This window comes from Eretmochelys imbricata, chromosome 1 (genome assembly GCF_965152235.1).
Source record: "Eretmochelys imbricata isolate rEreImb1 chromosome 1, rEreImb1.hap1, whole genome shotgun sequence".
NCBI lineage: Eukaryota > Metazoa > Chordata > Testudines > Cheloniidae > Eretmochelys > Eretmochelys imbricata.
In genome coordinates, this window is record NC_135572.1 from 210154286 (window position 1) to 210283130 (window position 128845).

The following is a 128845-nucleotide window of genomic DNA, read 5'->3' on the forward strand; positions in this document are numbered from 1 at the left end:
ACACTGATGTCCTAAGACCACCGCTACATACGTTTCTGGAAGCAGTGGGGAGTTACCCACTAAGGCTTCTCTGCCACTTCATTGAAGCACTGTCAGACTGTGGAGCAGGCCCTTGTAGATTCATATGTATTAAGACTAGAGAGACAATTATCATTATTTAGTCTGAATTACTGCATAACACGGGTCATAAAATGTCATCTGATACCAAGTCAAATGCCTTACAGAAATCTGAATATATTATGTTAACTTTGTCAGCTAAACTTGTAATCCCATCAAGTATCTATTTCACATTTGTAAAACAAAACCTAATTTTCACAAAACCACATTGATTGGCATTAGTTTTTGTATCATCCTTTTATTCTTTACTGATTTCAATCTGTATCAGCTAATTGTCTTGTAGTTCTCCAGGCAATCCTGTTTACTGTTTTTAAATATTGGCACAATATTAGCTTTTCCCCATACCTCTGGAACTTCCCCAATATTCTGAGATTTGTTCACTAATCAACAGCAGTGGCTCTGAGAGCTCCTCAGCCAATTATTTTAAAACAATTTGGTACAAAATACCTGCTTCTGCAGATTTTAAGCAGTGTAACTTTAGTGATTGCTGTTTAAAATCCTGCCTAGTTACTGTTTGATTATGCAATACTTTCTCTTCTAGGTAAGATGTAAAAACATCAACCGGCGTCTTCCAAGTAGAGAACAGAAAATATTTATTGAACTTTTCTGCATCATTATTAACAATTTTAGATCCTTCCGAGTAAAAGATCCATGCCACTGCTATGATTTCTTTTGTTCTTCCCTCTGCTCCCCTGATTCTGTGTCTGCCTGCACAGGATCCTCTTCAGCTCCCTCTTCCATTGCCCTCCATCTTCCTTTCTCCCTGAAACCTCTTTAATTCCCTCCACAGGAGTTCAGGCAAAATGGCTGACATTCTATTTTTGCTTCCTGTGGAGTCCAAAACCTGGAGTCTGTGTTTATAAAACAGAAAAAATGCTTCGATAAAAATGGAAAATGAAGAATAAGACTGTTTCAAAAAATCTGAATTGAAAACATTAAGGATTTTTTTTTAATTCTTCACAAAAAAATCTTAACCAGCTGTGTGCGTGAGGCAGACATGTAGAAAGACGAGATCTCAATTTTGAAGAGCTTGCAATATAAATATTTACTTTCTGTTACGGAATAAAGTTTAGACTGTAACAAATATTTGCTAAAGAACGGAAGTAGAAATAGATACAGAGCCTTCTGCTCAATTCAATCACTTGGTAATCTGATCTTTTAATTTGTGTGTTGAAACCACAGGAACAAAATTATTTGTACTAATAGCACAATTTCCACCCTATCCTTTAATACATTTTGATGACTTCAGGCATGCATTAGTGGATAATTCAACCACTGACTGGAAAAAGTTGTCATTAATATGGAAGAGACCGACATTCTTAATGAAATTAAGGAAAATAGAGCCCAAGGAAGATCTGTGATAACAAAAGATGACAGAGGGTGGAGGGGCTGGCTAATTCGGTATGCTGGCAAGAAGCAAGAGCTTTGCATCTACACGTCAGTGTTTATAAACCCTCTCTATGTCTGTGACTGAAAATATTTGATAACTCTTGTGGATTGTATAAAGTGAGTTGGGGAATCTCAGGGCCAGTTTTGCACAGGCATTTAGGCATCTAAAGATTCGGGTAGGTGCCTAGTGAGATTTTCAGTAGTGTGTAAGAAATTGAATGGGAGTTAGGTCCCTGCCCTGCTTAGGTGCTTCTGTAAATCCCACTAGGCACCTATCTGCATCTTTAAGCACCTAAATATCTTTGTAAATCTGGCTTCCAATCTATTTCCTCAGGGAAAAGTGTTTTATTTGGATAATTCACCTCATTTAGATACATACCAGTTCAGATGAGTGTCACATCTAGTCCGGTGTCTGATAGTGGCCAGTTCCAGAATCATCAGAGGAAGATGCAAGAAACCCCATAGTGGACATCTGTACTTGGCTTATGCCATGAAATTTATATTTTAACTCTCTCATGTTTTCATTATCTGTATTTAAATCTAATCCTTTTAAAAATCTTGTCATGCTCTTGGTCTGAATGATAGCGTGTGGCAATGAGTTCCATGTGCGTTGTTTTTAAAAACGCAGGAAAGGGTTGCAGCCTGGTGCAGGGAAGATCAGCATGGGCCACAGTTTCCCTGTGCACACAATACTGGTAGGTATCAGGGGAATTTGTGAAGTTCACCAGCAACATGCCCATGCTCATGCCTCCGTGAAGGAGCTACTAACTCACATCCCTGGCATGTCGCAGAACAAGGCTAGAGAATACACTCTCCCATCGAGGATCCCACTTGGTGCCTGGGCAGGACACAAAGGTGAGAGAGTGGATGGTATGGAGTTTAAGCATGTAAAGGTGTTCCATGGGTGGAGCTGGAAGGAAAAATGATTAGATAGGATGCAGCCCTCTCGGGTGGAGAATGAGGGATATCTGGAAGGCCAAGAAGACAGGGCTGCGCAGAAGCCTAAAGCTCTTAACTTAAGTGACCACAGAATACCTTCAAACACAGACCAGGCTTGCTAGGAGTAGTCCAGGACTTTCTTCTGGAGCCATGTTTTGACCTCCAGGGAGGTTAGGAAATGTGATTCAGGGAAGTTGCAAAGCAGTGAACATTTCATTACAGTTTAAAGCAAAGGAAATCTGTTCAAGTATTTCCTGTCAAATTCTCAGAACACACACAAATGCTATATGCTTTTCATTGTTACAATTGATGCATGTTTTTACTCATACTTTTATAATAAATGTAAAGGATTGTGAAAATGTTTGACTTTGAACAAGGCGCCCCCAACCTGCAAGGAGTGAGAAATACTGCTCTAGAGATTAGCCTGGGTATTCATTTTCACCAGATCTTCTGAGTCCCTGGTTGCAATGATCATAGAATCATAGAATATCAGGGTTGGAAAGGACCTCAGGAGGTCATCTAGTCCAACCCCCTGCTCAAAGCAGGACCGATCCCCAATTAAATCATCCCAGCCAAGGCTTTGTCAAGCCTGACCTTAAAAACTTCTAAGGAAGGAGTTTCCACCACCTCCCTAGGTAACGCATTCCAGTGTTTCACCACCTTCCTAGTGAAAAAGTTTTTCCTAATATCCAACCTAAATCTCCCCCACTGCAACTTGAGATCATTACTCCTTGTCCTGTCATCCGCTACCACTGAGAATAGTCTAGATCCATCCTCTTTGGAACCACCTTTCAGGTAGTTGAAAGCAGCTATCAAATCTCACCTCATTCTTCTCTTCTGTAGACTAAACAATCCCAGTTCCCTCAGCCTCTCCTCGTAAGTCATGTGTTCCAGTCCCCTAATCATTTTTGTTGCCCTCTGCTGGACTCTCTCCAATTTTTCCACATCCTTCTTCTGGTGTGGGGCCCAAAACTGGAAACAGTACTCCAGATGAGGCCTCACCAATGTTGCATAGAGGGGAACGATCACGTCCCTCGATCTGCTGGCAATGCCCCTACTTATACATCCCAAAATGCCATTGGCCTTCTTGGCTACAAGGGCACCCTTTTGACTCAAATCCAGCTTCTCGTCCACTGTAACCCCTAGGTCCTTTTCTGCAGAACTGCTGCCAAGCCATTCGGTCCCTAGTCTGTAGCGGTGCATTGGATTCTTCCGTCCTAAGTGCAGGACTCTGCACTTGTCCTTGTTGAACCTCATCAGATTTCTTTTGGCCCAATCCTCCAGTTTGTCTAGGGCCCTCTGTATCCTATCCCTGCCCTCCAGCGTATCTACCTCTCCTCCCAGTTTAGTGTCGATATTTAGTGTCAGTTTAGTGATGATGTCATCAGCATACACTGACAGCACCAGCTGTGTCTCTGAGCACTAACCTCATCAGCAGTTGATAGAAGAGAGAGAATCATAGAATATCAGGGTTGGAAGAGACCTCAGGAGGTCATCTAGTCCAACCCCCTGCTCAAAGCAGGACCAATCCCCAACTAAATCATCCCAGCCAGGGCTTTATCAAGCCTGACATTAAAAACCTCAAAGGAAGGAGATTCCACCATCTCCCTAATGCATACCAGTGCTTCACCACCCTCTTAGTGAAAATGTTTTTCCTAATATCCAACCTAAACCTCCCCCACTGCAACTGGAGACCATAACTCCTTGTTCTGTCGTCTGCTACCACTGAGAAGAGTCTAGATCCATCCTCTTTGGAAGGGCTTGATGGCAATGGAGTAGTTGGTTGGACAGAGGGCATTCCTGATGACAGTTTTGATCAGGGTCTGGTTGAGCTTAAACAAGCATCTGCAGAACTGTATGCCACTGAAAGGAACCCTGCAAAGTGGATCCCAAAGCCAGACAGAAGCAGTGTTCCCAAAAGATAAACATGATCCATCCAGTAAGACACATTTTCCTAGCCAAGTGCCAGAAGGGTGAGGGCAAAGACCATCCCGAGTTGCAGGCTGGAGGTCTGAGACCAGTTGGAATAAGTTGTCAAATATAGTCAGTCTGGGACAGAGTAGGTCTGGTTGAGATGAATCACTACTATCATAGACTTCTGCTGCAGCAAGATTACCCTCCTTATGACTTTAAAGTCCATGCATAGGAAGAATATTAATAACTTAGCGCACAAAAGCTCTTTCTTAAGCAGCAGTGCAAGCACAATCTTTATGCATGAATGGGGGAGTACTCAGCTCCCCAGTGACCTAGTCCACACAGTGAGGAAGTCTAGACGTCTCAGAAAGTCTAGACATCCAGGATGTCTCAGAACACAGAATCATAAAAATGTAGGGCTGGAAGGGAAATTGAGACTCCATCCCCCTGCACTGAAGCAGGACCAAGTTTACCCAGACCATCCCTGGCAGGTCTTTGTCCAACTGTTCTTGAAAACCTCTGAGAAGGACTCCACAACACCCTTTGGAAGGTTAAGCTATTCCGGAGCTTAACTACCCTTATAGTTGGAAAGTTTTTCCTAATATCTAACCTAAACATCCCTTGCTGCATATCAAGTGATTTACTTCTTTTCCCCTCTTCAATGAACATGGAAAACAATTGATCACCCCCCTCTATAACAGCCCTCAACATATTTGAAGTCTGTTACTGGGTCCCCACTCAGTCTTCTTGTCTCAAGACTAAACATGCTCAGTTCATTTAACATTTCTTCCTGGGTCAGTTTTTCTAAACCATTGATCATTTTTTTGCTCCCCTTTGGACTCTCATTTTTCCACAGCTTTCCTAAAGTGTAACATTCCAAACTAGACGCAGTATTCCAGCAGAGACCTCACTAGTGCTGAGTAGAGCAGGACAGTTGCTTCAAGTATTTTACTTCTGACATTTTCTTAATATACCCCAGAAAGATATTAGCCTTTTTCAGGATTGCATCCCATTGTTGCCTCATATTTAATTTGTGATCCCCTATAATCCCCAGATCCTTTTCAGCAGTACTATTGCATAGATAGTTATTCTACATTTTGTATCTCTGCACTTGATTTTCCCTTTCTAAGAGCAGTCGTTTGTTAAATTTCATCTTGTTGATTTCAGACCAAGTCTCCAGTTTGTCAAGATCATTTTGAATTCTAATCCTGTCTTCAAAGTGCTTGCAACCCCTCTCATCTTCGTATCATCTGCAAATTTTATAAGCACACTCTCCACTCCATTAGCCAGGTCATTAATGAAAATGTTGAATGGTACTGGACCCAGGACAGACCCCTGCAGCACCTCACTAGATATGCCCTCCCTTTCTGACAGCAAACCATTGACAACTGCTGTTTGAATACAATCTGTCAACCAGTTGTGCATCCACCTTATAGTAATTTCATGTAGACCATGTTTCCCTAGTTTGCCGATGAGAATGTCATGTGGGACTGAGTAAAAAAGCCTTTCTAAAATCAAGATATATCATGTCTATTGGTTCCTTCCATCCACTAGTCCAGTAATCCTGTCAAGGAAAGAAATAAGTTAATTAGGCATGATTTGTTCTTGACAAATCTATATGGGCTGTTCCTTATAACCCTATTATCCTCCAGGTGTTTATAAAGTGATTGTTTCATAATTTGTCCTGGTATCTGTAACAAAAAGTAAGGTACAGAAAGTAAGATGATTGGTTTATAATTCCCTGGGCCCACTTTGTTCCCCTTTTAAAAGGTAGAAACTATGTTTGCCCTTTTCCAGTCTTCTGGGACCGGACTTGTCCTCCAGGAGTTCTCCAAGATAATTGCTAATGGTTCTGAAATTGCTTCAGCTAGTTCCTTAAGTACCCTAATCTGAATTTTGTCAGGCCCTGCTGACTAGAATACATCAAATTTATCTAAATATTCTTTAATCAAGGGTTGGCAACTTTCATCATGTGGCTCATCAGGGTAGTCCGCTGGTGGGCTGCGACACATTTTGTTTATGTTGACTATCTGGAGGCACGGCTCCCCGCAGCTCCCAGTGGCCGCGGTTTGCTGTTCCCAGCCAATGGGAGCTGCAGGAAACGGCAGCCAATGGATTACCCTGAGGGGCCACGTGCCAAAGTTTGCCGACCCCACTTTAATCAGTTCTTTCCCTGTTCTGGATTGTGTTCTTTCCTCAGCCCATGTGACTCAATGGTCTTTTTATAGATTCACAGGGATTTGCTGTTGCACATTAGATGGAGGAAGGTTTCAGAGTGGTAACCGTGTTAGTCTGTATCAGCAAAAACAATGAGGAGTCCTTGTGGCACCTTAGAGACTAACACATTTATTTAGGCATAGGTTTTCGTGGGCTAAAACCCACTTCATCAGATGCATGGAGTGGAAAATACAGTAGCAGGTATATATACACAATACATGAAAAGATGGGAGTTGCCTTACCAAGGGGGGCCGGGGGGGGGTTCAGTGCTAACGAGACAATTCAATTAACAGTAGAATACCAAGGGAGGAAAAATCACTTTTGTAGTGCTAATGAGGATGGCCCATTTCAAACAGTTGACAAGAAGGTGTGAGTAACAGTAGGGGGAAATTAGTATGGGGAAATTAGTTTTTGTAATGACCCATCCACTCCCAGTCTTTATTCAGGCCTAATTTGATGGTGTACAGTTTGCAAATTAATTCCAGTTCTGCAGTTTCTCGTTGGAGTCTGTTTTTGAAGGTTTTTTGTTGAAGAATTGCCACTTGGAGAGTTTCTGAGAATTAGGCCAGACTGAGAAAGAAGCTCTAGCCACCTCCAGTTGCCTATACTGGCCAATTTACCATTGGGAGTTCATCTCCCAGGACCCCACCGTTAGAGCTGGATGAAGTTTTTTCAAAATGAAATGTTTTGATTTTCAGTGTGAAATGATTGATTGTTTTGAATTTTGAACTTCAATTTTATTTAAAATCAAAAGGTAAAAACAAACTCGAAAATTAAATGGAACATTTCAACAAAAAGTCAAAAATTTGACATTTCCTATGAAATTAAAATTCTGAAAAATGTCATTTCAAAATTAGTGAAATTGTTAATCAAAATAGTTTCATTTTGACAAGGTTGAAATGCTTTGTTTCAATTTTAATGTAACAGCTGAAGCAGTGAAGTTGAAATGAAGCACTTTGACCTTATTGAAAGTGTTTTGATAATTTTTCATTGAACATTTTGACAAAATTATGACATTCTGATTCAACAAAATCAAAATGTTTTGCAGGAAAGTTCTGGTGGGAAGTTTTTGACCAGCTCTAACTAACAATGACCCAAGATTCCTAGGAAATCAGATGCCTGCTGATAGAAAAGCACTTGCTCCAAGTCCCATATCAGGGTATAGGTGTAGAGGAGGTTTAGTACCAGCCTCTTCACTAGGAGGTCAGCAGGTTTCCTGGTGTGACTTCAGCCACCTCAAGCGCCTGGGGACCTAGGGCTTGGGAGAACAGCAAGGCAACCTGACCATAAACATTGGTGAGGAGGCTAAAGGAAACCCTCTCTCCCCACTCCAACCAGCAGCTGCTTTAAGAAGGCAGAATCACATACCTTTCCCATCAGGGAGAGAGTTGTGGCCTAGCCATGGTGGTGAGAAATGGGAGGAAAAACTAAGGAAAAAGACAAAAGGGAAAAAACCCAAACCCACAATAGTATCATGATTCCCTATGATACTAGGCCTGGCTTTTAGATCCTGTGCAGGGACACAGAAGACCCAAATGAAGCAATACATGAAAACAAAGACAAATGAAGGGCCACCTGGCAACATTTGTGGGAGTGGGTGAGAAACAAAAAGGTGCAGGGGGCACAGGAGTTTTTGTGTATGACTATATGTGTACATGTGTGTGTCTCAGTGTATATGTGCATAACAAGAGAGTTTCTCCCTCAAGTCTTTGTGTACAGAACTACAAACCTAGAGACCCTGAGCTCTACTCTCAGTTCTTCCACTGTCTGTTATTGTTTCCTGAGAAAGGCAATTTATTGAGAATGCATGAGATACTTCCAAATGTGTCTCACACAATGTTCATGACACTTACAGATTCATAGATCACAGTGGGGCCCCAAGGTTCACTGTGATCATGTAGTCTGACTTCCTGCACAACACAAGCCACAGAGCTTCCTTGAATTAATCCCTGTTTGAACTAGATCACATCTTTTAGAAATACATCCAATCTTCATTTTAAAATGTTAATTGATGGAGAATCCACCACAATCCATGGTACGTTGCTCCAGTGGTTGATTATCTTGTTAAAAATGTGCGCCTTGCTTCTAATCTGAATTTGTCTAGCTTCAGTTTCCAGACCTTGCATCTTGATATACTTTTGCTAGATTGAAGAGCCTTCCATTATCAGATTTCTTTTCCTCATGTACATACGTGCAGACTCTGATTAAGCCACCTCTTAACTTAGCAGGTCTGTTACTATGTTACAGAAGGAAATCTACCGAACACAGATGAGACACAATATGTAGCAGGATGCAGTCCTCAAAGCAGGATTCGTAACTAAACCAGGAATGGTATGATCAGTGAACCTCAGAAGACTCAGAGGTTCAACTTGGAGAAATATCCTGATTTTACAAGGTTTCCAAAGCCATTTTGGGTGGGAAGGCTTGTGAGAAAAGATTTTCTTGTTAGCTTCTTTCTGCTGGAGGGAAAGGAATCTGGCCCAAACAGGAAGGTGGTAAGGACTCTGTGAAAATGGGGTGGAAAACCCAAGCCAAACAGTTTACCATATTTCTCTGAGTATCAAATACGTTTGATCTGAGTTTTGGGCCAAGGTGTAGTTTGGTTCTTACTTTACCTAAGTAGGGTTTCCCATTCTCTACTTGCTTTATGTCATCTCTCTTATCCCAAATGGGATGCAATCTTCCACCCCGATCCCCAGTAACCATTATATGTACTGTTTATATAGGGCTGACTCTAGATGTTGCAGGGCTCATTGTGAAGTAAGACAGGCAGACTTCACAGACGTCAGGCAGACTTCTGTAACCCACTTAGCACATCTGGGGGATGGGAGAATTTGGCAACTGAGAGGGTCCAGGGTACTTGTTATTAAGGGGTTGGGGATGGTCATGTAGATTTCATAAATTAGAAGTGGGGCAGGGAGCATCTCAGCAACTAGAAGAGGTGGGGCCCCAAATTCATCTTTCAAAGTGGTAGTGAGTTGTTATGGGCTGTTGGGTAGAGGAGGGGCCGGATGTGTCCTGGGAAGGGGATTTGACAAAGCAGGGCCGCCCTTGAACGCATGGGACCCTGTAAAATTTTGCACCTGGTATGTGTCTAGCTAGGACTGGTGCTGCTATGCATACAAAATTTCCATTGATGTTTCATTATGCTGCATGTCACATACTTGCCATGTATTGTTGTAGCATTGTGGTGTGGAGGTGCAGTGGTGTAACACCATCATGACTTTGGGACTCTTCAGTAGCCCAAGAAGTAGGATAAACCCATGAAAACCAGGCCTATACCACATGTTGGGAGGAGTGCTGACCCTTGCTGTCCTGTGAAAACTGAAATAGAGTAGCCACAATGCAGCCAGCGATGGGGTACATGAATAAAAGGCACTGCACAAAAGTGCAAATAACAATTCTTTGTGTAGCTGGTCACTTTTTGTATCTCATTCTTTTTCAGAAGGTCTCAGAGATGGGCTCCACATAACACTTCAGTTCTGAAGAACCAAGGACTGTAGGATCTAGTGTGCAATGGAGAAGATAGCAGGAGAAATACCAGCCCTGACTCTACCATCTTGTGGCTTATTGTACTGCAGGCATGCACTCCCAACCCAGAGTGTGCTGCCTTAGGGAGAGGAAATACTTGTCAGACGTTACTAGATCCATTTATTTTCTTACATCTTTTTTACTTTTGCATCCTGTAATTCACTTATGAAAAAAGGAATGATGACTTTTTATAGTTGCTGTTTGATTCTCTTGGTGTTTACCTGGAACACCTCTGCCTACGGACCAAATCAAAGGGCGCAGAAGAAGGGAGACATTATTCTTGGGGGACTGTTCCCCATTCATTTTGGAGTGGCTGCCAAAGACCAGGATTTAAAATCTAGGCCAGAATCAGTGGAGTGTATAAGGTAAGCCAAAAAGAAACTGGTAAAAATCTGCAATGCTGGAGCCTTTACCTAAGTCAGTTATAAGTGAGGTGCCTTACTGCTTCAGTAGTATAGCGGTAGCTAGCTATCAAATACAACACATCTTTACTGTGTATAGTATCTTTAATACAATTTGTAACCCAAATGCTTTACAGAGTTAAATATTTGTCTTTTGCTTCTATGACAAGAACTCAAGCTCCAATTTTGCATTCCATCTACATTATCTTTGCTTTTTGCTACTGATGGGGGGCACCATGTGAAGACAGTAGACTTGCTCCCCACAGAGCTAAGTAATACAAGACCATGGAAGTGTCTGGTGTAAAGAGAATGAACGGTGAATAAGTGAAAGTAAATGTTAAGAATTATTTCGTGGCTTACAGTGAGAAAGAACAATGCAAGTTATAGTTCTCAATGCTGCCAAATCACAAATACACAAATCTATTCAGGCAACGAATAATGGATGTTTAATAAATAATACATATATACTTTACTTAGAATCACAGCAAATGCAATGGAAGTGACCAAAATTTTTATAAGATTGTCTGACTACAGTTATATGTGGCAAAAAAGGGTTTTGAAATAATGAAATCTCATATTTTTGTTGTGCCTTTCCTCCTCCCTCCCAAAGCACTTCACTTACTGTGAGCTAAATTTTAAAAGTGTTTAGGTGCCTGAAGTACAGATAAGTGGACATTAGATGCCTAGGCACTTTTGAAAATTCCTCTAGGCACCTGTCTTCCTCTGTAGGCACCTCAATACTTTAAAAAATCTGGCCCTATGGGCCCAAAGCTGAATTCCGTAATCGATCCTTGCTCAACCAAAATTCAATTACTTTTGTGTCAATACTGCCTATAGACTGGGCAAAGTCTTTGGCACTAAGGTCTATGTGTATGTATGTGAATTGCTTCTTCCACTACTGAAATATAGCCAGTTCTGGGGTGAGATGTGGCAGATGTTTAACCTTGCACAGCAACACTACATAGCAATTTAAGATTGGACATTACGACAAAAATTGAATTCAATTGAAACTTCATGGAGGCAAAATGTAAGATATTCAGTTTGGAATTTGGTCATGGCAAAGGGGGGAAACACTTGTGCTCCTGAGCAGTAAAGAGGCATGGGACTTTAATAACAACACGTGGTCAGGGTGTCTGTTTTACACCTTATCTAAAAACAGCATGTCTAGAAGCACACTGACTTCTAATACTAGGCTGGGGAATTAGTTCCATATGGATTCAGAATGATGATAATGAATGCCTGACACCATTCCTGCTTTGCCTAGTGCAGTGGTTTTCAACCTGTGGCCCGCAGACCCCTGCGGGGGAGAGCGCAGACAATGTTTAAGAAGTCCGGGAAAGGTTGTCATTGCGATAGAACAGTGGTTTTCAACCAGTGGTCCGTGGATCCCTGTTGGGGGCACAGACTATGTCAAAGATTTCCAAATGGCTCTGCACCTCCATTTGAAATTTTGTAGCGGTGCACAAATGAAAAAAGGTTGAAAACCACTGACTTAGGTTTCCTTAGTGGTCTCCCATCCAAATACTTAGCTGGTTCAATCCAACTAGTTTATAAGATCAGACAGAGTCACAGCACATAGTGGTCTGAATACAGTGCATAAGAGAGCAGAAGGAAAGAACTTCAACAAAACAATTCTAAAGCCTCTCTTGTTTTATTCAATACACTTACCTAAAAACTATAGGCTAGATCTACATCTAGGGAAATGCAACCTAGATGGAGCTACCATAAGGTGGGTGCAAAACTGGTTGGGAAACTGTTCCCAGAGAGTAGTTATCAGTGGTTCACAGTCATGCTGGAAGGGCATAACAAGTGGGGTCCCGCAGAGATCAGTTTTGGGTCTGGTTCTTTTCAATATCTTCATCAATGATTTAGATAATGGCATAGAGAGTACACTTATAAAGTTTGTGGATGATACCAAGCTGGGAGGGGTTGCAAGTGCATTGGAGGGTAGGATTAAAATTCAGAATGATCTGGACAAACTGGAGAAATGGTCTGAAGTAAATAGGATGAATTAAATAAGGACAAATGCAAAGTACTCCATTTAGGAAGGAACAATCAGATGCACACATACAAAATGGGAAATGACTGCCTAAGAAGGAGTACTGCAGAAAGGATCTGGGGCTCATAGTGGATCACAAGCTAAATATGAATCAGCAGTGTAACACTGCTGCAAAAAAAGTGAACAGCATTCTGGCAGTATTAGCAGGAGTGTTGTAAGCAAGACACAAGAACAGGTTTCAGAGTAACAGCCGTGTTAGTCTGTATTCGCAAAAAGAAAAGGAGTACTTGTGGCACCTTAAAGACTAACCAATTTATTTGAGCATGAGCTTTCGTGAGCTACAGCTCACTTCATCTGCATCCGATGAAGTGAGCTGTAGCTCACGAAAGCTCATGCTCAAATAAATTGGTTAGTCTCTAAGGTGCCACAAGTACTCCTTTCCTTTTTGCGAAGGCACAAGAAGTAACTCTTCCAATCTATTCCATGCTGATTAGGCCTTAAATGGAGTATTGTGTCCAGTTCTGGGTGCCACATTTCAGGAAAGATATGGACAAATTGGAGAAAGTCCAGAGGAGAGCAACAAAAAAGATTAAAGGTCTAGAAAACATGACCTATGAGGGAAGAATGAAAAAATTGGGTTTGTTTAGTCTGGAAAAGAGAAGACTGAGAGGGGACATGATGACAGTTTTCAAGTACATAAAAGATTGTTACAAGGAGGAGGGAGAAAAATTGTTTTTCTTAACCTCTGAGGATAGGACAAGAAGCAATGGGCTTACATTGCATCAAGGAAGGTTTAGGTTGGACATCAGGAAAAACTTCCTAGCTGTCAGGGTGGTTAAGCACTGGAATAAATTCCCTAGGGAGGTTGTGGAATCTCCATCATTGGAGATTTTTAAGAGCAGGGTAGACAAACACCTGTCAGGAATGATCTAGATAATACTTAGTCTTGCCAAGAGTGCAGGGGGCTGGACTAGATGACCTCTCGAGGTCCCTTCCAGTCCTATGATTCTATGATTCTACACAGTGGATGTAGATTAAGTGTTGCAATAGCTGACATTTAGGCACCTTGCCACCCAGTGGACTCCACAGCCCTGAGCTAGGTACCCAGGCTCCCTGTACAATTCACAAGGAGAGTTAAGTGCCTGGGAAAGGTATTCATGGAAGGCACCAAGCTGATCAGGGAGAGGCCTAAGCGAATCAGTAGGAAATGCCTACGTCCCATCCCCTCAAGGGGAGTTGGATGCCTCCTTCCACTCAAGATTCACAGCCATGAACCAAGGCAGTCCTTTGTAGCAAAAAACTGAGGGGGAAGAGGTGCCCCCTGCCGCATACGCAGTGGTTTGAGCACATCCATTCATTGGGCCAGAGAGTGAAAAATGACTCTATAGCCTGCTAGTTAGGGCACTGATGTGGGGGACCCAGATTCAAGTTCCTGTTGCTTCTTCAGTGCATATTTAACTATTTCATGCAAAGTTGATCAGCTTCAGTGGGAGACACTGAGAGAACCCCAACCCTAAAATACCCTGTACCCCATTGGTTGGGGGTAGATCTGGTTCAAATCCTTGTTCCACCTCAGACAGAGCAGGGATTTGAACCTGGGTTTCCCACAACTTGGGTGAATGTTCTAACCACTGAACTATTCTCCTCAGATCTGCCTTGTGCAGGGCCCAATCCTGTAAGCTTGTTCTGAGGCAGTCTCTGAGGATGACTACTGCATTGGGCCCCACAGACAAGATAGGCAGGGGAATGCTTAGTCTGAGAACCCCACTGTGGCTTAGGCACAGAGCAGCTCAGCAGCAGCAGGAGGTAGGCAGCTTTGCGCATGGCCACTGAGAGAAATATAGGTGTCTCACGGATTTTTCTAACAGAAATCTAGGTGCCAAGGGAATTTATGCCCCTACAGGGCAGGTGCTGGACTACGGGTACTGGGGGTGCTGCTGCACCCCTGGCTTGAAGTGGTTTCCATCATATGCAGGATTTACAGTTTGGTTCAATGGTTCTCAGCACCCCAATTATACAGATTGTTCCAGCACCCCTACTTCAGGGTTAGGAAGCAGCTGAGCAGGGTTTTGAGCATCTACATTTTGGATTTAGGTGCCTAAAGCAGCTGTTAGGTCCCTATATTTCCTTGTGGATCTAGCACTAAACGTATATAAAATCCAGCATACCTTCTCTGTCACACTCTAAAAGCAGTGGTACATGTCAGCATTTGAACTTGATTCAGCATTCCTTTACTGTCTTAGATGCAGTAAAATTGTATTTTAAATGTGCAAACTGACATCTTAAGATTCAGCCTGTGCTTGCTTACATAAAGCCTGATCTAAATGGGTCCATTGACATCAGTGGGGTTTGGATCAGGCTGATATTGAAGCAAAGCAGTTAAGCCATTATGTATCTATGTAGACTGCTTTTAGATAAAAGAAAAGGAGTACTTGTGGCACCTTAGAGACGAACAAATTTATTTGAGCATAAGCTTTCGTGAGCTACAGAATTCCGATGAAGTGAGCTGTAGCTCACAAAAGCTTATGCTCAAATAAATTTGTTCGTCTCTAAGGTGCCACTAGTACGCCTTTTCTTTTTGCTGATACAGACTAACACGGCTGCTACTCTGAAACCTGCTTTTAGATAAGCACTCTCTAACTGATCTAACTCTGAGAACAAAGGTTCTTTGAGTGCTTGCTCATGTCAATTCCATTCTAGCAATGCCAGTGGCCAACACAGTGGCCGTATTGGGGAGCATGGGGCGTTTCAGTGAAGACATTGCCCCCTTCTCAGTGCTCATCAGTGGCCGTGTTGGAGCGAAGATTGACAGCCCCACTGACCAGTCCACAGAAGAGATCCACTTTCTGGACACTACGGTACTAATAAGTGATGGTCACTTAAAGACGACCCTATACCGGAAACCTACTGACCGCTGTGCCTACTTACATGCCTCCAGCTTTCATCCAGACCACACCACACGATCCATTGTCTACAGCCAAGCTCTACGATACAACCGCATTTGCTCCAACCCCTCAGACAGAGACAAACACCTCCAAGATCTCTATCAAGCATTCTTACAACTACAGTACCCACCTGCGGAAGTGAAGAAACAGATTGACAGAGCCAGAAGAGTACCCAGAAGTTACCTACTACAGGACAGGCCCAACAAAGAAAATAACAGAACGCCACTAGCCATCACCTTCAGCCCACAAATAAAACCTCTCCAACGCATCATCAAGGGTCTACAACCTATCCTGAAGGACGACCCATCACTCTAACAGATCTTGGGAGACAGGCCAGTACTTGCTTACAGACAGCCCCCCAACCTGAAGCAAATACTCTCCAGCAACTGAACACCACACAACAGAACCACTAACCCAGGAACCTGTCCTTGCAACAAAGCCCGTTGCCAACTGTGTCCACATATCTATTCAGGGGACACCATCATAGGGCCTAATCACATCAGCCACACTATCAGAGGCTTGTTCACCTGCACATCTACCAATGTGATATATGCCATCATGTGCCAGCAATGCCCCTCTGCCATGTACATTAGCCAAACTGGACAGTCTCTACGTAAAAGAATAAATAGTCGTCAAGAATTATAACATTCAAAAACCAGTCAGAGAATACTTCAATCTCTTTGGTCACTCGACTACAGACCTAAAAGTGGCAATTCTTCAACAAAAAACTTCAAAAACAGACTCCAATGAGAGACTGCTGAATTGGAATTAATTTTCAAACTGGATACAATTAATTTAGGCTTGAATAGAGACTGGAAGTGGATGTGTCATTACACAAAGTAAAACTATTTCCCCATGTTTACTTCCCTCCATACTGTTCCTCACAAGTTCTTGTCAACTGCTGGCCCACCTTGATTATCATACAAAAGGTTCCTCCCCCCCCGCCCCCCCGCTCTCCTGATGGTAATAGCTCACCTTACCTGATCACTCTTGTTACAGTGTGTATGGTAACACCTATTGTTTCATGTTCTCTGGGTATATAAATCTCCCCACTGTATTTTCCACTGAATGCATCCAGTGAAGTGAGCTGTCGCTCACAAAAACTTATGCTCGAATAAATTTGTTAGTCTCTAAGGTGCCACAATTACTCCTTTTCTTTTTACCTGGAACGTCCTGGCAGATCACCTCAGCAGGACCTTCTCCTCTCGCCACAAGTGGTCCCTCTATCTGGAGGTGGCCAACTTGATCTTCCGACGGTGGGGAACTCCCCAGTTGGACCTATTTGAGTCCAGGCTGACATGTTCTACTCCCTATATGGTGGAGACAGGGGTATCCTGTAGGATGCCTTCCTGATCCCGTGGTCTTCCGCCAGGGCTGCTTATCCACAGAGTCCTGCTAAAGGTGAAGCAAGACAGAATGTGAGTCATTCTCATTGCCCTGGCGTGGCCTCACCAGCGCTGGTTCAACATGCTTCTGAATCTTTCAGTGGCCAACCCGCTGCAGTTACCTCTCCATCCAGAACTGCTATCCCAGAACCACAGCAATCTGCTGCACCCGAACCTGGCATTGCTGCACCTGACGGTGTGGCTGCTCCATGGCTAAGCACAGACGAGCGAGGGTGCTCCGCGGCAGTCCAGCAGGTCCTGCTGGGCAGCAGGAAGCCCTCCAGCAGGGCTACCTATGTGGCCAAGTGGAAGCGCTTTGCACGCTGGACATTGGACAAGCACGTTCGTCCTGAGGAGGCCTTGATGCAGAACATCCTGGACTATTTGCTGCATCTAAAGCTCCAGGGCTTGTTGCCCCATCTCATAAAAAAGATATATTAGAAATGGAAAATGTACAGAGAAGGGCAACAAAAATGATTAGGGGTATGGAACAGTTTCCATTTGAGGAGAGATTGAAAAGATTGGGACTGTTCAGCTTGGAGAAGAGACAACTAAGAAGGGATGTGACAGAGGTCTGTAAAATCATGAATGGTGTGGAGACAGTGAATAAGGACGTGTTATTTATCCCTTCATGTAACACAAGAAACAGGGGTCATCCAATGAAATTAATAGGTAGCAGGTTTAAAACAAACATAAGGAAATACTTCTTCACACAACGCACAGTCAACCTGTGGAACTTATTGCCAAAGAATGTTGTGAAGGCCAAAAGTCTAACTGGGTTCAAAAAAGAATTAGATGTTTTAATGGAGGATAGGTCCATCAATGATATTATACATGACGGCCAGGGATCCAACACCATGCTCTAGGTGTCCCTAAACCTCTGACTTCCGGATGCTGGGGCTGGATGACAAAGGATGGATCACTTGATAATTGCCCTGTTCTATTAATTCCCTTTAAATTTGGCATTGGATGATATGACCTTATTTTAGATGACTGGGTACAACTGCATCTTTTTTATCAAAGGCATGTGTCAAACCATATGGGAAAATTGAGCCCAATCTGTTCATGAGCATTTGGTCAACCTCTCTAAATGGGTATGTCCAAAATGGTACCTTTCTCTTTTTTCTCATTCTTTTCTTTCATTAGACAGTAATAGCAGAAAGCCACCATATTTATTCTGTGGCCGAATCTTAGCCTTGAGAGAGAAGAAAGATGTATGAGTTCCATCCAGCCCATCCCTAGCATTCCAGGTGGCTCCATTGCTCCTTTCTGGTCTATTCTATTGCCTGATAAATGTCCTAACCAATGGGGCTTCCACCCCTTCCATTTTGAAACTATTCAACCTGAACTGCAGTGTTAGGATATTTTTCCTGATATTCAGCCTTGATCAGTTTCATCCTTTTACTCCTATCATATCTTCTCACAATACACAAAACAGTTCCATGCCCACTCCTCCCCATTCAAATACTTGTAGAATTGCCTCCTGACAGTCTTTGTCTAGCTATCCAATACCTCTGCATATTCACTGACATAAATTTAATTTGTGTATCTTACATAATATTTTTCTGGAAAATTTCTCATACTGAATTTAACAGTGAAAAGAAGAAAGAAGAATAAGAATTTCCCCGTTGCTCTCATTGTCCCAGTGCAAAATACTTCTCCCTACCTTGGTCTTACCAGTTTGAGGGCTGAGTCCTAAAACCTAAGAGAAAAACTTGCCCACAATTTTCATCCTCATTGGAAATGTAAGATGGGGGTATCTCAAGCCACAGGAATTGCATATTTGCAGCTTGTGTTTCTGAAATATCTTATCTATAATTAATTGTTTAAGTAGTGTAAGTATTGAGAGAGTGATGTAAAATTCATCTCCTATGTTGTATATTTGCCTGCAGCTCTACTTAGACTGTTTCCCATCACATTTCTGGTGTATACATTTTGTGTAGAATGGTAACAAAGGCAGAATACATCAGAGAATGAATCTGTTCCCAATGGCCTTATTCATATCCTAATCTCTCTGTCTTTTTTAGATCTCAGAAACATTATTTATTATTAATGTATTATTTGAAATAGCGTAGCATCTAGGCACCCTAATCATGAACTGTTTATATCATAATATTGTGATTTTTTGCAATGACAATGAATCTTCACAGCATTACGATACATCATTGCCTTCTGGTGACAAAATGCCATCGTATCACCAGAATGCAGTACAACAATGCAATATTCTGATGCACATCTCCATAATCTGATCGTCCACACTATGACACATTTCCACACTGTAAAACAGAATTTTTGCATCACAGTGCACCGTCCTGATTTCAGGACATTTTAACATCCTTTGCACCCACATTAGATGTTCCATTATAATCAGGACAGGAAACATCTTTTGTTCTGCCTTTAAAAGCTCTAATTTTCTCATGGAGATATTCACAATCTCAAATGGCGAATTACATGAGTAGCCTGCTATTTGGACTCTACTTCTGAAACCAAATTATTCAGGGGCCTTCATTCTCTCTTTCCTTCCTTCTTCCCTGAGCTATCTGTAATTTCCCAGCCTCCACAACCCCCCTCAGACTCTCCTATTTGTAAGAAAGATCTTTGGCTGATTATGTCCATTGCCTATGGGGACTCCTTACTGTCACAGTCAGGTAAAAGTGCATAATCTCTGGATGTTTTAAATTTAAGATAAAGCTGTATTTAGAGTTTTCACTTTACTTTTCAGAGTAACAGCCGTGTTAGTCTGTATTCGCAAAAAGAAAAGGAGTACTTGTGGCACCTTAGAGACTAACCAATTTATTTGAGCATAAGCTTTTGTGAGCTACAGCTCACTTCATCGGATGCATACTGTGGAAAGTGTAGAAGATCTTTTATACACACAAAGCATGAAAAAATACCTCCCCACACCCCACTCTCCTGCTGGCAATAGCTTATCTAAAGTGATCACTCTCCTTACAATGTGTATGATAATCAAGTTGGGCCATTTCCAGCACAAATCTAGGTTTTCTCACCCACCCACCCCCCCACACACAAACCCACTCTCCTGCTGGTAATAACTTATCTAAAGTGACCACTCTCCTTACAATGTGTATGATAATCAAGGTGGGCCATTTCCAGCACAAATCCAGGGTTTAACAAGAACGTCTGAGGAGGGGGGCAGGGTTAGGAAAAAACAAGGGGAAATAGGTTACCTTGCATAATGACTTAGCCACTCCCAGTCTCTATTCAAGCCTAAGTTAATTGTATCCAATTTGCAAATGAATTCCAGTTCAACCATCACAGGGCCTAATAACATCAGCCACACTATCAGAGGTTCGTTCACCTGCACATCCACCAATGTGATATATGCCATCATGTGCCAGCAATGCCCCTCTGCCATGTACATTGGTCAAACCGGACAGTCTCTACGTAAAAGAATAAATGGACACAAATCAGATGTCAAAAATTATAACATTCATAAACCAGTCGGAGAACACTTCAATCTCTCTGGTCACACGATTACAGACATGAAAGTTGCAATTCTTCAACAAAAATCTTCAAATCCAGACTCCAGCGAGAAACTGTTGAATTGGAATTCATTTGCAAATTGGATACAATTAACTTAAGCTTGAACAGAGACTGGGAGTGGCTAAGTCATTATGCCAGGTAACCTATTTCCCCTTGTTTTTTCCTAACCCTGCCCCCCTCCTCAGACGTTCTTGTTAAACCCTGGATTTGTGCTGGAAATGGCCCACCTTGATTATCATACACATTGTAAGGAGAGTGGTCACTTTAGATAAGTTATTACCAGCAGGAGAGTGGGTTTGTGTGTGTGGGGGGGTGTGTGTGAGAAAACCTAGATTTGTGCTGGAAATGGCCCAACTTGATTATCATACACATTGTAAGGAGAGTGATCACTTTAGATAAGCTATTGCCAGCAGGAGAGTGGGGTGTGGGGAGGTATTTTTTCATGCTTTGTGTGTATAAAAGATCTTCTACACTTTCCACAGTATGCATCCGATGAAGTGAGCTGTAGCTCACGAAAGCTTATGCTCAAATAAATTGGTTAGTCTCTAAGGTGCCACAAGTACTCCTTTCCTTTTTGCGAATACAGACTAACACGGCTGTTACTCTGAAACCTGTCATTATGCAAGGCACTGCATTTAGCCGTATGGAGTGGAAATCTATCAACTGCATGAAAAAACTTGTACAGATACAGACAGACATCATCTTCCTTTCCAAATGCAAACAGATGGACATCGTACCAAAAGGACTGAAGGTAAAAAATCCATTACAATCTACATACCACACAGACTATGCTGACAGCTTGTGCCACACGCTCTCTAAGAAACTGCGGAATCACCTGATCAACATCCTCTACAGCAAACAGGGAAAGATTAAGAATGAGTTCTCAAAAATGGATACTCTCATAAAAAACCAACCTTCCACACAAACTTCCTTGTGGCTGGACTTTACTAAAACTAGACAAGCCATTTACAACACACACTTTGCTTCTCTACAAAAGAAAAAGGACACTAAACTTTCTAAACTACTACATGCCACAAGGGGCCACAGCAATGGTTCCCTCAACCCACCCAGCAATATTGTTAACCTATCCAACTATACTCTCAGCCCAGCAGAAGCAGCTGTCCTATCTCGGGGCCTCTCCTTCTGCCCCTCCATCCCCACGAACAGGATACAGTTCTGTGGTGACCTAGAATCCTATTTTCGACGTCTCCGACTCAAGGAATATTTCCAACATACCTCTGAACATCATACTAATCCACAGAGACCTCCCTACCAACACTACAAAAAGAAGGATTCTAGGTGGATTCCTCCTGAGGGTCGAAACAGCAGACTGGACTTCTACATAGAGTGCTTCCACCGACGTGCACGGGCTGAAATTGTGGAAAAGCAGCATCACTTGTCCCATAACCTCAGCCGTGCGGAACACAATGCCATCCACAGCCTTCAGGAACATCTCTGACATCATAATCAAAAAGGCTGACAAAGGAAGTGCTGTTGTCATCATGAATAGGTCGGAATATGAACAAGAGGCTGCTCGGCACCTCTCCAACACCACTTTCTACAAGCCATTACCCTCTGATCCCACTGAGAGTTACCAAAAGAAACTACAGCATTTGCTCAAGAAACTCCCTGAAAAAGCACAAGATCAAATCCGCACAGACACACCCCTGGAACCCCAACCTGGGATATTCTATCTACTACCCAAGATCCATAAACCTGGAAATCCTGGACCCCCATCATCTCAGGCATTGGCACCCTGACAGCAGGATTGTCTGGCTATGTAGACTCCCTCCTCAGGCCCTACGCTACCAACACTCCCAGCTACCTTCGAGACACCACTGACTTCCTAAGGAAACTACAATCCATCGGTGATCTTCCTGATAACACCATCCTGGCCACTATGGATGTAGAAGCCCTCTACACCAACATTCCACACAAAGATGGACTACAAGCCGTCAAGAACACTATCCCCGATAACGTCACGGCTAACCTGGTGGCTGAACTTTGTGACTTTGTCCTTACCCATAACTATTTTACATTTGGGGACAATGTATACCTTCAGATCAGCGGCACTCCTATGGGTACCCACATGGCCCCACAGTATGCCAACATTTTTATAGCTGACTTAGAACAACGCTTCCTCAGCTCTCGTCCACTAACGCCCCTACTCTACTTGCGCTATATTGATGACATCTTCATCATCTGGACCCAGGAAAAAGAAGCCCTTGAGGAATTCCACCATGATTTCAACAATTTCCATCCCACCATCAACCTCAGGCTGGTCCAGTCCACACAAGAGATCCACTTCCTGGACACTACAGTGCTAATAAACGATGGTCACATAAACACCACCCTATACCGGAAACCTACTGACTGCTATTCCTACTTACATGCCTCCAGCTTTCATCCTGACCACAGCACACAATCCATCGTCTACAGCCAAGCTCTGCGATACAACCGCATTTGCTCCAACCCCTCAGACAGAGACAAACACCTCCAAGATCTCTATCAAGCATTCTTACAACTACAATACCCACCTGCTGAAGTGAAGAAACAGATTGATAGAGCCAGAAGAGTTCCCAGAAGTCACCTACTACAGGACAGGCCTAACAAAGAAAATAACAGAACGCCACTAGCTGTCACCTTCAGTCCCTAACTAAAACCCCTCCAACGCATTATTAAGGATCTACAACCTATCCTGAAGGATGACCCAACACTCTCACAAATCCTGGGAGACAGGCCAGTCCTTGCCTACAGACAGCCCCCCAACCTGAAGCAAATACTCACCAGCAACCACATACCACACAACAGAACCACTAACCCAGGAACCTATCCTTGCAACAAAGCCCATTGCCAACTGTGCCCGCATATCTATTCAGGGGACACCATCACAGGGCCTAATAACATCAGCCACACTATCAAGGCTCGTTCACCGGCACATCCACCAATGTGATCTATGCCATCATGTGCCAACAATGCCCCTCTGCCATGTACATTGGTCAAACTGGACAGTCTCTACGTAAAAGAATAAATGGACACAAATCAGATGTCAAGAATTATAACGTTCATAAACCAGTCGCAGAACACTTCAATCTCTCTGGTCACGCGATTACAGACATGAAAGTTGCAATTCTTCAACAAAAAAACTTCAAATCCAGACTCCAGCGAGAAACTGTTGAATTGGAATTCATTTGCAAATTGGATACAATTAACTTAGGCTTGAATAGAGACTGGGAGTGGCTAAGTCATTATGCCAGGTAACCTATTTCCCCTTGTTTTTTCCTAACCCCCCCCCCCCAGACGTTCTTGTTAAACCCTGGATTTGTGCTGGAAATGGCCCACCTTGATTATCATACACATTGTAAGGAGAGTGGTCACTTTAGATAAGCTATTGCCAGCAGGAGAGTGGGGTGTGGGGAGGTATTTTTTCATGCTTTGTGTGTATAAAAGATCATCTACACTTTCCACAGTATGCATCCGATGAAGTGAGCTGTAGCTCACGAAAGCTTATGCTCAAATAAATTGGTTAGTCTCTAAGGTGCCACAAGTACTCCTTTTCTTTCCACTTTACTTTGTTGTTCCTTCCTCTCTTGTTTTATTAGTTTCATGCTTGTGGATTTTAAGTCTTGGTGGGTGCAGCTGATGAAGATTTGTTGTTTTTGCACTGAAGTCACTGTGTAACATAAAGATGTTGAGTGTTCCAATAGATCTTCATCTCTCCTCTGGGTCCAGGCTGTGGGAGCTGTTCAAACCAAAAAATGTTTCTGGGCTTCCTTGTAAAAAACACACCAGTGTACGTTGAAGGTCTAAAGAGGCAAGTGCAAGCAGAACGAATCATCTGGCCCTGAGCTAAGGTGACACTGCTGGGCCCACAAATGAAGATTTTGAAGTGGTGCAGCCTGAAGGGAAATAATTGTGGAGAGGGAGGCTGCAGAGACGTCCATGTTACTGCCTGCTCAGCATGTTGGAGGAGGGTGAGGAGGTTTGTTGAAGTGGCACCTTTATATCTCCTTCCACCTGAGGGTCTAGTGGCAGTGTTTGTCCTGTGTGGGCCCCCTACAAACCTCGATTACAGGGAACCTACCAGTGTTGGGGGCAGCAGGAGAATTAGGAGATCCTCAAGGAAGCAGGGGGTGACTCCTCTCAAAGCCTCTCCCATTCATCTCCCCCTGCCTGTCTCTGGCTCCTGCTCCCAGCTGGTAGCTCCGCTGTCTTGGCAGCTTTGCTACTTAGCTCTGGCTCTGCTTCTGTGTCCGCCCCAGGCTCCCAGCAGCTCCAGCCCCTGCACTCCCTTGCCTGGTCCCCTCTGCCTTTAAGCAACTCTCACTCTCCGCTTAGACCTGGCAACAGCATGTACTGGGTTAGAGTATGCTCTGCAGGGGAAGGAAAGGGCCTGACATGGGAGCACAGGAGCAGGAACCTCTGATGAGGGCCTTCTGTTTGGCCTGCCGGGTATCAGTTCCTTCCAGCTCCCCAGTGGGGGGTCTGCTGTAAAGACTGCTTTGCTACCCAGCTCTGGCTTGCCCCAGGCTCCTGGTAGTTCCGGACTTTGTGCTCCCTGGCTGCCAGGTGGCCACTTTCTTCCTGGCTGCAGAGCATCCTCTGAGCTGGGGTGGGGGTGCTCAAAGGCAGGTCAGCATGGGAACACTGCAGATGTGATCGGGCAGGGGCACATAGGTGCTGAAGCTGCCAGCAGCCCAGGGTGGAGCTGGAGCCGGGTATCAGGGCAGTCCTTACAGCAGAGCCCCCAGCAGGGAGCAGGACCTAGTAGCTGATGCCTGATGGGTCAAACAGAAGACTTTTGCCAGTGGGATCTGGCTTTCAGGGGGCTCCTTGCTGCTTAGGACCCCCCATGATTACATTGGTTGCAAGTGCTTAATGTCGCCACTGTGAGGATCCCACTGTGCTTTACAAATATTAACTAAGTCTCACAACCTCCTATATCAGGGATGGGCAAACTTTTTGACCCGAGGGCCCCATCTGGGTGGGGAAATTGCATGCAGGGCCATGAATGTAGGGCTGGGGCAGGGAGTTGGGGTGTGGTAGGGAGTGCAGAGTGTGGGAGGGGGTGTGGTGTTCAGGAAGGGGCTCAGGGCAGGGGGTTGGGGTGCAGGAGGGGTGTGGCAGGGAGCTCAAGGCAGGGGGGTAGGGGGCTCAGGGCAGGGGGCTAGGGTGTGGGCTGCAAGAGGGGTTCGGGGTGCAGGCTCCAGCCCAGTGCTGCTACTCAAGCAGCTCCGAGGGGCAGCGGCGCGCAGTGAGGCTAAGGCAGGCTCCGCATGTCAGCATGTCTGGCAGTGGCTCCTGGAGGTGGGGTGGGGCAGGCAGCTCCGCCGCACGCTGCCCTCACCTGCGGGTACCACCCCCGAAGCTTCCATTGGCTGCGGTTCCCCGTTCCCGGCCAATGGGAGCCACAGGGGGCAGCGCCTGCAGCCGAGGGCAGCACACAGAACCCTCTGCCCCCACCCCTCCCCCAGGGACTGCAGGGACATGGTGCTGGCCGCTTCTGGGAGAAGCGTGGGGCCAGGGCAGGTAGGGAGCCTGCCTCAGCCCCGTGGCGCCACGGGAACTGGCAATCCCGCAGGCCGGACTGAAAGCCCTGACAGGCCAGATCCAGCCTGCAGGCTGTAGTTTGCCCACCCCTGCCCTATATAGTAGGATAGTAGCATTATCCTTGTCTTACAGTTGGGGACACTTAGGTACAGAGAGGAGAAGCAACTTACTTGGGATCACAACATAAGCCCGTGGCAGGAGCAGAAATAGAACCAGTGGTTGGAGCCATGTCTGCTAGGCCATCCTCCCGCCCAAAGTGGGTGGAAAGGGTTGGGGCTGTTGAGATTCACAGAAAGAGGGAGGGGATTGGTCTGAAAACCTGTTCCCACACACACAGTTTATGATCCAGATCCATAGTTCCTTCTACCCTGTGCCATCCACGGATCCCTCAGTGCTTAAAGAGCTCGGAAAAACTCTGCTTTGTTCTGTGTTCAGTTTCAACTGACTGTGCATAACAAGAGCTTCAGAGCAGCTCAACCCCAACTGCCTGTCTGGGAAGCTCTTCAGCCCTTAAAGGCACAGCCCCCAACACCCCAGGCCCTGCTGTTTTCTGGTGCCTGAAATGAGGTCTCATTAATAAGGCTATGTTTTAGTCACGGGTATTTTAGTAAAAGTCATGGACAGGTCACGGGCAGTAAACAAATTCACAGCTCATGACCTGTCCATGACTTGCACTATACACCCCTAACTAAAGCTTGAGCTGTGGGGCCATGAGTGCTCTGGGGGGGAGGGGGGAGAGGTCTGAGGGCACCGCGGGTGCTGGGGGTGGTGACCCAGGACCCCTGCTGGTGCTGGGGGTGGGAGGGTTGGCAGGGCTGGCAGGCTCCCTAACCGGCTCCATGTGTCCTTGCAGCTTCTAGGGGGAGGGAAAGCGAGGGGTGTCCCCGTGCTGGCCCTGCCATGAGCTCCAGCTTTGCTCCCATTGGCTGATAACCACAGCCAGTGGGAGCTGCGGGGGCAGCGCCTGCGAGCACGGGCAGCGTGTGGAGCCCCCTGGCTCCTCCCCCTAGGAGCTTCAGAGACATGCTGACTGCTTCTGGGGAGCCCCCCCCTGCACAAAGTAAGCACCGCCCCACACCCCAACCCCCTGCCCCAGCAGCCCTGAGCCCCCTCCCACACCCAAACTGCCCCAGCAGTGGCCGGGGCTGCTGGCCCAGGGCTGCCTGATCTGCTTGGGCAGCCCCGGATTAGCCAGCCGCACAGGCCGCTGCAGAAGTCACGGAGGTCATGGAAAGTCACAGAATCCGTGACTTCCGTGACCTCTATGACAGACATGCAACCTTACTCATTATTAAAGCTGGCTTTAATAAGGAGTCTGTGCAGTAAATGACCAAGTCTCATTCAAGCAATAACTACCCAAGTGAAAGGCATCTCCTGGAGACTAGTGCGCAGCTGGGAGGCCTCAATGGCACAGAGGTTAGGATCTCTTCCAGGGATTCATGCCCATCTTGGAAAAGACAATAGCCAAAAACGCAGAGGTCAGAAATGTGATTGCTCTGGGCATCTCTAGATGATCTAAGATTAGCTGGAAGCATTTTATAATATGCCTTGTATAGATTACTCTATCTAATATCACACCCTAACACCTTCTAAAACTCTAGTGAAGAGAAAGCTTTTCTATGTTAAAATGGGCTAGGCTTTAACTTGGCCAGTTTAGCACATTCTCTTCATTTTGACTGGGATTTTGAAGGTGTTAATTTGAAGCTATTATTCATTATCATTATTTCTCTTACTGTAGTGCCTACCCTAGGAGCCCCAGTCATAGACCAGTACCCCACTGTGCTAGGCATTGTGTAAACACAGAGCAAAAAGATAGTTCCTGTCTGAAAACACATATAATCTGAGTATAACACAGACTCCTGGGGGACAGTAGCAGGAAACAACGAGACAATATTGTATAAGCAGACAAAACAGACATGTGGTAGGGATAGAACACACAAGCAGAGTGAATTATGTGATGGCAACAAACATCGTATTAGCTCCATGTTAGTGAGCCAACTCAATCTAATATCACACCTTGAAACCTTAGACTAGACCAACTCAGAGTGTAACTGCCACTCCCTGCTCTAATGGCCCTTGAAGCTTTAATGTAGTGGTGCCCAAACTTTTCCTGTCACTCCCCCCACCCTTACCAGTGACGGAATCTGTCCATCCCCCACCTTCCATTATAGAACAGTTGGCTCAGCAGAGGAGCTTGGGCTGAAGGCAGAGCTGGGGCCCGAACTGCGGAATTGGGGAGGAGCTGGGGCTAGAGGTGGAGCTGGCCTGGTGGTGGAGAGGGAATGAGGGCAGAGCTGGGTTGTGGGTGTAGCAGGGGGAAGAGTGGAGCTGTGGCTGGGGCCAGAGCTGGGCTGGGGGCGGAGCAGAGTTGTGGCGGGAAGCGGAGTGGAGCAGGGTGGTATTCCCTCCCTGCACCCCAGTCCCTGCCGTGAACCCTCCCAACGTTCTTGAGGAGCGCGGGGACCACTGCTTTAATGACTGGGGAATTCACAGAAGAGAAACATTGGATCTTCTATTAATATGATGAGATTCATTGAGAACATTGTTGAAGCTCCTCTCACACATCAAGCTGCAGTTAGAACCTTTGAGAATGTACTTGATTCCAAGCAGAACAACTAATGGTTCTAAGCAGGGCACAGCCTGTGACAGCTAGTAAAAACCTAGGCTGAAGAGTACCTTTTCCTTCTTGAAGAAAAAACATGGTCACTTGGTTAAGGCACATGATTTGGAGTCAGAAGATCCAAGTTCTGCCACTGACTTGCTGTATTGTTTTGGGCAGGTCATTTTGATTAAACACTTTGGCCAGGATCCACAAAGGGATTTAGGTTTCAGGTGTCGCAATGCTTACACCATGCCTACACTGCAATCTTTGGTTGACACAAGTTATGTAAAGTGTGTTTATTTTCATCTTGTTTCTTTAATATCGTCGTGATATAACTTGCATTAAACCTAGCACTTCAGTTGCAGCAGGAGGATTTGGAGAGGAGATGTCTGTGGGTACGTGTACACTGCAATGTAAGCCCAGGCTCAAGCCCGTTGGCTCTGTATTTGTGTGCCCAGGCTTGAGCGGCCGCACTGAATATTGACCCCAGTTCTCACACCTGTGGTCAGGCTTCCACCCTGCATTACACAAACCTGAGTCAAACCAGCTTGTACCAGGCTTCCTAGCACCCTCTCCAACTGTAGGCACTGTAGCCCTTAGATCGTGGTGCAGTGTGGAAAAACTTGAGTGTCCACCCTGCACATTACAGAAGGTTGTTGCAGTCTGCCAACACAACTTGCCGAGCTGTCTGCTGGATCTACACACTCCTGGCAATGAGAGCCAGCAACATAGAGGAGTCAACATGTGAAGAATATATCTTGCTCGGACTTTCACTCCTGTTTCAGGAAATAGACAGAGTGTCCATGAGATACTAGTGGATGTTTTGGCAGCATTTTCTGAGCTACCAAAGGCACCTGTTGGAGGAGGAAAATGATATAGAAATGACACACTTGAACTGGCTGAGGCTGCTGAAGGCTTTCGGTACAGCCGCTGATGTCCCCTCTGTAGATTGCAGCTTCTGGAGCACAGACTGGTGGGATCACATTATCATGTGCACCTGGGGTGACCAGCAATGGGTCCAGAAATTTAGCATGAAGATAGCTACACTTCTGGAGCTTTGTGAGCAGCCTGCTCCAACCCTCCAGCATCATGATACATTCATGTGGTCGGCCATATTGGTTCAGAATCGAGTTGCTATAGTCATCTGGAAGCTGGCTACCTCAGACTGCTAGAAGTCCATTGCTAAGCAGCTTGGCAACGGAAAGTCAACTGTGGATAAAGTGATAGCAGAGGTTTCTGGGGCAATCAAGTGTATGGCAATGAGGTGTGCCCAAGGAGGCGGGCGTAAACAATATTCCTGAAGTAACTGCTGGTTTTGAGAGAATGCAGTTTCCAAATTGTGCTGGGGCCATTGATGGGACTCGTGCTCACAGTTCACCCTCCTTAAGGAACACATGAGTACATCAGCTGCAAAGAGTACTACTCCATTGTTATGCAGGCTGATTTATGGATGCCAGCGTGGGCTGTACTGGGAAAGTTTATGATACCAGGGTTTTCTGCTGATTGTGAGTCTGTCTTCAAGGTCAGGCCAGGACACTGTTCCCACCAAATGATATGATCATAAATGGAGTAGCTGTTTCCACTCTTATTCTAGGGGAGCCTGCATACCCCTTTTTGCCTTGGCTTACGAAAATGTATCCTGATCTCAAAGGCCCTGGCAAGAAAAGATTCAATAACACTCTCAGTAGGTGTAGAATGGTGATTGAATGTGTGTTTGGCAGACTGAAATCCCACTGGTGCTGTTTACAGAACCATTTGGATTCCATTGTCATCAATGCTGCCTGCATTGCTATGGCTTGCTGAGCTCTTCACAATCTTTGTGAAACCAAAGATGAGTCATTTGCCCCCTGTAGCGGGGTGATCACCCTGCTCCAGCCCTGAAGGGGTTAAAACAGCCCTGGGAGAGGGCTGCCCTGGGGAGAACAGCTGGGGGAAGCTGAGTGAGTAGTTGACCACAGCTGTGGCCAGCTCAATCAGGGCCCAGCTGGCCTTTATAAGAGGGCTGTGAGCCAGGAGCAGAAGAGTCTCATTCTAGCCCTAAAGTGGGAAGGGCTAGGTGCCTGGGAGCAGAGTACTTAGAGCTGGAGCAGTGCTGGGAAGGGCAAAGGGAGCTGGGGTGCTCCAGCCTGGTAAACCCCCAGGCTGCAGGCCTTGGTGAAGGCCTACAAAGGTACTGGGGCTTCAGAGGGGCAGCCTGGGAACAGGCAGAGGCAGCTGGTCCTAATCCCTTGCCAATGATGAGTGGCCATTACACTGCAGTCTGCCCCAGTGAGTGGGTCTTAGATGATGACTGGCAGTAGTCACTGAGGCAAGGTGGATTTAGAGGGCTGGGGGTCCCCCTGGGAGGGGAGACCCAGAGTGTGGGGGTACTGCTGGGGGCAGGACCCTGAGGTAAAGGGCACCAGGATTCGTGAGGGACACTGGGCCAGTGGCAGGCGAGACACCAGCCTGCAGAGGGTGCTCTGGGCTGGAAGAGCTAATTCCCAGGATGACCAGCAGGAGGCGCTGCACTGGTGAGTCTTGCTTCAGTACACCCCCCAAATGGACTTTTGACAGTAATAGATCGCTGACCTGGTATACTCAGCCAGTGAGACACCTGTGACCGCTAGAGCAGGTGATGTGCAACAGAAATCAGGGATGTTCTGTGGCCCCACATTATGGACTTATATGGACCAATGGAAGAAGGAGAACTGTATATTCATGAATTTGTTTTTACAGCAGTGTTAACAGTGAATGAAATACTGTCCCTGTATGCAATGAATGAGGGGATGATTGTCATGAATTTTAATTATGGATGAGATGACTTCTTATGTAATCGGGGGAGGATGCACTGTATGGCAAGAACTATGGATTTTAATTATGGATTGATGTAAATAGATGCATTGAGAAACTGTGTTTTGGATACAACTTTTCAGCTGTGCCTTATGTGTTTTATTGGAAGTACACATTACATGATGTGATGGTAATAAACTTTCTTAATAAAATAAAAGTCTTTGTGTGAACATGGCTGTTTTTTTTAAAAAAAAAAAACACTAGAAAGTGTTTTCAGGCAGGTTAGCTGCCATTATAACAAAACAAGTAATACACCAACATCAAAACAAACATTGAACAGGGCAAACAGTGAAACTAGTGCCGACAAGTTCCCTGTTTGTGTGTGTCCCCTGGCATCCCTTTCTTGCCCATTTAGCATTTACTTGGCACTGCTGCACGAGGGTAGAAGACTACAGGGGTACATTTGCCCTGTCCAGCTAGTCCCAGCTGCATGGGCCACCCAACCATGGAATTGTCAACTGCATTTCTGGTCTGCAGCTTATGATACCATGGAGGGGACTCGGGATGTGTGGCAGGTGCAGCAGGAGCCTGCACTCTTGCAGCCTACGAGCAGAAGCAGCCTCTCAAACAGGTCTTTCTGCAGGGCTCTATCTTCTTCCCTGAAGTGACGATCCTACTCAGCAAATTGCGCTGCCAATCTCTCCCCATGCGCTGCAATTCTGTCCTCTCACTCTGCATCCTGTCCGTACTCTTTCACTTGCCATGAATCCTTCTCTCTTTGGTATTAAACCTGCTTGTTGGCTCTGTCCCACGTGTTCACCATTAAGTGCATCACAGGAAACACTTCCTCTTGGGCAACTCCATGACCATTCTAAATCTCAGGCTCCTGGTAGAGTGCAGACTGTGGAGGTTGAAGGACCTGAAAACATCCATCAAAAATACATTGTTGTCTCAGTACTTCAGAAAAGGTTCAACACATTCACAGAGAAAAGTATCTGTGGACTCTCCAGGCCAAAAAACAATACTTGGTTAAACTCTGCTTCAGTACCTTGGTCAGAGGAACCCTTTGGTTCCCAGAAGCTCCATGGACACAACTGAGTTAATCAGAGTGAAAAGAGTGCACACATAATGGTAAGGTGAAATTTACATACGCTATATGGTTAAGAATTGCAGATGATTGTAGCCTGGGGAGCGGGGCAGGGACAGCATGACTTACTACCCAGCCTTCTCTGTCCTTTCACCATTCCACGTGACGTAACAATCCTGGAGGTTCCTGAATGTAAAGGGACATTCTATTCTGCTGGTGGCAAGTGTGGCACAGAGATTTTGAAGCTTATGGTGACTGAGCACCACATCTATGAATGGAGTGGGCTGGTGTCCTACAGAGACTGGCCCAGAAAATGCACCCTTCTTCAAAATGTGACTTCTTATCTGAACTTCCTACCATGGGAAAAGTTTGCAGCTATCAACACCTGGGATTGGGTCAAAATTCTTGGGGTAATCAACCGCATGCTGCGTTAGCATTCACATGGATTATGGCTTCCCTGCAGCTTCCGATGCAGTCTGCTCTGACTACATCTAGCTATGGACTACATACAAACGCACACAATAATACGGACTCTCAAAGAGCTACACAGTCATTCCCCTCCCTGTTCCCTGGCACATTTCTGGACAACAGAAAAAAACTCAGTTGTATTTTGAACATTAATTTCATCACCCATGGCCTACCTTGCTCCTCCCCCGTATAGTTATCTGTTTACAGGAGACTAGTTACGCTGTGTCATGGCTGATTTGTACAGAGCAGCATACTAAAAGGGAAGGCCATATACGGTTCTTACTTTTAACACCCTGGCACATCTTTGTAAGAATGTGTGAGTATCAAATAAAAATTTCAATATAAATGCTTGTATAACAGTTGTATTTCACTTTTGAATTCCACCTGGGGGGTGGTGACATCAAGGTGCTGGCACGCATTCTGCCATTAGCAGATACACACTGCTTCCCACAGCTTGTAATCAATTTTACATTGGGTCATAAATTGGAAATCCTTCACATTCCTATACTAATAACAAACATGGAGCCAAAAACTTTCCAGGCTACCAGCTTATCAGGTAGGTAACTTCTGCACCTCTTCTGCTTCTGCTGCCATTTCTGCAGTGGACTGCTTCTCCAGGGGATCATCAAACAGCCTCTTCAAGTAGGGACCCAGGATGTGCTGCAGGCAGCAAAGCCTCCTCAGAGATCAGTGTAAGCACCTGAGCTGGTGTCTGCTGACTAGATTCGGGGGTCAGAAGACACTATCATGGCTGACCAGGCTATTGTGAAATGCTGGTGGCTCACTGCTCTGAGCAGTACCCAACACCTAATTATACTCTTTGTAAAAGAGGCAGGATGATGCTGAGTTCCCAGAGGTGTAGTTCTCATCTCTGTTTTTACGACAGTTGCTCTTGAGCCATTTAATTGGCCCCCTGCACTGGTCCAGTGAATCTGCAGTGCTGCCAACTTCTTTGCTATTTCCTGATGCGCTTGGTTGTTCCTGGAACTCTTGCTGAAGTCAAACATTTTGCTCATCTCTCACCAGAGATTCATCAAAACTTGTCTCTGATCCCCTGACCAGATAGCTGTGTGCTCGGCAAAGGACTTCTTGTTAGTGGCCATCTGCAGCTCAGCAGTCAGAATCAAATAGAGGGTTAAATGCTGAGAAGCTGTACTTGAACCAGGGGGGTTGCTTCCATTTCCTGGGAGTCAACTGGCTAATCTTAGGATAGAAAGGACAGGGAACACTGGCCAATAGGATTGTGGGATAGCATTGGCAGACTCTCAGGACATGAGTCTCTGGGACCGGGACATGAGTTGCATCCACATAGCAAAATGATGGAGTTTGGACCCAAGTCCCAGTGGGATTTGGGCTCAAACCCACTCCCCTTGCTTGGTCCCAGGGCCCAGAGGGCTTATTGGCCCAAGTCAGACAGAACTGTATGTAGATGGAAGTGGGGTTTGGGCTTGAGCCTGAGTCTAAACCCAGGCTTACATTGTGGAGTAGACATCTACATCTTAAATAGTGGTCCATCATATGAAACAGTTCAAGTGCCATTGGTCTAAATGAAAATACTGTGGGTCATGTCTTGAGCAAACCTTGAACATTTTAAGAGTACTTATAATACAGGGAACTGTTAAATTATAAAATGATCCTGGAGAAGCAGTAAAGGACAAAAATGGGAACTGGCTAAATTTCTGTGGTTTGTGTTGTACAGGATGTCAAACTAGATGATCTACAGGTCCCTTTGGCCTTAAAAATCTGTGAATCAAAATCAGAGCATTGTGCTTTACCCCCACCAGTCCACCTTTAATGACAATTAAAAGAATGGGGTAGCCGTGTTAGTCTGTGTCCACAAAAACAGCAAGGAGTCTGGTGGCACCTTAAAGACTAAGATTTATTTGGCCATAAGCTTTCGTGGGTAAAAAACCCACTTCTTCAGGTGCATGGAGTGAAAATTACAGATGCAGGCATAAATATACTGACACATGAAGAGAAGGGAGTTACCTTACAAGTGGAGAACCAGTGTTGACAGGGCCAATTCAGTCAGGGTGGATGTGGTCCACTCTGAGGAGTAGTAGCAGTTTCGGTGATATGTTGTTATTGCTAATGTTAAACTAATACATAAATAAAATAAATCTATACAACCATCAAGTCAATATTGAATCTTGGTCAGATCAATAAATTAGCAAATTAATCTCACTGAATTGGAATTATATAATAAAATGAGTTAAATCATCAAATTAGTTGTAAAAATTATAAACTACTTTAAGTTCTAAAGACGATTCTTAAGAAGGTAACTGTCCAGTTGGTTATAAACCTCCAACTAAAGAATTTTACTGACCTCAATCAAATCTATGACTTAGAGCTGGTTAAAAACTTAATATTGAAACCAAATTATCTAATATCTGAATCACTACCTCAGAGCCATTATGCTTCTTTCTTAGAATTGAATTCTAGTGGGGTGACTAGAACACATATAAGACAGACTCTAAGAAAACATTTTGATAAGCAGGAGTTTGACAGCTCTCTTATGAACCAAAGTGTTTGTTACAGTTTAAGTTTCTTAGGACTTTTAAATATAGAATACCAAAGACACTTCAATGAGTATCTTCATGAGACAAGGATTATGGGAGTTTAAACTTTTTCTCTGGTAACTTCACCATGTGGACGTTGTGGATTCTCATACATACATGCACACAATCACCCTTTTGCATCCTATAATTAGAAAATAAAAAGCCTGGGACATCTCCCAGCTAATAAAAATAAAAGACAAAATAAAGATAACAAGGGTTTGCGACCTCTTCAGCTTTCACAGTCTTTTGGACTTATTGTCTAGGAGCTGGAACCTGCAGTCAAGGAGCAGGTAGTGATGTTCTGCTGGCACAGCACATCTCCGTAGGTACAGGGACAGAGTGCTCAATGGCTGGAGTACCCTGTTTGCTGATGTTGTGACTTCCTCTTTACAAGATGATCAGCCTTGGGGATTCTGGAACATCAGTTTTCTCTCAGGTGGCTTGTTGACTCAAAGGTGAGGCTTCTCAATCTGACCCTTGAGTTTTACAGTTTGAAAACTTCATAGATTCCAAGGCCAGAAGGGACCATTGTTATCATCTAGTCTGACCTGCTTATAACATAGGCCATAGAGCTTCCCCAAAATAATTCCTTTTTGAAGTAAACACATATTTTAAAGAACCCATTCAACCTTGATTTAAATATTGCCAGTGATGGAGAATACTTGGTAAGTTGTTCCAATAGTTAATTACAATCACTGTTAAAATATATACCTTATTTCCAGTCTGAATTTGTCTAGCTTCAGCAACAAGCCATTGGCTCTTGTTATATGTCTGTCTGCTAGATTGAAGAGCCCATTATCAAATATTTGTTCCCCATGTAGATACTCATGAAGTGTGATCAAGTCACCCTTTAACTTTCTCTTTGTTAAGCTAAATAGATTGAGCTCTTTGAGTCTACCACTATAAGGCATGTTTTCCAATTCTTTAATCATTCTCGTAGCTCATCTCTGTACCCACTCCAATTTATCAACATGCTTCTTGAATTGTGGACACCAGAACTGGACACAGTATTCCAGCAGCGGTTGCACCAGTGCCAAATACAGAGGTAAAATAACCTCTCTACTCCTACTTGAGAATCCTCATTTTATGTATCCAAGGATTGCATCAGCCCTTTTGGCCACAGCATCGCACTGGGAACTTATTCTTAGCTGATTATCCACCATGACCCCCAAATCTTTTTCAGAATCACCTCTTCCCAGGATAGAATACCCCATACTGTAAGTATGGCCTACACTCTTTGATCCTAGATGAATACGTTTACACTTAGCCATACTAAAATTCATATTGTTTGCTTGCGCCCAGCTTACCAAGTGAGACAGATTGCTATACATAAGTGACCTGTTTTCTTTATTTTTATTTTTGTCTCATCTGTAAACTTTATCAGTGATGATTTTATATTCTCTTCCAGGTCTTTAATAAAAATGTTAAATAGCATAGGCCCAAGGACAAACACCTGCAGGACCCCACTAGAAACACACATGCTTGATAATGATTCCCTGTTTATAATTATATTTTGAGACCTATCAGCCAGTTTTTAATCCATTTAATGTGTGCCATGTTAATTTCATATCATTCTAGGTTTTTAAGCAAAATGTCATGCGGTACCAAGTCAATTGCCTAACAGAAATCTATTACATCAATTCACTTATCAGTCAAACTTGTTGTCTCATAAAAAATGTATCAAGTTAGTTTGACAGTATCTATTTTCCCTAAACCCATATTGATTGGCATTAATTTTATTACCTTCCTTTAATTCTTTATAAATCGAGGCCCATGTCAGTTGCTCTGTTATCATGCCCAGGATCAATGTCAGACTGACAGGTCTATAATTACCCAGGTGATCCTTTTTACCCTTTTTATATATTGTCACACTCGCTTTCCTCCAGTCTTCTGGAACTTCCACAGTGTTCCTAGACTTGTGGAAAATTAGCATTAGCAGTCCAGCAAACTCTTCAGCCAAATCTTTTAAAACTCTCGCATGCAAATTATCCAGACCTGCCAATTAAAAAATGTGTAGCTTTAATAGCTGCAATTTAATATCTTTATGATACAATGTTGGAATGGAAAGAGTATTGTTAGCATCATGTGATATGACCATATCATCTGTCTTTTTCACAAATACAGAACAGGAATACTTATTGAACCCTTCTGGTTTTCCTGTGTTATTATTGACAATTCCAATATTTCTATCTAGTACTGGTCCAATACCATTGTTAGGATTTTTTTTGTTCTTAATATACTTAAAGATCTCCTTACTATTCTTAACTCTGCTGGTCATAGAGTTCTCCTTGTGTCCCTTTGCTTCCCTTATCAATTTTCTACAATTCCAAGCTTCTCATTTATTTTCATTACTATCAGCTTCCCCTTTCTTCAATTTGAAATTATTTATTTGTTTATTTATAGCTGTCTTCTCTTCACTTACTCAGGCCAGGTCTACACTACAGACTTATATCGGTATAACTGCGTTGCTCAGAGATGTGAAAAATCCACATCCTTGAGCGATGTAGTGATACCAACGTAATCCATGGAGCAGGCCATGCTATGTCGGCTGGAGAGCTTCTCCTGTCGTCATAGCTACTGCCTCTCCTGGATTAAATATGCTGATAAGAGAATCTCTCCCGTCGGTGTAAGAGTGACTTCAAAGTGTTACAGTGGCGCAGCTGCAGCTGTGCTGATGCAGCATTTTAAGTATAGACCTTCCCTAAGCCTGGCAGCACCTCCCTCCAAGATCTTTGACAGATCATGTGTGAGGCCTACCTTGTAGTCATGCAGCCTGATCCAGTCAGGTTCAAGTTAGGTCATCCTTTACTAGTGTCAATTCTGGAAAAGTCCTCTTTAAAAAATAATTTAAAAGGGAATTCTTTGCCAGAGAATGTTGTGAAGGCCAAGACTATAACAGGCTTCAGAAAAGAACTAGATAAGTTCACGGAGGATATGTCCATCAATGGCTATTAGCCAGGATGGGCTGGGATGGTGTACCCAGCCTCTGTTTGCCAGAAGCTGGGAATGGGTGACAGGGGATGGATCACTTGATGATTACCTGTTCTGGTCATTCTCTCTGACGCATGTGGCATTGGCCACTGTCATAAGACAGCATACTGGGCTAGATGGATGTTTGGTGTGATCAAGTATGGCTGTTCTTATGTTCTGAATGTTTTCAATTAGCAAGTTTAGCACATCACAGGGATAATGCTCACTCCACCCCAAGGTGACACTCCAGACCTGAATTCCTAGTGCCCTGATGCCCATTTCTGATTGTCAGTGTATGTCACTGTGGAACCTCAGTCCAGAGCTGAAAAGCAGTCCTGAAATACGGCTTTGCCATTCCAGAGCAGAGTGGCAGCAGCAATCTGATGAGGCACTCCTTAAATATCCATGAGTCGTGGAGTTCCCTGCCAAGATCTACTTGCGAGGTTCTGAGCTCCTATCTAAAGGCAACTGCCCTGATCATTATAACAGAGGAAGACTGTAGTTGAAGCACTGGACTGGGACCCAGGACTTCTGTATTCTTGTTAAATTTTTCAAAACCATCTAAGTGATTTAGGAGCCTATATCCTATTTTCAAAAGTCAGACACTTGGGAGAATAAATCCCACTTTGGCACTTTTGAAAATTTACACACTATTCCTGTTTTTTCTGTAGACTTGAAAATCACTTCCCCTCTCTGTGCATCCGTTTCTCCATTTGTAAAACAGGCAGATTGATACTGACCTATTTTGCATGGGTGTTGCGAGGGGCAATCCATTCAATGTTTGTGAGGTGAATGCCTGGTAATAATTACAGTGCTTGCGTGATAGTTAGTGGATATAACATTTATAAAGGTTTATAAACATACAAAAAGACTGAGCTTCAGGAAAATCGAGGTTCACTCCCTGCAATGGAATACATCCACCTGACCCCAAAGGTGATCCCTGTTCATGACTTGATCAGGAGTAAAACCACAGGTCTCTGGTCAGGAAGGAATTTGATCTTGTCCCCAAATCTGATAGGCCTTTCAATCTTGTAAGTGTGAGCAAGGATCACCCTCTTGAAGGATCTCTTCCCATATGTACCCAAGTTAGATCTGGGGACTAAGTAATTATTTTGTATCTGGTCAGGTCTCCAAGGTACAAGAGATACCAAGCAGCACTTCAGACCTGATCTCCTTCATCTTCCCCAGACTCCAGGGCGGGGGGGGGAAGGTGGGGGTGTTAGAAATCCACAGCCAGCTCTGGATGAGAACCAGATCTTCAAATCCAACCCACTCCCAAATATGTGAGTTTGAAATCTTGATCCAAATCTTGCAATTTAGGCCCATCTTTTCCAGGGACCTTTTCCTGCACCTACTGAAGTCAATAGCAAAACTTTCCATTAAATACAATAGGATGTAAGACTGGGCTCTTCACACTATACTGTGCTTTTGGTTTTCATATCTAAAACCTCCAATTCGCGCTCTCTTTCTCTCTCTCACGCATGCACACACACACACAAAATCTCTCAATCTGTTGCTCACATGCTCTCTTGTTCACTATATCTAATATGCACTTGCTTTCTCTCTCTCTCTTTCTCATCCGTACACTGTCTCCCCCTCTCTTTCTCTACCTCCCACTCTCTTATTTTTATTTCTTGCTCATTTGTAGGTATAATTTCCGAGGTTTCCGGTGGTTGCAGGCTATGATCTTTGCCATAGAGGAAATAAACAGTAGCCCGACCCTCCTTCCAAACATGACCTTGGGATACAGGATATTTGATACCTGCAACACTGTCTCCAAAGCCCTGGAGGCCACACTGAGTTTTGTGGCCCAGAACAAGATAGACTCCCTGAACCTGGATGAGTTCTGCAACTGCTCAGACCACATTCCTTCTACTATTGCAGTAGTGGGGGCAACCGGCTCTGGGATCTCCACTGCAGTGGCCAATCTGCTGGGACTCTTTTACATACCTCAGGTACTGCATATTTTTCTCTTATTTAGCTTACAAGGTGGTTAGATCTTAGGGCCTGGCCTGTCTACTCTACAGACTAACCAGGCCAGGGCAAAGTTAGGTGAAACTATTTTGTAAAATAGCTAATTGTTTGTAGTGTGGACAGAAAAACAAATCTACTGAGTCATGTTCAGGAATTGTATTACAACCTAATGTGATCTTGGCTCCTTTTAGTCCTTTCTCCAATATAGACAAAAACAGTTTTAGCATGGAGGGCCTAACTGTAAGCTTTCTTGGTAAGGACTTGTAGTACAAATAGGCCCTCAAAGTGCCATGAGATGGACAGAACCCTTATGTGACTCACACAGACATTTACAATAACATAACAGTACAACCTGGTCAATTTATATGATGTGACACAACCTATTCCTTTCATAAATATTTTGTGTCACGGAGGACTCAGTATTTTTGTTGGTGAAATGTGCTATATTTCACTCTCCAGAATTGCCAGGTCTGTGTGTACTGACTGAATAGGTACAGCCTTGGGCAATGGCACCGCAAGCTTCCATTTGCCACTCTCTGCCAATTCGCCCTAGCCCTGCCCTAGCAGGACCACCTTTAGAAGCACAAAAGGAGTTCAGTCCATTCTTTCCTTTACCTGTCTGTTGAGACTGCCAACAAGGTCAGTTACTACAAATTGCATTGTTTGTTTGTGATGTGAACATTTGTGCTGCTGGGAATTGGATTGAAATGCATCCAACTCATTTCATAAAGCCAAGGCCACCAAGATGCCAACAGATGGAAACAACTTCCAGCCACAAGCAATCTGGAGTAGACAGAACCTATGATTACCAGATACATATCTCACTGACATTCTCTTCAGTGATTTAGTTCCCTGAATACCATTAGTTCAAATAAATCATTTGCAGTTGCCATTCACTATAGACAACTGGCTCATTGCTATAGCTTGGTGAATTTTTTGGTTTGCTGGCACTTCTTAAAAATCAAAAAAAGGTTCATTTTGTGTCAAACTGAACAATACATTTTTCATCATTTTTGGCTGGTTGAAAACGTGGAAAATAATTCACACAGAGTCCAAACAAACTATTTTGTTTCAATTCAACTCAAAATTTTTACTTTCAGTTTTGGGTGTTTTTAACAGAAGCAAAGGAAGACTAGTTTCAAAAATAAATGGAGGAGCAAGAGGTGCCCTCTTTCTAACTTTTAGACCAGTGCTTAAGGCACTGCTCTGGGAGACCTGGCTTCAATCCCCCCCACCCACCCCACCCCCGATGAGGCAAAGGTATTTGAACTTGAGTCTCTTGAGTCTCAGGAAAGTGCCTGAGCCACTGGGCTATAGGACAGTTTAGTGTGGGATTTCCTCAGTCTGTTCTGCTGAAGCTTTTCCACTATTTATAAATAATTAAATGGTCATTGGATCAGGGACTTGAAATTAGGTCTCCCACATCCTAGGTGAGTGCCCTCCCCCAGCCACACACTCTATAGAATCATTTTCTCTATCTTTTTGTGGCCCAATGACCATTCATTGTTATAAATAGTGGGAATTCATAGTCATTCAAAAACTAACCCAGGCCTTAAATAAACAAAAGCTATTAAATCTCATCATGTATCTTGCTACACAGTCTTATACAAACTCTGCTGTCATTACAACAAACGTTTATGGAATTAAAATTTGGTTTATAATATGTGCATTACAACATAAAGTTTTAGCATAACATTTACACTTGAGTACTTTAGCACAAATATAAATATCTTCTTGCCCATCTGATCTTCCTTCAGAGATGACTTTTCAGTCAATAAATAGTGTGACCTAAAATGAGGTGCATGTCAGCTGTTAGAAACTGGTCCCATAACCTCACTATACAGTTACCAGCCTGTTGCTAGTGGATTAAATAATTGGGCCCCAAGTGCTTCCAAGCCAAAGGAGTTTGTGTAGAGTCTAGTCACTATTTCTAGCTCTGAGACTGTAGGGCACACGCCCAGGCTCAGGCCTCTTGTCTGCAGCCTTCTTTGGGATGCTGTTGTCCAGCTGCTCAATAACCTGAAACCAGTCAGTCCTCCTGCCACACCTCCCCCCACCCCCCCGCCCAGCTGCTTATGTATGCCCTCTTGTCTGGACTCTTTGGCTTACTCATTTAATCGCTTCAGGGACAATGTGGCAGGAAAGTAAGGAACCCAGGCGTAACAAAGAGATTTCTTAATCACAGTGACTTTACTCTTAAAATGCTTGACAGTTACAGATTTTTGAAAATAACAAAAATCCTGAGACACAGGTTCCCCTAGTCAGAGCTTAGCTCACCCTTTCTGGGAGCCCAGTGTTCATCGCATTTCAGGCTGGGCAGAGTCCTTCCTGTCCTCTGTCTAGTGCAAGTCCTTCCTGTGTGTGGCGGTCATCAGTCTCCTGCGCAGAACAGAACTATTCTACTAAATAGGGCCTCCTTCTCTGTGCCAAGTGCTCAAACGGTGAAGTTTTATATCCATCAGTTATGCTTGTACCTCCCCCACCCTTGTGGGTCCCTGTGTAGAAAGACCATTATTATTTGTATTACCCTAATGCCTAGGAGCTCTAGTCATAGACCAGGACTCCATTGTGTTAGGTGCTGTACAGACACAGAACAAAAAGACAGACCTGCCCCAAGGAACTTATAATCAGAGGATAAGACAACAGACAATAGATGGATATAGACTGATGGAGGAGTACAAGGAAATAATGAGACAGTATTGGTCTTTGCTTGAGACAGTATTGGTCGGCATGATAGGCAGTGATCTCTCCACAATAACAGTCTAACAAGTGTTTTGTAGGCATCACAGCACAGAAGAGTTTTGAGTAGGGATTTGAAGGAAAACAATTAAGCAGCTTTGTGGGTGGTTAATTAGAGCATGTCCCAAGTGTGTGGGGCAGCATGGGAGAAAGCACGAAGATGTTTGTTTGAAAATTTAACAAGTGGGCAGTGGAGGCATTAAGGGTCTATCAGAGACAGAAATCAACTTCTTGATACTGAATGAGGGATGATAGGTGGTGGGGAATAGGCTGTGAAGGCCCTTGAAAGTGAAGACAAGCAACTCATGTTTGATGTGATAGAGAAAGGGGAGCCAGTGGAGGGATGCAAAGGTGAGCGGTGACATGGTCAAAGCAAGGAAAGGCTAGGAAAATGGTCTTTGCAGCAGCATTCTGACTATTCAGAATATGAGTGGGGGAAAGATTGTTTTTGTCAAGGCCAGAGGGAAGGATATTTTCAGTAGTTGAGATGTTAGATGATGAGAGAGCTTTGATGAGACTCTTAACGTTTTGTGTGGATAAGGAAGGCTATATCTTAGAGATGTTATGCAGAGAGAATTGGCAACTTCAGATTATCTTTAATTAAAAAAAATGCATAATACAAAGGAAAAACCCTAAAAAAGTTAAGGAATAATTAGACTTCATCAGTCAAACTCTGCCAACTTAATAAATACAAACATGTTGAAACTGATTCTTTGCTTGCCATCAGTGGTATAAGGTGTAGCTCTTTGGAATTGCACAGAGGAACTCCCCTTCTTAGCACCTTCCAAAGTGAACAGAAGGGCAGCTCTTGTCCTGCAGACCTAAAAGTAACAGAAAAAGAGCTCAGCTCCTGAGTACCTTATGAGGTGTGCCGGCATGGGACTCCTCTCCTGTACCCCCGACTCACTTTAGAAGGTGTTAAGGTCTTCAAAAGAGGAGCATCTCTTCTATAAACCTGAGGGTGGGCAGTGCTGGGAATATTCTTTGCTAGTCAGGCTCTTTCTTTTCTCTCTCAGAAGAGTTGACATCTAAAATTTTAAATGCCAGCATTTTAGCGTGCAAAATTTTACGCATCAACATAAGGCATTTTTTAATCTATCTGCTTTTGCAAAAGAAATAGTAAGAAACAATAGTGCTAGAAAAATCACAGGAACAGGACTGTGATCCACAAAGCCAGCTTAGGTACCTAGACTCCCTATGCAATGAATGGGGAGAAATAGGCATCTTCAAATGTGATCCACAAAAGCAAGCACGTTACGCAGGGAGCTGCCTAAGCTAGCCAGTGGGAATCCAAAGCCTGCCCCTTTCACAGAGATAGGTGTGTGTCTCTGCGTGTGATTTACAATCAGGAGCCCCTCTCCTGGAGTCTTATAACTTAGGCACCTGCCTCACTCCACACAAAACAGCAAGTGGTTGTAGAGGTGCCCACCTGCTAGCTTTTAGCCCAGTGGTTAGAGCACTCGCCTGGGATATTAGAGACCCACGTTCAGGTCAACCTTCTACCTAAGGGGGGGAAAGGATTCGAACCTCTCAGGTGCATGCTGTCGCTGCGCAGGTATGGATATTCTGATGTGGGACTTTCTCAGTTTCTCCTATTGAAGTTGTTCCACTGCGTATAAATAATTAGAGAATCACTGGAAGAGGGGACACCGGGTCTCCCAGCTCAGTGCCCTAGCCACCAGGCGACAGAGTCATTCTCTTTCTCGCTCTCTGGCCCAATGACTCTTTAAGTATTTTCTGCAATGAAACAGCTTCAACAGAAGAGGTTGAGAAAACTCTCACCACAAAATATCTCAGTGTTTAGCACACTCTCCTAAGCAGTGGGAGACCCCTGTTCAAATCGTTTCTCCCCCTTAGGCAGAGATGGGGGAATCAAACCTGGGTCTCCCACATCCCAGGTGAGTGTTCTAACCACCGGGCACCGCCACCATCTCAGACCCTTTTCCTGCCAAATTTTGAATGGGACCTGATCCGGTAGGTGGCCTCTGAGCACAGCTGTCAGATCAGGCCTTGCATGCAAGATAGGTGCTCCTCTGCCTGTCTTTCCCCAGTTCATGGATCGCTCTGGGGCTTAGGCAGGAGATTGGTGTTTGGACACCTTGAGTGAGGCATGCCCAGAGGCAGGAATGTAGGCACCTAGGGAACTTTTACTGCGAAAACTTTGACACCTACAGCATATGGAAGGAGTTTTGTGGATCACAGTGAAGCCTAAAACTGGGATTTAGGATCCTAAAGCACAGTCTTATTCAACTACGTCTGGGCTTTAGGTGCTTATGCACCTTTGTGTACCTGGGCTTTTGTTCTTAAATTCTTTTAGATGAATAAAAATCAGATTTTATGTGGGTTTTTTTCATCTTTCAAAGTCTGAAATGCTAAAGCAAAGCCATTTGTACATTAGACGGAGTCCTCAGAAAAATTAGACATTAGTCCTGAAATTTCAGAGGAGTAATTTTCAATTCTTTCAAATCCCTATATTAGTCAATGTTTTTTCTTCTAAGTTTCTAGAAGATTTAATCTATCCCCTAAGAGTAAGTGATACAAATTTCGTTAGGAAAAAACATTTGTTTGCAGCCCTAACAAAAAAATTGAAATTCCACTTTAATTGCAAAACTCAATGCACCGTGACCATGGATTCAGTAACTTTGCCTGCATAATTACCACACTGCTGCTTTTTTGAGATTGACCATGGATATTTTGAATAAACTATTTAATAAATAGTTTAATACGAAATAAACTATTTAATACTATCCACAGGTCCATGTCATTTCTGATTTCTCACGCACTTCTTGCACCGAGACTGAAATAATAGTTGGCGATGGTATCGCATGGAGATCTGATGGCTCATGGCTAAGTCTGCTTAATGGAATGCAAGGAGAAGGGAGTGGAGGAAGGACTTCAGGAGGCCAGTGATGTAGCTGAGGTTGTGATGATAATGGAAGTCTGTAGATGTCACATTCAGGGAGGGAGCATTTGTATTTTATCTGAATTGATATATACATTCTTAGTTTACTCTAATGACAAGTTCTTGTTTTTCCAGATTTGGCAAGAAGTGCAGAGACTTGCTTGTGTGATCTGCCAGTGGCACACATCTCTATCCATTTCCCCCTGTCTGTGTGTCTACGTATTTCTGCCCCATTTCCCCAGATCTCTGACCAATGAGGTGTACATATGTCTGCCCCACTTATCTAGCTCCCTGAGAGCTAGGGACACACTGAGCACACATTTCTGCAAGTCATTTATTACCACAAGAACATACCCACATTTCAGTTTCCATCTGAAAATGTAATTTCAGGCACTGTAAATGCCCAAGCATAAGTGGCTGGCTGAGCATCGCCATCTCAGATTACGCATCGAGATGGTGACCCTAAAACAAGACTAGGCAATTTATCTTCATACAGCTTACTTAATGAGCCATACTGCTTGCTCCCTGTCCTCCTACAGGTCAGTTATGCCTCATCCAGCCGACTTTTGAGCAACAAAAACCAGTTCAAGTCTTTCCTCCGCACGATCCCCAATGATGAGCACCAGGCCACTGCAATGGCAGATATCATTGAGTACTTCCGCTGGAACTGGGTGGGAACAATTGCAGCTGATGATGACTATGGTCGGCCAGGGATTGAGAAGTTTCGGGAGGAGGCAGAGGAAAGGGACATCTGCATTGATTTCAGTGAGCTCATCTCCCAGTACTCAGTGGAGGAGGAGATCCAGCAAGTGGTGGAGGTCATCCAGAACTCCACTGCTAAAGTGATTGTTGTCTTCTCCAGTGGACCAGACCTTGAACCCCTCATCAAGGAGATAGTCAGGCGTAACATAACTGGCAGGATCTGGCTGGCAAGTGAGGCTTGGGCCAGCTCTTCCCTGATAGCCATGCCAGAGTTCTTCCATGTCATTGGAGGTACCATTGGGTTTGCACTGAAGGCAGGGCAGATCCCAGGCTTTCGTGAGTTTCTACAGAAAGTGCATCCCAAGAAATCCACCAACAATGGCTTTGCCAAGGAGTTTTGGGAGGAGACCTTTAACTGCTACCTCCCAGAAGGGTCCAAGAATCTCCCAGCTTCAGCCTCCTTCCACAAGGGCCATGAAGAAGGAAGTGGAGTTGGAAATAGCACAGCTGCCTTCCGTCCCCCTTGCACAGGGGAGGAGAACATCACCAATGTAGAGACACCATACATGGACTACACTCACCTGCGGATATCTTATAATGTGTACTTGGCAGTGTATTCTATTGCCCATGCTTTGCAGGATATATACACATGTACCCCTGGAAAAGGCCTCTTCACCAATGGATCATGTGCAGACATTAAGAAGGTTGAGGCATGGCAGGTAAGTCTTACTTTCAGTATAAAGAGTGCCTATGTATGTATATCCATAGAATAGAGACCAAACTGGACAGGATCTCTCCATTGCTGTCCTGGGAAAGGGTGCCTTTGACAATCTGGGACTGGGAAGAGAAGGGAATCTGAGAAAATAAGTAAGCAATAACACATTTTGGAGTTGACTTTCTCAGTCAATTTCTATGTCTTTTGCAATCCTATAGCATTTTTGCCTACCAGCCAAATTTTAAGTTTGATCCCAATGTCCTAATTAGATATAGGCCCAAACTAGAGAATGTTGAATCCTGGAGGAAAATAATTTGCGACTATTTAGCAAATACTAGGCATTTGGTTTGTTTCAACATTCAAGTCTTTTCGTATCTGTGAATTTACAAAACTTTAAAATGGATCTGAAAGATTTGGTCAAATTTACATAGTCAATAGATGTATTCTTCCCACTGTGATACTTAGGCCTGTGGTCTCCAAACTTTTCACACTGCACCCCCTGCTACCCTGTCTGTGCCCCCCAACCCTGGGAGCTGTGGTCAGGAGCCGGGGCCAGGAGTGGGGCCATGGATCCTGGGTGGGCGGGGGCTGGGTGCGGACAGGGGTAAGAGGGGTGGGGCTGGAGTTGCGGCCAGGCCAGGAGCCGAGGCTGCAGATGGGGGCGGGGTTGGGGCCAGGAGTGGAGCTGCAGCTGGGAGCTGGGGCCACAGCTTGGGACAGGGCTAGAGCAGAGTGGGGGCCAAAGCAGGGCTGGGTGGTGCTGCCTCCCTGCCCCCTGTGGGGACTGGCCTTGGTCCTGCTCTGCCTGCTAGGGACGTGCATCCCACAGTTTTGGGACCACTGACTCAGGCAATTAATTTTATTCTCTGATACTTCGCAAATACTCCAGATGCTGCCAGATGTTTGGCTGTGATATTCAACATTCTAATATCAAATTCAATATTTTCTAATATCAAATATATTTTCAAAAATGGTAATGTTTTTAAAGTCCCCCACCCCATATGCCAACATTTTATTCCGCAAATACTTTTTGCCCAGCTGTAGCCTGAATCAAAAGCTTGGATCCAAACACCTCTGGAATCAGAACTCCCCTGAATTTAAGGAGATCTTTTGACTTCTCATGGTACTAGAGCCTGAACTCTAACCCAAGCTTGAATGTCTACACTGCAGTTAAACAGCCCCTTAACCTGAGCCCCGCAAGCCTGAGTCAGCTGGCATGGGCGAGCTGCGGGGTCTAACTGCAGTGTAGACATAACCCCAGAGGCATCTGTCTTTCAATGCCTTTCTGCCAGACTGGCTGTCAGAGCTGCACAAATATGTCTGTACAAATGTCGCAAAATTAATATATATTTGAAAATGATTCTTTCAACTCTGTAAACTAGGAGAATAAAAAACAAAGTATGCATAAAAATAATGTATTCAGAAATATGTGATATTTGTTAAATAGATTATAGGAAAGAAGGCAATAAATCCACTTTTGGAGGATTTGTCAGATGCTGAAAAATAGCTACAGCACTTAGCGAAGGATGCTAGATAAGAATAGTAGGTATCAATATTTATCATGGAGAAGAGAACTTGGCAGAAGGAAAGAGTAGATGGGGGATAAAGCAGAGAGTTTGGGAAGGGTTGGAGGATGCAGCGGGAGCCGACAAGTGGGTGAAGCTATATATTAAAGTATATTTAAAATGACAACCATTATGTGGTGGTGGCCATTGGCATTATTTGATATTTGTGCCTTTTTTAAAAAATTCATTTTGACCTCACCTGAATAGCACTAAATGCCAGGTGTGTGATTTGTGTACTCCAGATCAAGTATTGCCTCAGCATCTCCCTACAGGTTTTCACCAGTCACAAGGGAAATGGCTTCAGCTCACATAGATACATCCCCCAACATCTTCAGAGCCCTAGGGAGCATCTCAAAGCTGAGAGAAATTTGTACTTTCCTCCCAAAACCCAATTTCATTTCCATGGACAAAGACAGCTCAGTCAGGATCTGTGCTACCTTATCCAAAAAATAGTGTGTAAACCCTTCATAGTGACTAACTCTCATCTCTGTCACAAGGTGTAAAGAGCCTGGGTTAACATGGCTTGTTACCACTCAGAAAGGTTACTCTGATGAGGATTTCACACATGCTGTAGTGCCGGTGAAGAAAACTTTCTTTACCCTCTGCACAGCCACAACATAAGATTCAAGAAAACCTTTATGCCAGAATCAATCCAATACACAATGGTGCTTCGGCTATTGGCTCTCACCATCTCCTCTTTCACTTAGTTAAAGGGTTTCTGAGTACCAAGGTGATCTGTGATGACAGAGCCAAGAAGGTGTTTAGGAGCCACTATACCAAGATGGCTCCTAGATAACAGGAGCTCAAGATGAAGATAACAGATGATTATAGTGTCTCAAACCACTGGCAAAGTGGTATGTTGATAAGACAGTGTTCCTCCTAAGAAGTCTTGGCTCCATTAGCCTCAGCGTAAACTTCTGGACTCTGTATCTTGTGGCAGTAAACTCTACAGTTTAATTATGTGCTGTGTAAAAAAAAGTATTTACTTGTATCAGTTTTAATTGCTTTGCCTTTCATAGAATCATAGAATATCAGGGTTGGAAGGGACCTCAGGAGGTCATCTAGTCCAACCCACTGCTCAAAGCAGGACCAATCCCCAACTAAATCATCCCAGCCAGGGCTTTCTCAAGCCTGACCTTAAAAACCTCAAAGGAAGGAGATTCCACCACCTCCCTAGGTAACCCATTCCAGTGCTTCACCACCCTCCTAGTGAAAAAGTTTTTCCTAATATCCAACGTAAACCTCCCCCACTGCAACTTAAGACCATTACTCCTTGTTCTGTCATCAGCTACCATTGAGAACAGTCTAGATCCATCCTCTTTGGAACCCCCTTTCAGGTAGTTGAAAGCAGCTATCAAATCCCCCCTCATTCTTCTCTTCTGCAGACTAAATAATCCCAGTTCCCTCAGCCTCTCCATGTGCTCCAGCCCCCTAATCATTTTTGTTGCCTCCGCTGGACTCTTTCCAATTTTTCCACATCCTTCTTGTAGTGTGGGGCCCAAAACTGGACACGGTACTCCAGATGAGGCCTCACTAATGCCGAATAGAGGGGAATGATGATGCCCCTCGATCTGCTGGCATTGCTCCTACTTTTACAGCCCAAAATGCTGTTAGCCTTCTTGGCAGCAAAAATAAAGGGAAAGAGACGGCTAAGGGGAGATATGATTGAGGTCTATAAAATCATGACTGGTGTAGAGAAAGTAGATAAGGAAGTGTTGTTTACTACTTCTCATAACACAAGAACTAGGGGTCACCAAATGAAATTAATAGGCAGCAGGTTTAAAACAAATAAAATTAAGTATTTCTTCACACAACGCACAGTCAACCTGTGGAACTCCTTGCCAGAGGATGTTGTGAAGGCCAAGACCATAACAGGGTTCAAAGAAGAATTAGATAAATTCATGGAGGATCGGTCCATCAATGGCTATTAGCCAGGATGGGCAGGAATGGTGTACCTAGCCTCTGTTTGCCAGAAGCTGGGAATGAGCGACGGGATGGATCACTTGATGATTACCTGTTCTGTTCATTCCCTCTGGAACACTGGCCCCTGTCGGAAGACAGGATACTGAGCTAGATGGACCTTTGGTCTGACCCAGTAGGGCCATTCTTATGTTTTGATGCCCCATTATCAGAGGAATAACAAAACTTAACAGAGGTCCGATAAATGCCCCAGCCTGTTTCATGAGATGCTTCTTTCTTTTAAAAGAGACCCTTTTATTACAGAGAGTTTTGATAAAATTGTGTCTCATTTTCTGCACACACTTGATTTTGTGTCAAAGGGATGTTTTCTTTTAAGGTGCTGAGTGCTATTTCTGAAATGGTCACTATTAAATCATCAGAGGCTGAACACAGGATATCTTTCCTTTGCTGTGGTGATTTGCTAAGTAATTTTAAAAGGGCCAGGTGTCTCTTCATGTAGCTAGACATGTTTTCGGTCAGCAGCTTTGGTTGTTAAAAAAGGGTCTGATGATAATTCATTGCTTTTTACACCCTGCTGTTGTACTTTTCAAAGTATAAGCCATAATCATGAGGGAAAAGCCCAGTTCTTAATCTGTAAGCCTCTCTTGTAGAAGCATTTAAATCCATCCCTAGGTTCGGTGACAAAATTCCTCCTCTGCCTTGGTAGGTCCTGCGCTTTTTGGCAGATTTGCTCGCCTCAGAGGTTCATGGCAGTTTTCAGTTTGGCCACTTTTGCTCGAGGCTCAAATCTGCCGTTCACTCAGCTAACCTCATCACTGGCCAGCATGGGGGAAATGGAGAACAATCTCCGCAGTCTCTGTTGTCCCACCTAGTGGTTCAGGAACAGACCAGATCCCTTTGCAAATCAGACCTTCCCCTCTGGTGTCTCTCACAGACCAAGTCAACTCCTCCTGTGTCAGATAGGTTGTTGGGGAGATGGGGAGAACCCAGGATGGGGAGAACCCGCTATACCGGATTCCAGCCCAGAGCCCTATGGATAGCAGCTGTCTACAACGTCTCCCGTATCAGCTGCATGACAGCTACAACTCCCTGGGCTACTTCCCCATGGCCTCCCCTCAGCACCTTCTTTATCCTCACCGCACGCCCTTCCTCCTGAAGCTTGATAACACTTGTACTTCTCAGTCCTCCAGCAGCACACCCACTCACTCCCCAATCCTTGTGCGCCCCCTACTAACTGATGGGAGGTCCTTTTAAGCCAGGTGTCCTGATTAGCCTGCCTGCCATAATTGATTCTAGTAAGTTCTTAATTGGCTCCAGGTGTCTTAATTAGCTTGCCTGTCTTAATTGGTTCTAGCAGGTTCCTGATTGCTCTAGGGCAGCCTGATTGTTCCCTGGGAACAGAAAGCTATTCATACAGTGGCCAGTATATTTGCCTTCTACCAGACTCCTGCACGCAACTGGTCTGGGTCTGTCACAGTACCCATAAGGTATTTTGGTAGCATCCTCAAAAGCTTTTAGATTAGGATTAGGCCTTCCTGAGGTACATTTGCTGAGCAAGTGTAGCAATTCATAATTTATCCCTTAGAGCCACCACCGTCCCTTAGGCCATAAGGGCCAGATCCTCCATCCTATTTTCTGACATGTCCGTTTGAGATCCTCTACTTGGGGGCTTCTCTTTTTGGTTTTGTGTTTTCTCCTTATTGCCTCTTTCACCTTTTAACATTTTTTTTACAAAAAGCCTGGACATAATTTTTTGGCAGCAGTCTGTTTATCCCCCAAATGCTGACCCCTGCCCCTTTTGTTTCCCCTGCAACTGCTGTGCAACCCTGTTCTTAACCCTAACACTGCCTCCTCTCAAGCTCTGTGCAGTCCCTTTTGCATTCAGCCCCCGTTTATGCTGCTTTTTCTGCACAACCTTGTTACTCACGCCTAGGCATGTTTGTTTAGAGCTACAGGTTAACGCTTGAAAAACTTTCACATTTTTTAAAGCCTTATGTATGTCTTTTGCCCTCTGGAGATCATGTGTGGCAACCCCCAAGACAGAGCCATCTATATATCACCTGTCTCTTCAAAGAACCATAATTTTCACAAAGAGCTTTAACTAAATTTGTCACTAACCCTAAAGAGAGACCATATTTCGCCAACAGTATTGGATATTTCACAAGAAAACATTTTGGTAGTGTGTGAACTTTCAGACCTTGTTTATTTTATTCACGGTCCCTAAAGCACATGCTCTGTTTTCACTCATCGTTTTTTCAGGGCTTAGTGTGGAACTGGAGGCATGTTTGCATGGTTGCTTTTTACCAGTGTTTTTTGCTTTGTCGTTTAACTTGATGTATCTGAGTATTGGGCTGTCTTGATGCTGTGTCTATGGTCTTCTGCTGCTTTGTGGTGTCGTTGCTCAAGGTGTCAGAGCATATTCCTGGTTCTTTGGTCGTTCTGTTCGTTGTGTGTCTGTAATTCTGACTATGGTATCATCAGGAAAGTATACAGGACTGTCTGTCTCCAAAAAAAGCTCAGGTTTTTACATCTGCTTTAATATATTGCTTTGTTTCAAACAAAACTTCAATGTCTGTTACCAGATTGTTTTGATCACTGTTGCTCTTAACTAATAGACGTGGAATTTATGCATCCCTCCCTGAACATTCCCTTTCGATGTCTCTGGGAGCGAAACTGGCTTTATTTAAGTATTACAGTAGAACCTCAGAGTTACGAACACCTTGTGAATGGAGGTTGTTCATAACTCTGAAACGTTTGTAACTCTGAACAAAACATCATGATTACCCAAATCTGAATATTCATCAACACTGCTTACTGATACTTTTGCAAACCATAATATCTTATTCTGCTGTAATGCTAAGGACTTGGGGCATCTGTTTACACATTTGGTGAAGACAATAAGCCACACCCCAGAAATTTCAAAAAATAGATTGATTAAACCAGGAACCCCTAGTCATATTGATGGACTTGTGTCAGCTGTCTTGTTCTCAAGACATGGTTTGAGATATATAGCTATAAAACATGATCACATTTTTTGCTTTATTTTAAACACAGTTGTTTTTTTCCCAACCTGAATTGGCTACAAACATTCCATCTTTTTGTTGTAAAATAGGTCTTTTTTTTTCTTTTAAGAAACAATAGCTAGGATCTCAGAAGCTCCTTTTTTTTTTTTTTTAAATCCCCCTTGAAAGCTCCTTTGGGGATCCTTCAAAACCCCCATTTTATTTAAGGCCTCACACAAGCTTTGTAACAGAAACACAGATATGCCAGATACCTTTTCAATATATATTTTCATTTACAGATGACACATTTTATTTTTAAAAAGAAAAGGAGTACTTGTGGCACCTTAGAGACTAACCAATTTATTTGAGCATGAGCTTTCATCGGATGCATACCGTGGTATGCATCCGATGAAAGCTCATGCTCAAATAAATTGGTTAGTCTCTAAGGTGCCACAAGTACTCCTTTTCTTTTTGCAAAGTCAGACTAACACGGCTGTTACTCTGAAACCTGTCATTTTATTTTTATATCACGTTTGTCCCATCACTATTCTCTAACTTCATCCTTTTAGATTTCTTAGAATATTCTTTTTCCTCAGCAGAGTTCTGTAACTTTTTGTGCAGATCAGGTGGTCAGTATAATGTAATAAGTGGATATCCTTCAGTTTGGTAATTTTGTTTAAACGCTGCCAGAGTCTCTACCAGTTTGCACAGCATTTACCAAGACCACCCTTAGTGCTACATTTTCTTAGGTTAAGCACAGACATTGCATTGCGTACCCTATGGCAATAACTGTGTTTAATTAGCTTTCCAAAAACAGGTCAGCACAGAGGTCCCAAAGCTTGCAGTTTATATCCTCTGAAGTCCAGTTGACACAGTCATGATGCTGCTGGCCTCGTGTGTCTATAACACAGCCCTCACAATCTTCAGAAACCTTCTCCCTAAGACAATAATTAAGGACAGCATAAACAGAAATGCATAGAATAAACTGCTTAATTCTTTTACACTCCCAACATGCCATGGATGCCATTAGCTATATGCCTAGTGCCTTCCATGGAACCATATAGCTGTCATCCTCTTCATGGTTGATGTCCTCTTGAACAACTTGTCTTGCTGCTGAGCAACAAGTTTGGCCTGATTCATCTTTGTTCTCTGATGCAACATTGTTCAGGGCCTCTGGGTCTTCTAGAAAGGTATCATCAAGCTGTTGAAAGATTTTCAGAACAGAAACAGGTGTAAGTCTCCTGTTTTAGATTTACACAACCTCAGGTCAGATCCTACTGCATTACACCCTCCTTGACTGCCACTTTTTAGAATCTATTTACCTAAGCAACATCTCCTCAGTTCACCTTATCCAATGTTGTCACTGAAGAGGTCTTGTCACCCTCCCCCATGGGTTCAGACATTGGATGGGCATCACGCTAGTCAGTCTGACTCACGATCGCATGGGTCTCGGTGTCAGGGTCTGCCATATTCAGCAATGGCTGGGCTAAAGGGCTCCATTCGGCCACTCTCTCCTCCTCAGAACTGTCTTTAATATTGCACTTCCTTTGCAGGTAACCAAGCACTCTCAGAGCTAAAATAAATGCCATAGTTCTCACAGGGGTGGTGAAGGCTGCCATGTTTCCTTTCACCATTTCCATAATTTCTGAAAACATTTTCTTGAAACATATGGCCTCTTCGCCACAGCGAGGGGCTTCCAGGGATGGTGCTGCTGACCAGCCAACCACTAAACTCCAGATGGTGGAGTTTCCAGCTAAATACTTGTGCTATAACTATTCTGATTGGTACACGGTTCCCATCATGTCCTACAGGCCTAGAACCTGTGTTGATTGGTAGAGTGTAGTTGGAGGAGTCCTTAGAGCAGTGGTTCTCAAACTTTTGTACTGGTGACCACTTTCACATAGAAAGCCTCTGAGTGTGACCCCTCCATATAAATTAAAAACACTTTTTATATATTTAACACCATTATAAATGCTGGAGGCAAAGTGGGGTTTGGGGTGGAGGCTGACAGCTCGTGACCCTCCATGTAAGAACCTTGTGACCCTCTGAGGGGTCCCAAACCACAGTTTCAGAACTCCTGTCTTAGAGGGAGCACACAATGCTCTTCCGGATGGGTCAACCAACCCCTAAACTTTCTCTAATTGATCACTCCCACTCTTGGGGGTGTTCTAGGGGGCTGAAACCCACTCCAATTGGTAAAGGACGATGGTAGAAGTTCTTAGAGGGGTCACATGACCTCCACCCCTCTTGGGGAGGATCTATGGTGCTGAAATCCCTTCTGATTGGTAGATGGTGGTGAGAGAAATTTTTAGAGAGGTTATTTGACACCCCTTGCTTCTGGCCATATTCCAGATTCTACCCTGGAAGTAATACAATGGCAGGGGGGTTCTTATGGGGCAGAGGTTGGGCTTTATGGGGTTAGGAGATGGAATTAAAGTTTGAGTGACGTTGTACCCTTGTATATACTGACTGGAACTGGAGGAGTATATGATTACTAACAGTATAACTGATTAGAAACAGGGAGCAGATTTACTGAGTGTAATGGGGCTAAAATGTATAACCTGCTGCTTAGCTTAACTAAACTAGAAGAGAAAACATTTACTGAGAATGTGGAAATTCTAGAAAATTGCCTATCCCTAAATGGAGTCAAAAAGAAAATAAAACAATTTCTGAATATGTGACTGGATTAAGGGAATTAACAGAGCACTGCCTGTTCAGAGAGAATTGAAATGGTGCCTTAAGGGACCAGTTGGTTTGTCGTAAGCAAAATAAAACAATCCAAAACCAGCTATTGACGGATTGATTTGACCCTAAAGCATGAATTAGAAAATGCTGTATCAGTGGAGATAGCTTTAAAGATTCCAGGAAGCTGTAACACCATCATGTGATCTGTAACAAATAAACTGTTAGTCAAGCAGAAGGCACCACATGTCATCACTGACTGCTTTCATTGTGGGAAACAGTCTCACAATGCAAATGATAGTTGGTTCAAGGACAAACCCTGCATAAACTAACAAATTGGGGGCACACACAGAAAATGTTCAGGTTAGTGCAAAAAGCACAACGACAATACCAGAGGATTTCAAATTCATCAGCTTGCACATGACAACACAGAGTCAAGTGAGAATATTATTTCATCTCTACAACTGTAGTTGACTGTTATGTCATCTCAGACAATAAGTGAAGTGATATTTGGATTGCTTTAGAAGTGGAAGGGTTAAGTGTTAAAATGGAGCTTGATATAGGATCTGGTATTTCTGTAATTTCACACAGGATTGTAGAGACTACTTGAAGAGGTGAAGTTGCAGAAAAATCTGAGTACTACTAAATACATGTACAGGGGAAATCCTCAATCTCCTGGTTTTTATTACAATGAAGGTAACATATAACTAAACAGCAGATGCCAAGAGCCTATTCTGCGACTTGGTAGAGAATAGCTGAGAGAGCTTCAGCAAGACTGGTAAAGTATAAAATGACTGCAGGTTGAAAAAAAATTATGAATTCCAGCCCAAAACAAAAATTAGCTAGACTTTTGTACAAGGCAACTGGTATCTTTCAGGATGCTATGAGAAACTTAAAGCCCATGAAAGCAAATAAAACTTTGCTTGAGCAATTTCTAAATTTTGCAAACGTCTTCCAGTGCCTTTTGTGATACAGCTAAAGGCAGAGTTAGAACTTCAGCATTTACAAGACTCTGGGATTATATCCAGGCTTAACTGGAGTGAATGGAGCACCCTTACAGTGCCAGTAATGAAAAAGAACGGAGCTTTCCCTATCTATGGTGACATCAAGGTTACCAGAAGGGGGATCCTGGGAACTACAGGCCAGTCAGCCTCACCTCAGTCCCCGGAAAAATCATGGAGCACCAGGTCTTCAAGTAATCAATTCTGAAGCACTTAGAGGAGAGGAAAGTGATCTGGAACAGTCAGCATGGATTCACCAAGGGCAAGTCATGTCTGACTAATCTAATTGCCTTCTGTGACGAGATAACTGGCTCTGTGGATGAGGGGAAAGCGGTGGATGTGTTGTTCCTTGAGTTTAGCAAGCTTTTGACACGGTCTCCCACAGTATTCTTGCCAGCAAGTTAAAGAAGTATGGGCTGGATGAATGGACTACAAGGTGGATAGAAAGTTGGCTAGATTGTTGGGCTCAACGGGTAGTGATCAATGGCTCCATGTATAGTTGGCAGCCAGTATCAAGTGGAGTGCCCCAAGGGTCGGTCCTGGGGCCGATTTTGTTCAATATCTTCATAAATGATCTGGAGGATGGTGTGGATTGCACCCTCAGCAAGTTTGGAGATGACACTAAACTGGGAGGAGAGGTAGATACCCTGGAGGGTAGGGATAGGATACAGAGGGCCCTAGACAAATTAGAGGATTGGGCCAAAATAAATCTGATGAGGTTCAACAAGGACAAGTACAGAGTCCTGCACTTCGGACAGAAGAATCCCATGCACCGCTACAGACTAGGGACCGAATGGCTAGGCAGCAGTTCTGCAGAAAAGGATCTGGAGGTTACAGTGGACGAGAAGCTGGATATGAGTCAACAGTGTGCCCTTGTTGCCAAGAAGGCCAATGGCATTTTGGTATGTATATGTAGGGGCATTGCCAGCAGATCAAGGGATGTGATCGTTCCCCTCTATTCGACATTGGTGAGGCCTCATCTGGAGTACTGTGTCCAGTTTTGGGCCCCACACTACAAGAAGGATGTGGAAAAATTGGAAAGAGTCCAGCGGAGGGCAACAAAAATTATTAGGGGACTGGAACACATGACTTATGAGGAGAGGCTGAGGGAACTGGTATTGTTTAGTCTGCGGAAGAGAAGAATGAGGGGGGATTTGGCAGCTGCTTTCAACTACCTGAAAGGGGGTTCCAAAGAGGATGGATCTAGGCTGTTCTCAGTGGTAGCAGATGACAGAACAAGGAGTAATGGTCTCAAGTTGCAGTGGGGGAGGTTTAAGTTGGATATTAGGAAAAACTTTTTCATTAGGAGGGTGGTGAAACACTGGCATGCGTTACCTAGGGAGGTGGTGGAATCTCCTTCCTTAGATATTTTTAAGGTTAGGCTTGAGAAAGCCCTGGCTGGGATGATTTAGTTGGGGATTGGTCCTGCTTTGAGCAGGGGGTTGGACTAGATGACCTCCTGAGGTCCCTTCCAACCCTGATATTCTATGATTCTATGATTCACCCAGTACTGCATGAGTACAGATAATGGAAAGAGAAGGGTTACATATAAACAGAACTGTAACATGGTTCTTAAGGACTAAACTTAAGAAGAAGAAAAGGAAGACTTGTGGCACCTTAGAGACTAACACATTTATTTGAGAGTAAGCTTTTGTGAGCTACAGCTCACTTCATCGGATGCATGCAGTGGAAAATACAGTGGGGAGATTTATATACACAGAGAACATGAAACAATGAGTGTTACCATATGCACTGTAACAAGAGTGATCATCAGGTAAGGTGAGCTATTAACAGCAGGAGAGCGGGAGGAGTGGGGGAGAGACCTTTTGTAGTGATAATCATGGTGGGCCATTTCCAGCAGTTGACAACGTCTGAGTAACAGCGGGGGGCGGGTGGAATAAACATGGGGAAATAGTTTTACTTTGTGTAATGACACATCCACTCCCAGTCTTTATTCAAGCCTAAGTTAATTGTATCCAGTTTGAAAATTAATTCCAATTCAGCAGTCTCTCATTGGAGTCTGTTTTTGAAGTTTTTTTGTTGAAGAATTGCCACTCTTAGGACTGTAATCAAGTGACCAGAGAGATTGATGTGTTCTCCGACTGGTTTTTGAATGTTATCATTCTTGACGTCTGATTTGTATCCATTTATTCTTTTATGTAGAGACTGTCCAGTTTGACCAATGTACATGGCAGAGGGGCATTGCTGGCACATGATGGCATATATCACATTGGTAGATGTGCAGGTGAACGAGCCTCTGATAGTGTGGCTGATGTGATTAGGCCCCATGATGGTGTTCCCTGAATAGCTATGTAGACACAGTTGGCAACGGGCTTTGTTGCAAGGATAGGTTCCTGGGTTCGTGGTTCTGTTGTGTGGTGTGCGGTTGCTGGTGAGTATTTGCTTCAGGTTGGGGGACTGTCTGTAAGCAAGGACTGGCTTGTCTCCCAAGATCTGTGAGAGTGATGGGTCGTCCTTCAGGACAGGTTGTAGATCCTTGATGATGCATTGGAGAGGTTTTAGTTGTGGGCTGAAGGTGATGGCTAGTGGCGTTCTGTTATTATCTTTGTTGGGCCTGTCCTGTAGTAGGTGACTTCTGGGTTCTCTTCTGGCTCTGTCAATCTGTTTCTTCACTTCAGCAGGTGGGTATTGTAGTTGTAAGAACGCTTGATAGAGATCTTGTAGGTGTTTGTCTGAGGGGTTGGAGCAAATGCGGTTGTATCGTAGAGCTCAGCTGTAGACGATGGATTGTGTGGTGTGGTCTTAACAAGTTAACTTAACTTAACAACCTTATAATATGCTGCATATTTGGTTCTCAAGAATGGTCATAAATATTGTTGTCCAAGCTGTTTTCTCTGAGGTCCTGTCCCACACATGAAGGAAGAGAGAAGGCAGAAGACTACAGAATTGAACTGCTGGCTAAGTAAGTGATGTAGGCTGGAGGGTTTTGGTTTTGTGGAACATTTGTCCAACTTCTGTGAGTGTGGGGAACCGTGTGGTTTAGATGGCCTCCACCTCAGTAAAGAGGATCCAATCTCTTTGCGGACAGGCTGGCTAGAGTAGGCAGGAGAACATTAAAATAATAACAAAAAGAGAGAGTAAAAAGAGGGAAGATATGAGCCCTTGTTTTGCACAGAATTAAGACGTTGAGGACAAAATTAATGAAGGAACCAAAGGACAAAGAAAGAAGAAAGTCTTGAATTGCCTATTCACCAGTGCTGGGAGCCTGGGTAACACAAGAAAAACTTGCATTGCTCATTTATGAGCATAAGTTCTATTTAGTTGGTATTACTGAAACCTTGTGGGATGATTTGCATGATTGGAATGTTAAAATCAATGGTCATAACCTATTTAGAAAGGATCGATTGGGCTAAAAAGGAGTGGGAGTCGTGCTCAATACAAAAATGGCATTACCTGTTTCCAAGTCACTGACAACTCGGACAAAAAATATTTTAAATGCTTAAAGGTCAACGTCCTAACCATTAAAGCACAAGATAGGCTACTAGTTGATGTCTGCTACAGACCACCGAATCACACTAAAGAACAGGGTGACCAGCTCCTACCTATAACATGTAGGAAAAAAGCTGTGTGATCATGGGGAATGTCAATTTGAGTGACATATGCTGGAGGTGTCATGTTGCCAACACTAAAACATGTTTGGAATGTCTAAATATTATAAATAATTTCCTAACTCAAAAGTGTGTTGCAACCAACATGGGGGATTTCTATATTAGAGCTTGTATTGACAGAGAAAGAGGAACTGATCACAGAACTAAAAATTAATGGTAGCTTAAGTACAAGTGATCATGAGCTGATCACATTTATAATGTGCAAACAGTCCAGACCAGTTCTCTCTCTCTCTCTCTCTCTCTCTATCTATATATATATACACATATTTCACAAAGCTGAAAAATAATTATGAGGAAGAATTTAATCAGGAAGATGCGAATGAATGAGGAAAAAGGCACAATCCCACAAATGAGGAAGAAGGCTGTGCTGGTTAAAAAACGAAGCTTATAGGGGAAGTGAAGACAGCTGTGTGTATGTATGTATGTGTGTGTGTATATATATATATATACACATACACACACACACACACACACACACACAGCTGATATATATGTGTGTGTGTGTGTGTGTGTTGTGACAAAGTTCCTCCTCTGCCTTGGTGGGTCCTGCGCTTATTGGCAGATTTGCTCGCCTCAGAGGTTCACGGCAGCCCTCAGTTTGGCCACTTTCGTGGCTCAAATCTGCCGTTCACTCAGTTAGCCTCATCACTGGCCGGCATGGGGAAAAGGAAGAAGAACAATCCCTGCAGTCTCTGCTGATCCACCTAGTGGATCGGGGAACAGGCCAGAGACCTTCCCTTCTGGTGGAACCCACAGTCCAGGTTAACTCCTCTGGTATCAAGTAGGGAGTTGGGGGGATAGGGGAAACCCAGGCCTGCCCTCTACTCCAGGTTCCAGCCCAGGGCCCTGTGGATTGCAGTGGGAGACAGCTGCAATCATATATATACAGCTGTCTTCACTTACCCTATAAGCTTTGCTTATATTGAAAACAAATGGAAGAAAGGGAAAGTTGATAGTAATGAATGTAAATCAAAAATTAGGAACTGTAGAAAATTGATAAGGGAAGCAAATGGACACAAGGCAAAAATCTATTGCCAGCAAAGTTAAGGTAAATAAGAAGGAGTTGTTTAGTATATTAGGAACAAAAACAATCGTAACAATAGCATTGGTTCATTACTAAGTGGAAATGGCAGAATTATCAGCAATAATGCAAAAAAGGCAGACGTGCTCAATAAATATTTCTGCTATTACTTTATATCTTTGGGCGGGAGGGGAAACCAATGATATAGTCTCATCATACAATGATAACATTTTTTCCCTTCCAGTAGTATTTCAGGAAGATGTTAAACAGTAGCTGCTAAAGTTAGACCTTTTAAAACCTGAAATTCAGCTTCCAGCCATTATATCATATTATACCATTCTCTGATAGATTGAAGATATATTAAATAGATTAAATATTTGTTCCCCGTATAGGTACTTATAGACAGTGAGCAAGCCACTGCTTAACCCACTTTAGGTTAAGCTAAATAGATGGAGCTTCTGGAGCCTCTCACTAGAAGGCATGTGTTCTAATCCCTAATCTGCGCTTCTTCTCTGAACCCTCTCCAATTTATCAACCAACCTACTTCTTGAACTGTGGGCACCAGAACTGGACACCGTATTCCAGCAGTGATCGCACCAGTGCCTAATACAAAGCTAAAATAACCTCTCTACTACTTCTCAAGTTTCCCCTGTTTATGCATCCTAGGATCACATTAGCTCTTTTGGTCGCAGCATCACACTGGGAGCTCATGTTCATCTGATTATCGACCATGACCCCCAAATCTTTTCCAGGGTCCCTACTTCCCAGGATACAGTCCCCCATCCTATAAGTATGGCCTACGTTCTTTTTTTCTCAAATGCATACATTTACGTGTAGCCATATATAAACACATATTGTTTGCTTGTGCCCAGTTTACCAAGCTATCCAGATTGCTTTGAATTCAGTGAATTGTCCTCTTCATTATTTAATACTCCCCCAATTTTTATGGCATCTGCAAACTTTATCAGTGATGATTTTATGTTTTCTTTCAGGTCATTATCAAAAATATTAAATAGTGAGAGCTAAGAACTGATCCCTGTGGGACCCCATGGTACCCACTCATTGACTTTTTCCTGTTTTAAAATTACATTTTGAGACCTATCTGTTATCCAGTTACTAATTCATTTAAAGTGTGCCATGTTAATTTTATATCATTCTAGTTTTTTCATCAAAATGTTGTGTGGGACCATGTCACATATCTTACATAAGTCATATGTAACTATATTATGTCAACATTATAGCCTTTCTCATGCAAACTTGTAATCTCATAAAAAAAGATATCAAGTTATTTTGACTGGATCTGTTTTCCATAAACCCATGTTGATTTGCATTAATTATATTATATTCATTCCATTCTTTATGAATCGAGTCCTGTATTGGTTGCTCCATTATTTTGCTTGGATTGAGGCCAGGTTGACAGATGTATAATTACCCTGGTCATCCCATTTATCTTTTTTAATCACTAGCAAAACATTCGCTTTCTTCCAGTCTTCTGGAATTTCATCAGTGCTCCAAAACTTATTGAAAACCATCCGTCCAGTGAGATCCTCAGCCAGATGTTTTTTAAATCAATGGATGCAAGTTATCTGGACCTCCTGATTTAAAAATGTCTAACTTTAGTAGCTGCTGATTAACATTCTCCTGAGATGCTAGTGGAATGGAAAGAGTATTATCACCATATGATGGGACTATATCATCTGTTTTCCCCCCAAATACAGAACAGTAATATTTATTGCCCACTTCTGCCTTTTTTGCATTATTATTGATAATTATACCATTTTCATCTAGAAATGAACCAATACCATTCTCAGGATTCTTTTTGTTCCTGATATATTTTTTATTATTTCTTATTGTCCTTAACTCTGCTCACCAAAGAGGTCTCCTTATGGCCTTTGGCTTCCCTTATCAATTTTCTACAATTCCTAACTTCAGATTTATATTCATTACTATCAACTTCCCTTTTTTTCCATTTGTTATATGTATAAATTTTATTTTTTTACAGCTGCTTTCACTTCTCCTCTAAACAAGGTGGTTTTTTTCTTTTTAACCAGCACAGCCTTCATCCTCAGTTGCGGTTTTTGGGCATCTAATAAGGTATTCTTAAATGATTCGAAGTTATCCTGTACATTTTTTTGATTAAATTCTTCCTCCCAGATGATTTGGTTCATAATTGTTTTTAGCTTTGTGGAACTGGCCCTGTTAAAACAACACATATACATGTTACTTTGCACCTTATAAATGTGATCAACTTATTAAAATTGTCATTTATAATATTTAGACATTCCAAGGATGTTTTAGTATTGGCAGTATGACACCTCAAGCATATGACACTCAAATTGAAATCCCCCATGATCACACAGCTTTTTTCATATAAGGAAGCGGTCATCCTGCTTCTTGTTGTGATTTGGTGGTCCATAGCAGACACCAACTAGTACTCCATCTTATGCTGTTAGGACACTGATCCATAAGCAATCATTTTCTTCCAAGTTATCAGTGACTTGAAAACAGGTAATGCCATTTTTGATATAGAGTGGCATTCACCCTCCTCTTTTGCCCACTCAGTCCTTCCTAAATAGATTATAACCACTGATTTTAACATTCCAATTGCATGAATCATTCCATCATGTTTCAGTAATACCAACTAGGTAGAATTTATGCTCATAAATGAGGAATTCCAGTTCTTCTTGTTTATTACCTGGGCTCCTAGCATTGGTGAATAAGCAATTAAAGAATTTCTTCTCTTCGAGTCCTTTGGTTCCTTGATTTATTTAATTTTCATCATCTCAATTTTATGCTTATGATCATATCTTCCCTCTTTCTACCCTCCCCTTTTGGTATTAGTTAAACCCCCTCTTGACCACTTTAGCCAGTCCATACCTAAGGAGACTGTGTTCCCTTCTACTGAGCTGGAGGCCATTCAAACTATACAGCCCCCCCCCCCCTCCTTTTAGAAGGTGGACCAATGTTCCTCAGAACCAAAGTCTTCCACCCTTCATCACTTACTTATCTGGGGATTCAGGGCCAGAATATTCTGCCTTCTGGCTTCCTTTGCTTGGAGAACATGAACGATCCCAGAGATGATGGTTTGGACGTTCCTCTGTTTCAGCATGCTTCTGAGTGCCCTGAAGGTATCTACTGTCTGCGAGATATCCCACAACACAGTGTCATTTGTGCCAATATGAATCATCACCAATATTTCACTAGGAGGGTGGTGAAACACTGGAATGGGTCACCTAGGGAGGTGGTGGAATCTCCAGCCTTAGAGGTTTTTAAGGCCCAGCTTGACAAAGTCCTGGGTGGGATGATTTAGTGGGTGTTGGTCCTGCTTTGAGCAGGGGATTTGACTAGATGACCTCCTGAGGTCTCTTCCAACCCTGATACTGTATGATCTTTGCCTAGCGACTTCAGAAGCCTATCCAGTCTTAGCGTGATGTCTTGTCTCTTGGTTCCAGATAAACAGCCCACTGTCCTGTTGCCCTGCCTGGCCCTTGCTGAATGTTCTTTTGGTTCGTCTGAGTACTGAATCACCAACAAGGATCTTCTGTCTATCTGATAAAAGGAGTACTTGTGGCACCTTGGAGACTAATCAAATTTATTTGAGCATAAGCTTTCGTGAGCTACAGCTCACTTCATCGGATGCATGCAGTGGAAAATACAGTGGAGAGATTTATATACACAGAGAACATGAAACAATGGGTGTTACCATACGCACTGTAACAAGAGTGATCAGGTAAGGTGAGCTATTACCAGCAGGAGAGTGGGTGGGGGGAAACCTTTTGTAGTGATAATCAAGGTGGGTCATTTCCAGCAGTTGACAAGAATGTGTGAGGAACAGTTGGGGCAGGAGGGGAATAAACATGTGGAAATAGTTTTACTTTGTGTAATGACCCATCCACTCCCAGTCTCTATTCAAGCCTAAGTTAATTGTATCCAGTTTGAAAATTAATTCCAATTCAGCAGTCTCTCGTTGGAGTCTGTTTCTGAAGTTTTTTTGTTGAAGAATTGCCACTTTTAGGTCTGTAATCGAGTGACCAAAGAGATTGAAGTGTTCTCCGACTGGTTTTTGAACGTTATAATTCTTGACGTCTGATTCGTGTCCATTTATTCTTTTACGTAGCGACTGTCCAGTTTGGCCAATGTACACGGCAGAGGGGCATTGCTGGCACACGATGGCATATATCATATTGGTAGATGTGCAGGTGAACGAGCCTCTGATAGTGTGGCTGATGTGATTAGGCCCTATGATGGTGTCCCCTGAATAGCTATGTAGACACAGTTGGCAACGGGCTTTGTTGCAAGGATAGGTTCCTGGGTTAGTGGTTTTGTTGTGTGGTGTGTGGTTGCTGGTGAGTATTTGCTTTAGGTTGGGGGGCTGTCCGTAAGCAAGGACTGGCCTGTCTCCCAAGATCTGTGAGTGTGATGGGTCTTCCTTCAGGATAGGTTGTAGATCCTTGATGATGCATTGGAGAGGTTTTAGTTGTGGGCTGAAGGTGATGGCTAGTGGCGTTCTGTTATTATCTTTGTTGGGCCTGTCCTGTAGTAGGTGACTTCTGGGTTCTCTTCTGGCTCTGTCAATCTGTTTCTTCACTTCAGCAGGTGGGTATTGTAGTTGTAAGAACGCTTGATAGAGATCTTGTAGGTGTTTGTCTCTGTCTGAGGGGTTGGAGCAAATGCGGTTGTATCGTAGAGCTTGGCTGTAGACAATGGATTGTGTGGTGTGGTCTGGAAGAAAGCTGGAGGCATGTAGGTAAGCATAGTGGTCGGTAGGTTTCTGGTATAGGGTGGTGTTTATGTGACCATCGCTTATTAGCACCGTAGTGTCCAGGAAGTGGATCTCTTAGAATCATAGAATCATAGAATATCAGGGTTGGAAGGGACCCCTGAAGGTCATCTAGTCCAACCCCCTGCTCGAAGCAGGACCAATTCCCAGTTAAATCATCCCAGCCAGGGCTTTGTCTTGTGTGGACTGGTCCAGGTTGAGGTTGATGGTGGGATGGAAATTGTTGATATCATGGTGGAATTCCTCAAGGGCTTCTTTTCCATGGGTCCAGATGATGAAGATGTCATCAATGTAGCACAAGTAGAGTAGAGGCATTAGGGGATGAGAGCTGAGGAAGCTTTGTTCTAAGTCAGCCATAAAAATGTTGGTATACTGTGAGGCCATGCTGGTACCCATAGCAGTGCCGCTGATTTGAAGGTATACATTGTCCCCAAATGTGAAATAGTTATGGGTGAGGACAAAGTCAGAAAGTTCAGACACCAGGTTTGCCATGACATTATGAGGGATACTGTTCCTGATGGCTTGTAGTCCATCTTTGTGTGGAATGTTGGTGTAGAGGGCTTCTACATCCATAGTGGCTAGGATGGTGTTTTCAGGAAGATCACCGATGGATTGTAGTTTCTTCAGGAAGTCAGTGGCTCAAAGATAGCTGGGAGTGCTGGTAGCGGAGGGCCTGAGGAAGGAGTCTACATAGTCAGACAATCCTGCTGTCAGGGTGCCAATGCCTGAGATGATGGGGCGTCCAGGATTTCCAGGTTTATGGATCTTGGGTAGCAGATAGAATACCCCTGGTCGGGGTTCCAGGGGTGTGTCTGTGCGGATTTGTTCTAGTGCTTTTTCAGGGAGTTTCTTGAGTAGATGGTGTAGTTTCTTTTGGTAACCCTCAGTGGGATCAGAGGGGAATGGCTTGTAGAAAGTGGTGTTGGAGAGCTGCCCAGCAGCCTCTTGTTCACATTCCGATCTATTCATGATGACGACAGCACCTCCTTTGTCAACCTTTTTTATTATGATGTCAGAGTTGTTTCTGAGGCTGTGGATGGCATTGTGTTCTGCATGGCTGAGGTTATGGGGCAAATGATGCTGCTTTTCCACAATTTCAGCCTGTGCACGTAGGCGGAAGCACTCTATGTAGAAGTCCAGTCTGTTGTTTCTATTCAGGGGACACCATCATAGGGCCTAATCACATCAGCCACACTTTCAGAGGCTCATTCACCTGCACATCTACCAATGTGATATATGCCATCGTGTGCCAGCAATGCCCCTCTGCTGTGTACATTGGCCAAACTGGGCAGTCTCTACATAAAAGAATAAATGGACACAAATCAGATGTCAAGAATTATAACATTCAAAAACCAGTTGGAGAACACTTCAATCTCTTTGGTCACTCGATTACAGACCTAAAAGTGGCAATTCTTCAACAAAAAAACTTCAGAAACAGACTCCAACGAGAGACTGCTGAATTGGAATTAATTTTCAAACTGGATACAATTAACTTAGGCTTGAATAGAGACTGGGAGTGGATGGGTCATTACACAAAGTAAAACTATTTCCACATGTTTATTCCCCTCCTGCCTGAACTGTTCCTCGCATGTTCTTGTCAACTGCTGGAAATGACCCACCTTGATTATCACTACAAAAGGTTTCCCCCCACCCACTCTCCTGCTGGTAATAGCTCACCTTACCTGATAGCTCTTGTTACAGTGCGTATGTTTCATGTTCTCTGTGTATATAAATCTCCCCACTGTATTTTCTACTGCATGCATCCGATGAAGTGAGCTGTAGCTCACGAAAGCTTACGCTCAAATAAATTCGTTAGTCTCTAAGGTGCCACAAGTACTCCTTTTCTTTTGCGGATACAGACTAACACGGCTGCTACCCTGAAACCTGTCTATCTGATGTAAGCAGGGTGTGAATAAGCTCTCCCGTGACATATAGTGATGCACTGGGGGAAAAGACTTCTGGAGCACCTGATAGCTCCATAGACACATCTACTCTGCCTGGGTGTTTGGCAGTCACACCTGCTTTGCCAAAATGATCGATTTTGGGTGGTTTGGGGTTACAGTTCAATTCATATTGAATGCAGAGATGATGAAATGTTGTTGTCCTTATTATATGATTAAAGGGCAGCAGAACTGTACTTAGCATGCCTTGATTGAGGGTGTCACCCTAACTGAACCTCACTTGCTAAGCAGAGGGTAAGGATGGCAAATCCCACTGAAGATGAGAGAGAGATGGGGACTGGTGTTGCTACGTGATGGTGTGGACTCTTCCTAATGCGTCCTAGACACCATTTGACTCTCTCTTCTCCAGTGTTGAAAGACAGAGCTGATTGGACTCAATTGAGAGTCCTTGTTTCTATTCAGTGATTACTAGAGCTGAAATCACTGATGAGCAAGTCTAGGGGCTAAGCCTGTAGACCTGGTATAGGCACGGTGTTGCAATGAAATACAACAAAGAGGCAGCAGCTCAGTGGTTCCTCGCTACCAAATGAAATCACTAAGAGCTGAAATCACCAAGCTAGGATAGGTGTGGGAACCTCAGAACATGGCATCACAGTGGTGGCAGTGAGTGGCAAGCAGCAGCAATGATAACAGTGGGAAAGATGAGCAGCAGCAGAGGTAACAGCAATAGCAAGTGGTGAACAGCAGCAGAGATAACAGCAAGGCAGTTGCAGAGACATGGTGGCACAATGCCCCTGCCCTGGACTTTCAGGGGTGTGAGGGGGACCCATGTGAATTAAGCTCTGATTCACTGACTAAGGACAATCCACTGTGAGTGGGGTGCGGTGGAGAGCCATTCAGTAATAGCAACCATAATATAATTAAATTTAACTGCCTTTTTGTGGGGGGGAGGGGGGAAATATCAAAGAATCCCACCACAGTAGCATTTAACATCAGAAAGGGGAACTACACAAAAATGAGGGAACTAGTTGAAAGGAAATTAAAAGGTATAATCACAAAAGAGAAATGCCTGCAAGCTGCCTGGAAACTTTTCAAAAACACCATAATAGAGACTCAAATTAAGGTGTACTCCAAACTAAAAGCATAGTAAGAGGACCAAAAAGTGCCACCATGGTTAAATAACAAAGTAAAAGAAGCGATTAGTGGCAAAAAGGCATCCTTTAAGAATTGGAAGTCAAATCCTAGTCTAGCATTGGCTTTTTCCTGGCTGGTCCATTGAATTAGGACTTCTTAATACTATGATAATGAGCATTTGCCAAAAACCTGATCTCAGATAAAAGCTAATAGCCAGTGGAACTAACTGATGCAAGATATTACTAAGGCCAAGAATACAGTAGGATTCAAATAAGTATTAGACATTTACATGGATAATGAGAATATCCACAGTTATGATACATAGTCTCAGGGCATAAGAAATGTTACCTATGGACAGATTATTCCATAATTGGCTGCTATGGGGTTTCTTGCACCTTCCTCTGATGCACCTGATACTGGCCACTATCAGAAAGAAGATACTGAACTAGATTACCATTGGACTAATCTAGTATGACAGTTCTTATGTTCCTAATGCCCACTGTAATGTTGTAGAAAGACCCTCTTCTTTTTCCTGATTAAGACTTTGGAATACATAAGGGAGAGACAAACCCCAAATAAGTCTATCAGGTTTTCTCATGAGGCCCAATGGGAGTGTTTGAGAGTTCTTTGTAGTTCTACAGAATAACTGGGTGTTTTCAGTAAAGTTCTTGGATTTTTATATTTGCATTTAGTCTTAAAGTCAAATTATCGGCTACTCTGACCATTGGCAACCCTAATAAAGTGAGCAGGAAAGCATGTGGGGTATATCAGCCTAGAAATGTCCATTAGACTTAGCCTTTAACTAGTTGTAAAGAAATTGACTATTGGGGTGTGGAATCATCTCCTAAGTAAGAGGGGAACCCTATTATTTAGGATATTTAACACTGACCTGGACAAAGCACTGGTTAATACTGGGTAGGCAGTGATCTTGCACTGACCCATGAGAGGATGGACTAGATGGAACCTAACAGGTCTTTTCCATTACTAAATACTCTGATTCAAAGGCATCCAGTGGTCTGAGAAAGGAAAAGTAGCAGAATCCATGGGGTTCTGTCTCCCTACAACCTTGGGAAAAGGTCTGAAGGTGGTAACTGACAGAATGCCGTCTTCCCCACTGGCCTTAACCAGCGTTCAATGGTGTATTGGTCTAATATATTCATCCAACCATCACTTTACTTCTCCAAAATGTCTCTTCCAGGTTATGACCCACATACAGTACATGCTCTTTTGCCCTGGCTGAATCAGAGTCTTTTAAATGTTAGATTGAGTGCTCAGTATTTATGTTTCTATCTTTAGCTACAAAACATGTTTTTGACTGTGAAGGGTTTGGCTAATCATTGATAGGCTGGTGCCTATTTTAAAAAAAGCCCCATAATTACACAATGAAAGAACACAGGCTGCAGCTCTTTCTTTTAAAGTTTAGATCTTAAACATTTCTGGGTTGCTTGAGCCTCTCCTCCTCAGTTTGGTCCCACATTTAATAGTAAAGCACTTCACACATGTCGGCCCCGAACCTTGTGTTCATGATCATCTGAGACTGTAACAAGGCCTCTCCCTTTTCAACTCAAGAGTTGCTTCATGAGATGCTCATCAGAAATTCCAGTATTGGAGGCCAAACATATTGGTAGGCAGGAATCAAAAAGTTTATTCCTCTGGTTGCTGTTCCCTCCTCTCTGGTTTGTATTCTAGGCAGGACTTGCTGCTTCCCTGCAGGAGCTGACTTATGTGGAATCTTCTACTCCTTGGACAGGACTGCAGTTGATACTCTATATACTAGAGAATAAGCCATTCAGTGCAGGTTAATGCTTTTGTACAACTATCTCCCCGGAAATTAGAGGCATCATTTTATACATGAGTTGGTTTGCAAATATCTACGGTCCGGTGACTCTAATCCTCATATATGGTGTATGTGACCGAAGAAAATGTGCTACTAAGGTAATCCTGTAAAACCAACCCCCAGCCAGGGTTATATAATGATTTCTAGGAAGACTAATGTCAGGATGTAAGGCAGAGGAACAGATTAACTGAGATGAATGTGATAAAATAAAGCAAAAGGGTTTCTAGGGAACCCAGACATTTCTCATTAGTTCACCTCACTGACACTATTAACTACCAACATTCTGCATGTCCCTAAAGAGGCAACACTGTGCAGTGATGAGTCGGTACAAGTACTTTTGCAGAATCAAACATCATATCTGTGAACTTGTATAATGTCTATTATCAAAACAATTAAAAGCTCTGTACTTTATACACCCAGAGATCATCAACCCACCACTGAAATCTAGCCAGCTCTAGGGTGGGGCATGGTAAATGTTTAATAGCAAATTGAAACACTGCATAACAGATCAGAACAGGAAGTGAAGAAAAATACTATATCCCAACTCCCTAGGCTTCAAAGCCCGAGCTGCAACTTCAAAGCACTGTCTATACAACTATTTTTAGAGCAGTAGCAGGAGCCCTGCTAACTCAAGTCTGTTGATCTGGGCTGGGAAGCTTGCTTCTGATCAGTCCAAAATGCTATGTAGACATACCCAAAGGGGTCTTGCAGGGAATCCTGGAAATAGCCAAGCTTGGAAGAAAGCTTAATCTGAGGTTTATACTATATGGTTACTATTATGTAGCGCGTAGACTCTCTGATCAGGATCAGGCCTCTGTTGTGCTAGGCATCATACCTCTCAACTGTAGTGCATTTTTGGTTACAGAATGAAGCCAGTTCAAAGTTTTCTGTCATGCATTCCCACTTTGAAAAGGCTATGTTACATATGGGCTGTTGCCTGCAGGCAGCTGCAGCTAGCAGGGAGCTTTTACAGAAGAACTCTATATCTATATATATGTAAACAGTTAATAATAGATAAGATACCAGTAGATGGCAGTCAATAATATGTAGTCTAGTTCCTGGGTTTTATAGAACTGATAAAACTTGTTGTTTTGCACTGTAAATGGTTTCCTCTGGCTGCTCTTTACATGCACATCATAACGTGTCAGAAGTAAAGTAGTTTTTAGTGCTTTAATTCATCATTGTGGCCAACCAAAGGCAACAATGTCACTTCAGCAATGGCTGTGAGCCACACTCCACTCCCTGCCACAGTGCAAATGTAAGTGTGAAAACTGTAGTTTCTTTAGAGCCTCACTGGGAAAACTATGAAGTGGATGCAAGACAGGAGAAAGGCAGCATGGCAATCAGAGTGAATTTGCTGAACACAGCAATTCATTTATATTCATAGATTCAGAGGTTTTAAGGCCAAAAGGGACTATTAGATCATCTAGTCAGAATTTCTATATAACACAGGACATAGAATTAAATCTAGCTACTCGTGTGTTGAGCCCAACAACTTCTGTTTGGCTAAAGCATATCTTCCAGAAAGGATCCAGTCTTGATTTGAAGACTTCAAGAGATGGAGAATTTACTACTTCCTTTGGTAGTTTGTTCCACTGAGTAATCATCCTCACTTTTAAAAATTTGCACCAGATTTCAAATTTGAATTTGACTGGCTTTAACTTCCAGCTGTTGGTTCTTATGCCTTTCTCCGCTAAATTAAAAATCCCTTTTGTATCCGGTATTTTCTCTCTGTGAAGATACTTTATATACCTTGATCAAGTCACATCTTGATCTTCTTTTTGATAATTAAACAGATTGAGCTCCTTAAGTTTCTCACTGCAAGGCATTTTTTTCCAGCACTCAAATCATTGTTATGGCTGTTCTCTGCACCCTGTCCGATTTTTCAATTTCCTTTTAAAGACATGGAAACTGGATTCAGTATTCCAGGGTTCGTTTCACCAATGCCTGATACAGTGGTAAAATCACCTCTCTACTCACTACTCTAGGAACAGAAAACGCAGGCCATACTTACAGGATGGGGGAAGCAGTGACGCTGAAAAGAACTTGGGAAGTCAAGAGGGGTAATCACCTGAACAGGAGCCCTCAGTATGACACTATGGCCAAAAGGACTAAGATGACATATAAAAAGGGAATCTCAAATAGAAGTAGTGAGGTTATATTACCTCTGTATTTGGCTGCAACCACTACTGAAATACTGTGTCTAGATCTAGAGTCCACAATTCAAAAAGGATGTTGATAAATTGAAGAGGGTGCAGAGAAGAGCCACAAAAATGACTGATTGATTAGAAAACATGCTTATAATGAGAGATTCCAAGAGCTCAATCTGTTTATCTCAACCAAAAGAAGGTTATGGGACAACTTGGTCAAAGTCCATATGTAGGTACATGAAGAACAAAACTTTTAAAATGGGCTCTTTAATCTAGCAATTATAACAAGATCCAATGGCTAAAGCTGAAGGCAGACAATTCAGCCTAGAAGTAAGGTGCAATTTTTTAACCATGAAAGTTATTACCATTGGAGCAACCTTCCAAGGATTGTGGTGGATTTTTTATCATTGACAATATTTAAATCAAGATTGGATGTTTTTCTGAAAGATATGCTCAAGTTCCAACATTAATTAATTCAGGGAAGTCCCATCACCTGTGCTATATAGAAGTGCAGACTAGATGATCACTGGTCTCTTCTGATCTTCTAATCTATTACTTTCTATACAGGCAATGATTTCAGTAGCAGTATTTGCCAAAGCATCGCATTGGGAGCTCATGTTAACTTCATGGTTCGGAGGGGTGCTCTAGGCTGGGGCAGGGGGTTGGGGTGCAGGAGGGGGTCAGGGCTCTGGGCACAGGCTCTGGAGTGGGGCCGGGGATGAGAGGTTTGGAGTGCAGGGAGGAGCTCGGGGTTTCGGGGGGCTCAGGGCTGGGGCAGGGGATTGGGGCACAGGATTGGGGCACGGACTTACCTCGGGTCAGCAGCACAGCGGGGGTGCAAAGGCAGGCTTCTTGCCTGTCCTGGAACCACAGACTGCACTGCGCCCTGGAAGCGGCCAGCAGCAGGTCCGTCTCCTAGGCGGAGGTGTGCAAACGGCTCCGTACAGCTCTTGCCTGCAGGCACCGCCCACCCACATTGGCCAGCAACCGGCCAATGGGAGTGTGGAGCTGGTGCTTGGGGCGAGGGCAGCGCATGGAGCCCCATGCCCGCCCCCCCCACCCCCCCCCCGCCAGGAGCTGGACCTGCTGCTAGCCACTTCTGGGGCGCATAAGAACATAAGAATGGCCATACTGGGTCAGACCAAAGGTCCATCCAGCCTAGTATCCTGTCTACCGACAGTGACCAATGCCAGGTGCCCCAGAGGGAGTGAACCTAGCAGGTAATGATCAAGTGATCTCTCTCTTGCCATCCATCTCCACCCTCTGACAAACAGACACTAGGGACACCATTCCTTACCCATCCTGGCTAATAGCCATTAATGGACTTAACCTCCATGAATTTATCCAGTTCTCTTTTAAACCCTGTTTTAGTTCTAGCCTTCACAACCTCCTCATGCAAGGAGTTCCACAGGTTGACTGTGCGCTGAGTGAAGAAGAACTTCCTTTTATCTGTTTTAAACCTGCTACCCATTAATTTCATTTGGTGGCCCCTAGTTCTTATATTATGGGAACAAGTAAATAACTTTTCCTTATTCACTTTCTCCACATTGCTCATGATTTTATATACCTCTATCATATCCCCCCCTTAGTTCTCCTTTTTTCCAAGCTGAAAAGTCCTAGCCTCTTTAATCTCTCCTCCTATGGGACCCGTTCCAAACCCCTAATCATTTTAGTTGCCCTTTTCTGAACCTTTTCTAATATCACTATATATTTTTTGAAATGAGGGGACCACATCTGTATGCAGTATTCAATATGTGGGCGTACCATGGATTTATATAAGGGCAATAAGATATTCTCCATCATACTCTCTATCCCTTTTAAAATGATTCCTAACATCCCGTTTGCTTTTTTGACTGCCGCTGCACACTGCGTGGATTTCTTCAGAGAACTATCCACGATGACTCCAAGATCTTTCTCCTGATTAGTTGTAGCTAAATTAGCCTCTATCATATTGTATGTATAGTTGGGGTTATTTTTTCCAATGTGCATTACTTTACATTTATCCACATTAAATTTAATTTGCCATTTTGTTGTCCAATTACTTAGTTTTGTGAGATCTTTTTGAAGTTCTTCACAATCTGCTTTGGTCTTAACTTTCTTGAGCAGTTTAGAATCATCTTCAAACTTTGCCACTTCACTGTTTACCCCTTTCTCCAGATCATTTATGAATAAGTTGAATAGGATTGGTCCTAGAACTGACCCTTGGGGAACACAACTAGTTACCCCTCTCCATTCTGAAAATTTACCATTTATTCCTACCCTTTGTTCCCTGTCTTTTAACTAGTTCTCAATCCATGAAAGGATCTTCCCTCTTATCCCATGACAACTTAATTTACATGAGAGCCTTTGGTGAGGGACCTTGTCAAAGGCTTTCTGGAAATCTAAGTACATTATGTCCACTGGATCCCTCTTGTCCACATGTTTGTTTGACCCCCTCAAAGAACTCTAATAGATTAGTAAGACATGATCTCCCTTTACAGAAACCATGTTGACTTTTGCGCAACAATTTATGTTCTTTTAGGTGTCTGACAATTTTATTCTTTACTATTGTGTCAACTAATTTGCCTGGTACTGACGTTAGCCTTACCTGTCTGTAATTGCCAGGATCCCTTCTAGAGCCCTTTTTAAATATTGGCGTTACATTAGCTATTTTCCAGTCATTGGGTACAGTAGCTGATTTAAAGGACAAGTTACAAACCATAGTTAATAGTTCCGCAATTTCACATTTGAGTTCTTTCAGAACTCTTGGGTGAATGCCATCTGTTTCCGGTGACTTGTTACTGTTAAGTTTCTCAATTAATTCTAAAACCTCCTCTAGTGACACTTCAATCTTTGACAATTGCTCAGGTTTGTCACCTATAAAAGACGGCTCAGGTTTGGGAATCTCCCTAACATTCTCAGCCGTGAAGACTGAAGCAAAGAATTCATTTAGTTTCTCTGCGATGACTTTATCGTCTTTAAGTGCTCCTTTTCTATCTCGATCATCCAGGGGCCCCACTAGTTGTTTAGCAGGCTTCCTGCTTCTGATGTACTGTCAAGGTTTCTTCCCCACTCTGAACTCTAGAGTACAGATGTGGGGACCTGCATGAAAACTCCCTAAGCTTATTTTTTTACCAGCTTAGATTAAAACTTCCCCAAGGTACAAACTATTTTACCTTTTGCCCTTGGACTTTATTGCTGCCACCACCAAGCGTCTAACAAATATATAACAGGAAAAGAGCCTGATTGGAAACGTCTTTCCCCCAAAAATCCTCCCCAAACCCTATACCCCCTTTCCTGGGGAAGGCTTGATAAAAATCCTTACCAATTTGCATAGGTGAACACAGACCCAAACCTTTGGATCTTAAGAACAATGAAAAAGCAATCAGGTTCTTAAAAGAAGAATTTTAATTGAAGAAAAAGTAAAAGAATCATCTCTGTAAAATCAGGATGGTAAATACCTTACAGGGTAATCAGATTCAAAACATAGAGAATCCCTCTAGGCAAAACCTTAAGTTACAAAAAGACACAAAAACAGGAATATACATTCCATTCAGCACAACTTATTTTATCAGCCATTTAAACAAAACAGAATCTAACGCATATCTAACTAGATTACTTACTAAGTTCTAAGACTCCATTCCTTTTCTGTTCCTGGCAAAAAACAACACACAGACGGAGAGAACCTTTGTTTCTCCCCTCCTCCAGCTTTGAAAGTATCTTGTCTCCTCATTGGTCATTTTGTCAGGTGCCAGCGAGGTTATCCTAGCTTCTTAACCCTTTACAGGTGAAAGGGTTTTTCCTCTGGCCAGGAGGGATTTTAAAGGTGTTTACCCTTCCCTTTATATTTATGACATGTACTTAAAAAACATTTTGATATTACCTTTTGAGTTTTTGGCTAGCTGTTCTTCACACTCCTTCTCGGCTTTTCTTATTACATTTTTACATTTAATTTGGCAGTGTTTATGCTGCTTTCTATTTACCTCACTAGGATTTGACTTCCAGTTTTTAAAATATGCCTTTTTAGCTCTCACTGCTTCTTTTTCATAGTTGTTAAGCCACGATGGCTCTTTTTTAGTTCTTTTACTGTGTTTTTTAATTTGGGGTATACATTTAAGTTGAGCCTCTATTATGGTGTCTTTGAAAAGTGTCCATGCAGCTTGCAGGGATTTCACTCTAGACACTGTACCTTTTAATTTCTGTTTAACTAACCTCCTCATTTTTGCATAGTGCCCCTTTCTGAAATTAAATGCCACAATGTTGGGCTGTTCTTCCCACCACAGGAATATTAAATGTTAAATGCGCAGCACAGTGTCAGAACAGGTAGGGACTAGCCGGCCTTAGCTGGGCAGCACCACCGACGGGACTTTTAATGGCCCGGTTGGCAATGCTGACCAGAGCTGCCACGACCCAGTGCCTTACATTCCCCTGCTCTACTCATTCCACTGCTCTACACAGAAGCCTGGCTGGGAAATGACCTCCTGTTCATCATCCTGGGCCCATGGCCAAAGGGGTCAGAGGCTATATTTAAGGGGGAATGTTCTCTGTGAAGGGGGACTGTTCATTGCCTCATGCCAGAAGACTGAGCTAAGGAGAGAGAATCAGGAAGGGCTACCTGTGGACACTGACCAAACCCAGGACACACAGGAGGGGTGAGATCAGACTCAAAGAGTGCATACAGAATTGTTTCTTGTTTTCCAAAGATGTGTAACTCTCTAGTGCTCTTTAAAAGGAAATTAGTTGTGGTTAGGAAATTTCTTTGCAAAGCCTATGTTCCTTGCTTGCCTGCCATTATGTCCCTGAAGGGGTTAATCAAGAAGCTCAGACTGCCCACGGTAAGTGGATTCTGGGGTATGTCTACACTGCAGCTAAAAACCCGTGGCTGGACCATGCTAGCTGACTCAGGTTCATGGGGCTTGAGCTAAGCAGCTGTTAACTGCGGTGTAGATCGTAGAATTGTAGGATTAGAAGAGACCTGGAGAAGTCATCTAGTCCGGTCCCCTGCATGAATGGCAGGACTAAGTATTAGTTAGATGATCCTTGACAAGTATTTGTTTAACCTGCTCTTAAAAATCTCCAGTGATGGAGATTCCACAATCTCCCTAGGCAATTTATTCCAGTGCTTAACTACCCTGACGATTAGGAAGTTTTTCCTAATGTCCCACCTAAACCACCCTTGCTGCAATTTAAGCCCATTGCTTCTTGTCCTATTCTCTGAGGTTAATGAGAACCATTTACTTCCCTCCTCCTGGTAACAACCTTTTATGTACTTGAAAACTGTTATCATGTCCCCTGTCAGTCTTCTCTTTTCCAGACTAAACAAACCCAGTTTTTTAATTCTTCCCTCATAGGTCATGTTTTCTAGACCTTTAATCATTTTTGTTGCTCTTCTCTGGACTTTCTCCAATTTGTCCACCTCTTTCCTGAAATGTAGTGCCCAGAACTGGACACAGTACTCCAGTTGAGGCCTTGTCAGTGCAGAGTACAGTGGAATAATTACTTCTTGTGTCTTGCTTACAACACTCCTACTAATAGATCCCAGAATGATGTTTGCTTTTTTTATAACAGTGTTACACTGTGGACGCTATTTAGCTTGTGATCCACTATGACCCTCAGATCCCTTTCTGCCGTATTCCTTCCTAGGCAGTCATTTCCCATTTTGTATGTGTGCAACTGATTGTTCCTTCCTAAGTGGAGTACTTTGCATTTGTCCATATTGCATTTCATCCTATTTACTTCAGACCATTTTTCCAGTTTATCCAGATCATTTTGAATTTTAATCCTACCCTCCAAAGCACTTCCAACCCCTCCCAGTCAGGTATCATCCACAAACTTTATAAGTGTATTCTCTATGCCATTATCTATATCATTGATGAAGATATTGAAGAGAACTGGACCCAGAACTGACCCCTGTGGGACCCCACTTGATATGCTCTTCCAGCTTGACTGTGAATCACTGATAACTACTTTTTGGGAATGGTTTTTCAACCAGTTATGCACCCACCTTACGCTCCATCTAGGTTGTACTTTCCTAGTTTGTTTATGAGAAGGTCGTGCAAGACAGTATCAAAAGCCTTACTAAAGTCAAAATATACCACATCTAACGCTTCCCCCCATCCACAAGGCTTGTTACCCTGTCAAAGAAAGCTATTAGGTTGCTTTGACACGATTTGTTCTTGACAAATCCATGCTGATTGTTACTTAATAAGGTGATCCTTGTAATCTACTAGGTGTTTATAAATTGATTGCTTAATTATTTGCTCCATTATCTTTCCAGATACTGAAGATAAGCTGACTGCTCTGTAATTCCCCGGGTTGTCTTTATTTTCCTTTTTATAGAGAGGCACTATACCTGCCAATAGAGATGTTCAGGCTCAGGCTACAGCCTGAGCTCTGAAACCCTCACACCTCACAGGGTCGTAGAGGCTGGCTCCAGACAGAGTCCAAACATCTACACCACAATAAACTGCCTCTTAGCCCAATCCGTTCCAGCCCGAGTCAGCTGGCATGGGCCTGCCATGGGTTTTCCATTGCAGTGTAGACACACCCACAGAGGCTATTGCTGATCATGATTGTATCCTGACAGAACTACTTTATAGAGCACATCAGTGAATCTAAAACTCAGTAAGAAAAAAATCAGAGCGTGCCTGCCAGCAGTGCTGTGTATTGGACACCTTCTGACCGCAGAGGGCGTAAAACCAGGCCCAGAGAAGGTCCAACCATTTTGGACACTGCCTCTTTGCAAAATATGCAAGACATACCGCACTTTGTGGGATCTGCTAGTTATCCATCCAACTTCCTGCCATAACTTTCCCAGATCAAAGTGCCTATGAGGAAATTGACTGGTAAAGATGGGGCTGGGCATCCCAACAGCAAGATGCTTTTTCAAACAAATCTAAGAGCTCGTGACTAACCATCTAGTCCTAAAATATTATGATGTGAAGGACTCTCTAACTATTCAGTGTACTGCCAATGAATACGGATTGGGAGCAGTGTTGTTCCAAGATGGTTAGCCTGTAGCATTAGCTTCTAGAACACTCTCTGCTACAAAGTATATCTATGCTTAAACAGAGAAGAAATGCCAACCATTGTCTTAGCATGCTTCAAGTTTGACCAGTATCTTGTGTGACATGAGCATATCCATGTGGACAATGACCACAAATCTCTGGAAACCACCTTTAAAAAACCTTTGCTATCAGCTCCACAATATTTTCAAAGGATATTTATGAAAATTCAAAAATATCTCTTGGAGGTACAAGGCAAAAGAGAGTCTCTGATGTTCATTGCGAACTTTTTGTCCAGAACAGCCATGCCCCAAAAAACAGTGACCCTTGATTATGAAATCTTCAGTGTATGTTTTTGCGACAATACATGGCTTCTCCACATGTAGAGACATACCTAAACAGACACTGCATTTCAAACACTTAGAATGGTCATTATGTCAGGATGGGCAAACAGGGAGGAAGAGGTGTCACTTACTATTTATCAATATTGAACAAATAGAGAAGAACTGTAAAGGCAGTAAATACCTAAGGACATGAGTCATGTAATGCTCACCTGCATGCACTCCATGATTTAAAGCAAAGCTATTTAAATCACTGATCTTAATTATTATTCAAATCAGCAGATAGAAAACCTTGATTTAAATAATTGGTTTAATCATGTTTTTCATTTGTACTTTTTAGTTACTTTCTTGAAGAAAGCTTGATTCTCATTAGTTGGTAACCATTAAAACACACAATTTACAACCAAATATAGCTTTTACACTAAATTTGGTGCTTGTTTTCGCTAACAAGGAGAATACACTATATTTTTTTCATATTTATTCAAGCAATTATATAGCTTAATTTACATTTATTCAAATTCTTCATTTTTACTTTATTATGTTAGAAAATTGTGAGCAAAGTATTTCTTATTTAATAGATGAGGATTAATTTTTTTACTTGTGATTTGTGTCGAGCACTATTTGGATAGGAATTCAAATTTAATTAAAAATGTTGAAAAACAGCATTTAAATTTTGTTATTAAATAAAACTACCTCAGCCATGCTGAATATATACAAAAAGAAGTTTATCAAAAATTAATCAAAACATGTTTTGCATTTTAAAATTATTGATTTATTAAAGTAAGTATTATCTGTAGTTCATGAATTACAGTACACTGATTGTTTCTGGTCACTATGTCCTTCAAAATTTTAGAACTAAATGATCTCATCCTCTCACACCTAGTTTTTATTCATAGATTGAAAGAGGAAAACAAGCTTTCCTACTTTTTCACCCCAGGATGGTTTCTTAACTTTGAATAAACTCGTCAATGAACTCTATGAGTTGAATAAACTGACATGAAGAAAATATTGTTTGCATCTGCAGAAGAGGTTGTTGCTATCAAAAGCTGGTTTAGCATGTCAAAAAACTCTGATTCCAGGTGGTTAGCCATCAACTTTCACCAGTTCAATGGTTTGACTTCCTTTAAAACTTGTTGGCAAACACGTACTTCTTAATATTATGTTTTGTATTCAATTTAAATTATTTTAATAGATTAAGATTTTAAAATATGTTGTCAATTTCAAATTTTATTTTAAATACGATTTTAAAAAAACACCCTGTATTTAATTTAAAAGAAAAATTTCAATTTAAATAAAAAACTTGGTTTTTTTAATCTGTTTTTATTTACTCTTCACTCTTACCATATTGGTGCTGTAGCATGTCTATGCAAGGCCCAAGATGTTTAATATTGTTAACTTAGAGAAAGATGATTAAGTTCCTAGGTGGACTGGTTGATGCCAACCAAGTTTCTGAATCAAAGGTTCTGGTTCTTGGTAGTTATTGAAAGAAATATGACTAAGTATTCTTTTTATAAATTGTATTGAAGTTAATTAACAAACATAAAACCAAGAAAACATGTCACTAAGGCTAAACTACTATAAACACTACTAAACTTATCTAAAAATTGAACAGTACAATTATCAAATCAAAAGTCAACAAATCAGAAGCAATACTGGATTGGAATTAAGTCATCAATTTAGTCAAATCATCAGATTAATATAGCAGGTAATCAGTCCTCATAAGTCCTAAAACAGGAATCCAGGAGGTGGCTGTCCATTTAGTTATAACTAGGGCCCTACCAAATTCGTGGCCATGAAAAACACATCACAGACCATGAAATCTGGTCTTTTGCATGCTTTTACCCTATACTATATAGATTTCACAGGGGAGACCGGCATTTCTCAAATTGGGGGTCCTGACCCAAAAGAGAGTTGCAAGGGGGGTCACAGTACTGCCGCCCTTACTTCTGCGCTGCCTTCAGAGCTGTGTGGCCGGAGAGTGGCGGCTGCTGGCCAGGCACCCAGCTCTGAAGGCAGTGTAGCGCCAGCAGCACCGCAGAACTAAGGGTGGCAATACCACACCATGCCACCCTTACTTCTGTGCTGCTGCTGGCGGCGGCTCTGCCTTCAGAGCTGGGCTCCCAGCCAGCAGCCGCCACTCTCCAGCTGCCCATCTCTTAAGGCAGCACTGCCACCAGCAGCAGTGCAGAAGTAAGGGCAGCAGTACCGCAAACACCCCCTACAATAACCTTGCCACCCTCCCCCCCTCACACACACAACTCCTTTTTGGATCAGGATCCCTACAATTACAACACCATGAAATTTTAGATTTAAATAGCTGAAATCATGAAATTTATGATTTTTTAAATCCTATGACCATAAAACTCACCAAAATGGACCATGAATTTGGTAGGGGCCTAGTTATAACCCCCAATTAGAGAACTTCACTCACAGCAATGCTCACCAATTCACTCACCAATTTAGCTGGCTGAATATTTTAGTACTGAAACCAAATTATTGTTTACATCTAAGTCTTACAACCTACAAGCCAATTAAAGTGTCTTCTTTGGATTTCACTGCTACACTCTCCTTTCTCCATCCCCAACACAGATTCAGACCTTATTGAGACTTCAATAAGCAGAAATTTAACAGCTCTCACTTAACACTCTGTACCTGACAGCATAGCGTCTTTGGACACTTGCAAAGAATAAGAACCACACATTCAATGAGTTTATGAGACACGGTTTAGGGCTGTTTTGGAATTGAAGACTCATTCTATCTGGCTTCTTTCTCGTGTGGGCTCATACACACATGCAGGCAACCAGACACACATTCACATTCTAAATAATAAAAAGGGTGGGAAGTTTCCCAGTTAATAAAAACAAAAGGAAAAAGTAGAAAAAAGGAAAAACAAGATACCTAAGATAAGAGGGGTTTGACCTCTCCAACTCTTGCAGTCCTCAGACTCTTATGGAATAGGAGCTGTAGCTGCAGTGAAGAAACCAGATGATAATGTTGCTGGGACTATGCTTCATGCTAGCAGGGCCTTTTGGATACTGGCAGACTGGTCAGGGGCTGCCATAACCCATTCAATGTTGTCTTCTTGTAGGCTTGCCTCAGGAAGTGGGAGCATCAGTTCAGATGTCATGTTAAGCCACAGGAACCAAGGCCTTCCACCTTTACGGTTGCAATTCTAGCTTGCTCCACCTCATGGCTCCTTCCAGCATCTAAATCATGTATGAAGTATGCCTTGGACTCCAGCAGCATGGCCCAATTCAGCTGAAGTGAGGCAAACTTTGGCATAATGTCAGTTTAGAAAAGCTAGCATTTTTCTTGAAATATCCATTGTTTCAAACCACATGCAGTGGGTATGTGTGAACCCCCAAAATATCAGAAATGAAAGAAGCACAAGAATCAGAGTTTTGTGGAAGTTGCCACAGCCCTCTTCTGGGTCAAACAGTTATGCGCTGATATCTGTTCCCGCCTCAAACATCCATAGCAATATTTTGTTGCAAAAGTTTCTGACAGAAGAAACACACAGTAAAATCATGCTTTCATCAGCAATTATTAAAAATAAATTCAGACCTCTCATGACAGATGTCACATCTTTCCTTTGCAAACAAGAGAATTTGGGAACTTAACAACCATTATAGTCTAACTGGGTAAAAGGTTACACAGTTTGTGTCCTTTATTAACTGTCCATCTCAAAGCAGAAAGTTACTTTACAGCTTATGAATATGAATTCCATTTGAAATGGAAATAATTGAAGTTTATACTAGATCTGTACTCCCATTACACTATTTCTCTCACAGAGGTGAAAGGCTTCATAAGTCAGTTCATCTTCAATAAATTCCTAGCACATCAATAAAGGGGACTGTGACATGCCGCAGGGTACAAATCTGAATTGTTGGATCATTGTGCCCCCTTAACTTGCCAGTCTCGTGTGCACTATGCCCTGTTTTGCTTTGTGAGCTGCCACTTTGCCAACTTACCCCAGCCTCTGGCATGCAAGTCACCCCCTGACAAATACCAGCATGCTATAGCTATCACTCTGGAATTACGTATAGGGTGACACCCGCATTTGCCTAGTCCCCGCCTTGCACCCCAGAAATGTGTGCTTTACACTGCTCAAGACTCCCTTGATCAGAGTAAGCTCATTAATTAGTTTGTCGTTGCATCAAAGAGTAAGAATATGTAACCTGAGTAGATTCCCCAGACTTCTGTCAAAAACACGCTGGCTTAGATAAAACATTAAAATAAGTTTAACTACAGAAAGATAGATTTTAAGTGACTATAAGTGGTATAGGCATAGAAGTGCAGAATTGGTTACAAAAAGAAATAAAAGATAAAATCACACTCTAATTCCTAAACTTTATCAAGCTAAGTCAAATTTGAAGCAATAAGGTTTCTTCTTCAAGTGCTTGCTCATGTTGCTTCCATTCTAGGTGTGTGTGCGCGCCCATTGGAGATTTTTGCCTCAGCAGTACCCGCAGGGCCAGCTGTGGCGCCCTCTGGAGTGCCGCACTCATGCTGCGGTACACAGGCATTTTGTTGGTGCCAGTGGGTGCTCGCACTCCCAGCCCCGCCCCTGGCCCCCTCGCTGCCCCATTGGATCCCTCCCCAAATCCCTGCTCTGGCCCCGCCTCTTCCCCAAGTGTGCCACGTTCCCCCTTCCCCCCGGCTTGCCATGCAAAACAGCTGTTTCGCAATGCAAGCGCTGGGAGGGAAGGGGGAGAAGCAGGACGTGTTGGCCCGCTCAGGGGAGGAAGCAGAGGTGGAGCGGAGGCAGAGATGAGCTGGGGCAGGGGGGTGTGGTGGGGATCTGCCGGTGGGTGCTCCACACCCACCAATGTTTCCCTGTGGGTGCTCCAGCTCCGGAGCACCCACAGAGTCAGCGGCTATGCCGCGGTAAATCAGGTGCCGCCAGCCCTACACCCTCTGAGTTCCTTCTTACTGTCCATGGTGGTCAGTCAGAGTTTCTCTCTTGCTTAGCAAGAGCTAGCAGTTGTCTACCATTTCAAGCTTCATGCCTTAAGACTGTTGTATATACTTTGCTTTGCTAGTCTTAAGTAGTTGTTAAGTAGTTCTTAAATAGTTGTTACGTGTGAGTTACTTAGTAGTTAGGATCCCAGCGGGACTTTGTCCTAGGTGGGACAAGCCCGGGTTCAAGCCCTGCTCAGACTGCAGCAGGCCTATGCCTGTGAGTGACTCCCACAGCAGCTGCCTTAAGTGCCTGGGGGCATCACATCTAAAGGAGCAGTGCCGGATTTGCAAAAACTTTTGGCCCTGCCTCCAGAAGGAGCGGGACATCCGCCTCAGGACTCTCCTGATGGAGTCCACACTCCGCCCAGCTTCCGAGCAGGTCGCACCAAGTGCCTCAGCCTCCATGTGCAGCACACCGCCAGCACCCGACTCCTCACGGCACTGTTCGCCAGCGCCGGTGCTGAAGAAGGCCAAGAAGCACTCCCCGGCACTGAGCAAGAAGGCCCAGGGGTCATCTATCAAGGGACCCAGGCCTGCCCATCAGACTGCTCTGGTGCCACGTGATCGTGCCTCCCCGGCTGGGGTGTCCAGTCCCCTGAAAGGTCCGCCGCCGACTCTTAGGAGCGGTATGGGACCCCCACTCCTGCCAGGGAGCTAAAAGTGGTGCATCTGGCCTGCCAGGCGTTCTTGCCCCACCTGAAGGGCAGGGTGGTGCAGGTCCTGATAGACAATACAGCTGCAATGTACAACATCAACAGGCAAGGCAGAGCCAGGTCTTCAGCCCTTTGTCAGGAAATGCTCAGTCTCTGGGACTTTTGTGTGCGACATGCCATTCATCTGGTAGCTGCCCACTTGCCTGGAGCCAAGAACATCCTGGGGAATCGCCTCAGCAGGACCTTGTCATCTCGCCAAAAATGGTCGCTTCATCCAGAGGTGGTCAGCCTCATCTTATGCAGGTTGGGGACTCCCCAGGACTCCCTGCATCCAGACAGAACAGGAAGTGCCATCAGTTCTGTTCTCTGCAGTGCAGGGACAAAGCTCCCCTGTTGGAAGCCTTCTTGATTCCATGGTTGGGAGTGCTGATGTGTGCCTTCCCACTGGTACTGCTGATCCACAGAGTCCAGCTCAAGGTAAAGCAAGACAAAGCATTGATCATCCTCATAGCCCTGGTGTGGCCTTGTCAACACTGGTTCAGCATGCTTCTGAGTCTCTTGACAGCCACGCTGCTGCAGCTACCTCTTTGGCTGGATCTGCTGTCACAGAACCATGGCAACCTGCTGCACCCGAACCTGGAGTAGCTGCACTTGACAGCCTGGCTGCTGTGTAGCTGAGTGCGGACAAATGGGGGTGTTGCACTGGTGTCCAGCAGGACCTGCTGGGCAGCAGAAAACCACCAAGGTGACCTACGTGGCAAAGTGGAAGGAGTTCACATGTTGGGCCTCTGATCATATGGATGAGGCCCCACTGCAGGACATACTTGACTATTTACTGCAGCATAAGCATCAGGGTCTGTCACTATCTTCGATCAAGGTACACCTGGCGGCCATTTCAGTGTTCCACCTTCTGCTTCAAGGCCGGTCGATCTTTGCCCATCCCAGGACTGGACGTTTCCTGAAGGGTTTGGAGCACCTTTACCTGCATGTCCGAGACCCAGTCCCCTCTTGGGACTTGAATCTTGTGCTGTCCAGACTCATGGGTCCCCCCCCTTCGAACCCTTGGCTTCTTGCTCCCTCCTGCTTCTCTCCTGGAAAGTCTCCTTCTTGGTCACTATAACTTCAGCCTGTAGGGTGTCCAAGACCAGGGCGCTCATGTCAGAGTTGCCCTATATGTCTTCTATAGGAACAAGGTCCAGCTGCGTCCGCACCCAGCCCAAGATCGTCTCCCAGTTCCACACTGGTCAAGGCATTTATTTACCAGTCCTTTATCCAAAGCCTCATGCTATGGATGACGAGCACAGGCTGCATACCCTGGACGTCAAATGGGCACTGGCCTTCTACGTTGATAGAACAAAGCCGTTCCATAAGTCAACACAGTTGTTTGTTGCTGTCGCTGACAGGATGAAAGGTTGCCCAGTGTCTGCCCAGAGAATTTCGTCTTGGATCACACCCTGCATCCGCTTTTGCTATGAGCTGGCAAAGGTGCCCCCGCCAGCCATCGCGACAGCCCATTCAACTAGGGCACAATCAGCAGCCTTCCTGGCACAGGTGCCAATCCAGGAGTTCTGTCAGGCCGCAACCTGGTTGTCGGTCCACACATTCATGTCACACTACACCCTGACTCAGCAGGCTTGAAACAATGTTGGCTTTGGCAGAGCAGTGCTGCAAGCTACAAGACTGTGAACTCTGAGCCCACCTCCATTGATTCTGCTTGTGAGTCACCTAGAATGGAATCAACATGAGCAAGCACTTGAAGAAATAAAAACAGTTACCTACCTTTCGTAACTGTTGTTCTTAGAGATGTATTGCTCATGTCCATTCCATTACCCGCCCTCCTGCCCCTCTCTTGGAGTGGTCGGCAAGAAGGAACAGAGGACGTAGGGCTGGAGACACCTGATATACTGTGGTGTGAATGCGGCACTCCAAGGGGCTCCGCAGCCCTACGGGTACCACTAAGGCAAAAATCTCCTACGGCCGTGCAAATGGGCACGCACACACCTAGAATGGAATCTACATGAGCAACACATCTCTAAGAACAACAGTTACGAAAGGTAAGTAACCATTTTTTCTCTTACCCAAAAGTCTACAGCAGTCTGTGCACACTGGAAAGTTTTCCAGTTAGGATCACTTCCCCCAAGTCAATGATGTTTCTTTTTTCCAAACAATCTTGTTGCCTTCAGTATGGGTGGGGGACAAGAGGTGATCTGATGATGTCACTGTCTCTTACTTTATACTCTCATCCAGGTGCTGGAAAAATTTTTGCTGTGTCATGGGGTTAGGAAGCCCCCATTGTCTACGTGTTTCACACCCAGTCCTTCACATGAATTGCAAATTCTTGCTTGCATCTTCCATATACGTGAGGCTTGACATGTAATGCTTGTTTTGCAGTTCCTTGGTTATTTCTAGGGAACTGGTCAGTGGACGTTTCTCAAACTCACAACATGTTTCAGCAACAAACATATAGCAGAATCTCAGAACTTCGTATACAATGATGACACATACATATCAACAGGACAGTAATGTTCAACAGATTGACTTTTCCAATGATACCTCAGAAGGCATACTTTGTACAAGATTTATCATAGTTTTGTAAAAGTGGTGACCGTAATAGCGTAGACTGTCACAGGCACATACAAAAATACCTGATCAACAAAGCAAATTATGGATTTACATACATAGGGATACCAAGTATACACATTCCTCAGGGTACAACCTGAACTGATGTACAGCTGTGTCCCCTCAATTCTTCAAACTGGGGTGCCTCTGACACTGCTTTGCTGTGAGAGCAACCACTCCCGGTCCGCTCACACACAGCCTCCAGCATGTAAATAATTCCCAGCTAGACTGTCTGAGTGCTATAGCCAGCCACCTATGAATTACATTGCAGGGCAACACCAGAAAACTCCCAGTCTCAGACTTTCCCGCACAGAAATGTGCATCTTGTACTGCCCAGCCCTCTCCTGGACAACACAAGCTCATATCAAGTTCGTCATTTCATTGATAGAAAATGATATGCACAAATCTTGTTACCTCAAATGGAGTTTCCCAAATACTTCAATCCAAGTTTATTAACTACAGAAAGAGAGATTTTAAGCGGTTACAAGTAATGAGGCATAAAAGTTAGAATTGGTTACAAAGAAATGAAAGGTAAAACGCAACTAACACCTAACTTAACAAACTAAGTGAATTCAAAGCAAAAGGTTTCTCTCACCACATGCTTTAGCAGTCTTACTGACTGAACTCCTTTCAGACAGGATCTCTGTCTGAAGCTTCCTTTGTCCTTCAAGTGTTGTCAACGCTGTGAGTAGACGGGAAGGGAGAGATGATTTGGAGCCTCTGTTCCATATCCAAGGTGAGCTCCCCACTCCAGATTCAGAAAAGAGGAACTGCTACTGTCTCCATCCCTCTCCTCCCTCCCCGCAGCTACACCTGCCTGACTGGAAGGCTCAGATAGGCAGGCCTGGTTTTGACTTGATTTGCTGTTTGAGGTTGTATGCATAGGAATGGGGAATGTGCTGCTCATTGGGTTATTTTGATTATGTAATATATTTATAACTGATGTCAAGGGCACCTAGGTGTCAAGATATGTTCTTTTAAGTATGTTATAGAAATGTAATTATTCAAATAAGTAATAAATAAGTATGAGCTATGAGAACATTCAATGTTACTGTAAATAGGAGAAAATGCTATAAGGGATATAAACATCATGCTTGAGGGATAAAGCAGAAACTAACTGGCAGGGATTAGAAAGAAACTTCATATAAGGAGAAGTTATTCCTTATCAATACAGGGTTCCTTGTCCCTTCCTTTGATACATCTGGTACTAAGCACTGTCAGAGACAAGATATTGGACTAAATGGACAAATGGCCCTATCTGATATGGCAACGCCAGTGTTCCTGGGATTGTTTAACTGCTCACACCAACAGCACGTCGGAGTTTAAGACAGGAAGTGAAGAATACTCTAGCTAAACTGCAGAGAGCATGTACAGAGGCATAATATAATTATTCATATTGCAATATGACTAGGATGCCAGATCCACACAGTTCTGGAAAAATGCCACAAGAACTCTAGGGCCTACAAGTTGTCAAGAGACGTAGTTTAATGTTCCATCTGGAATGCAGTTTATTTTTTACAAAATGAAGAAAAGAGCTTTGAGTAATATCTCCGTGTCAGTCAATAACTGATTGTTCAGTGAAGATCCAAGCGAAGGTGGGGAGTGTGGTTTGTATGTCACAGGCTGGCTAAGTGGTGTGATATCCTCATTTAGTGACTGGTCCACATACAAGACAGAAGCCTGCTACTGCTCTGAGGTAATGAAGTCACCTCAAGTGGTAGGGTTTTGGGGGTATTGTGCTGATACTCCAGAAGGCCTGTGCCTGGGAAGGATGGTTACATGCAGGCGTTCAAGGCATCTTTGTCTCTCTCTCTAGGTACTGAAGCATCTGCGCCATTTAAATTTCACCAGTAACATGGGGGAGCAAGTGGATTTTGATGAGTCTGGGGACCTGATAGGGAATTACTCGATAATCAATTGGCACCTGTCACCAGAGGACGGCTCCATCATGTTTGAGGAGGTCGGACACTACAATGTTTATGCCAAGAAGGGAGAGAGGCTCTTTATCAATGAAAACAAAATCCTGTGGAGTGGATTCTCCAGGGAGGTAAGTGCCATAGATCACCTTAAACCCCTCACTACAGTGCTTCCTAAATCTTTGAAAGTTGAGCCTTTCTTCAAGAAAATTAGAACAATCTTTCTGTCACACACACACACACACACACACACCCCTCCATTGCAATACCACCATGTGTTATTAAGGGCTAATTCATCTTAATTTATATATCTTCCATGCTCCTCGACTAGTGCTTCACTTCTCAATCTCTCCTAATTAAGAATGCTGATATTTAAAATAGTGTTGCCCCTTTTGGCCCGACTAGCTAGCCAAAATGCGGTATAGTCTTGGGTTTGGGTTGTTGTTTTTTTAAGAAGAGAATGTACATAAAGTCCCGTTTCCCTGAGCACAGTAGAAACAAACAACAGCATGCAGTTTCCTTGCTCAGAAATCCCCAGGTCTGCCACTCTAGCAAGCTCTGTGCCCAAGAAACTCTATCACATTACTTCCTCTCAGGGAATTTTTTCCTTTCAGGAGGCTAGAAATCTATCTGCTGGCTTCCTATCTCCAATACCCATGATCTTTAATCTATATCCTGATTGAGCCCCTGCAGTTACTAGAAGGGCAAACATCTGTTAATCTACCTAAATTATTTCTGGGCTGCCTTGTTGTTGTCTCAGGCAATAGCCTCCATTTTCTGCAGCTGCTTTACTGTATGTTACAGCCCCTTCTGTTGAGCCTGATAGGTACTTTACACACACACTGGTTTTAATTAGGTTTATGATTAACTTTGGATTTTAGGGCTTGTTTAGATGAACACTTGGTGCACAGCAAACTGGGCTGCACTATTAATCTAGATAGGCTCCTAGATCCAATACTTGCAGCTATTAGCATCTTTCAGCATAATAATATCATTGTTAGCCACTGACTTAGCGTCTGTTGAAATTAATGGGACAGTTCACACCTCAAAGCTATTGTTTCAGTCTCTGAAAGCTCAAGCAGAAGAGTCTGCATCAGTTATACTTGCTTCACCTTTTGAAAGTTTTATTCATTATGAGAAATTTACACTTTTTTAAAATGAAAGTTCAGATTGGCAAACTTTTAAGAGATCCGTCTAGAATCCCCACACTCAGCTAGTCCTTCCCTGATACTGCCTCACGTCACAGTAGATGAGGGAATACATGTTACACATTCGTAAGGAATGTGAGTGAGAGACGGCAGGAGTTGAAGAGCCAGGAGTCTTGGGTTCCATTCTTAGCTCTGCCGCTGACGTATTGATTGGGCAAGGTCATTTCCCTTCTCTCTGCCTGACTTTCCCTATTAATACTGACTTGCACAAGGGGAACAGGAAAATCACTGATGAAAGTTTGCAAAATACTTTGAGATCCTTGGATAGAAGGACCTATAGCCATGCCATGGGTCAGTGTTATTTGGAGTAGATGGGTAAAAGTGAGTGGCAAGAAATCATTTTACTTTGCTTTAGTTACTCGTAATCATCATGCAATATCAAGGGGACAGGCTGACTCAGCGGTTTGTTTCATGGTAACTAGAACCTTTCACCTCTAGGCTGCTAATTCAAATTCAGGCCACTAAGAACTGACTTTTGTTACCAGCTGATAACACTTAGATGTTATGAGTAACATCAGTTGGGCTTCTGTTTTTCGGGGGTTTAATAATTTCATTTTTCAGGGTTTATTTTTAGCAATTTTGGGGTTCTATGCAGATGGCCAAAAATTGGATTTTTTTCAAGGCTTTTTCTATGTATATATATATATACACGCACAGACATAGTACTGTTTCAAACAGCACTATGTTAGAGCACAGTAGAGAACCTTTAGTGTGCGCCAGTAGATTGTATACCAACCAATTAATGCACAACACATTAGTGCAGTTAGAAATCACACCCCAGTAGTCTGCACTGCTGCTCTGGGTAGACAAGCCCTTATATACAAGCCAGGGAGCAGGGATATCACCTGTATAAACAAACTTCACTGGGAAAGAGGTGTAGTAAGCATGAATTGAGAAACCATTTCTAACTGATTTCATTTTTTTCCTAATTGAGGATGTTTTATTGGTGTTTATCTGTTAAAAGCTAAAAATAGTACCCTAAATATGAGTTCCCAGTCGAATTAGTGTCCATTATGCAGCAGAGATTACAAGGACTTGTGGTCTACCTTCTACTCCCTGGAAATGGTCCTTCAAACACAAAAGTGGAGAATACTGATAAGGCTGGTTGAGGGAGGACAGTTTTTCGGTTACACATGTTGTCTCAGCAGATTTTAGTCTCCAGGGCTATCAATGACAGGTTTCAGAGTAACAGCCGTGTTAGTCTGTATTCGCAAAAAGAAAAGGAGTACTTGTGGCACGTTAGAGACTAACCAATTTATTTGAGCATGAGCTTTCGTGAGCTACAGCTCACTTCATCGGATGCATACTGTGGAAACTGCAGAAGATCAATCTGACACTTTCCACCAGCACTAAATTCATTTTTACCCTTGCAGTTTCGACACCACTTACAGAATTTATCTACTCCCATATTGTCACAATACATCTTCCTTGCATTGCCATGCACCAGCTATATTCAGGCTTTTCCTGCAATCCCTGAGCAACAGGCCTGTAGGACCAGAATCAGAGCAACGATATGAGAGAGATTCATAGATTCTAAGGCCAGAAGAGACCATTATGATCATCTAGTCTGCCTTCCTGTATTGCACAGGCCATAGAACTTCCCCAAAATAACTCCTAGAGCAGATATTCTAGAAAAACATCCAATCTTGATTTTAAAATTGTCAGTGATGGAGAATCCACCATGACCCTTGGTAAGTTGTTCCAGTGATTAATTACTTTCACTGTCAAAAATGTATGCCTATTTCCAGTCTAAATTTGTCTTGCTTTAACTTCCAGCCATTGGAGCATGTTGTACCTTTCTCTGCTAGACTGAAGAGCCCATTATTAAATATTGATTCCCCATATAGGTACTTATAGTCTGTAATCAAGTCACCCCCTTAACCTTCTCTTTGCTAAGCTAAATAGATAGACTCAAAATGCTCAATCACTATAAGGCATGTTTTCTAATCCTTTAATCATTCTCATGGCTATCCTCTGAACTGTCTATAATTTATCAACATCCTTCTTTAATTGTGGGTTCCAGAACTGGACAGGTCCAGCTGTGGTCTCATCATAGCCAAATACACAGATAAAATAACCTCTGCACCTCTACTTGAGATTCCCCTGTTTATGCATCCAGGATAGCATTAGAGCTTTTGGCCACAGCGTCACACACTGGGAGCTCATATTCAGTTGATTATCCACCACAACCCTGCCACCCTAGGTGTTTTTCAGAGTCATTGCCTCCCAGAATACACTCTCCTATCCTGTAAGTATGGCCTCCATTATTTGTTCCTAGATTTATACATTTATATTTAGCCATATTAAAACGCATATTGTTTGCTTGTGCCCAGTATACGAAGCGATCCTGACTGCTCTTAATCTCTAACCTGTCCTCTTCATTATCTATCAGTTCCCCAATTTTTTCCCCACAAAGTCATCTGCAAACTTAATCAGAGATGATTTTATGTTTTTTTCCAGGTCATTGATAAAAATTATAAACAGTGTAGAGATGAGAACTAATCCCTGAGGGATCTCATTGGAAACTGATGTGCTTGATGACAATTCCCCATTTGCAACTGCATTTTAAGACCTATTAGTTAGCAAGTTGTTAATCGATTTAGTGTTTGCCATGTTAACTTTATGTCATTTCAGTTTTTAATAAAAATGTCATGCGGTAACAAGTCAAATGTTTTACAGAAGTCTAAGTAAATTACATCAACCAAATTTATCTCATCAAAAAGATAAGTTAGTTTGACATGATCCATTTTCTGTAAATCCATGTTGATTTGCATGGGTTGAATTCTTTATTAATCAAGTCCAGTATCAGTTGCTGGAAGGTGATCAGGAACAGTCAACATGGATTCACCAAGGGCACATCATGCCTGACCAACTTGATTGCCTTCTATGGTGAGATAACTGGCTCTGTGGATGTGGGGAAAGCAGTGGATGTGATATATCTTGACTTTGGCAAAGCTTTTGATACCGTCTCCTACAGTATTCTTGCCAGCAAGTGAAAAAAGTATGGATTGGATGAATGGACTATAAGGTGGATAGAAAGCTGGCTAGATTGTCGGGGTCAACCGGGATTGATCAACGGCTCGATGTCTAGTTGGCAGCTGGTATCAAGTGGAGTGCCCCAGGGGTTGGTCCTGAGTCCGGTTTTGTTCAACATCTTCATTAATGATCTGGATGATGGGATGGATTGCACCGTCAGCAAGTTCATGGATGACACTAAGTGTGGGGGAGAGTTAGATATGCTGAAGGGTAGGATTAGGGTCCAGAGTGACCTAGACAAATTGGAGTATTGGGTCAAAAAAAATCTGATGAGGTTCAACAAGGACCAGTGCAGAGTCCTGCACTTAGGACGGAAGAATCCCAAGCACTGCTACAAGCTGGGGACCGACTGGCTAAACAGCAGTTCTGCAGAAAAGGACCTGGGGATTACAGTGGATGAGAAGCTGGATATGAGTCAACAGTGTACCCTTGTTGCCCAGAAGGCTAATGGCATATTGGGCTGCATTAGTAGGAGCATTGCCAGCAGATTGAGGGAAGTGATTATTCCCCTCTCTTCGGCACTGGTGAACCACATCCGGAGCACTGCGTCCAGTTTTGGGGCCCCACTACAGAAAGGATGTGGATAAATTGGAGAGAGTCCAGTGGAGGGCAACGGAAATGATCAAGGGGCTGGGGCACATGACTTATGAGAAGAGGCTGAGGGAACTGGGCTTGTTTAGTCTGCAGAAGAGAAGAGTGAGGGGGGATTTGATAGTAGCCTTCAACTACCTAAATGGGGGGTTCCAAAGAGGATGGAGCTCGGCTGTTCTCAGTGGTGGCAGATGACAGAACAAGAAGCAATGGTCTCAAGTTGCAGCGGGGGAGGTCTAGGTTGGATATTAGGAAACACTATTTCACTGGGAGGGTGTTGAAGCACCAGAATGGGTTACCTAGGGAGGTGGTGGAATCTCTATCCTTAGAGGTTTTTAAGGCCCGGCTTGACAAAGTCCTGTCTGAGATGATTTAGTTGGGGTTGGTCCTGCTTTGAGCAGGGGGTTGGACTAGATGACCTCCTGAGGTTTCTTCCAACCCTAATCTTCTATGATTCTATTATTTTGCCTGGGATTGATGTCAGGCTGACAGGTCTATAATTACCCAGGTCAATCCATTTATCCTTAGTAAAAACTGTCACAGTATTAGCTTTCTTCCAGTCTTCTGGTACTTCCCCATTGCTCCAAGACTTACTGAAAATCAGCATTAATGGATCAGTGCAATCATCAGCCAGCTCTTTTAAAACTCATGGATGCAAGTTTTCCAGACCTGCTGATTTAATGTCTAACTTTAGTAGTTTCTGTTTAACAGCCTCCTGAGATATTAGTGGAATTGAGAAAGTGTTATCACCATATGATGAGACTGCATTATCTGTTTTTCCCCAAATCCAGAAGAGAAATAGTTATTGAGCACTTTTGCCCTTTTCTGCATTATTATTGATTTTTCTACCTTTTCTGTCTAGTAATGGACCAATAACATTGTCAAGATTCTTTTTGTTCTTAATATATTTTTAAATGCCTTATCCTTACTTTTGCTGGTCGCAGCTTTTTCCGTGTGTCCCTTGGCTTCCCTTATCAATTTTCTACAATTCCTAACTTTTGATTTATATTAATTACTATCAACTTCCCCTTTCTTCCATTTGGTGCATCTGTGTGTGTTTTATAGCTTCCTTCACTTCCCCTCTAGCCGAGATTGTTTTTTTAACCTGCACAGTCCTCTTCCTCAATTGCAGGATTGTGACTTTTTGGGCATCTAGTACGGTGTTCTTAAATGACTCCCAATTATCAGTCATATTTTTTGAATTAAATTCTTCATCCCAGCTGATTTAGCTCAATTATTTTCAGCTTTGCGAAATCGGCACTTCTGCTTGCGCAGTATAAATGTGATCAAGTCATGATCACTTGTACCTAAGTTAGAATTATCTTTTACTTCTGTGGTCAGTTCTTATTTATCTGTTAGGTCTAATACACAATTCCCCTGTGTTGACTGCAACATTTTTGGGGTTAGAAAATTGGAGAATATTGAGAGAGAGAGAGAGAGAGAGAGATCTTCAGGACAGGTATCTCTCCAGAATTTTATACTGTGCTCATCACCATAGTATCTGACCTTAGCACATTTTGTAATTTCTCACCACAGAGTAGAGTGTGTATGAGCCCCTTCCCCAGCAAGGTTCTGGATCATGCATTTGCATGTTTAACTAGACTGCTCTTTGTCTTGCAGGTGCCAGTCTCTAACTGCAGCAAGGATTGCCTCCCGGGTACCAGAAAAGGTATCATCGAGGGAGAGCCCACCTGTTGCTTTCAATGCGTGAAATGCTCTGACGGGGAATACAGTGATGAAACAGGTAATATGGAAAAGGCGTGTGTGGTTTGCAGATTCCTGTGAGTCGCCACCAATGGATCATATTTGTAAGTGCAATTAATTCCCAGCCACTGTTCTAGTCTGTTAGAATAATACTGAGCTGAAGCAACAGAGAACATTTCCCTTGGAAAGTCCTCTGAGAGAATATTACATAGGAAAGATGCATGAAGAATTATTCATTCCTTTTTTAAGTGAATTTGTGCTGATGAAAGCTGCCAGATTCACAGACCTGAAGAATGAACCTCTCAATTATCCCCAGAATATGTACAGTACATGCAGCAGCCTCCCTAGTTCAAATTGCCTCAAGGCCCTGCCAATAGACATAATTGGGACCCTCTCTAAAGGGCAGAGGGGAGTTCAGTTTTCATGGCTCATTCGTTTCCTAACCTCCGCTAAAGAAACCCTGCTCTCAGCCCCCTCAGAGCCATGTCAGTCTTATCCCCTGTTGCACGGTTAGGTTTCCTAAGGAAGAGAGATGGGAAAGGATTTGCTCAAGGGCACACAGGAAGCCCGTGGAAGAGCCACAAATAGTACCCAGGAATCGGACATCAGTATTCCTACCACACCATAGCAATAACTTTTGGTCCCCTAACAACCTATAGGTGAAATGCTCCATAATACAATTCCAATCTGCATCCACCTTTTCATATGTTTATATATTCCCCATTTTATCAGGAAATAAAGTCCATTCTGTAGCAGAATCCATTGTAATCAGACACCCCTGTATTCACACTGCACAGATGAACATTTCCCTTAATTGAATTGGCTTCCACAGTTTCTGCAGGAAATAAAGCAGATTGATATGACCTGTGGGCACACTTCAACTCTTATTGAAGTGAGAGTCTGATTAAACCATACAGTTCCACTCTGGAGGGAAAATGTAATAACAGTTTTAGAGCAAATTGAAAATTTTTGATTTTCCAATGTCTCAGTCAGACTGATGCCTCAGGGTTGGCACGTCCCAGACCATGAAACCAAATTATTGTGTCAGCAAATTTCTGCATCCAAAACCATTCTACGCTCCAAAGTACAGCCGTTTCCTTGCCCTCACTGGCATCATGTGTCATAGTCCAGGCTGCAGCGTGTGTGTGAATGTGCTACCATGTGTGTGAATCACATTCTCAGCAAATCAGAAATGAATTACCATTCTTTAATAGGGGAATATGGTACCATACATTTCTTGATTCAAATACTATAAGAACTTAAAATCAATATTCATATAATATTCATATAATAGCTTATTTTGAATTAGATATAAAGCAGAGATCCTGACCTCTGTAAAGATCTGAAGTAAAGATCCCCTGGCACTTTACTCAAGATTTAAGGAGCAGTTTCTGCTGCCCTGGTAAAATTCCAACTTGGGTGATTTCATTCTGCCTTTCTAAATTTCTTCTCCTATTTCAGTTGGATATGTTACTCTTTTTCATTTCCTGTGCTTACCTGTTTTATAGTGTTGCTGTACACAGTTAAGCAACTGCCACTCTTCACCCCAGAGGGGGTGTCTGGACCAGGCCATGGACGGCCCATGTGCACCAGTCAGTTACCACCTAGTGGTCAGGAAACAATTGGTATCATCACAGTTGAACAGGGTCACGAAGTCAGGGTCAGGCACCAGGTTGCAGGTCGGAGGTAAGTGGAGGAGTCAGGGTCAAGCTGGGTCAGGATACCAGGAAGCCAAGGTCAGGTACCAGGTTACAGACAACTGGCAAGTAGCAAAGTCAGGGATGAACCAGAGTCAGAAGCCAGAGTCTAGGATCCACAGCAAGATAAGGTTGGAGCAGAAGCAAGCAGACAGTCTGTGTTGTTGCTTAGGACAACTCCTCATGATGACTTTCTGGTTTATATACCAGCATGAGCCAATCAGTGGGCTGTAGGGAGCCACTGCTCAGGACCTGCTGGGTGGTACTTCCTGTAATGTCTAGCTTCACAGGAACCCAACCTAAATTTCCAATGGCGATGCAGAAGCTTCAGTGGCCCAGAACCCCACAGTCCCAGGTTCTAATCCCACAGGTTCTTACAGTACCCCCCTTCAAGGTGGTTCCAGGCCAGGCTAGTCGTGATGAGTCCTGTGCCATTCCCCCACCAGGTCAGGGGTGTGGACGTGGGAAGCAGGTTCCTATGTGTGAGCTTACTTCATCGGATGCATCGAATTTTAAGGTGCATTCTAAGGTGCCACAAGTACTCCTTTTTACCAAAGTAAGTTATCCCATTTCTCACAGAACAGTGTCTCTTAGCCCACAATGGCATAGACTGTGTTCTTTGGGCAAGTGGGTCTTCTTTCAAGGCAGAATGGATAAGGGTGACCAGGTCTTGCTGAACTGTGGCATTGACAACATTACTAGGCTTCAGGAGGCGGGAGTCTCAGAAGTAAGTTCCTTGTTTTCCTGGTAGTAGCTCCCCTTCCGCGATAGAGGCTGGCTCTCCCATTTCAGTTTCCTAGGCATTAGGTAATAAACTCGAACTCAGAGAGCAACAAGGCCTACCTTAACTGCCTCTGATTCAAATCTTGGGCCTTGCAGAGGTACTCCAGGTTCTTATGGTCAGTAAAAACCTGTACTGTGTGCCAAGCTCCCTCAAGGTGATGACGCCAGTCTTCAAATGCAGTTTTGATTGCGACGAGCTCCTTGTCCAGTATGCCATAGTGTATCTTTGTAGGGGTGAGTTTTTGAGAGTAGAATGCACAAGGGTGCAGAACTGACTGGGGTCCAACTCTCAAGAGTACTGTCCTGACAGTCATGTTGGATACATCCACTTCCACTATTAACAGGAAAACTGGGTCAGAGTATGCCAGAATCAGGGCTGTGGTGAAGGCGATCTTAAGCCGGTCAAAAGTGAGCTGGGTTTCAGGTGACCAAGTGAATCAAATGGCTTTATGAAGGAGGGAGGCCAGGGGGATTATTTGTTCTGAGATGTTGGCGATGAATCACCTATAAAAATTTGCAAAGTCCAGGAAGCGCTGAAGTTCTCAGAGGAAGTTGGGGTGCTGAAGTTCTCAGAGGAGTTGGGGTGCTGTCCAGTTGTGAATGGCTTCCATCTTCTACAGGTCCATCTGAGTACCCTCCGGGGAGACTAGGGAACATAAAACTTCAAGGGTGGTCTGGTCAAAGGTGCACTTCTCTAGTTTGGCATAGAAACCATGCTTCCCTAGTGTCTCCAGGGAACACCAGACAGTACTGCTCAGGGTTCTCAGAAAACACCAGTATATCATCAGGATAGGTGATCATATACAGTCCAAGATGTCCCTGAACATATTTTTTACAAACTCTTGAAATGTTGTGAAGGTGCTGGTTAAGCCAAACAGCATTACTGAGTATTCAAAGTGCCCGTATCAGGTACAAAAAGCAGTCTTCCATTTGTCCCCAGGCCTTATGTGCTCTAGATTGTATGCGCCCCAGAACCTAGGTGAGTCATCAGGAGGTCCAGCAATTCCAGAATGAGGGGCAAGGGGTACTGGTTACAAATAGTCACCTGATTCAATGTACGATAGTCTATGCAGAGGTGCAGTGATCCATTCTTTTCTTGCACAGAGGACTGGTGCCCCTGCTGAAGAGGTGGATCTTGGAATGAATGAAGCCCTTTACAAGATTTTCCTGGATATACATGCATAGTGGCCCCATTTCTGGTTCAGGCATGGTGTATATCTATCCACAGGGCAGCTGTGCCCTGGTTTGTAGGTCTGTTGGACAGTTGTAGTCCCTATGTGGGGGTAATGAATCCATGTTTTTCTTTTCCACCACACCCAGGTAGTCTCGGTGTCTGTAAGGGAAGCTGAGGTTCTGGTCTGGAGTTACTTCTTTCTGGGTTAGCCCCTGCCATCGGGGGTCTCGCTTCCAAGGGTCTTATCTGATCCTGGGGCCCTGGTTGCAGGTAACCTGGGGGGTTGTTGATTTGTTGGAGGCAAACTTTCTGGCAATATTTAGAGAAGAAGCAAATGTTCCTTGAGATACGCAGGCCATGTCGCTCCAACCAAAGAGTGCCAAGAATTATTGGGAAGAATGGAGAGTGGAGCACATCAAAACATATTATTTCCTAGTGCCCTTCCCCTGCGACCTCTAAGGAAACAGTCTTTTGGGTCACCAGTCCTGACAGCAGAGGTGACCCATCAACCATTTCTACCAGGTCTGGTGTAGGTTTTGGCCAGAGAGGGATCTGGATGATTTGGGCTACCTTAGTGCCTATAAAGTTGACAGTGACATCTATCATCAGCAGTTGTGGTGGGATCTGCTGCCCCTGCCTGAAGACCCACAACCTCAGCAGCAATTAGAAATGCAGGGAGACCCCATGGTTCCTGGGTCAGGTTCTACTTGAGGGGTGAGGGTGGTTCTAGAGCACGGAGCTCTGGTAATGCCCAAGCTGTACCCCCGTACCGGACTTGGACTGGTCCATTTTCCAAGCTCTTTTGAGCTGGACTGGAGGCATGGGCATGTCCTGGAACCCCACAATACAGAGTTTCAGCTGCCATTGACATTCTTTCTCCTCCGAAGTCAGGTGTCTGCAACCCAGGCAAACCTGCATCAGTTCAGGTCTTGGGTCTACAGGCTTTGGTGTAGCAGGCAGTTCCTCTTCAAGTGATGTCCCTGTGGGTGCTCGACTGTAGGTGTGGCAGCATCCCCTGCGCCTGGGTTTGGAGAGCTTAATCAGCAGTGCCCATCAGACAGCACATGGGCACCTCCCCTCTTTTGCACTGCACGTGGGACATTCATATATATATGAATGAGAGAGAGAGCACGCGCACACGCTGTGCGGTCCAACCGACCCCAGTTCCTTCTCCAACATCTTTGGTCTGGGACGGACTCTACTAGCAGAGCCCACTTCTCCTATACCCTCTTAGTTAGTATTTTCCTCCTATGTTTACAGTTCTTCTCATAATTTAGGTTTCTGTTTTCCGCCACTTCCTGCCCTTGCCAACCAGGAAGCCTTTTCCATTCACTCTTATGCCCGGCTTTTCCGGGTTTAAGAGGTGTGATTCGTGTGGGGCCATCTTCTTGATAACAGATGGCCACCTGCAGTGTATCCTTTGTCAGGGAGAGGGACACGTCCCTCAAAAATGTTCCCATTTGTCTTGGCGTGAAACCCAGAGCCAGAAAGAAAGGGACATTAGATTGAAATTTCTCCTCATGAAGAAATCGCTACGTGCGACAATGAACCTGGGTCCGGACTTTCCCCAGAGAGGCTCTCACGCTCTGCCAGGTCATCAGCTGATCCCCACTCTCCACACACTGTGAAGAGAAAGTCATACTGTGATTGTGCATTTGACAAGAAAAGGCTTCCTCCTCCTCACACTTTTGAGGCGCAGCCTGCCAGAATACCATCCCCAGCTAGGTCGGTGGCTTCAACCTCATCCGACAGGGGACACAGGTCCAGGGCTCATCCAAGTACCTCTGGTACCGACTCCAAGAAACAGTCTAAAGACCCTATCTGTGCAGACCTTCAGCCCTCAGCACCGTTTCCCAGCTCTGGAGACCGAGGTGGCCCATGTGCATGAGCTATGGCACCGACACCATTTCTGGCACCAATGAAGCCATCGACACCGAGTAAGTCCTCACTTTTTTGACAGGACCTCCCACCACTTCTACCCTCCTCTCTGGACTCACGAAATTCCTCCCTCTCTCCGCTGAGAACAGCACCTCCCTTCCCCAGTGAGGAGGAGGAAATGGAGAAGGAGGATGAGGGTTCCATTGTTCCCTCGACTACTGGACAAATTGCACTGGCTTATCCTTACTATATGCAAACTACCTCTGGCCCGCAATCCTGACAGGGACCACCATGGATGCAGCCACATATACCACTCTATGGCACTCTGTACCTCAAAGTAGCACTCTGGAACCCTCATATTCATCCTTGTCATATAATTATGATATATTTCATACAAAGCATGCCATGTAAGATATCATATGAAAGGTCATGATCTGCTGAAACCCATTGTTCTGTCCAAATATGTATATCATTAGTGTGTGTGAAGTTATGAGATTTTACTGTATGGCTGTTACTGAAATATGTTGTAAGTTTGAGAGTCTCTACTGCTAGGTGGTGATCCACTCCCAGGACGGTGTTAAGCGACCATTAATCAGTAGGGGAGTTGTAAACAAGGAATTTACAATACTGTAAGAGGGCTGCACAAGCCTCACACAATGGGGGATTGCTCAACTCTGTGACTCAGCAAAGCCCACCAGGACATGTCTGGGCTACTGTTTTCCAGACATATGGACTGAGGATATAAAATAGGGGACAGTGGCATCATGCCTTTGCCTTTCTCCTCCCCCACCTACACTGGGAGCAACAAGAACACTGGGAAGACAAAGGCTTGAATTGAGGAGACTCGTCCCAGGGTCAAAGGGGAAGCCTGTGTATTAAAAACTTGACATCTAGTAGGGTGAGAGAACAGATGGATCTAAATACTGCCTATTCTAATAAGGTTTAAGATTTAGACTGTGAGCTTACCTTTTATTTTCTTTGGTAACTATCTCTGACCTTTTGTGCTTACCACTTCTAATCACTAAAATCTATTTCTGTAGTTAATAAATCTGTTTTATATTTTACCTAAAACAGTGTATTTTGGTTGAAATGCTTGGGAAATCTCAACTCAGTTTACAAAGGCTAGTATGTGTCCTCTCCACATTGAGGGAGGGGTGAAGTGGGTAATAAAGTTATACTGGTCAGGCTCCTGATGAGGGCAAGATGGTATATTCCACCTGCAATGCTGGGTGGTTGAGAGACTTTCACTGTGTGATTCATGAGTGGCTCAGGAAGAATTCATGTAATTTAGCTGTGTGTGGGGCTCCATATGCTGTTGTACTGAGTGATAACAGCACCCGGGGGGTTGCTGCTTTTCACTTGCAAAGCATTGTGAGAGACAGCCCAGGCTAGAGAGTTAAGGGGGTCCAGTGGTACCCCAGTTTCAGGTTGTTTATTCATAGGTGACCTCATCACACACTTCCACCAAAACTGGTCACATTGGGACCCTGGGGCCATGTTCAGGGCACAATTCGGGAACCCTCCCAGAGAGGAAAGCCAGAGACCTATACCTCTCCCTTCTCCATCAGTCTCTCACCTCAGGAAGTCAAACTGCCACTGGTACCCACTGAGGAGAAAAAACAGGAAGAAGGGCACGAAGTGGAGGCTTTTCCAACTTTACGTTTTTCTTCCTCCTCACCTGACGAGGAGATTATGCCTCCACCCCCTGCATCTGCCGATGACTTCAGGCATTTTCAAGATCTGTTCCATAGGATGGCAGACTCCTTATAGATTCCATTGGAGGAAGCCAAAGACCAGCAACATAAACAGCTGAATATGTTCCACACATCCTCTTCCTCAAAGATCACACTACCAATCAATGAGGCTCTTCTCGAACCTGTGAAGGTTCTGTGGCAGACCGCAGCTTCCATCTCTCTGACCTGCAAATGTGCTAACAAAAAATATTATGTTCTGGAGAAGGATGCTGAATTTTTATTTTCGTACCCCACCCCACTTCTTTGGTGGTCAATGAGGTGCAGGAGAGAAGCCGTCAATACCAATCTCGCTCTAGTCATCCAGGCAGAGATTGGAAACGCCTGGACCTATTTGGATGCAAGACATTCTTCAGCCATGCTCCAATTTAGGATTTCAAATTATGAAGCTCTTATGACCAAGTATAATTATCTGAACTACTCCATATTGGAGGCACTCTGCCATGACTTACCAGTAGAGGATTTACCATTCAAAGGTCAGAAGCTATTCTTGGAGCACACAGAAAACTCTGTGCTCCCTTAAAGACTCCCCAGCTACACTTCATTCTCTCAGGATATATACGCCAGCACCAAAGAGACGTTCGGCGAAGTACCAACTCCCCCCGCAATCCCAAATTCAACAATACACAATGCTGTCAACAAAGGACTCTGACTAAAAGTAGATAGCCCACTCCTCAAGGGGCTACCTCTCACGCAGTAGCACCAAAATAACAATTTTGAAGGTGTGGTCAAGGTACCAAGAAGCCTTCCCTTGTTCCAGTCATCCCTACCATCCCTGACATTCCAACAGTTTGGTGACCGACTAGCTCCGTTTTTCCCATCTTAAAGTCTCATCACCTTGGACAAGTGGATTCTAGAGACAATCAAGGAAGGATACTCGGTCCCCCTTCTATATATCCCACCCCACCACCTTTCCTCACCATCCCTCTTCAGGGACCCCTCTCAAGGGGAGAAATAAGTCATCTTCTGCAACTGGGAGCCATAGAACAGGTTCCTTCCCAACACATGGGACAGGGCTTCTACTCCTACTATTTTCTGAGTCAGAAGAAGTCCGGCGGCTGGTGTCCCATCCTAGATCTTCAGAATCTAAACAAATTCATCAAGCTGCAATGTTTCAAGATAGTTACCCTCTTCATTATTATCCCAGCACTGGAACAGGGGAACTGGTTCTCAGCGCTTGACTTCCAAGATGCATACTTTAATATTTCCATACATCCTGCTCACAGAGAATTCCTCCAGTTCATCATGGGCACCGACCATTACCAGTACAAAGTACTGCCCTTTGGACTATCCACTGTGCCTCGGGTGTTCTTCAAAGTCCTCACGATAATCATGGCCTACCTAAGGAAACAAGGAATAATCATTTTCCTATACTTGGACTATTGTCTCCTCAAGGCCCCATCCAAAATGGACACTCTCCGAGCCGTCTATGTAACAATGGACCTGTTCACAAAGCTAGACCTCCTTGAGAGCCTAGAAAAGTCCACTCTAACACCAGTACAACAGCTGGAATTCATCAGTGCACAGTTGGATGCCATACAAGCCAAAGCCATCCTACCACCTCACAGATTCTCAGCTATAATGGATCTGATATCCGCCGCATGGTTCTGCCCCCCAGATCTCTCCATGAACATGCCTCCAGCTTCTAGGCCACATGGCAGCGGCCACGTTTGTTGTCAGGCATGCAAGACTGCAAATGCAAGGTCTTCAAGCATGGCTCCATCCTGTATACCTCCCCCACAAGCACAGCATTCACAAACTTTTATCTATGTCAAGGACTCACTGCTGTGATGGACACAGCTCAGTGACGTTTGTGTTGGAGTTCCTTTCCTACAACCATCACGGACTATGATCTGAACCACAATGCTTCCCTAATCAGTTGGGGGAGCACATATACATGAACACACAGTACAGGGCAGATGTTCGTCCACCGACTCCATCTTACACATCAACCTCCTAAGATCTCTGAGCAGTCCGTAATGCCTGCCAACATTTCCTACCTCTTCTCAAACATCATACCATCAGAGTGATGATGAACAATCTCGCCTGCATGTATTACATCAACAGGGCAGATGGAGCGAGGTCCCACTCTTATGCTTGGAGGCGATCAAACTGGAACTGGTATATCCAGAACGACATCTCCATTTCAGCCGCATACCTCCCAGGGCACCAGGACACCACTGTGGATGCACTGAACAGGATGTTCTCACATGATCATGACTGAGAGCTGGATATGCAAGCACTTCAACCCATATTCAACTGGTGGGGCAGTCCCACTATATATCTCTTTGCCATTCAACACAATGCCCGCTGCGCTCAATTCTCTTCCAGGCTGAATTCTCTTGGGGCACAGATCGCTGGAGGACATGTTCCTCATAACCTGGGATACACCACTCCCCTATGTCTTCCCTCTTTTTTCCCTCCTATTCTGAGCACTTTGCAAAATAATAGCTCCAACATGGCCACAATAGGTCCGTTATACTTAGCTTCTACACACGATGGTATGCCCGTTGATCTCTCTCCACCTAATACCATGGTTCCTTTCACAGGACGCATCTCCATCCCAATCCATAGATGCTCCACCTCAAATCCTGGCTCCTCTGTGGTCCCAGGATCCAGAAATAATCTGCTCAGATGCAGTCAAACTTTTGACTAGCAGGCGTGAGATGACCAGACGAACTTACATTCACAAATGAACTAGATTTCACTGCTGGAGTGCCTCACACCAGGTTGATGCAGCACACACTCTGTGCCCCTTATTCTTGCCTACATTCTCCACCTTAAACAGTCAGGATTGGCCAATAGCTCTATTAGGGTACACTTGGTGGCAATCACTACCTTTCACTCCCCTATTTACGTCCACTCTGTCTTCAGACACCTGCTCACAAAGTGCTTCTTGAGGCATATTCAAAATCTCTATCCCCATATATGAGACCCAATCCCAGCCTGTGACCCCAGCCTAGTCCTACGTTCCCTGAATAGCCACCGTTTGAACCAGTGGCAACCTGTTCTTACAAACACCTAGCAATGAACACAGCCTTTCTTGTTGCCATCACCTGCTAGACAGGTGGGCAAAATCACAGCCCTCATGGCATATCCACCATACACGGTGTTTTATAAAGACAAAGTTACACTATGCTCACACCTAAGATTTTGACCAAAGGTCCCAACAACTTTTCATCTCAATCAACCGATACACCTCCCTTGCTTTTTCCTGAAGCCTCACAATAATCAACAGGAGGTGGCTCTACACACCCTAGATGTGACGTGCACAGTAGCTATCTACTTGGATAGGACTAACCCCTTCCGGAAATTTCCATGATTATTCCTCTCCACAACCAAAAGATCTAAACTGCTATATTTAAACAATACCTCTCTAAATGGATCTCCCAATGTATACATTTATCTTACAAGCTCCACGATAGACAACCTCCTACCTCAATCAGAACACATTCCATATATTTGTTAGCTACCTCAACTGCCATTCTTAATAATGTCCCCATTGATGACATTTATAAGGCTGCCACATAGGCAATGGACACTCTCCTTGGAGATGCTGTCCTCTCCTCAGCAGTACATGTCGCTTCAAAGCCCCAGCCTTCCAACAAGGGGCACTACTTTCTAGTCACCTCCAGTGGAGCACGGACAGGGACATCACTCAGAGAAGAAGTTGTTACCCTGTGCGGTAACTGAGGTTCTTCAAGATGTGTGTCCTTATGGGTGCTTTACTACTCGCCCTCCTCCCCTCTGCTTCGGAGCTGAGAACAAACTCTGTGGCAGAGAAGGAACTGGGGGCAATCGGATTGCACAGAGCTATATATATATAATATATATCCATCCCGCACACAGCAAGAGAGAGGGAAGGGGCACATGTGCGGTCCGATGGGCACTGCTGGTGAAGATCTCCGATCCAAGGCACAGGGGGCACTGTCACACCTACAGTGGAGCACCCATAGAGACGCATCTCGAAGAACCTCAGTTACTGCACAGGGCAAGTAACCCTCTTGCACAGGGGCATTAGGCTCCCCTGCTTTCTTCCCTCCCCTTATGTAACTGAGAGTCGATGCACAGGGCAAGATCAAGACCGACCTCTAAGCAAGTGAGGCTTTCAATGCAACTAGCTCATCTTTTACATCCTCACTGAGTCCTCACCAAAACTGGTATAGCTGGGCTGCTCCATTCCATTTGACATCAGCAACAAGCCGTTGGAAATGTGCAGCATAGGAGATGACCAGCCCTTTCCCCCGGTGAAGATTCCAGAGGGCAGCCTCTGTAGAGCAGATCCAATGCGGGTCCTCAAAAATGGTTGAGAAGGCTTTCTGGAAGGCATCACAGTTTAAGAGCACAGGGCTGTTCTGCTCCAATGGGGATGTCCAATCAAGCACTTTGCTGGTAAGAAGACTGACTACTAGCCCCACCTTTGTTTGGTCTGTGGGGTATGTACTGGGGCAGAGCAGGAGAAGCAGCCTGCATTGTTTCAGCAACCCCCAGAATTTCCAGCACTCCCCACCAAGCCATTTGGGCAGTGGGACCGTGGGAGCCGATTCAGGCCATAGCGTAGCTGTTTCTCCCTGTGAGTGTGCTAGCTGCTCACATAGGCTCTGTGCTTCGGCAGAGATCTACCTCACTTGGGCCTTTAGCATGAGGTTCTCTGCCTGCAGGCAGATGACTTGGTCCTGAAAGTCCCAGGCCCTCAGGGAGCCACTATTGGAGGGCAGCCTGCCCCTTCCATCATCTGTGGAGTGGTTGGATGGAGTGGGGAACCAAAGGGGTCTGAGAAAACTGTCTGACCTGGGCTGTGGGGGGCCTGTGTGGTCAGTTACCAAGTTGCAGTTGAGATGAGCAGCAGAGTTGGGCTCAAGCCGGGTCAGGATACCAGAAAGTCAGGGTCAGGCACCAGGTTACAAGACAACTGGCAAGTAGCTGAGTTGGAAATGAACCAGGGTCAGAAGCCAGAGTCTATGATCCACAGCAAGGCAAGGTCTGGAGCGGAAGCAAGTAGGCTGTTTGCGTCATTGCTCAGACAGCTGTCCATGATGGCTTCTTGGTTCATATACCAGCATGAGCCAATCAGAGGGCTGCGGGGGGCTGCCACTCAGGCCCTGCTGGGAGGTACTTCCTGCAGTGACTAGCTAGGGTTCTCCAGCAGAAACCCTGCCTAAACTTCCAGTGGTGATGCGGAAGTGTCAGCAGCCCAGAAATTCCATGGTCCCAGGTTCTGATACGTGGCTGCGTTTCAGTGGTGTGTGAAGTAGTGTACAGTTTGCAAAGGCCAGTGAGATGAAAAGGGCTATAAATAATTACTATACTTTTGACTGAATTAATGTTAATGAAATACCTAAATTGCACTGTCTGTTCTATATTAACAGGGGTCCTTTTTCTCTATTCACGTTTTGTCACAAGAACAATTTACAAAAGACCAGCTAAACATTAAGAGAGAGATATCACAGAGGAATATTTGTTAACAGATTCTGAAGAACCCTGGTTTATTTATTTATTGTTTTTCACTATTTTAATGGCTATTGTTATTTTTAAGCAAATATAAAGAATAACCTTCTTCAACAATGACCATGGAAGAGTCCTTTGGGCATGCCATGGCCCATGATGTCACCTCTTTTCCAGAAAGAGAGTTTAGAATATTCTGCCCTCATTAGCAGAGCATTATTGGCTGCATTATTAATATCAGTCAAATGCCTCACTCCAGTTTAAGAGCCATGTGCAGTGACTGTAATCAGTACTCAGATAGAAAGCTCTGAAAACAAGAGTGTGAGACAGCAGACAGAGGTATTTGCAGATCAGTACTCAGAATGCTTTGTCAGCTCGCAGAACTGTGGTGCTGATGGCTGAGGTGTAGGTTCTAAACTTATAATGAGCATCCCACCACAGGTCATCCACAGATCTTCAGCACCAAAACCATAAGCCCCATTTGAGTGAAATGCCAGCCATTAGAGGGAGACATAATCCCACACCTACATTCCATGTGTTTTACACAAGCACATACCGAAAGGCCTGGATGCACCTGGTGGACACCCCAGTTTCTGTTCTGTATGTTTTTGTGGGATGTGCTGTGCATGATTAGAACAACATAAAGACATCAGCTAGTCAGGATTCCCTTTCCCTGCCATTCTGAAGTGAGGGCTTTAAGATATTGGAGGATCAAGGGCACTGATGGTCTGCTTAAAATGAACAGTTTAAATACATCCAAGATTTGCCTCCCTAGGATGTGAAGTGGGATCCCAGTGCAGCTAAAGAAGCTAGCATATTCTTTTGATTTTCATCATTTGTTATCAAGTCAGCCAGAATGACTCAGATACCACCATGATGGAGGAAGTAGGTATGTGAGGTGAGAGATAGAAATTAGGAGGTAGATAGATAGATGGATGGATGGATGCAGAGCTGCAGTATAAAGTGCACTGTTCACCAGTAATTCTAAAATTCGCGCAAGGAATTGGTCTGAAAAGCCAGAGTGCAGCCCCAAAACGTTATCGTGTGGCTCACAAATGGCCTTCATCTTTAATACAGACCTATGGCTCCTGAGAGGCTACAGGTCCCATCATGCAATGTTCTTTCTTCATTCAGAGCATTATATGCTGGAACCTGTAATCTCTTATAGGAAGCACGTCTGTATTTAAGATGAAGGGAGCTAAACATTGCCCCATTTTATTTTGGGTGGCCTTCTAGTCTAACAAACTTGTTCATCCAATGTTATTTATTTTGCAGATGCGAGTGCTTGTGAGAAGTGTCCCGAGGATTTCTGGTCCAACGAAAACCACACATCCTGCATCCCCAAGCAGATAGAGTTCCTGTCCTGGACAGAGCCCTTTGGAATAGCTCTTACTCTCTTTGCTATCCTGGGAATTTTCCTGACCTCTTTTGTTCTGGGGGTCTTCACCAAATTCCGCAATACACCCATTGTCAAGGCCACAAACCGGGAGTTGTCCTACCTCCTCCTGTTCTCCCTGCTGTGCTGTTTCTCCAGCTCGCTATTCTTCATTGGCCAGCCCCAGGATTGGACTTGTCGTTTGCGGCAGCCAGCCTTTGGCATCAGCTTTGTACTCTGCATCTCCTGCATCCTGGTAAAGACCAATCGCATCCTGCTAGTTTTTGAAGCCAAGATCCCTACAAGCCTCCATCGCAAATGGTGGGGCCTCAACCTGCAGTTCCTTCTGGTCTTCTTGTGTACTTTTGTGCAGATCATCATCTGTGTGATCTGGCTCTACACAGCTCCCCCTTCCAGCTACCGGAACCATGAGTTGGAGGATGAGATCATCTTCCTCACCTGCCATGAGGGCTCCCTGATGGCTCTGGGCTTCCTGATTGGTTACACCTGCCTCCTGGCTGCCATCTGCTTCTTCTTCGCTTTCAAATCTCGGAAGCTGCCAGAGAACTTCAATGAGGCCAAGTTCATCACCTTCAGCATGCTGATCTTCTTCATTGTTTGGATCTCCTTCATACCTGCCTATGCCAGTACCTATGGCAAGTTTGTCTCAGCCGTGGAGGTGATTGCCATCCTAGCTGCCAGCTTTGGGCAGTTGGCCTGCATCTTCTTCAACAAAGTCTACATTATCCTCTTTAAGCCTTCCCGCAACACCATTGAGGAAGTGCGCTGCAGTACAGCTGCACATGCCTTCAAAGTAGCAGCCAGGGCCACACTGAGACGTAGCAACGTGTCGCGCAAGAGGTCTAACAGTGTAGGTGGTTCCACGGGCTCTACCCCATCATCCTCCATCAGTAGCAAGAGCAACCATGAAGACCCCTGTCCTCTGCCTACCTCCACGGAGCGGCAGCAGCAGAAGCGGGGATGCAAGCAAAAAGTCAGCTTTGGCAGTGGGACAGTCACCCTGTCATTGAGCTTTGAGGAGCCCCAGAAGAACTCTGTGGCCAACAAGAATGCCAAGCACAGGAACTCCCTAGAAGTCCAAAACAGTGATGACAGCCTGATGCGGCACAGGGCCCTGCTTCCTCTACAGAACAGCGAACCCCTAGGTGTAGAGGAGTCAGGAGTGGGAGAAACCAAACAAGAGGTGCAAAGCCCAGAAGAGCCTCCTCTACCGTCAGCAAATTCCCAGAATTTTATAGGTAGTGGAGGTGGCTCTGTCATAGAGAACACAATACGTTTTTAACAAACCAAAAAATGATAAAATCCACCACAGTTCTCCAGAGAAACCAGCTCACCTGCTTTCTTCTTTGGGAAAGACACCGAAGACGCGTCTGAGATGTAGCCACCACACCTTATTGTTAGTACAAGCAAAGAGACCCTCACTTCCAAAGGACACACAGGAGGAACAGACTATCAGAAGGCTACATCTAGGGACCCTTGTACTGACATTGTATTTGTTTTAAAGAAATTGGCATCAGGACATCTTGAAAGGACAAGTGAAAATCTTCTCCAGCTCGGTTTTAGTAAAACTTTGCCTACTGCCTTGCCATTGTCGATCCTGCCTGCCAGACGGCAGCTCAACTGGCTGTAAGCATTTAGGCAATTTCATTTTACTCTGCTTTTACACTGATGTATAATACCCCTCTTCCCCATTGTGTATAATAGTCCCTCTGTATCCAACATGTGAGATCTCTAACCATGTTAAACCAAGGAAAGGACTCAGCTGTACTAAAACAGGACTTCCAGTTTGACCCCAGGGAAGGGGTCATTAAAAATAAAACAAATAAATACATAAATATTCTGAATGCTTTGTACAGCCAACAGTCTGAACATGCAAAGTATTTAATATGATAGACGGTCCTCCCTGCTATTTATATAAGATGATGTTCCAACCCCTGCTTCCTGATGCTGCCAGTGTGAGCAGTAGTGAATGCTGGACAGTATTCTTCATAGACATCAGTGCATTAGGTCGAATTACAAGTGGCCTGTTGGTTTGTTCCCATTGACATGTTGTCACCCCCAGGCTGCCTATTTTGGTGGAGAGGGAGGACACTTTTCCACCCAAGGGAGAATGTTGTGAGAGCTCAATGAGATGTATCCATGAGTGATTATGTTCCTAGTAGTTATATGCTTAATGAAGTGTCTTTGCTGTAATGTCCCATATGACATACATGGCTAAACATTCACATCACAGCCTACATTGTGTTTTGCCATATTAGTTTTTCTCTCTCACACACACACACTTCAAGATGGGGAAACTGTACCCAAGAAGTGGTTATGTTTGGGTGTAGCCAAAGGAAAGAGGAGTATTAGAGGGGGACACAGACAAGTGGCTGGGTGCGGTATGAGGAAATGCATATGGGCAGCCAGATGTTTTGGGTTTTGTGTCATGCACAGAGGTAATAGTCAGCTGAATATTTTGGAGCAGCTAGGCTTTTGGGGAATTTATAGAGTGGGTAAGCCAGAGCAAGTGCTTCAATCCTGGTCCATCTTGAAGGGGTGTATGGTACAGGACATATCTCCTTTATTTGAAGCTTTAAGGGTTGGGAGGTGAGTAGAAGAGACCTTTAAAGACACTCTCTTCAGTGGCCTTCTCAAGGTTGATGCAAGTGCCTCCAATTTTTGATAAGATGTGCCGACTCCTCTCTCACCCACTTTGAGGATGTTTGAAATGAACTCGCTGATGTGAAAATTTGGCATGTGGATAGATCAGAGAAATAATGCACCTGTACGGCCACACTGCAGACAATGGGCTTATGTCAGGGATTCATTGCCACATAGATTCCAAGGCCCTAAAGGACCACTGACCTCCTGCGTAACACTATCCATAGAAAAGGAAAGGATGAAGTATCATGCATCCGATGAAGTGAGCTCTAGCTCACGAAAGCTTATGCTCAAATAAATTGGTTAGTCTCTAAGGTGCCACAAGTACTCCTTTTCTTTTTGCGGATACAGACTAACACGGCTGCTACTCTGAAACATGTCACTATCCACAGAATTTCCCCAAAATAGTTCCTAGAGCACATCTTTTAGAAAAACATCCAATTGTGAGTTAAAGTTAATTTAGCGCCCTCTGTGCAACAGTTATCAGCCTGTGTGAATCGATTATACTCTTCTCTCAAAATACTAAAAAATGCTCTTGGTCACTACAGCAGAGTAGGTTGGCCTTAGACTTACCTGGAGGAGAGACAAACAAAGGTCCATGGAAATGCCTTGGTTAAAACCTCATTATTCTTTTGTTACTATTAGATTGGCATTGTTTGGGGTTTTTTTGGTCAGGGCAAGAAAATAAACCTTCCAGAGGATATTGCCATGTAAGGGTTTGTTGTACTGTCGGTGGTGTTAGCGGAGGAGGAATATGGTGGGGAACACGGGGGTGGCCTGAACGTGGAGAGACGCTTTTTCAAGGTAGGGATTAATTAACCTTTTCATTGCTGTGTGTGCATACACCTGTGCAGGCAGAGCTTCTGCTGATATGTAGAAAAACCGCAGCAAATTAATTCAGTGACCAACATATTAAAATGACATTTGTTAAAAACAATTAAACTGCAGGGAGAAAATTTAAAAATACACACTGTGGAACAATTTTTAAAAGTCGGCTCTGCCATTGAAGCCAAAGGGAACTTCAGGTACTCAACACTTCTAAAAACCAGGCTACATATATAGGTGCTTAAATATGGATTTAGGAGCCTAATTTCAGGCACGCAATTTTGAAAATCTTGGTCTCTGGCTTTAACTGAGTGCAAGGAAATGGCCACTAGATGGCAGGAGTAGCTAAAGAATAAGACAAGTGGGATTCTAGCCTAACCCTGAGAATAGTTTGCAAAGACGTATGTCTTGGTTCAATACATCATCTGCGAAATGGTAAACATAACTGAGACTCACCTGGCAGAATCGCTGCTGCAGACTTTACAAATCCCGAGTCACCAGCCAAGGCACAGGTGCATTCAGTGAGTACAATTAAAGTATAAGCAGGAACACAAACATAAACATACATATGTCCATGGCCACTGCACAGATGAGATCTGGAAAGTAACTTATGGCTTGCTTCTGTCAGTACTCATCATTTTACATAAGCTGAAAGGAGTGAATTTATCTTTCAATGGATCATGTTCATGTTTATTTCCAAGTTTTGGGGTTTTTAAAATAGTATATATCTACATAAAGTGCAGTTCTACTCTGAAAAGTGACTTTGCTATCATGAGCCCCATATTTATTGGGTCACCAGTGACTCCAGATCAAATGTATTCAATTTGCAGGTAAAGAAATGGGTGAAGGGGTGATTCTATTTGTCACTATTACACATTCATCCTCTGAGAGTCAAGCTGGATTCTATCCTTGTCCACCTTCACCAGCAACCCTGATCTAGTTTGAGGTGTACAATAGGTGCAGTTTTGGTGCAATAGACGTCCTAAGGAAAAGAACCCATGTCATAAAGGGGATTGTCATTCAAGTCATCTTTCACCAGCCAAGACCAAGAGCTCTCCACCTGACGACCCCAAGAAGGGAGGAAGCTTTGATAGGACCTGTGTCTAAAAACACCTTGCAGCACACACAGAATACTAAAACTTAAAACAACTTGGACACCCAGCAGTGTCCTTCTGCCAAAAACCCAAGCCAAAGATCCACCACGGTGGCCAGAGCTGTCCACATGAATAATTGCCCCTCTAGATGGCTCCCAGACAGCATAAGAATGGCCATACTGGGTCAGACCAAAGGTCCATCTAGCCAAGTATCCTGTCTTCCGACAGTGGCCAATGCCAGGTGCCCCAGAGGGAATGAACAGAACAGGTAATTATCAAGTGATCCATTCCCTGTTGCTCATTCCAAGCCTCTGGCAAATAGAGGATGTGGACACCATCCCTGTCCATCCAGGCTAATAGCCATTGTTGGACCTATCCTCCATGAATTTATCTAGTTCTTTTTTGAACCCTGTTATAGTCTTGGCCTTCACAACATCCTCTGGCAAAGAGTTCCACAGGTTGACTGAGCGTTGTGTGAAGAAATACTTCTTTTTGTTTGTTTTAAACCTGCTGCCTATTAACTACTACTACAGCCCTGCTACTATTTGTAGGATCAACCTGTGGGAGACACTACTGTTACTACAGTGGAGGAGACCCAGAGAGAATATTAGCTTCATACTGGAATTCCATGAAAATCTGGCTGGTGTGCTGGGAATGGTTCCAAGGAAAGCAACTAGTCTTATCCACTGTCCCCTCTCATCCTGATCCCAGCAAAGCCCCTTCTGCACAGAGCCCCAACAAAGTGGTATCTATGGGTTCTCGGGGAGGAGAGGGATGGTGCCACACAAGTGAGACTCTTCCCCACAGTCTACATCTCAAGTAGAAGTCTCTCCAGAGTAGAGTTACTATCTCCCTCCCCCCCCACACCCAATAAGTGGAAGGGCCATATTGGTTCCTGTGTAAAGGTTAGTGTAATTACAAAATTAAGTAAGGGTAATTGGCATGATTTATTTAAAGTTATAATTCTGCATAGGGGTTAGGAAATTCAGAATGGGGAATGAGGAGACATTTTAAGTGTGGGTGGAGCCCTGGAAAGGATCAGAACAATACTGGCTCAGACCAATGGACCATCTTGCCCAGCATCCTGTCTTCTGACAGTGGACAGTGTCAGACGCTTCAGAGGGAATAAATAGAACAGGGCAATTATTGAGTGATCTACCCCCAGCCTCCATTACCAACTTCTGGGCATCAGAGGTTTAGGGACACCAAGGGCATGAGGTTGAGTCCCTGACTATTTTGGCTAATAGCTACTGAGGGATCTATCCTTGAGGAACATATCTAATTCTTTTTGGAACCCAGTTATACTTTTAGCCTTCACAACATCCCCTGGCAATGAGTTCCACGGGTTCACTGTGAATTGTGTGAAGAAGTACTTCCTTATGTTTGTTTTAAACCTGCTGCCTATTAATTTCATGGGGGACCCCTGGTTCCTGTGGTATGTGAAGGGGTAAATAATACTTCCCTAATCACTTTCTCCACACTATTCTTGATATTATAGACCTCTATCATATCTCCCCTCAGTCATCTCTTTTCTAAACTAAATAATCCCAGCCTTTTTAATCTCTCCTCGTACAGAAGCTGTTCCATACCCCAAATAATTTGTTGCCCCTCTCTGTACCTTTTCCAATACTAATACATCTTTTTGAGATGGTGCAACCAAAACTGCATGCAGTATTCAAAGTGTGGGCATACGATGGATTTATACCATGCCATTATGATATTTTCTGTTTTAGCTAGCCCTTCCCTGATGGTTCCTAATATTGTGTTATCTTTTTTGACTGTCATTGCACACTGAGCAGATGTTTTCAAGGAACTATCCACAATGACTCCAAGGTCTCTTCTTTGAGTGGTAACAACTAATTTAGACCCCATCATTTTGTATGTATAGTTGGGATTATTTTTTCCAATGTGTATTAGTTTGCATTTATCAACATTGAATGTCATCTGCCATTTTCCTGCCCAGTCACCCAGCTTTATGAGATCCCTTTGTAACGCTTCCCAGTCAGCTCTGGACTAAACTATCCTGAATAATTTTGTATCATGTGTAAACGTTGTCACTTCAATGTTTACCACTCTTTCCTAGATCATTTATGAATATGTTGAACAGCACAGGTTCAGTACAAATCCTTGGGGGAACCCCAATATTTACCTCTTCCCATTGTGAAAACTGCCTATTGTGATAGACCCAGGCCAGTTGGGTACAACAGAGTAGTCCTGTTGGTATCCAGGAGGTGAGCGGGCTCAGGCTCTATGGCGGGTGTGACAGCCACGGCATCAGGAGGTCGACGATCTTCGGTGGGGCCCCCACCCAGGAAGGGGGTTGGTTGCCCTGCACCAACGAGGGGTGCCTCTGGTGACTCAGGTCCCCCTCAGTAGGCTCAGCGGCTATCAGCGGGGTGCCACCTATGGGCAGATGGAAGAATCCAGGAGACCCTCGGAGGCGGGAGCAGAAGCAGCGGTTGAGGGAGGGAGCATGGGGAAAGGGGGGGCCGGGGTGAGGTCAGCCAGATCGAGGCCTGCTGGCAGAAGGTTGTCCTCCCCCTAGCTTCAGAGGCTGGGGCGGGGCATACAGAGCAGCAGAGGGAAACGGGCAGGGCAGACAAACAAACTCAAGCTAATGAGGGGGCTGGGGCAAAGGGGAGGGCAAAAGGCTGCAAGGGGAAAATGGGTTGGGTAGCAAGGGACAAAGCTGAGGGTTTGCTGGGGGGGGGGGGGTGTGTCAGTCCAAGGAAGGGGAACGTGCGTCCATGTGCGCTTGCAAAAGTCAGTTTGGGCAGGCTGCTGCTTCAGGCCCAAATGGTGAGCAGCTGAGTCCCAGAGGCAGGAGCTTGAGGCAGATGGTAAGTGTCCACTGGGGGTGGATAAGGGGGCAGCGATGATGGCAGTGGCGGGGGCAAAGGGAGACACACTCCACACCACACCCTCTGTGTCCCCACAAACACAATCAAAAGCCCCACCACAAGAGCACAGGTCGAAAGTTACTCAGTCTTAGAGGCCCTCTCTATGGTGGTCTGCAGAGTCTCTGTGCGCTCCCCAGCAGCAGATGGTCCTCTTCTTCTCCTCCTTGGGGTTCCAGCAACTCTGGCGGCTCCAGGCAGCAGTCCAGTGGCCAGGCAAGAAGGGCCCCTCACAGGCGGTGGTGGTGTCCAAAGCAGCAACGGCTGGGGTCCCTCACTCCCCTCCTCTGGGGAGCAGGCCAGCAGGCTCCCCAAGGGACTGTAGCTGGAGCAGTAGCAACTGAGCGTGGGGGATCCAGCAGCTAGCCAGCAACCAAGTAGCAGGGGAGCAGTAGCAGCAATGGCCAGAGCCTAGGTCTTAGCAGCAGCCTCTCACTTCCTTCCAGGCCAGAGGAGAGTAGTGAGAGACAGAGCGTCCAGCCACTGGAGAAACAGGTTGCTGTACCCTGACTGACCAAGGCAGGGGCTGCTCCAGGCTAATGAGAACACCTGACTCCAATTAACCTGCAAAGAGTCAGGTGAGGCCATTAAGTTAATGTGAACACCTGACTCTAATTAAGGCCCTTCTGATACTATTAGAGGGCTCACTCCAGTCAGGCTGAGGAGAGCTAGGGAGAGGAAGTGTGGCTGAAGGACTGAGTAATGATGATATCCTCAAGCCATTAGTAAGGATAGAAAAGAGGGAGAGCTGTGGGGAAGTGGCCCAGGGAAATGTAGCAACTCTGGCAGTGAAAAGTTGGCTGCCAACAGCTGCTACCATTAGGGTCTCTGGCCCAGAACCCGGAGTAGAGGGCGGGCCCAGGTTCCCCCCAACCCACCACTACAGTACTATCTCCTGGAAGGGGAAGATAAGCCCCTGTCAGGACAGGAGGCTAAACTATTATGGAATGAGCCCGTAGGGACAACAGAAACTGTGGGAGTTCTCTCACCAATCTCCTTGCTGACTTATGATGAAAAGGGGCTCAGTAGACTAACCCTGGCCCTAGAGAGAGAAGGGCTATGTGGAGGTTTGTAGTGAGCCTCCGAAGCTAGTATAAACTGCCTGGAAGCACCGGACCCACAGGGACAAAGTCGGAGCTCTGTCACACTATTTATTCCTGTCCTTAGTTTCCTATCTTTTAACCAGCTACTGATCCATGAAAGGACCTTCCCTCTTATGCTGTGACTTCCTACTATGTTTAAGAGCCTTTGGTGTGGGACACTGGCAAAGGTTTTCTAAAAGTCCATGTGCACTATATCCACATGCTTATTGACACACTCAGAGATTTCTAATAGAGTGGTAAGGCATGATTTCCCTTTACAAAAGCCATGTTGACTCTTCCCCAACATATAATGCTCATCTATGTGTCTGATAATTCTGTTCTTTACTATAGTTTCAATCTATTTGCTTGGTACGAAAGGTAGGCTTACTGGTCTGCAATTGCCAGGATCACCTGTGGAGCCCTTTTTTTTTTAAATGGCATTTCATTAGCTACCCTTCAGTCATCTGGTACAGAGCCTGATTTAAGTTATAGGTTACATACCAGTTTGTAGTTCTGCAATTTCATATTTGAGTTCCTTCAGAATTAGTGAATAAGTCCTAGTCCTGATGACTTACTGTGTTTAGTTTATCAATTTGTTCCAAAACCTCCTCTTATTGACCCCCTCAATCTGGGACAGTTCCTCAGATTTATCACCTAACAAGAATGGCTCAGGGGTGGGAATCTTCCTCACATCCTCTGCAGTGCTCCTCTGCAAAAAAATTCATTTAGCTTCTCTCCAATGGTCTTGTCTTCTTTGAATGCTCCTTTAGCACCATGATCATCCAGTGACCTCAATGATTGTTTGGCAGGTTTCCTGCTTCTGCTATACTTTGAAAAAAAAAAAAAAAAAGCTGTTAGTTTTTGTGTCTTTTGCTAGTTGCTTTTCAAATTATTTTTTGGCCTGCCTAATTGTACTTCTACGCTTTGACTTGCCGGAGGTTATGCTCCTTTCTATTTTCCTCAGTAAGATTTGACTTCCAACTTTTAAAGGATGCCTTTTTGCCTCTCACTATCTCTTTTACTCTGCTGTTTAGCCCCGGTGACATTTTTTGGTACTCATTACTGATTTTTTTTATTTGGGGTATACACTGAGTTTGAGCCTTTATTGTAGTATTTTCAAATAGTTTCCATGAAGCTTTTGTGACTGTTCCTTTTAATTTTGATTTAACTAGCTTCCTCATTTTTGTGTACAGTAGTTCCCTTTTTTGAAGTTAAATGCTACTGTGGTGTATTTCTTTGGTATTTCTCCCCCCTCCCTCCCCCAAATGTTAAATCTAATTACATTATGCTCTCTGTTACTCAGCGGTTCAGCTTTATTCACCTCTTGGACCAGATCCAGAGCTCCACTTAGGACTAAATCAAGAAACCTCCCCTTGTGGATTTCCGGACTAGCTGCTCCAAGAAGCAGTCATTAATGGTGTCTAGAAACTTTACCTCTGCATCCCATTCTGAGGTGACATGTACCCAGTCAATAGGGAGATATAATGAGGAATTTCAGCTTATTGAGTTTTTGTAGCCTCTTTAATCTCCCTGAGAATTTCACAATCACTATCACGGACAGGTGGTGGGTAGTATATTTCTTCTGGTATACAGTTAATATTTGAGCATGGAATTTCTAGCCATACAGATTGTGCAGCACAGTTGACTATGCTTTCTTTCACCTATAGTGCCCCTCCCCCACCAGCTCAACCTACTCTGTCATTCCTATATATTTTGTCCCCTTGTATTACTAAGTCTCATTGATTATCATTGTTCCACCAAGTTTGTTTTATTATATTATATCATCCTCATTTAATAACACTCAATCAAGTTCACCCATCTTGGTATTTAGACTTCTAGCTTTTGTATACAAGCACTTACAAAATTTGTCAATATTTAGTAGTTTGCCTTCATGTGATATATTTGAATAGGACATTTTCACTACCTGTTTCTCTTCAGTTCCTACATGTATTTTATCAACTTCTATCCTCTTCTCTTTTACGAGAATACCAGGGCCGGCTCTACCCTTTTTGCCGCCCCCAAGCAGGACGTCTGAAGACAGAAGCTGCCTCTGATTTGCTGCGGCGGCGCAGCCTGCAGAGTAAAGCTGCCACCGAATTGCCACTGCCGTGGAAAGACGAGTGCTGCCCTGACGGCACACGGGCTGCCGTCCCTTTCACAGTGCCGCCCCAAGCACGTGCTTGGAATGCTGGTGCCTGGAGCTGGCCCTGTAAAATACCGTGTTTCCCCTTTAATAAATACTCCCCTAATTGAGGTCTCTGTCCAAATCATGTGCTCCTCCATGCATGTCGGCTTCCTCCAGCCCTGAGTTTAAAAACTCCTCTATGATCTTTTTAATTTTACATACCAGCAATCTGGTTGTGTTTTGGTTTAGGTGGAGCACATTCTTTCTGTATAGGCTCCTCCTTTCCCAGAGGGTTCCCAGTTCCTAATAAACCTAAATCCCTCCTTCCAACATCATCGTCTCACCCACGCAGTGAGACCCTTCAGTTTTGCCTGTCTAACTGGCCTTGGCGGTGGAACTGGAAGCATTTCACAGAATGCTACCAATACCATGAAGGTCCCAGACTTTAATCTCTTACTTAGCAGCCTAAATTTGGCCTCCAAGACATTTCTCCTACCTTTCCCTATGTCATTAGTACCTACATGTACCACGAGCACTCGCTCGTCCCCTGCACTGCAAATAAGTCTGTCTAAATGTCTCATGAGATCCGTAACCTTTGCACCTGCCAGGCAATTTACCACACAGTTCTCCTGGTCATCACAAACCCAACTATTTATATTTCTAACAATAAAATCCCCCATTGCTATTACCTGCCTCTTCCTAATAACTGGGGTTCCCTCCCTCAGAGGGGTATGCTCAGTGCAAGATGATACCATGACATCAGCTGGAAGGAGGGCCCCAACTATGAGATCATTTCTCTCCACTCCAGCTTAATGTTCTCCTTCCCTGAAACTTTCATCCTCCTTAACAGCACAGAAACTGTCAGACTGGAAGTAGGACCGCTCTTACTGTCTCTCTGAAAATCTCCTTTATGTACCTGTCTCCCTTAGCTCCTCCAATTCAATCACTCTGCTCTCAAGAATACATGCTGCATTCACTGCAATAAAATGGAGAGCCCCCACTCTGCTGCTGAATGTCTACCTGCATTCTTTTTACTCCTGAGGTGGAGAGTGGGGTTCTATGTTTGGAAGGTGATTGGCCTAAATTCAATCTGAGTATGGTTGTCAGGTGCATCTGCTGCTCATGCTCCCCCTCTAAAGTCCCTTGCAGAACTCCTGTTTGTTGCAGTTCTGGTCACTTTTTTTAAACACCTGTATTCCCTGAGTTAGTCCCTCTCACTTGTCAAGGAATTCTGAAGGGATTAGGGGGTCAAAGTTTCAGAGTGGTAGCTGTGTTAGTCTGTATCAGGAAAAAGAATGAGGGGTACTTGTGGCACTTTAGAGACTAACAAATGTATTTGGGCATAAGCTTTTGTGGGCTAAGCCCACTTCATCAGATGCATGCAGTGGAAAATACAGTAGTCTGTATTCGCAAAAAGAAAAGGAGTACTTGTGCCACCTTAGAGACTAACCAATTTATTTGAGCATGAGCTTTCGTGAGCTACAGCTCACTTCATCGGATGCGTACTGTGGAAACTGCAGAAGACATTATATACACAGAGACCATGAAACAATACCTCCTCCCACCCCACTCTCCTGTTGGTAATAGCTTATCTAACGTGATCATCAGGTTGGGCCATTTCCAGCACAAATCCAGGTTTTCTCACCCTCCGCCCCCCCCCACACAAACTCACTCTCCTGCTGGTAATAGCCCATCCAAAGTGACCACTCTCTTTAAAATGTGTATGATAATCAAGGTGGGCCATTTCCAGCACAAATCCAGGTTTTCTCACTCCCCCACCCCCATACATACATACATGTATGTATGTATGGGGGTGGGGGAGTGAGAAAACCTGGATTTGTGCTGGAAATGGCCCACCTTGATTATCATGCACATTGTAGGGAGAGTGGTTGCTTTGGATGAGCTATTACCAGCAGGAGAGTGAGTTTGTGTGTGTGGTTTTTGGAAGGGGGTGGGGGGGTGAGAGAACCTGGATTTGTGCTGGAAATGGCCCACCTTGATTATCATAAACATTTTAAAGAGAGTGGTCACTTTGGATGGGCTATTACCAGCAGGAGAGTGAGTTTGTGGGGGGGGGGGGGCGGGGGGCAGAGGGTGAGAAAACTTGGATTTGTGCTGGAAATGGCCCAACTTGATGATCACTTTAGATAAGCTATTACCAGCAGGAGAGTGGGGTGGGAGGAGGTATTGTTTCATGGTCTCTGTGTATATAATGTCTTCTGCAGTTTCCACAGTATGCATCCGATGAAGTGAGCTATAGCTCACGAAAGCTCATGCTCAAATAAATTGGTTAGTCTCTAAGATGCCACAAGTACTCCTTTTCTTTTAATGAAACAACAGGGACAGGAGTGTGGTCAAATGGTCAAACGAAGAGAACCGAATGGGGACACTGAGCAGAGAACCCTGGACAGTGCCCACTGCTCCTCAAAGGTGTCAAGGGAGTCAGTGGACGCCGCCCAGAGGAACTCTACCCAGATACGTGAACAGACAAAGGATTGGAAATAGGCCCCACAGTCACAGGAAACTCCATCGGCCAACCTCCTCGCCCTGTGTCAAGGTTCCTTCCCCACTCTGAACTCTAGGGTACAGATGTGGGGACCTGCATAAAAACCTCCTAAGCTTACTTTTACCAGCTTAGGTTAAAACTTCCCCAAGGTACAAACTATTTTACTTTTTGCCCTTGGACTTTTGCTGCCACCACCAAACGTCTAACCAGTATTTTTTTATTAAGAAAGAGCCTGTTTGGAAACGTCTTTCCCCCCAAAATCCTCACCAAAACCTTGCACCCCGCTTCCTGGGGAAGGTTTGATAAAAATCCTCACCAATTTGCATAGGTGACCACAGACCCAAACCCTTGGATCTTAAGAACAATGAAAAAGCATTCAGTTTCTTAAAAGAAGAATTTTAATAGAAGAAAAAAAAGAATCACCTCTGTGAAATCAGGATGGTAAATACCTTACAGGGTAATTAGGTTCAAAACATAGAGAATCCCTCTAGGCAAACATTAAGTTACAAAAAGACACAAAAACAGGAATATCCACTCCATTCAGCACAGCTTATTTTCTCAGCCATTTAAACAAACAGAATCTAACGCATATCTAGCTAGATTACTTACTAAATTCTAAGACTCCATTCCTGTTCTGTCCCTGGCAAAAGCATCACATAGACAGACCCAGACCCTTTGTTTCTCCCTCCCCCCAGCTTTGAAAGTATCTTGTCTCCTCATTGGTTATTGTGGTCAGGTGCCAGAGGTTATTCTAGCTTCTTAACCCTTTACAGGTGAAAGGGTTTTTCCTCTGGCCAGGAGGGATTTTAAAGGTGTTTACCCTTCTCTTTATATTTATGACACCCTGATTTTATAGATGGCCATTTTAGCCAGGGCCAGGAGGAGGTTGACCAGGCGGTCCCGTGACTTTGTAGGGCTATGGATAAGGAGTGCATAAATAAGAAGGTGAGGGGGAAAGTGTAACCAAAAGCGTAGTAAAATATTCGTGAGGAGCCGAAATAGGGGCTGCAGCCTGGCACGCTCCAAGTATATGTGTGCCATGGTTTCCCTCACACTGAAAAAGGGGCAGGTGTCCGGGATAGGGGTGAACTACGCCAAGTACACACGCGTGCTCACGGCCCCATGAAGGAGCCGCCAACTTATATCCCCGGCGGGCCTCGGGATCAGGGTGGAGTATAGGCTGGCCCACCGGGGCTCCTCACCCTCTAGAGGTGGCAGGAGGTCCCGCCACTTTGTGTCGGGGCGGGACGCAAGGGTGAGGACATGAAGGGTGTGGAGCACGAGCGTGTATAGATGTTTCCTTGGCACGGTCTAGAAGTGGACTGGCTGCAGATCATGTAGCCAGCTAACGGTGAACGGGGAGGGTTTCCTTGGTGCGGTTTGGAAGCAGATCGGCTGCATCTCATGCAGCCAGCTCACGGTGAAGGGCTGAGGGGGTCGGTTGGGTCCACGGGACAGGGGCCCAATTAAAAGGTCCGGTGGGCCTCAGATAGAGGGTGGGCGGGGTGTGCCCTCGTGCAGGACCCAGTCGAGATAAACCCGAGCAGTGGGCGGCAAAGCGGCCTTCACCTCCTGAAGTACACGCCAGGGAATACGAGGTCTGGAGAGCCCCATGCGCTGAGCGAGCATCAGGGGATCCAGCCAGTCTCCCGGTCGTAGTCCAGGAGGTCTCCGACTCTTGTGACTTCCGCCAGGACCAACCTCTGACGCACCGAGCGGGACTCCGCCGCCTGCACGCGCAGCTGGGGGTTGTGTAGCAGGGGCTCCGTGAGGAGATCTTCCCCCTCGGTGGCCGCCACAGACCTGGTCGTTGAAAATAGTTTCCAGGACCAGAGGAGGTCTTGGTAGAAGACCGTCAGCCCGAAGAGGTCTCGCGGAAGACCTCTCGGATGGAGATAAAGGAGCTTCCGGTCATATCGGAGCCTTCAGAAGCGGCGCAGGAAGGCGTGTGCCAGTATGCTCCATGCCGGACTACCTGCACCGTAAAGGAGCCTCTGCAGAGCCTGGAGGCGGAAGACACGTACCTGAGTGTACAGACATTTCAGGCCCTGCCCTCCCTCCTCCAGGGGTAGATGGAAAACACCTGCAGGGACCCAGTGCAGTCCTGACCAAAAGAACTCCAGAATCTATGTCCGGAGGTGGCCAGGAAACCCGGGGCCAGGACCAGGGGGTTGAGCTGGTACCAGAGCATGGACAGGACTAGTTGATTAAGCACCAGCGTTCTCCCTCGAAGGGAGAGGCATCAGAGTAGTCGTGTCCATTGCTGGAGCCGCTCTATCATTCCGCCCTCTAAATTTTCCCAGTTCTCCGGCAGAGAGGGATGCGTGGCAGAAAGGTAAATGCCGAGATAGAGCAGCGCACCTGCACTCCACAGGATGGCCTGAAGCACAGGTGGGAGGGAGATTGCCTGCCAGCCATCCCCAACCACCAGGCCAGAGCTCTTGACCCAGTTGACCCAGGCGGAGGAGGCTGCCGAATAGATGGCCTGGCAAGCCTTCACCCGCGCACAGTTGCCTGGGTCCTGGAGCATGACGAGCACGTCATCAACGTGCGCCGACAGGACCAGCCGCAGCTCTGGCTCCTGCGGAGGAGACAGAGGAAGGGCTTGATCGCCAGAGCATACAGCTGGCCCGAGAGGGGGCACCCCTGCCGTACTCCTCGCCCGAAGCTGACCGCTTCGGTCAGGGTCCAGTTGAACCTGACCAGACACTCTGCAGAGGCATACAGTGCCCGGAGAAAACCCACAAACTGGGGTCCGAAGCCAAACGCTTGCAGAGTGTTCAGGAGATACCCGTGATCCACCCTGTCGAACGCCTTCTCCTGATCCAAGGACAGGAGGTCGCTACAGGAGAGTGATTTTTTTTTTAAAGCAGAAAAGAATTTTATTTGTGTAACACTTACAAAGAATCACCAAAGAGGATAAAACAAAACTATGCAACAAAACAAAGCAAACAGAAGGTATAACACAGCAGCCTTCAGGAGGGAGAAGTGTTCAGGCTAGCCTGGGCCCAGAGCGGGGGGGCTTCCTCGACACTTGTGGTCTTCCACCCTCCTGAGTTACCTGGTGGCCTAGAGCGGGGGGGCTTCCTCGACACTCGTGGTCTTCCACCCGCTCGAGTTACCTAGTGCCACGCCCAGGTTCACCGATTATTCCTCTCCTGAGAGTGCCCGACAAGATGGGCACGGCTACGGGGTGGGCGGTTTGGGGGTGAGGGGGTGTACACCCACGTGTTAGAGGACCCCTCCTATGTGACAGTGATGATGGTATCCACAGCGGCAACGGCTGGGGCTGGAGTCTCTCGCTCTTCCCCTCAATCAAAGGGTCAGGCGGAGGGAACCGGACGGGGTCACCGAGCAGAGAACCTCGGACAGCACCCACTGCTCCTCGAAGGCGTCAAGGGAGTCGGTGGACGCCACCCAGAGGAACGCTATCCAGAAACGTGAATGTACTGAGAATCGGAAAACGGCCCTACAATCACAGGACGCTTCATTAGCCAACCTCCCCTCTCTGGTTTTATAAATGGCTGTTTTAGC

General features: G+C 44.3%; 1 protein-coding gene across 1 annotated transcript; it reads left to right on the plus strand.

Moving 5' to 3' along the window:
* The first annotated feature begins 10272 nt into the window (after positions 1 to 10272).
* CASR (calcium sensing receptor) lies at positions 10273 to 113421 on the plus strand. The gene is made up of 6 exons (XM_077807354.1): positions 10273 to 10472; positions 39997 to 40303; positions 46503 to 47384; positions 91377 to 91607; positions 97932 to 98055; positions 112019 to 113421. Exons 1-6 carry the CDS (start codon positions 10273 to 10275, stop codon positions 113419 to 113421), a joined length of 3147 nt encoding a protein of 1048 aa, XP_077663480.1.
* The last annotated feature ends 15424 nt before the right edge of the window (positions 113422 to 128845 follow it).

What these genes read in the sequence shown, in the direction of transcription:
- CASR (XM_077807354.1), top strand. Translation starts at nt 10,273, where the DNA reads ATGAAAAAAGGAATGATGACTTTTTATAGTTGCTGTTTGATTCTCTTG. An exon ending in GAATCAGTGGAGTGTATAAG is followed by an intron (nt 10,473 to 39,996) that starts GTAAGCCAAAAA and finishes GCTCATTTGTAG; the next exon opens with GTATAATTTCCGAGGTTTCC. An exon ending in GGAGTGGATTCTCCAGGGAG is followed by an intron (nt 91,608 to 97,931) that starts GTAAGTGCCATA and finishes TTTGTCTTGCAG; the next exon opens with GTGCCAGTCTCTAACTGCAG.